Source organism: Hemitrygon akajei, unplaced genomic scaffold (genome assembly GCF_048418815.1).
Source record: "Hemitrygon akajei unplaced genomic scaffold, sHemAka1.3 Scf000033, whole genome shotgun sequence".
NCBI lineage: Eukaryota > Metazoa > Chordata > Chondrichthyes > Myliobatiformes > Dasyatidae > Hemitrygon > Hemitrygon akajei.
The window spans coordinates 827,679-971,857 of NW_027331919.1; the positions used below are offsets into that span (position 1 = coordinate 827,679).

The 144,179-nt window shown below is 47.6% G+C and overlaps 3 protein-coding genes and 1 long non-coding RNA gene across 6 annotated transcripts; 1 reads left to right on the forward strand and 3 right to left on the reverse strand.

The window, feature by feature from the left end:
- The first annotated feature begins 14,928 nt into the window (after positions 1-14,928).
- Positions 14,929-31,651, forward strand: LOC140719857 (uncharacterized). 2 transcript variants are annotated; one of them, XM_073034782.1, is made up of 7 exons: positions 14,929-15,037; positions 18,178-18,265; positions 23,144-23,248; positions 27,178-27,486; positions 28,176-28,318; positions 28,624-28,688; positions 29,721-31,651. In XM_073034782.1, the coding sequence occupies exons 1-7, from the start codon at positions 14,996-14,998 to the stop codon at positions 29,908-29,910; spliced, it is 942 nt and encodes a 313-aa protein (XP_072890883.1). In that variant the 5' UTR covers positions 14,929-14,995; the 3' UTR covers positions 29,911-31,651. The 2 variants fall into 2 exon arrangements, with proteins under 2 accessions (XP_072890883.1, XP_072890884.1); XM_073034783.1 differs by lacking the exons at positions 28,176-28,318; positions 29,721-31,651 and having other exon boundaries at positions 28,624-28,921.
- A 4,958-nt stretch (positions 31,652-36,609) lies between these two features.
- On the reverse strand, positions 36,610-48,577 carry LOC140719856 (uncharacterized). 2 transcript variants are annotated; one of them, XM_073034779.1, is made up of 8 exons: positions 48,350-48,577; positions 47,435-47,506; positions 47,002-47,121; positions 42,011-42,127; positions 40,600-40,971; positions 38,632-38,774; positions 37,970-38,031; positions 36,610-37,450 (listed from the first exon to the last, which is right to left on the reverse strand). In XM_073034779.1, the coding sequence occupies exons 1-8, from the start codon at positions 48,414-48,416 to the stop codon at positions 37,240-37,242; spliced, it is 1,164 nt and encodes a 387-aa protein (XP_072890880.1). In that variant the 5' UTR covers positions 48,417-48,577; the 3' UTR covers positions 36,610-37,239. The 2 variants fall into 2 exon arrangements, with proteins under 2 accessions (XP_072890880.1, XP_072890882.1); XM_073034781.1 differs by lacking the exon at positions 38,632-38,774 and having other exon boundaries at positions 37,306-37,450.
- Positions 48,578-54,404: 5,827 nt separating this feature from the next.
- LOC140719858 (uncharacterized) lies at positions 54,405-79,249 on the reverse strand. Its single transcript, XR_012097029.1, has 4 exons — positions 79,155-79,249; positions 78,069-78,160; positions 74,807-74,953; positions 54,405-54,517 (listed from the first exon to the last, which is right to left on the reverse strand). It is a non-coding gene; the product is annotated as an uncharacterized lncRNA (long non-coding RNA).
- Positions 79,250-129,397: 50,148 nt separating this feature from the next.
- LOC140719874 (oxidized low-density lipoprotein receptor 1-like) lies at positions 129,398-139,351 on the reverse strand. Its single transcript, XM_073034800.1, has 6 exons — positions 139,249-139,351; positions 137,960-138,175; positions 134,753-134,895; positions 134,028-134,092; positions 132,915-133,031; positions 129,398-129,554 (listed from the first exon to the last, which is right to left on the reverse strand). The coding sequence occupies exons 1-6, from the start codon at positions 139,349-139,351 to the stop codon at positions 129,398-129,400; spliced, it is 801 nt and encodes a 266-aa protein (XP_072890901.1).
- Positions 139,352-144,179: the final 4,828 nt, after the last annotated feature.

The window sequence follows — 144,179 nt, forward strand, 5'->3', positions numbered from 1 at the left end:
AGGGTTTGGTAAACACAAATGAGGATTTGTTAGAGTCTGACAAAGTTAGAAAGGGATATGATCATTTTATAACAGAAGGGTTTGTATCCTTGAAAGAAGGATCTACTCTGGTGCCAATAAAAATTCTTAGGGATACTGGAGCTTCTCAATCATTGATGTTAGATAGTGTGTTGAAGTTTAATGAAGAGAGTGATACTGGTGAGGTAAATTACATAAGAGGTGTTGGAAGTGATTTTATGCCTGTACATTTACATAAAGTAAATTTAAAGTCAGGGTTAGTTACAGGATTTGTTAAAGTAGGATTACAGCATAGCTTACCTGTGAAGGGTATTTCTTTATTGTTAGGTAATGACTTGGCAGGTGGACAAGTTTTTCCTGAAGTGCATTTGACAATGGAGTCAGAGTAACCAGAGGTGAATTCTGACACAGATTCTTCCTGTGTTGTGACTAGAGCTATGGCTAAAAAAAATGATGTGCAGAATGAGGTTGTTACTCATGACTGTTCAACTCAGGATTTGAGTTTTGAGGATGTGTCAGAGACTTTCTTACCTTCGTTGTTTGAACAAGATTCTGGGAGTAAGTCTGACTATGAAGATTTATCTCTGTCTCGGAAGGAGATGATAGCAGAGCAGAATAGAGATCCTGAGATTATAAAATTAAGGGAACAAGCTTTACTAGTTAGTGAAATTGAGAAGGTGTCCGTAGGATATTACTTGGAAAAAGGAGTGTTGATGAGAAAGTGGAGGTCGCCTACAATTCCTGCAAGTGTGGAATGGAATGTTGTTTATCAGGTGGTTGTTCCTAAAGTTTATCGGAATGAGATTTTGACTTTAGCTCATAGTGTGCCTTTAGGTGGACATTAAGGGGTAAGGAAAACTGTGGACAAGATTTTAAAACATTTTTACTGGCCTGGTCTAAGAAAAGATGTGGCGATGTTTTGTAAGACATGCCATACTTGTCAGATTGTGGGTAAACCAAATCAGGTTACACCGGTAGCTCCATTACAACCTATTCCAGCATTCGGTGAACCGTTTTCTAAAGTTATTGTAGATTGTGTTGGTCCATTACCAAAGACAAAGAATGGTTATCAGTATTTGTTGACTATCATGTGTACTTCGTCTAAGTTTCCAGAGGCAGTACCACTTAGGAATATAAAAGCTAAAACTGTGACGAAGGCTCTTATAAAATTCTTTACTTATTTTGGATTGCCTAAGGAAATACAAACTGATCAAGGCAGTAATTTTATGTTTGGATTGTTTCAACAGATAGTTTATAAATTGGGTGCTAAGCAAACCACTTCGTCTGCATACCATCCAGAATCGCAAGGTGCCTTGGAGAGGTTTCATTCTACTCTCAAGAATATGATTAGGACATATTGTGTGGAAAATGAAAGTGACTGGGAAGAGAGTATAAACTTACTTTTATTTGCAGTAAGGGAATCGGTACAGGAATCTTTAGGTTTTAGTCCATTTGAACTTGTGTTTGTGCATAGAGTTAGAGGACCTTTAGCTTTATTGAAGGAACAGTGGATTAGTAAGGAGGTACACAATAATTTGTTGGACTATGTTTTGAAATTTAAGGACAGGTTACATAAAGCTTGTAGTTTAGCCAAGGAAAATTTAAAGTTGGCTCAGGAGAAAATGAAAACTTGGTATGATAAAGAAGCTATGATGAGGATGTTTAAGCCTGGAGATAAGGTGTTGGTTCTTTTCCCAGTGCAGACAAATCCTTTACAAGCTAGATTTCATGGTCCTTATGAAATTGTGTCTAGAATCAATGATGTGGATTATGTAATAAAAACTCCAGATCGTAGAAGGTCAACACAACTTTGCCACATAAATATGATTAAACCATATTTTGAGAAACAATCTGATACTGTGACTGTTGTGGTTAGTGAGAATGAGTTTGATTTAACTGGGAACATGATAGATGATTCATCTGACTTTCATTCTAAATCTAACATTGTTTCTGTTAGGTTACCTAATTCGACCATTTTGGAAAATATGGATGAGAAATTAGCACATTTACAGCTAGAGCAGAAACAACAGATGAAGGAATTCATTTTTAAGTATAAGGACTTGTTTCCAGATGTTCCGAGAAGGACTACTATAGCTTCACATGATGTAGATGTTGGAGATACCAAACCTATTAAACAAAATCCATATAGGATGAACATGGAAAAATGTGAACTTGCTGAGAAAGAAATTGAATACATGTTAGTGAATGATATTATTAGACATTCTAACTCGAATTGGAGTTCGCCATGTGTTATGGTGCCAAAACCTGATGGTAGTATTAAGTTTTGTACGGACTATAGGAAGGTGAATCCTGTAACGAAAACGGATGCATATCCAATTCCTAGAGTAGATGATTGTGTAGATAAGGTTGGAAAAGCAAAGTTCCTTACAAAGATTGATTTATTGAAAGGGTATTGGTGTGTTCCATTAACGGACAGAGGTAGAGAGATTTCTGCATTTGTAACTCCATCTGGGTTATATGAGTATAATGTTCTTCCATTTGGGATGATGAATGCCCCAGGTACTTTCCAGAGGATGATTAACTCTGTGATTCAGGGATTGAAAGATACTAATGCTTATATTGATGATTTAGTGACAGGAAATGATACTTGGGAAGCACACATAATTGCGGTTGAGAAATTGTTTGAAAAGCTTTCAAAAGCTAACTTAACTATTAATTTAGTCAAGAGTGAATTTGTACATGCCACTGTGACTTACCTTGGTTATGTTGTAGGTCAAGGTAAGGTAGCTCCTGTTCAGGCAAAAGTTCAGGCAATTTTAGAGATTCCCACTCCGACGGGGAAAAAAACTCTCAGAAGATCTTTGGGAATGGTAGGATATTTTCGAAAATTTTGTAAGAATTTTGCTAATGTTGCCCTTCCATTAACTAAACTTCTGCAGACGAATGTGAAGTTTGTGTGGACAGTGCCTTGTCAGGAAGCATTTGAAACATTGAAAACAATGATATGTCAACAACCTGTGCTTAAGGCACCTGACTTTGGAAAACCTTTTTCATTAGCTGTAGATGCTAGTGATGAAGCTGCGGGAGCAGTATTGATGCAAAGGAATGAGGGTGATGAGGTTGATCATCCAGTAGCTTACTTTTCTAAGAAATTTAATAAGCATTAAAGAAACTATTCAACAATAGAGAAAGAATTGTTATCTCTTGTTTTAGCTTTGGAATATTTTGAGGTATATGTTGGTACAACTCAAAAAACACTTATTGTTTACACTGATCATAATCCGTTAGTTTTTCTGAGTAAGGTGAAAAACAAAAACAGAAGATTATTAAATAGGAGTTTGATGTTACAAGAGTACAATATTGTGATAACTCATGTTAAAGGTAAAGAAAATGTGGTTGCTGATTGTTTATCTCGATGTTGAATGTACAATGTAATTTTTTTTAAGGAGTGGTTTTTTTATTGTAACACTCCTACTGTATTGTATATTGTGTATGTTATACAATTTATACATTTGTTTTTATTGTAAGTAATTGTTAAAATTTTTGTTCTTCTCAGACCAAAAATGTTTTTTTTGGAGGGAGGTGTTACGTACCCGTGACACGTGACAGTGGTACCCTTGTCACGTGACTGGGGTTGAAGTTATACTGGACTTGAGGTAATGGTCTTGTGATGGTGGAGTGATGTCATTTTCCCGCCAGTAGAGGTCATGTGACAGGTTTTTTTTACAGGGTATAAAAGGAAGACCCACCCTACCAGGTGGGGCAGTTCGTGGCGGAATTTGCCAAGATGACTTCATGTCCCTGCGTGATTTAATGTGATGACGCAGTTTAGTTGAAAAATGAAGTTTTGTATAATGCCTAAAGTTTAAAAGGTCATTGCCAGCGGTTTCTTTGCTGGTGGCGAGTGAAGAAAGGTTTGGAAGATAAAAATCGAGGAGAATCGATTTTCGACGGTGGAAAGTTCGACCTTATTTAATCCTCATTCGGAAGGATTTCGTTGACTGTTCCCGTGTTAATCTCCGCTGGGATAGCGGGAGATTGAGGACAGAGTGTGGAAGAAAGGTCAGTGTTTTTTTAAGCCGTTATATTTAATAAAATTCGACGTGGGAAGAGTTCGACGCTGGGGGTCGAAGGACATCGACGTGGAAGAGAATTTAAATCGCTTTAAAAAGTCTCTCCTTTTAAAAGGACTGTGAGCTTTTGAACTTTCGGCATACCGCTTTAAGAACTGTTTGAACAGTTCTATTCAATAGAACTGTTATTCTATTCTATTCTAATAGCAGCGCTATTAAGAATTGAGTCTGCCGCACAGCAGCAGAATTCCAGTTGAGCTAATGTTTGTTTACTTTTGGGGGGTTGGTTTTCACTGTTTAGTAAAAGTGTTATTTCTTATGAAAACCCTTGCCTAACTCATCTATATTTATTGTTGCCTGAATACGTAACATAATAAACATTGCGTACAACAGGACAGTCAATATAACTTAGAAATTCAGTTGTATCAGCGTGAATTAATCAGTCTGACGGCCAGACTGACCGGATGCTCTCACGGATCATGTTGATCCTGTGGTTTTTGTTGCGGTGCTACACGATCTCGGATGGTAGCAGCTGGAACGGTTGGTTGTTGGGTTTGACTCGGGTCCCCGAAAATCCTTCACGCCCCTTTTACACACCTGTCTCTGTAAATGTCCTGAACAGTGGGAGGTTCACATCTCCAGAAGCGCTGGGCTGTCAACACCGCTCTCTGAAGAGTCCTGCGATTGAGTGAAATAAGTTTCTCATAGCAGGCAGTGATGTATCCACTCAGGATGCTCTCTGTTGTGTCCCTGTGGAAAGTTCTAATATTTTGGGGACCCATACTAAAAGTCGTCTACTGTCTGAGGTGAAAGAGACGCTGTTGTGCATTTTTCACCGCACAGCTGGGATGTACAGTCCGCGTTAGATCCTCGGGGATGCGAATGGCGAGGAACTACGCAAATCCATTGCTGTAAATAGAGTTCATCCTGTCTCCAGTCCACTTATAGTCCACAAACAGCCCCTTTGTTTTTGCGACATTGTGGGATCTACCCCCCTCCGCTTCTCTGCCACGCCCTCCCTCCTCGATGCATATTTTCCGTTTCGACTTCATCTCCAACAGCCCCAACGTCCCGTTACTACCCACTCGCATCCAAACGCCTCCCTCTCTGTGTTCACAGGGAATTGTGGGGAGAATAGTGGAGAGCTGACGTCCGGTGTTACACTTCCTCCTCACCATCTGATATCGATCTCTCGGGCTGAGCATCTCTGCATTTTCATGTTGCCAGACTGGTCGTGTGGTTCCACACGGTTTCCTGTCAGTAACTGCAACCTCACCACATCTTCACTGCCCTCCCTCTCCCCCTTTTCCTTCGGCGCTGCTTCCGGTCACACACACAGACCACCTCTGAAACAGACACAGAATTCAAGACTACAGGAACGCGGAAGTGCTGGGGATTGGTGGGAGGAGAGAGTGGTCAGAGAGAAAGGGATTCGCAGATTTTCTGACCCCGTTACTGTATTATGGCAGAGAGCGAAGGAAACTTCACTGAGGGTCTGGCCTACGGATTGTGTGATTGGACGCTGCGGATGAAGCGCCACATGGTGTCTGGCCCTGGAAGTGTGTGATGGGACGGTGTGGCGGGAGATTCACTCTGTGTCTGACCCCGGGAGTGTGTGATGGGACAGTGTGGAGGGAGATTCACTCTGTGTCTGACCCTGGGAGTGTGTGATGGGACGGTGTGGAGGGAGATTCACTCTGTGTCTGACCCTGGGAGTGTGTGATGGGACGGTGTGGAGGGAGATTCAGTCTGTGTCTGACCCCGGGAGTGTGTGATGGGACGGTGTGGAGGGAGATTCACTCTGTGTCTGACCCCGGGAGGTGAGTTCGAGCCGTCAGGTGAAAATTCTGTGGGAATGGGGGAGAGAGGGAAGAGAGAAAGGAGGGTTGAAAGGATAGGGGAGAAAGGAAGAGGGGAGATGTTCAGAGACGGCTCAGTGAGGAGTGCAGTGAGATGGAAAGGCAGAGGGATAGAGAGAGTAGAGAGACGGAACGAGCTGGAGAGGGAGAGAACAGGATAGTCAACATGTGACATCAGGAGGTTGAGAGAGAGAACCTAGAGATATAGGGAGAGGTAGAGAGTTGAAAAAGATATATAGGGATGGTGAGAAAGGGAAGGATGTGGGTTGGAGGGAGAGGGAGTGGAGAAGGTGGGGTGGTTGTTGAAAACCCTTCTGAGTCTCTCTGAAGCTCCAGCTTCGGATGGCAAGACTCTGTTTTTCCCTTTGCTTTGCTCCTTACGGCTGTCTGCTGGGCTGACGTCACTGCTGTTTATTTTTGTTGTTGATGTCTTGACGAAGGGCCAGTCCGGGTGGCCGCACGTCTTCAAGACTTCTCTCAAATACCTGCGCTCCCTGTCTTTAGCTGTGATATTGGTGGGCTTACACTCGGCGCGGTGATGTCGTGTTCTGATAACTCACTAGTATGTTCTAATGGGTGATCTGAGTCAAACCGTGTATGGTGGTCTGTCTGTGTTGGTTTCCTGTAAACTTCAATATCCAGATGTCCATTTCCTTTGATAAGGACTCGACAGTCTAAAAAAGGCAGTCCATTGTTCTCGACGCGTCCGGTGTAAAATTGATATTTTCATCCACCTAGCTGATGTGTTCTGTGAAGGCTTTTGTGTCATGGAGTTTGAGGTTAACCCTATGACAATTACAGCATGGAAACAGGCCATCTCGGTCCTTCCAGTCCGTGCCGAACGCTTATTCTCACCCAGTCCTACCGACCTGCACTCAGCCCATAAACCTCCATTCCTTTCCTGTCCATATACCTATTGATTTTTTTTAATGACAATACCGAACCTGCCTCTACCACTTCAACTGGAAGCTCCTTCCACACAGCTACCACTCTCTGAGTAAAGAAATTCCCCCACGTGTTACCCCTAAACTTTTGCCCCCTAACTCTCAACTCATGGCCTCTTGTTTGAATCTTCGATACTCTCAATGGAAAAATCCTAACCACGTCAACTCTATCCCCCTCATAATTTTAAATACCTCTATCAAGTATCCCCTCAACCTTCTGCGCTCTAAAGAATAACATAATTTGTTCAACCTTTCCCTGTAACGTTGGTGCTGAAAACCAGGTAACAAATCCAAGTCCGCGTAGGAGCTTGACCCAGGTTTCATCCCCATTCCTGAGCCAATGACCGGGGAATGTTCCAGTTCCCTTGGCTTGCCACTGTCTGATAAAGTTAGCTGGGTCAGGGATAGTGTGTGTGTGGGGGGGTGGGGGTGTGATAGAGATGTTACAGTGATATTACGGTGAGGGCAGAATGCAGAGAGTTAAAGAGACAGAGAAGGAGGAGATAGAGCTGTTACGGTGAGGGGGGAGAATAGACAGAGGGTGAGATAGAGAGAGATAAACATGGCGCAGCGGGTAGTGAAGCGGGAGACAGAGACACGGAGGAGAGAGTGAAGATAGAAAGGGAGAGGGGAGGTAAAGCGAGGGGAGCGTGAGAGGGAGATGCAGAGGAGCCGGAAGGCGTGTAGGGAATTGCGGAGGGAGAAGGCGAGGAACTCACTCTGGCCCTCACCTTTCCGTGTGCCGAGATGTACTTGTCCTGGTTTTGTGAGTCTTCACGGAGAGACAGAGACACACAGTCAGAGACGGCAAGAGAAGGGGGGAGGGTGAGGGTTCCTCACTCACCACGGTGGGGTTTGGGTGATTGTCATGGGGCCGCGGTTTCTCATGGACAGTGGGGATGAGCCGGAGCAGTGGAAGCGTCCGATGATCAAACCAGGAACCGCCGGGTGCGATGTAAATCTCCAGCACCATGGATTCTCTATATTAGTGACACAAATCCCACCGAGATTCCCTCCAATTCCACCTCCTTGTGCCTGTCCTCTCTCTCTACTCCCCTCCCTCCCCACTCCCCTCGGTCAAATTATTTCCTCTCTCTCCCGCTCATTCGAGAACTCTCTCCCTCCATCGTCATTCTCTCTCCTTCACTCCTCCCTTCCATGAGCCCCTCTTCACCCTTCCCGCTCTCCCTCTCGCCCCCCTTCTTCTCTCCGTTCCTCACATCCCATCTCTTACTCTCTCTTTCCCCCGTTTGCTCGCCCTCTCTTTACACCCTCTGTCTCTCAGTCCCTCTCCAAGTCTCCCTATTCTCACGTTTGCCGTCTCCATCTCTTACTTTCCCAGGTCACGCCTCACACTCCTCCTTCTCTCACCCTCTCTAACCAGACTGCCCCCTGATAGCCACTTCTCTCTCTCTGGCAACACCAATCTCTCTCCCTCCCCCCTATCTCCTCACGCTCACTAGTCATTGCCCCACCACCCTCGACTCACTCGATCACCCTCCCCAACATCCACAATCTCTCTCCTCCCCCTGGTCTCTTTATCAGCTGCTCATCCGGTATTTGTTTGTGTCGCTCTGATCCCTTTATCAACACGGGCTTCCTCTGACAACCGTTACTTCCCCTCGCTGAGCTCAGAGACGCAGAGGATCCTGGACAGGAGGACTTAACGATACTTCCATGAATGCAAAGTTCGCCAAGATGGAATCACGGTCTCCTTACAGAGGTGAGTGGGGCAGAAAGATGAAGGGAGAGAGCTCCATTACATGTCTGATCACGGCTGCATTTGATCGGACAGGTGGAGGGAGTTTCGCTCTCTGCCTGAGTCCTGGAGTGTTTGCTGGAACGGTGTGGAAGAAGATTCACTCTGTATCTGACCCCGGGAGTGTGTGATGAGACGGTGTGGAGGGAGATTCACTCTGTGTCTGACCCCGGGAGTGTTTGCAGGAACGGTGTGGAGGGAGATTCACTCTGTGTCTGACCCCGGGAGTGTGTGATGGGACGGTGTGGAGGAGCTTCACGCTCTGTCTGACCCCGGGAGTGTGTGATGGGACGGTTTGGAGGGAGATTCACGCTCTGTCTGACCCCGGGAGTTTGTGATGGGACGGTGTGGAGGGAGATTCACTCTGTCTCTGACCCCTGGAGTGTGTGATGCGACGGTGTAGATGGAGATTCACTCTGTGTCTGACCCCGGGAGTGTGTGATGGGACGGTATGGAGGGAGATTCACTCTGTGTCTGACCCCGAGAGGTGAGTTCGAGCAGTCATGTTAAAATTCTGTGGGAATGGGGGAGAGAGGGAAGAGAGAAAGGAGGGTTGAAAGGATAGGGGAGAAAGGAAGAGGGGAGATATTCAGAGACGGCCCAGTGAGGAGTGCAGTGAGATGGAAAGGCAGAGGGATAGAAAGAGTAGAGAGACGGAACGAGCTGGAGAGGGAGTGAACAGAATAGTCAACATGTGTTAGCAGGAGTTTGAGAGAGAGGACACAGAGATATAGGGATAGGTAGAGGGTTGAAAAAGATATATAGGGACGGCGAGAAAGGGAAGGGTGTGGGTTGGAGGGAGAGGGTGTGGAGAGGGAGGGGTGGTTGTTGAAAACCCTTCTGAGTTTCTCTGAAGCTCCAGCTTCGGATGGCAAGACTCTGTTTTTCCGTTTGCTTTGCTCCTTCCGACTGTCTGCTGGGCTGACGTCACCGCTGTTTATTTTTGTTTTTGCTGTCTTGACGAAGGGCCAGTCCGGGTGGCCGCTCGCCTTCAAGACTTCTCTCAAATACCTGCGCTCCCTGTCTTTAGCTCTAATATTGGTGGGCTTACACTCGGCGCGGTGATGTCGTGTTCTGATAACTCACAATAATGTTCTAATGGGTGATCTGAGTCAAACCGTAGATGGTGATCTGTCCGTGTTGGTTTCCTGTAAACTTCAATATCCAGATCTCCATTTCCTTTGATAAGGACTCGACAGTCTAAAAAAGGCAGTCCATTGTTCTCGACGCGTCCGGTGTAAAATTGATATTTTCATCCACCTAGCTGATGTGTTCTGTGAAGGCTTTTGTGTCATGGAGTTTGAGGTTAACCCTATGACAATTACAGCATGGAAACAGGCCATCTCGGTCCTTCCAGTCCGTGCCGAACGCCTATTCTCACCCAGTCCTACCGACCTGCACTCAGCCCATAAACCTCCATACCTTTCCTGTCCATATACCTATTGATTTTTTTTAATGACAATACCGAACCTGCCTCTACCACTTCAACTGGAAGCTCCTTCCACACAGCTACCACTCTCTGAGTAAAGAAATTCCCCCACGTGTTACCCCTAAACTTTTGCCCCCTAACTCTCAACTCATGGCCTCTTGTTTGAATCTTCGATACTCTCAATGGAAAAATCCTAACCACGTCAACTCTATCCCCCTCATAATTTTAAATACCTCTATCAAGTATCCCCTCAACCTTCTGCGCTCTAAAGAATAACATAATTTGTTCAACCTTTCCCTGTAACGTTGGTGCTGAAAACCAGGTAACAAATCCAAGTCCGCGTAGGAGCTTGACCCAGGTTTCATCCCCATTCCTGAGCCAATGACCGGGGAATGTTCCAGTTCCCTTGGCTTGCCACTGTCTGATAAAGTTAGCTGGGTCAGGGATAGTGTGTGTGTGGGGGGGTGGGGGTGTGATAGAGATGTTACAGTGATATTACGGTGAGGGCAGAATGCAGAGAGTTAAAGAGACAGAGAAGGAGGAGATAGAGCTGTTACGGTGAGGGGGGAGAATAGACAGAGGGTGAGATAGAGAGAGATAAACATGGCGCAGCGGGTAGTGAAGCGGGAGACAGAGACACGGAGGAGAGAGTGAAGATAGAAAGGGAGAGGGGAGGTAAAGCGAGGGGAGCGTGAGAGGGAGATGCAGAGGAGCCGGAAGGCGTGTAGGGAATTGCGGAGGGAGAAGGCGAGGAACTCACTCTGGCCCTCACCTTTCCGTGTGCCGAGATGTACTTGTCCTGGTTTTGTGAGTCTTCACGGAGAGACAGAGACACACAGTCAGAGACGGCAAGAGAAGGGGGGAGGGTGAGGGTTCCTCACTCACCACGGTGGGGTTTGGGTGATTGTCATGGGGCCGCGGTTTCTCATGGACAGTGGGGATGAGCCGGAGCAGTGGAAGCGTCCGATGATCAAACCAGGAACCGCCGGGTGCGATGTAAATCTCCAGCACCATGGATTCTCTATATTAGTGACACAAATCCCACCGAGATTCCCTCCAATTCCACCTCCTTGTGCCTGTCCTCTCTCTCTACTCCCCTCCCTCCCCACTCCCCTCGGTCAAATTATTTCCTCTCTCTCCCGCTCATTCGAGAACTCTCTCCCTCCATCGTCATTCTCTCTCCTTCACTCCTCCCTTCCATGAGCCCCTCTTCACCCTTCCCGCTCTCCCTCTCGCCCCCCTTCTTCTCTCCGTTCCTCACATCCCATCTCTTACTCTCTCTTTCCCCCGTTTGCTCGCCCTCTCTTTACACCCTCTGTCTCTCAGTCCCTCTCCAAGTCTCCCTATTCTCACGTTTGCCGTCTCCATCTCTTACTTTCCCAGGTCACGCCTCACACTCCTCCTTCTCTCACCCTCTCTAACCAGACTGCCCCCTGATAGCCACTTCTCTCTCTCTGGCAACACCAATCTCTCTCCCTCCCCCCTATCTCCTCACGCTCACTAGTCATTGCCCCACCACCCTCGACTCACTCGATCACCCTCCCCAACATCCACAATCTCTCTCCTCCCCCTGGTCTCTTTATCAGCTGCTCATCCGGTATTTGTTTGTGTCGCTCTGATCCCTTTATCAACACGGGCTTCCTCTGACAACCGTTACTTCCCCTCGCTGAGCTCAGAGACGCAGAGGATCCTGGACAGGAGGACTTAACGATACTTCCATGAATGCAAAGTTCGCCAAGATGGAATCACGGTCTCCTTACAGAGGTGAGTGGGGCAGAAAGATGAAGGGAGAGAGCTCCATTACATGTCTGATCACGGCTGCATTTGATCGGACAGGTGGAGGGAGTTTCGCTCTCTGCCTGAGTCCTGGAGTGTTTGCTGGAACGGTGTGGAAGAAGATTCACTCTGTATCTGACCCCGGGAGTGTGTGATGAGACGGTGTGGAGGGAGATTCACTCTGTGTCTGACCCCGGGAGTGTTTGCAGGAACGGTGTGGAGGGAGATTCACTCTGTGTCTGACCCCGGGAGTGTGTGATGGGACGGTGTGGAGGAGCTTCACGCTCTGTCTGACCCCGGGAGTGTGTGATGGGACGGTTTGGAGGGAGATTCACGCTCTGTCTGACCCCGGGAGTTTGTGATGGGACGGTGTGGAGGGAGATTCACTCTGTCTCTGACCCCTGGAGTGTGTGATGCGACGGTGTAGATGGAGATTCACTCTGTGTCTGACCCCGGGAGTGTGTGATGGGACGGTATGGAGGGAGATTCACTCTGTGTCTGACCCCGAGAGGTGAGTTCGAGCAGTCATGTTAAAATTCTGTGGGAATGGGGGAGAGAGGGAAGAGAGAAAGGAGGGTTGAAAGGATAGGGGAGAAAGGAAGAGGGGAGATATTCAGAGACGGCCCAGTGAGGAGTGCAGTGAGATGGAAAGGCAGAGGGATAGAAAGAGTAGAGAGACGGAACGAGCTGGAGAGGGAGTGAACAGAATAGTCAACATGTGTTAGCAGGAGTTTGAGAGAGAGGACACAGAGATATAGGGATAGGTAGAGGGTTGAAAAAGATATATAGGGACGGCGAGAAAGGGAAGGGTGTGGGTTGGAGGGAGAGGGTGTGGAGAGGGAGGGGTGGTTGTTGAAAACCCTTCTGAGTTTCTCTGAAGCTCCAGCTTCGGATGGCAAGACTCTGTTTTTCCGTTTGCTTTGCTCCTTCCGACTGTCTGCTGGGCTGACGTCACCGCTGTTTATTTTTGTTTTTGCTGTCTTGACGAAGGGCCAGTCCGGGTGGCCGCTCGCCTTCAAGACTTCTCTCAAATACCTGCGCTCCCTGTCTTTAGCTCTAATATTGGTGGGCTTACACTCGGCGCGGTGATGTCGTGTTCTGATAACTCACAATAATGTTCTAATGGGTGATCTGAGTCAAACCGTAGATGGTGATCTGTCCGTGTTGGTTTCCTGTAAACTTCAATATCCAGATCTCCATTTCCTTTGATAAGGACTCGACAGTCTAAAAAAGGCAGTCCATTGTTCTCGACGCGTCCGGTGTAAAATTGATATTTTCATCCACCTAGCTGATGTGTTCTGTGAAGGCTTTTGTGTCATGGAGTTTGAGGTTAACCCTATGACAATTACAGCATGGAAACAGGCCATCTCGGTCCTTCCAGTCCGTGCCGAACGCCTATTCTCACCCAGTCCTACCGACCTGCACTCAGCCCATAAACCTCCATACCTTTCCTGTCCATATACCTATTGATTTTTTTTAATGACAATACCGAACCTGCCTCTACCACTTCAACTGGAAGCTCCTTCCACACAGCTACCACTCTCTGAGTAAAGAAATTCCCCCACGTGTTACCCCTAAACTTTTGCCCCCTAACTCTCAACTCATGGCCTCTTGTTTGAATCTTCGATACTCTCAATGGAAAAATCCTAACCACGTCAACTCTATCCCCCTCATAATTTTAAATACCTCTATCAAGTATCCCCTCAACCTTCTGCGCTCTAAAGAATAACATAATTTGTTCAACCTTTCCCTGTAACGTTGGTGCTGAAAACCAGGTAACAAATCCAAGTCCGCGTAGGAGCTTGACCCAGGTTTCATCCCCATTCCTGAGCCAATGACCGGGGAATGTTCCAGTTCCCTTGGCTTGCCACTGTCTGATAAAGTTAGCTGGGTCAGGGATAGTGTGTGTGTGGGGGGGGTGGGGGTGTGATAGAGATGTTACAGTGATATTACGGTGAGGGCAGAATGCAGAGAGTTAAAGAGACAGAGAAGGAGGAGATAGAGCTGTTACGGTGAGGGGGGAGAATAGACAGAGGGTGAGATAGAGAGAGATAAACATGGCGCAGCGGGTAGTGAAGCGGGAGACAGAGACACGGAGGAGAGAGTGAAGATAGAAAGGGAGAGGGGAGGTAAAGCGAGGGGAGCGTGAGAGGGAGATGCAGAGGAGCCGGAAGGCGTGTAGGGAATTGCGGAGGGAGAAGGCGAGGAACTCACTCTGGCCCTCACCTTTCCGTGTGCCGAGATGTACTTGTCCTGGTTTTGTGAGTCTTCACGGAGAGACAGAGACACACAGTCAGAGACGGCAAGAGAAGGGGGGAGGGTGAGGGTTCCTCACTCACCACGGTGGGGTTTGGGTGATTGTCATGGGGCCGCGGTTTCTCATGGACAGTGGGGATGAGCCGGAGCAGTGGAAGCGTCCGATGATCAAACCAGGAACCGCCGGGTGCGATGTAAATCTCCAGCACCATGGATTCTCTATATTAGTGACACAAATCCCACCGAGATTCCCTCCAATTCCACCTCCTTGTGCCTGTCCTCTCTCTCTACTCCCCTCCCTCCCCACTCCCCTCGGTCAAATTATTTCCTCTCTCTCCCGCTCATTCGAGAACTCTCTCCCTCCATCGTCATTCTCTCTCCTTCACTCCTCCCTTCCATGAGCCCCTCTTCACCCTTCCCGCTCTCCCTCTCGCCCCCCTTCTTCTCTCCGTTCCTCACATCCCATCTCTTACTCTCTCTTTCCCCCGTTTGCTCGCCCTCTCTTTACACCCTCTGTCTCTCAGTCCCTCTCCAAGTCTCCCTATTCTCACGTTTGCCGTCTCCATCTCTTACTTTCCCAGGTCACGCCTCACACTCCTCCTTCTCTCACCCTCTCTAACCAGACTGCCCCCTGATAGCCACTTCTCTCTCTCTGGCAACACCAATCTCTCTCCCTCCCCCCTATCTCCTCACGCTCACTAGTCATTGCCCCACCACCCTCGACTCACTCGATCACCCTCCCCAACATCCACAATCTCTCTCCTCCCCCTGGTCTCTTTATCAGCTGCTCATCCGGTATTTGTTTGTGTCGCTCTGATCCCTTTATCAACACGGGCTTCCTCTGACAACCGTTACTTCCCCTCGCTGAGCTCAGAGACGCAGAGGATCCTCGACAGGAGGACTGAACGATACTTCCATGAATGCAAAGTTCGCCAAGATGGAATCACGGTCTCCTTACAGAGGTGAGTGGGGCAGAAAGATGAAGGGAGAGAGCTCCATTACATGTCTGATCACGGCTGCATTTGATCGGACAGGTGGAGGGAGTTTCGCTCTCTGCCTGAGTCCTGGAGTGTTTGCTGGAACGGTGTGGAAGAAGATTCACTCTGTATCTGACCCCGGGAGTGTGTGATGAGACGGTGTGGAGGGAGATTCACTCTGTGTCTGACCCCGGGAGTGTTTGCAGGAACGGTGTGGAGGGAGATTCACTCTGTGTCTGACCCCGGGAGTGTGTGATGGGACGGTGTGGAGGAGCTTCACGCTCTGTCTGACCCCGGGAGTGTGTGATGGGACGGTTTGGAGGGAGATTCACGCTCTGTCTGACCCCGGGAGTTTGTGATGGGACGGTGTGGAGGGAGATTCACTCTGTCTCTGACCCCTGGAGTGTGTGATGCGACGGTGTAGATGGAGATTCACTCTGTGTCTGACCCCGGGAGTGTGTGATGGGACGGTATGGAGGGAGATTCACTCTGTGTCTGACCCCGGGAGGTGAGTTCGAGCAGTCATGTTAAAATTCTGTGGGAATGGGGGAGAGAGGGAAGAGAGAAAGGAGGGTTGAAAGGATAGGGGAGAAAGGAAGAGGGGAGATATTCAGAGACGGCCCAGTGAGGAGTGCAGTGAGATGGAAAGGCAGAGGGATAGAAAGAGTAGAGAGACGGAACGAGCTGGAGAGGGAGTGAACAGAATAGTCAACATGTGTTAGCAGGAGTTTGAGAGAGAGGACACAGAGATATAGGGATAGGCAGAGGGTTGAAAAAGATATATAGGGACGGCGAGAAAGGGAAGGGTGTGGGTTGGAGGGAGAGGGTGTGGAGAGGGAGGGGTGGTTGTTGAAAACCCTTCTGAGTTTCTCTGAAGCTCCAGCTTCGGATGGCAAGACTCTGTTTTTCCGTTTGCTTTGCTCCTTCCGACTGTCTGCTGGGCTGACGTCACCGCTGTTTATTTTTGTTTTTGCTGTCTTGACGAAGGGCCAGTCCGGGTGGCCGCTCGCCTTCAAGACTTCTCTCAAATACCTGCGCTCCCTGTCTTTAGCTCTAATATTGGTGGGCTTACACTCGGCGCGGTGATGTCGTGTTCTGATAACTCACAATTATGTTCTAATGGGTGATCAGAGTCAAACCGTGTATGGTGGTCTGTCTGTGTTGGTTTCCTGTAAACTTCAATATCCAGATCTCCATTTCCTTTGATAAGGACTCGACAGTCTAAAAAAGGCAGTCCATTGGTCTCGACGCGTCCGGTGTAAAATTGATATTTTCATCCACCTAGCTGATGTGTTCTGTGAAGGCTTTTGTGTCATGGAGTTTGAGGTTAACCCTATGACAATTACAGCATGGAAACAGGCCATCTCGGTCCTTCCAGTCCGTGCCGAACGCCTATTCTCACCCAGTCCTACCGACCTGCACTCAGCCCATAAACCTCCATTCCTTTCCTGTCCATATACCTATTGATTTTTTTTAATGACAATACCGAACCTGCCTCTACCACTTCAACTGGAAGCTCCTTCCACACAGCTACCACTCTCTGAGTAAAGAAATTCCCCCACGTGTTACCCCTAAACTTTTGCCCCCTAACTCTCAACTCATGTCCTCTTGTTTGAATCTTCGCTACTCTCAATGGAAAAATCCTAACCACGTCAACTCTATCCCCCTCATAATTTTAAATACCTCTATCAAGTATCCCCTCAACCTTCTATGCTCTAAAGAATAACATAATTTGTTCAACCTTTCCCTGCAACGTTGGTGCTGAAAACCAGGTAACAAATCCAAGTCAGCGTAGGAGCTTGACCCAGGTTTCATCCCCATTCCTGAGCCAATGACCGGCTGATGTTCCAGTTCCCTTGGCTTGCCACTGTCTGATAAAGATAGCTGGGTCAGGGATAGTGTGTGTGTGTGGGGGGGGGGTGTGATACAGATGTTACAGTGATATTACGGTGAGGGCAGAATGCAGAGAGTTAAAGAGACAGAGAAGGAGGAGATAGAGCTGTTACGGTGAGGGGGGAGAATAGACAGAGGGTGAGATAGAGAGAGATAAACATGGCGCAGCGGGTAGTGAAGCGGGAGACAGAGACACGGAGGAGAGAGTGAAGATAGAAAGGGAGAGGGGAGGTAAAGCGAGGGGAGCGTGAGAGGGAGATGCAGAGGAGCCGGAAGGCGTGTAGGGAATTGCGGAGGGAGAAGGCGAGGAACTCACTCTGGCCCTCACCTTTCCGTGTGCCGAGATGTACTTGTCCTGGTTTTGTGAGTCTTCACGGAGAGACAGAGACACACAGTCAGAGACGGCAAGAGAAGGGGGGGAGGGTGAGGGTTCCTCACTCACCTCGGTGGGGTTTGGGTGTTTGTCCCGGGGCCGCGGTTTCTCATGGACAGTGGGGATGAGCCGGAGCAGTGGAAGCGTCCGATGATCAAACCAGGAACCGCCGGGGCGATGTAAATCTCCAGCACCATGGATTCTCTATATTAGTGACACAAATCCCACCGAGATTCCCTCCAATTCCACCTCCTTGTGCCTGTCCTCTCTCTCTACTCCCCTCCCTCCCCACTCCCCTCGGTCAAATTATTTCCTCTCTCTCCCGCTCATTCGAGAACTCTCTCCCTCCATCGTCATTCTCTCTCCTTCACTCCTCCCTTCCATGAACCCCTCTTCACCCTTCCCGCTCTCCCTCTCGCCCCCCTTCTTCTCTCCGTTCCTCGCATCCCATCTCTTACTCTCTCTTTCCCCCGTTTGCTAGCCCTCTCTTTACACCCTCTGTCTCTCAGTCCCTCTCCAAGTCTCCCTATCCTCACGTTTGCCGTCTCCATCTCTTACTTTCCCAGGTCACGCCTCACACTCCTCCTTCTCTCACCCTCTCTAACCAGACTGCCCCCTGATAGCCACTTCTCTCTCTCTGGCAACACCAATCTCTCTCCCTCCCCCCTATCTCCTCACGCTCACTAGTCATTGCCCCACCACCCTCGACTCACTCGATCACCCTCCCCAACATCCACAATCTCTCTCCTCCCCCTGGTCTCCTTATCAGCTGCTCATCCGGTATTTGTTTGTGTCGCTCTGATCCCTTTATCAACACGGGCTTCCTCTGACAACCGTTACTTCCCCTCGCTGAGCTCAGAGACGCAGAGGATCCTCGACAGGAGGACTGAACGATACTTCCATGAATGCAAAGTTCGCCAAGATGGAATCACGGTCTCCTTACAGAGGTGAGTGGGGCAGAAAGATGAAGGGAGAGAGCTCCATTACATGTCTGATCACGGCTGCATTTGATCGGACAGGTGGAGGGAGTTTCGCTCTCTGCCTGAGTCCTGGAGTGTTTGCTGGAACGGTGTGGAAGAAGATTCACTCTGTATCTGACCCCGGGAGTGTGTGATGAGACGGTGTGGAGGGAGATTCACTCTGTGTCTGACCCCGGGAGTGTTTGCAGGAACGGTGTGGAGGGAGATTCACTCTGTGTCTGACCCCGAAAGTGTGAGATGGAACGGTGTGGAGGGAGATTCACTCTATGTCTGACCCCGGGAGTGTGTGATGGGACGGTGTGGAGGAGCTTCACGCTCTGTCTGACCCCGGGGGTGTGTGATGGGACGGTGTGGAGGGAGATTCACGCTCTGTCTGACCCCTGGAGTGTGTGATGGGACGATGTGGAGGGAGATTCACTCTGCGTGTGACCCCGGGAGTGTCATTCATTGCACTGTGCCGAGCTGAACCTGGTGTGTCGGACGTTGGACCTAATTTCCGGACAGATGGACGTCAGTTTCATCTTCGTTGCTTTGGCTGTGTTTAGGTGGCGTGGAGCTGACCCCCTGATTCCCTGATTGAGAGGGAACTCGTGAGAGCGGGATATAAGAGAGGGGCATAGTGAACGTGTGGCGGCGTTTGTGTAGATGCTCTGCTTTTGGAAGGACGGGGTGTAGGGATCGCCGTGGCATTGACTCTGTGGGGACAGCGTTAACAAAGATGTAAGGAGAGGGTGGCGTGGGAGAGGAAAATGCCGTGGGAAGGGGGCCGTGGTGTGAATGTCGTTGGAGGGACGGTGCGGAGGAAGGGGCATTGAGGAGTGATCGCTGGGTGATGACAGGTGATTTAGAAGAACCATTGAAGGAATGTTTATCTGCGACGGGAATGGGAGAGGCGGTGATGAGGGGGAGATTTCGATAACATTTTAATATCCACTCTCTCTCTTTTCTAATCCCACTATTCCCTCTCTCCTTCTGCTTCCTGCCTCCCCACTCTCCCTTTATCTGTTCCCCTCTCTTCTTCTTCTTCCTTCCTTTCTTACTCTCTCCATTCTCTTCCCCCTCTCTTCCTTTCCCTCACCGATTCCCCCCCCTCTGTCATCCCATCTCTCTTCCAATCCATCTCTCCTTCATTCATTTATCACCCACACCCCCTCTCTCCCTGTTTTCCCCTTTCTCCCCTCTCCCGTTTTTCAACAATCTCCCTCCGTCCTCTCCCTCCTCTCGTCCTGTCTCTCACCCTCTGTCTGTCTCCTCCACTCTGTCCCCTTTCCTTCACCCTCTACCACTCGTTCCTCTATCTTCTTTACAATCTCCAGCGCCCCATCTACCTGTGACTTCACCAGGAAACCATGTCCCTGTACCCCTGGGTCCCTCTGTTCTACAACACTTCGCAGGGTCGCTGTCAACCTGTGACTCCACATTCAGGGAACCCTGTCCCTGTACCCGTGGGTCCCTCTGTTCTACAACACTCCCCATTGTCCCTGTATACACATTACTCCACTCTCAGGTAACCGTATCCTTGTACTCCTGGGTCCCTCTATTCCACAACACTCCCCATGGTCCCTGTCTACCCATGTCTCCACTCCGAGGGAACGTTATCCTTGTACCCCTGGATACCTCTGTTCCACAACACTCCTCAGCGTCCCTGTCTACCTGTGACTCCACTTTCAGGGAACCCTGTCCCTGTACCTGTGCGTCCATCTGTTCTACAACACTCCCCATTGTCCATGTATACCCATGTCTCCACTCCCAGGGAACCTTATCCTTGTACCCCTGGGTACCTCTGTTCCACAACACTCCCCAGCGTCCCTGTCTACCTGTGACTCCACTTTCAGGGAACCGTGGCCCTGTACCCCTGGGTCCTTCTGATCTACAACACTCCCCAGGGTCCCTGTCTACCTGTGACTCCAATTTCAGGGAACCGTGGTCCTGTACCCCTGAGTCCCTCTGATCTACAACACTCCCCTGGGTCCCTGCCTACCTGTTACTCCACTTTTAAGGAATGGTGTTCCTGTATCTTGGGTCCCTCTGTTCTACTACACTTCTCAGGAATCCGCCCTCTCCAATGTGCCACCCTGGGTTGTCATACTGAAATACGATAGCTCGCACTTCCCTGTTCTAAATTGACTTTGCCTCCTCGGCACAACTCCCCAGCCAGTCGAGATCCCGCTGTAGAGATAACTATATTCACTGTTTACCAAGCCACCACAGTTAGTGCCGTCTGAAGCTTACCAACCGCACCTTGTATAATCTGCTACAAATGGTAAATAGAGTTGACAATGATAACCCGACCCATCCGAGACTCCCTGGTAAATACCATTAAGATGGGCTTCTACTCTGGGAAACGACCATCGACATGTAATGTCTGTAAGTCAAGCCGTCGTTAAAATCAATGCGCATTACATCCACCATCCCTACCCCTCGGTCCTCGATAACCAAATGAATCCCACAGATCTCCATGGATTTCACATCATCCTCCAGAGTAGTTTACCATCTGGGCTGTTGCTGCCCGGCTGATATCAGACTGCTGAACCGTCCCCTAGCAAGATAGAATTGGCTCTTGAGCTCACAATCTCCCTCGTCGCGGCCGGTGCACCTCATTGTCCGCCTGCACCTCTTTTCCTCCGTACGCATGACACTTTATTCTGCACTCTGTGATTGAAATAATCTGGAGACAATGTAGATCAGTTGGTTATTAGATTTGCAGATGGGCCGAAGGTAGGTGGTGTTGTGGAAAATATTCCAGAAGACCATAAGACCAGAAGACGGCTATTCGGCACATCGAGTCTGCTCCGCCATTTCATCATGAGCTGATCCAATCTCCCCTTTATTCCCATTCCCCCGCCTTCTCACCATAACCTTTGATGCCCTGACTATTCAGATACTAATCAATCTCTGCCTTAAATACACCCAATGACTTAGTCTCCACTGCCACCCGTGGCAACAAATTCAAGAGATTCACCACCCTCTGGCCAAAAAAATCGCAATCCTTGTTCTGAATGGGCGCCATACAATCCTAGTCGTGTCCTCTCGTACTAGCCTCCCCCACCATGTGAAACAACTTTGCCACATCCACTCTGTCCATGCCTTTCAGCATACGATATGTTTCTATGAGATCCCCGCTAATTCTTATAAACTCCAATGAGTACAGTCTAAGAGCGGTCAAACGTTCCTCATATGTTAACCCTTTCATTCCCGGAGTCATTCTAGTGAATCATCTCTGAACCCTCTTCAATGTCAACACATCCTTTCTTAAATAAGGAGCCCAAACTGGGATATTCACTGGGATATGGATCAGTTACAGATGTGGGTTGGAGAAAGGGCAGATGCAGATTAACCCAGTAAAAACGGAAAATTTTGTTCTTTGGTATGACAAATGCGAAGTGAAGTCACATTATTAAAGCCAGCGCCCAGAGGAGTGAGATCTTGGGGCCCAGTGTCATTGCTCGTGGCTACACAGTTTGATAGGATGTTTGAGATGTCGAATGCCATGGTTGCCTTTATTAGTCGTGGCGTTATGTCAGCAAGTCAGGAGGTTATGCTGCAACATTATAATGCTCAGATTGGGCTGTATCAGGCGCATTGTGTAGAGTTCCGGTCAACACATTATTGGAAGGATGTCGGGGCTTTGGACAGCCTCCAGAGAGGGCCAAAGGGTCTCCGCCCGGATTCGATGACGTGTGTTACAACGAGAGGTCCGGCACTTGGGTTGTTTTCCCTGGAGCGGCGGAAGATGCGGGGAGATAGGACAGAGGTTTTTAAGATTATGAGAATCACAGGCAGAGTAACCTGACAGAATCTTCTTTCCACCTAAAGTTGAAATGACTAGTACCAGAGGGAATGTACTCGGGAAAACACTGTGGTCAGTTATGTGTTGAACTCCTTGCTCTGCCTTCTCTCTGTGACAATAATAAACCAATTTCCAAATCTACCAGGCGGAATGTCCTGAACACAGTAAACCGAGATTATTATCCCGGTTTTCATCCGGGTTTTTCCACTTGTCACTGACGTCCAACCAGCGGCCTCCGCCCTGTGTTCTGTGGATTCTGATTCCGAATTGCTAATTCACCGTGGATCCCATGCATCGCAAACTTGTGAATGAATCTCCCATGAGAGGGACGTTGCCAAAGGCCCGTCAGAAGTCAACTCTTTTAACACTCACTAACCTGCACTGTCAACCCAAGGTCCCTTTGTAGGTCGACATTTAAGATTCCTGCCGTCACCTCTGTTCTGCCCCTTTACATTTGACTTGGCAAAGCTTAAAACCTCACACTTACCCGGCTTAAACTCGATCTGCCTTTTCCCCAGCTACATTTACAACGGATCGATATCCCACTGAATCCCTGGGCGATCTTCCACACAGTCCACAAAGTCACCAAACCTTGGGTCTTTTGCAAGTTTACAACCCACCCAGCTCCATTTTCATCCTTGTCAATCCGATACATCAAAAATACCAGAGGTCCCGGGCAGGTCAGTGCGGAACACGATTAGTCTCAGACCACGTGCGAGAATAAGTCCCATGCGCCACTTCCTCTGGCTCATGTGGGCATGCCAACTCAAAGTCAAAAGCTCAGTATTCAAAATACATTTATCCTCAAATCTTTACTCAAATATTTACCAATGTCTGAACAATTTACAACTACGAAAAATCAATCAGACATGAGACAGTGTTTGCCGAGTACAGGATTTGGGAATGTCAAAGACGCCGGCTGGAATGTGGATGAGATTGAGAGAGCCGGGAACGGGTGATCGTGGTGTAAGGAGAGAGCGCGGGTGGCGGGTGGAAAGGAATCCCACTGGGGGACACGGCTGAATTCACGCACACGCTGAATGGTCTCTCCACAGCTGCGCATGAACAGGAGCCGAGACATAGACCGTGCCGAAAGATCTGCCTACTCTGCCTCGTTACGTCCGTCCTCGTCGCGATAGTTGCCGGGCTCTCGATCCATGGTGAGTCAAACAGACTCCGTGTGGAGTCACACAGTAAAGAAACGGAGTGGATTCAGGTGACCACGTAAAATCTCACAGTGACGCCGACACAACCCTCACTTTTGACACCAACACGCTCATTACCGTGACACGGATACACCCCACACCAACACCCCCTTCATGCTGACTCCGACTCGCCAATCAACGTGACAACAATAGCACCCTGACAGCGACACGGCCACGGACACTGAACACTCGTGTCACCGATGGGTTTCAATGAGATCCCCACTTCACCCTTCTGACCTCCAGTGAGTCCAAGACCAAGAGCTAAGAAATGTTCTTCATTCGACAAGCCTGAATTCATTTTGGTGATTCTCCTTTGAATCATCTCTAATGTCAACACATCCATCCTTAGATAAGGGGGCACAGCTGCTCATAATACTCCACCTGAGGCCTCACCAGGGCTTTATAAAGGCTCAACATGAGATTCTTGCTTTTGCACTCTCTTCCGCTAGCGTCTCATTTTCCTTCCTCACCACAGACTCAACCAACATATTCAGCTGCAGGGAACTTTGCACTAGGACTACTAAGCGCCTTGTAGTTATCTCTCCGCTTAGAAAATAATCTACGCTTTTATTTCCGCTACAAAAGTGCATCAACAGACATAGTGTTCCATCTGAAAATTCTTGTCCAGTCTTCTCATCTATGTCAGTCCTCCTATGTCCTCTTCGCTTTCTCAACACTATCTGTGCCTATTCGTCCCGTCGGCATTCTTGGCCACAAAACCATCAATTCCTTCAACCATATTATTGACATATAATGTAGGAAGATGCGGTCGAAACTCAGACCCTTTAGAACACCCCTAGTCTTGAAGAAGCATTAGTATTGATCCACGATTTCATTGATCCATTTCTTCAGCTACCTCCTTCAGAACCCTGGATGTAGCACATCTATTCGAAATGACTTTTCTACCTTCAGACCTTTCAGTTTCCGGAGCACCTTCTCTACACTTATGGCACCGTTACTCACTTCTGCCCTCAGACTGTCTCGAATTTCCGGCATACTGCTGGCGCCTTTCACAGTAAATACAGAAGCAAAATATTTATACCGTTCCGTCACCATCTCCCTGTCGTACATTACTATCTCCGCAGTATGATTTCCCAGTGATCCAATATCTACTCTCGGCTCTCTTTTACACGTTATATATCTGAAGAAACATTACATGAGATCCTTGCTTTTGTACTCCCTTCCGCTCGAAATCAATGCTACCGTCTCATTTTCCTTCCTCACCACAGTGTCAATCAGCATATTCACCTTCAGGTAACCCTACACGAGAATTCCCAAGCGCCTTTGTAGTTTGCTCTCCGTTTATAAAATAATGGACGTTTTTTTTTCCGACACAGCAGACATTGTATTCCATCTGTAAATTCTTGGCCAGTCTTCTCATCTATGTAGGTCCATCTTTGTCCTCTCCGCTTTCTCAACACTACCCGCGCCTCCATCTGTCTTCGTGTCGTCCGCATACTTGGACGCGAAGCCATCCATTCCTTCATCCATATTATTGACATATAATGCACAAAGAAGCGGTCCCAACTCAGACACTTTGGAACATTTATAGTTACCGGCCGTCAACTAGAAGGGTCTCTCTTTATTCCCATTCTTTGCGTCCTGCCAATCCGCCACTGTTCCATCCATTCTAGTGCCTTTCCTGTAATAACATCGGCGTTTAACTTGTTACTAAACCTCAAGTGTGGCAACTTGTCAAACAATGGAATTCCGAAAATCCAAGTACAGAATATCCACCGAGTCTTCCTGCTTATCCAGAGCCCGATTTCTTCAGAGTATTTCAACCTATTGATCATGAGAGATTTTCCTTCATGGAAACTATGCTGACTTTGGCCTATCTTATCATGTGCCTGCAACCCGAAACCACGCACTCAATAATCTACTGCAATATCTTGCCAGGCACAGAGATCAGAATAATATTCCAGCGATTTCCTTTCCTCTGCCTCTCTCCGTTGTGGGAGGGTGGAGTGACACATGCAATTTCCGAGCCTCCGGAACCATGGCAGAGTCCAATTCTTCTTGAAGAAGCATTAGAAATGATCCACGATCTCTTCAGCCACCTCCATCAGAACACTGGGTGTAGAACATCTATTCAAAATGACTATCTAACTTCATAACTCTCAGTTTCTCAAGCCCCTTCTCTATATTTCTGGCACCGTCAATCACTTCTGCATCCAGACAATCTCGAATCTCAACCTAACTGCTGGCGTCTTTCACAGGAAATACTGAAAAAAATACATATTCAGTTCCTTCGCCATCTCCCTGTCCCCCATTACTATCTCCCCAGTATAATTTTCCTGTGATCCAATATCTACTCTCGGCTCTCGTTTACACTTTATATATCGGAATTAACCTTTGCAGTTCCGTGACTCGATGCACAAAGATTCTGCAGCTGAAGATTCTGTGTCATTTTTTTTCAATGATTTGATTTCATGTTTTATTTTACCAACAAAGCCAAACCGCTCTCTCGGCTTACGTGAATATCTTTTCCGTGCAATGCTCTAATCAATATAGAAGAATAAAACAACAACAACAACGACGACGATAATAATAATAATAATAATAATAATAATAATAATAATAATAATAATAATAATAATAAACAAACGAATAAATAAATACATTTCAGTATACGCATATTGAATAGATTAAAAATCGTGCAAAATAGAAATACTATATATTAAAAAGCGAGGTAGTTCAGTATCCATTTAGGAATCGGACGGCGGAGGGGAAGAAGCTGTTCCTGAACCACTGACTGTGTGCATTCGGGCTCCTGTTCCTCCTTCCGGATGGTAAGAGTGAGATGAGGGCATACCTGGGTGCTGGAGGTAATTAATTATCTTAAACTGGAATCCGAAGTTCTGTGACGACAGTTGTCTTCTCAAAGGAGGTGAAAACATCACAATGAAGCAGGGAGAGTCAGTAAATACTTTGCCAGCTGATCCGTGCTGAGCCAGCAAGAGATTTAAAATGTGCATGGGTCCCGATGGGACTTGTCGGCGGGCTTCAGTCATCACAAGCAGTCGCTTGTTTTGTGGAGAGCCAGCAAGAGGTTTAAAAACTGACCGGGCCGTTTGGGATTTCTTTGCAGTCTTCCGTCATTGTGATTGATTACCATACTGGTATATGGAGGAATTTAAGGTGGTGGGGGGTTATATGGGAGGCAGGGTTTGAGGGTCGGCACAAAGTTTTGACCCGAAGGGCCTGTAATGTGCTGTTCTATGCTCTATGTTTAGGCAATTTGCGATGGCTAACAAAGAGTAAATAGATTTAACCGGGGCGGCCGTTATGTGAGAGATCCAGTGTGAGAGTGCAGGACAAACCCGGGGTGCTGCGGGTCATTAATAATCCAGCTGATACAGAGATCTAGACGTCGGCTCCTGCAAAAACGCTTCAGGCACCGACACACCTCGCAGCGTGACACTTACACCTACTTCACCGTGACACCAACATGTCCTTCACCATCACATCAGCGTGACGAGAGTCACCTCTCACCATGACACTGACACATCCCTCACAGGAACACGGAAACAGCCTTTACCGTGACACTGACACCTACTTCACCGTGACACCAACATGTCCTTCACCATCACATCAGAGTGACGAGAGACACCTCTCACCATGACACTGACACACCCCTCACAGGAACACGGAAACAGCCTTTACCGTGATACTGACACGCTCCTCTCCATGACAAGGACACACGCCTCTCCATGACACGGACACACGCCTCTCCATGACATTGACACGGTCCTCAGCGTAACATCGACACGTCCTTGACAACGACATGGACACACCCCTCAACGTGATACCGACACTCCCCTCACTGTTGACCGACTCGGGAATCACCGTGACACAGAGACACACTTCACCATTTCTCTCAGTGTTACAGATCCGTCAGTCTCTGCTCGCCTCCGATCAAAAGTACCAGAGACTTTGGGAGCAACATCAGGAGATGAACAGGACCCAGCGCCAATGTCGACTGCAAATCCACGAGCCCAACTCAACCCTTGAATCCATAACATCTGAGAATTCCCGCTTTGATATCTCTCAGATCACCTGTCTAAAGAACATTTCCGTCCAAAACAACAACGTCTCCATCATCGAACACAACTTGAATCACCTCGAACTGAAGTGTAAAACTCTCAACGAAACCAAAGCTCAAATCTGCCAACTGCTAACCAGCAGAAAAGGTGTGATAACATCAGCCACAATCTACAATATATGGCTGATCTCGGGAATGTGCAATGGGAAGGTGTGCTTGCAGTGACGCCGTGTGTGTATGATGGGACGGTGAGGGTGGAACGACCTACCCCGAGAGTGTGTGATCAGACGGTGTGGAGAGAGCGGCGCCTAGTGTCTGTTCCTGGGAGTGCATGATACAGCGCTACAGAGGCAACTTCTCTCAGTGTTAGGCATTGCTGCAGAGGGAGCGTCACTCTGCGTTTGACACCGGGTGTTTCTGATAGAAGCTGCGCTTTCTCTCTGACCCCAAGTATGTGTGACTTGACGGTGTGGGTAGAGATTCGGTCTGTGTCTGACACGGTGTGGAGGGAGCTTCAGTCTATGTGACCCGGGAGTCTGAGATGGGAGAGGGTGCAGTGTGCTTTCCTCTGTGTGAACGCGGGAGCGTGTGATGGGACTGTGACGGGGGTATTGCACTCTGTGTCTGACAACGGCGTGTCTGATAGGACGGTGTGCAGTAAATTTTGCACTGTGTCTGACCACCTGAGAGTGTCAAGGGATGGTGTGGAGGGAGATTACTCTGGTTCTGAACACGAGGCACTGTGATGTGACGATGTGAAGTGATCCTCTTTCTGTATCTAAATAGCAGTGGACGTATACGGAGGGAGAGTTACTGTTCCTTGTTCCTGATTTCCAGATAAAGCGTGTTCCCAGGACTGGATCAGAAATCGAGGCCTGTGTTATTTCATATCCACGTATGAAAGTTCTTACGAGGGGGCGAAGCAACTTTGTTCTATCTCTAATTCAAAGCTTCTTGAAATAAATACAAACGAGGAAGAGGTATGTGTCAGATGGACAGAAGATTTATTCACACTAGAGTGAAGCTCCCTCCTCACCGTCCCATCACACACTTCTATTGTAGACACAGAGTGAAACTCCTTCCACACCGTCCAATCATATACTGCGAGGGTCAGGAACAGAGTGAAGCTCCCTCCACACCGTCCCATCACACACTCCCGTGGATATACACAAAGCGTATCTCCCTCCATACCGTCCCATCACACACTCACCGGGTCAAGCACAGAGTGACGCTCCTTAAATTGTGCTCGATTTCAATCATTAATGAGAGCAATTTAATTTGACAGAATTTTGTGAACGAACGTGTCCGCGGCCAAGACCGTTCATACTGGATTGGAACATGCAAAGCGGGGTGAGATTTGGGGTAATGCATGTTTTTGGAGAGAGACTGGGCAGTGGGATTAGTTTGGTGACTGACACATGTCTGTGGGGGAAGTGGGGTACAGGAGCTTCTTGGGGCTGCTACTATTCGGTCGTGAGTGGTGGGTCACTGGGGATATTTAGGGGATAGTATCAGGTGTCGAGGAGAGAGTAAGGCAGTAGGAGTATGCTGTGGCCTGGTATCCCTGGAGGAGAGATTGGGTAGTGCGATTAATTTGTTGACTGACGCAGTCTTTGCGAGGAAAGTGGAAAAGGGGAGTATTTAGGTGACTGACATAAGTCTGTGGGGAGAAAACGCTTCGGTGGGACTATTGGGGGAGGGACACTCTGGACAGAGAGTGGGCTACTGCGATTAATTTTGGACTGACACGGGTCTGTGGGGTGAGATTAGGCAATGCGATTAGTTTGTGACCGACCCGGGCCCTTGGTAGAGCGCGGAAAGTTGGTTTGATCTGTGGGCTGACATGGACTGTGGGAAGAGAATGGGAAGTGAGAGTGTTTTGGTGATTGACGCAGGTCTGTAGGAAGAAGGTTGGACAGTGGGATTATAGTGGGGACTGGCACGCAGCTGATGGGTGAGAGTGGGAAGTGTAAGAATTTTGGGGACACACGCGGCCTCGGGAGATAGAGAGAGGGTCAGTGGGAGTATTTTGGGAATGCGACAGGGCAGTGGGGAGAGTGGCGCAGCTGGATAAGTGTGGGGACTGACACCGTTCCGTGGGGAGCGGCTGCGGCTCTGGGAGCAACTTCAGGAGTGACAGGGTACTGAGGGAAGAAGATGTGAACGTGGGGTTATTTTGGGGTAATTTTGACACAGCTCTGTGGGTAGAGCGTTGGGCAAGGGATTATTCGGGGACTGCCACAGGGTCAGTGAGAGTATTTTGGAAACTGGAGCAGGTATGTGGGGAGAGAGAGGGTCAGTGGGAGTATTTTGGGAAATGACACAGGACTGTCTGCTGGATTTGTGTTGTCCCTTTTGAAACTCTTTACCCTTCCTTGACAGGGAAGCGGCCTCTAACATCCTGTACGAGGAGAAATCTGGAAAGTTCGAATGCAGTGAATGTAAATCTCGCTGGCTTGGCAGTTGCAAAAATGATCAGCACCGTTTCATTTGTGAGAAGCCCGCACCTTTGTGCCCGGATATTCCTGAAAAGATCCGGGATCTCTGTCAAAATGCCGTGGAGCCGAGTTAAATCAAGCGGCATCATTCTCTTACCCCAATTCCAGCTCTCTCCCAGACTCTGAAAACCCATCCGCTCCGCCTCTCGCCCCTACACTATTCTGCTCTCTCTACCTGTGGCAATCTTATTCGGCATCTCGCTCTCTCTTTACCCTCGTTCCTCCAAACTCGCGCTGTCTCATAACCCCTCCACTGCCATCTCCCCCTATTTCACCCCATTCTCCTTCCTCTCACTCTCAGGCCTCCCGCTCCCTGTATTAAAGGACTGTATAGGATGTTTACCGCCTGACTCACTATTTGTGACTTGTCCGCCCTGAGATTTGTATCTTTGCATGATCAGTACGTCGCAAGAATGCAAAATTAATGTAAGATGCAAAAAGAGAATAAATACTGCAAAACTGTGGACGCGGTGTCATACATTCAAAAATATGATGCCGGAGGGGATGGAGGTGTACCAGAATCCTTGAGATTTCAGTTTCCTTTCAGTTTCCTGTGTTTCTTCCCGATGGTAGCCGGGGTGGGGGGGGGGGGGGCTCAATGATGGAAGCCGCCTTGTCGAGGGATCGCATCTTGCAGATGCTGGGGAGGGTTGTGCCCGTGATGGAGCTGGTTGAGCCCACATCCCTCTGCCCCCTCTGGCGACCTCGTGCATTGCAGCCTCCACACCAGGCGGCGATGCAACAAGTCAGACCAATGAAAGACCAACTCCTCTCAAATGGCTAACGTTGTAATTCCTTCTGTAACGAGAGATCTATGGTGGTGATGGGAAGTGTAGAGCGTGGTCTGGAATACACTGAAACGCAGACTCGAAATAAACAAGACGACAGTGACGGCATCTAAAATTTCTGTCACAAAGAATAGTTCTCGAAATGGATCCCCTACGGTTGAGCACTGAGTGCTCAGCACGGGGACATCAACGACAGACTGTCCATAAAGCAGTGTTGACGGACAATAATTGTCAGTCTGAGCCTTAAAAGGAAAGTGACAGCTCGCCGCAGTCCGGGGAATGGACGTGACGTCACGTGGATGTCCTCCACTGTTCAGTCGGGAACGTGACACCTTCTCCGTGTTTGCATGATTGTGTTGGTCCCACCAGGACAGATCCACTGAGATGCTTCTCGTCCACGGCCGCTTGTAGCATCGAATTCTACAGCTTCACCCGTCTCTGACAAAATAAATTCCTCCCAATCTCTGTTGTGAATTGACACCCCTCTACCCGGTGGCTGTCAAAAGGTATGCTTGCAGAAAAAAAGTTGCAGAATTTTCTGAAAAGAACACCTCTCCAACTGTTAAGCACGGGGTTGGATCGATCGTGCTTGTTTTGCATTCAATGGGAAAATTTCACCGGTAGACAGAAGAATGCATTCAATTAAATACCAGCAAATTCTGGAAGCAACCATCACACAGTCTGTAAAAATGCTGAAGATGAAACGAGGACGGCTTCTACAACAGGATAATCATCTGAAACACATCCTAAACTGGAAGTCCACAACGGACTACTTCAAGAGGCGCAAGCGGAATGTTTTGCCATGACTCGCACTATCCCCCGACCTAAACATTATCGAATAACTGTAGATAGACCTCAGAAGAGCAGTGCATGAAAGACGGGCAAAGAATCTCGCAGAACTAGAAGCCCTTTGCAAGGAAGAATGGGTGAAAATTACCCCAAACAAGAATTGAAAGACTCTTAGCTGGTTACAGAAAGCGTTTACAAGATGTGATACTTGCCAAAGTGGGTGTTACTAAGTAATGACCATGCAGGGTGCCCAAACTTTTACTTAGGGCCCTTTTCCCTGTTTTTGTTATTTTGAAACTGTAAAAGATGGAAATAAAAGAGGTAATCTTACTTAAAATATTAAAGAAATGTGTCATCATTAACATTACGCCTTTTGGAAATCAGATCCGCTTTTACTCGCTTAGCTATTCACAGTAACAAAAATCTTGACCGGGGTGCCCAAACCTTTGCATGTCACTGTAGGGGCAAACTGTTGGTAGGTTTGTTTTCAGTTTATTTATCGTTTCCTTCTTTATAATTGCACAGTAGAACAGTAGGCATGTCTGGCAGGAGAGTTGAATGCTCCTCTTGCAGGATCTGGGACGGCAGGGAGACATCCAGTGTCTCTGAGAACCTCACCTCTGATAATTGTATCCGGATGCAGATTCTATCACGCGGATTTATGGAGTTGGAACTGCTACTGGATGAAGTCAGGGTCATTCGGGAAGGTAGGGGGATGGTCGGGAGACATATTGGGAGGAATTTAGACCCCATGTGCAGTTCACAGGAAACTGGGTGACAGTCAGGAGGTTGAAAGGGGTTAACCAGCTAGACCCACTGTAGAGTACCCCTGGGTCCGACTGGCTTAATAACAGGTCTACCATATTGTATACGTCTGGGCGGGGGAGACGTGTGGGGATGACCGTGAAGAGGAAAATCTCACAATTCCGGTCTCTGGCACCGAGATTGTCTCTGTTGTTAAGAAGGGAAGGAGAGATGAAACAAGCTGTGGTTATCGGGGATTCCTAGTTTGGGGAACATCAAACTGGCTTTCTGTGCAGGATAGAGATTCCTGCAGGGTGTTTTTACTCCCGCGTGCCAGGGTCGCGACCTCTCCGATCCGGTCCTCAGCAATCTCAAGTGGGAGGGTGAGCGGCCAAGTTCTGCACGGGCTGGTTCGCCAGAAATAGGAGGATAATAGAGATGTTGGGGTGGGAATAAAGGCTGCAGATAGTTGGATCACCGGGGTCTCTTCCAAGGAATATGAGACCTGTGCATAAGCGAGCGTTTCTATCCAAACGAGTTTAATTGCCATTCAACCACACATCAGTAAACATGAATACAGCCAAACACGTCAGTGCTACTCAGCATAAATAAACGCAATGCCAACAATCACACGCGGCATAAAATACACATAATACTTCTGCGATGGAAAAATAGCAAGTACGCGGTGGATATCAGTATTTATACGATCACACTGTATTGACTGTATATACATTTGCAGGTACACACATTTTTGCACATCTGCAATAGGCCACAACAGAGCTTGTCTTCTGCAGAGCGAACACCGGGGGGCAGCACAGACTCCTGTCTGGAGACCGCACCACACCTATCCGCGTTGCGCCGCTCCTTCATTTTCTCCGCCAGCGAGTAAAACTCTCAGTTTACACCTGATCCGAAGTAGAACTAATATCCCAGCGTGAGTTTCGCCATTAGAAAGGGGGAGTGGTGGGGTTTACACTGGAGTAGGGTTTTAGAACAAGAATCCCATAACAGACAGTGGAGTGGTTGTTGTGACAGATTTTGTTCAGACCTCAGACAAAGTCAGGAAGCAAAAGGGTGACTCTGCTGGGACTCATATTCTGAGCTGCGTCCATTTCCATGCAGGATGTATTGTATGAAAGGAAGATGAGTTCAGGGCAGGTCCCAACGCCTGAAAGTATGGTATTTTAGCCAATAGTGAGACTTGGTTGCAGGAAGGGCAGGACCGTTAGTTCAGCATTCCCGATATCTGCTGTTTTAGTCGTACTAGTACGGGGATAATTCAAGGGCTACGGGTGGCGTTACTAGTCGTTGAATATATCACGGCAATGGTCAGTTAGGACAGAATGGAGAACTCGTCCAGGTGAGGCTTTAAGGGTGGAGCTGAGGAATAAGAAAGGAATGAACTCGTTCATGGGGCGACATGATCGACCAGCTAACAGTCCTGTCAGTTCAGAGGAACAAACCTGTAAGAGGTCGCAGACTGTTGCAAGAAGCATAACGCTGTGATCTTGTATGATTTTAACAGGTATTGACTGTGAGTCTCATACTGTGAAAGGACCAGTGGGATAGTTTGTCAAGCGTTTGGAAGAAAGTTGCCTTAATCAGTACGTATTAAGTCCTAACGAGGAAGTGCAATACTTGATCTACTGAAGAATGGTACAAGGCAGGGGACAGAAGTTTGTTTAGGGGACCACTTTGCATCTAGTGATGGTGATGACATTAGAGACAAGGTCATTATAGAAAAAAAATTGGTTTGAAGTCGGGTTTAGTTTCCGAATTTGTGAAAGACCAGCTTTATTGGGGTCAGCAGTGCACTGCCAAGTGTGGATCCGGCCAGGCTGTTTTCCGCTGTTCTTCGCAAGTTGGAGCGCAAGCGCTGTTCAGCCTCAGTGTAGAGTGGAAAGGACCAGACCGTGAACAGATGGAAGCGTTGAAGGAGAAAACAACTTCAGTGAACAATATTGGTGTGTCAAGGAACTGACCGACAAAATAGATCGGTTTGGGGACTGGGCTTGACGTTTCCGAATGCCAAATTGATTTCTGGTCGCCCCGTTACAGGAAGAGTGTGTGTGTCTTTGGAGAGGATACAGAAGGGATTCATTGGGATGCTGCCATGAATCGATAGCACAATCTGTAAGCAGAGGTCAGAATTTGTTTGCTTCTTTGCTCCGGGGCAGCGAAGGCTGAGGGGCGTCAGGACAGAATGAGGAATGAGCAATGCATGACCATGCTCATGGGGCTACATTACAGGCCAGCCAACAATCCACTCGGATAGAGTTTGATGGTGTGATTGTGAAGGGAAGAAATGAAGCTAATGTCGGAACCGGGAGTGTGTGATTTGAAGGGGAAGAGGGAGCTTCACTCTGTATCTGTACCAGGGAACTTATACAGATTAATTAGGAGGAGGTGCTTGCTGTCTTGAGGGAAATCAGAGTAGATAAATCCCCAGGACTTGACAGGGTATTCCCTCGGACTTTGAGGGATACTAGTTTAGAAATTGCAGGGGCCCTGTCTGGAAGAAATATTTAAAATGTGGATATCCACGGGTCCGGTGCCGGAGGATTGGAGGATAGCTCATGTAGTTCCGTTGTTTAAAAAAAGGCTCAAAAAGTAACCCGGGAAATTATAGGCCGGTAGGTTTGACATCGGCAGTAGGTAAATTATTGGAAGGAATACTAAGAGATAGGATCTATAAGTATTTGGATAGACAGGGACATATTAGAAACAGTCAGCATAGTTTTGTGCGTGGTAGGTCATATTCAACCAATCCATTGGAGTTTCTGGAGGAAGTTACAATGAAAGTGGATGAAGGGAAGGCAGTGGATGTTGACTACATGAACTTCAGTAAGGCTTTTGACAAGGTCCCGCATGGGAGGTTAGTTAGGAAGATTCAGGCGCCAGGTATACATGGAGAGGTAGTAAATTGGATTAGACATTGGTTCAATGGAAGAAGCCAGGGAGTGGTAGTGGAGGATTGCTACTCTGAGTGGAGGCCCGCGACTAGTGGTGTACCACAGGGATCAGTGCTGGGTCCATTGTTATTTGTCATCTATATCAATGATCTGGATGATAATGTGGCAAATTGGATCAGCAAATTTGCTGATGATACAAAGTTTGGTGGTGTAGAGGACAGTGAGGAAGGTTTTCAAAGTTTGCAGAGGGATTGAAGCCAGTTAGAACAGAGAGCAGAAAAATGGCAGATGGAGTTTAGTACTGATAAGTGTGAGGTGCTACATTTTGGTAGGACTAATCAAAATAGGACATACATGGTAAATGGTAGGGCATTGTGGTATGCAGTAGAACTGATTGATATAGGAATAATGGTGCATAGTTCCCTGAAGGTGGGATCTCATGTGGATAGGGTGGTTATGAATGCTTTTGGTATGCTGGCCTTTATAAATCAGAGCATTGAGAATAGCAGTTAGTTTGTAATATTAAAATTGTACAAGGGGTTAGTGACGTTAAATTTGGAGTATTGTGTACAGTTCTGGTCACCGAATTATAGGAAGGACGCCAACAAAATAGAAAGAGTACACAGGAGATTTACTAGAATTTCCTGAGTTTCAGCACCTATGTCACAGAGAAAGGTTGAACAAGTTAGGCCTTTATTCTTTGGAGCGTAGAAGGTTGAGGGGCGACTTGATAGAGGTATTTAAAATTATGAGGGGATTAGATAGAGTTGACGTGGATAGGCTTTTTCCATTGAGAGTAGGGGAGATTCAAACAAGAAGACATGTTAAAGTTAGGGGGCAAACGTTTTGGGGCAACACGAGGGGGAACTTCTATACTGAGAGAGTGGTAGCTGTGCAGAACGCACTTCCAGTACAAATATTAGAGGCTGGTTCGATACAGTCATTAAAAAAATTGATAGGTTTATGGACAGGAAAGAAATGGAGGGCTATGGGCTGAATGCAGTACTGTGGGACTAGGTGAGAGTAAGTGTTCAGCATGGACTAGAAGGGCTGAGATGGCCTGTTTCCGTGCTGCAATTGTTATATGGTTTTATGGTTATATCTCTCGTTACAAAACGAATTAGAGCGTTAGGAGTTTGAGGGGATGTGGTCTGTCATTGAAGACTTGCGAATTTCTCCGGATGTACTGTGGAGAGCGTTCTGACTTGTCGCATCGCCGCCTGGTGTGGAGGCTACAACGCAGAGGGTCGCCAGAGGCTGCAGAGGGTTCTAGACTCAGCCAATCCCATCGCGGGCACAAACCTCCCCTCCATCGAGGACATGTTCAAGCAGGAATGCCTCGGGAAGACCACATCCATCAGCGAGGACCCCCTCTAGCCGGGAAATACCCTGTGCTCATTGGTACCATCTGGGAGGAGGTACAGGCGCCTGAAAACTCAACAATTTACAAACAGTTGCTTCCCCTCCGCCATCAGATTGCGAACGCTCCCTGAACACTTAAACACTCCTTCGGTATTTACATTTTTGCAGTATTTATTAACTTCCCCGATTTACGTTAACTTTACATCTTTGCACCGCACTGAAGTCACGTTGTAGTTACAAGAAAGGTCGGCGAGGCCCCGGTTGGAGGGCGGTGTTCAGTTCTGGTCGCCCTCCTATAGGAAAAACGCCACTGAGATGGAAGGAGTGAGATTTACGAGGATGTTTCCGGGTTTCGAGGGTCTGAATTTTGGTGCGAAGGCAAGCAGGATGGGACTTTGTTCTTTGGAGCGTAGGTGTAAAGCCAGGGGAGGCATGTGAATGTACACATCCTTTTTCCCCGGGGTTGGGGTATTGTGAGCTAGTATGCACAGAATTGAGGTGAGAGTGGGCGGAGAGAGCAGAGATAGGGAATGGGGTAAGAGAGAGATAGACAAATCGGAAGAAGCGGAATGATTTGGTGAGAAGAAGGGCAGAGTGAGACGAAAGGAGGAGTAAATGGAGGGAGCGAGAGAGTTCGGGGCAGAGAGGGGAGAAGAGTGGTCTAGGCGGGGAGAGGGAGAGTAGGGGAGAATGGAGATGCGAGTAGAGGAGGAGACTGGGGTAGGAAGAAGGGGAAGAGAGGGTGGTTGGGGATGAAAGCATGGGGGATGAGGGTGAGGTAGATTGAATGCGGAGAAGAGGGGTGAAGTCATTTGATTGAAGTTGGCCCCACGGGGTGTTGACAGAGACCTCGGATCTTTTCAGGAATATCCGGGTAAAAAGGTGCCGACTTCTCGCAGATGAATCTGAAATTACTTTTGCAACTGTAACTGGAAAAGTAACTCCATCCGTGCGATTCGCACTTACTGCAGGTGGGCGATCCATGGTTCATCTCGTACAGAAGATTAGAGGTCACATTCCTGTCAACGAGGGTGTGACAATTTCAACAGAGACAAAACAGATCCAGCAGACAACCGGAGACCGTCATCAAACTAATCCCACTAATCTGCGCTCTCCCCGCATCCCCTTGTCAGCCTCTAAACTTATCCTATGACACCGCGCTAACCCCACAGCCCCGGGTCCATCGCCGTACGAATCCCATTACACCGCTCTCCCCTACAATCCCGAATCAGCTCCCAAATTAATCCCGCAGCATTACCCTCTGCCGACAACCCTGAGTCAGTCAACAAACTAATCCCACTGTCCCACTCTCCCCACAACCCTGAGTCAGTGAACAAACTAATCCCACTGTCCCACTCTCCTCACAACCCTGTTTTTCTCCAAACTGATCTCACTGACTCACTCTCTCCCCACAGATCTGTGTCAGAAGTCAAACTAATCCCACTGCACGATTCTCTCCCCACGACCTCGTTTCAGTCTCCAAACTAATCCCACTGTCCCACTCCCACATCACAAAACAGCAACAGTCCAAACCTCACCTGTCTGCGCATTTTCCAATCCAATATGATACGTATCGATAGACAGCACTGGAAACAAACTTCTGTGAAATTAAATATCTTCAGATAATGTTTAGAACCAGACTCTCTCAATGCATATCTATGTGAAGGGGCGGTACAGAGAGGGAATCACATAGTGTCTGAGCTCGAGAGTGTGGTCTGAGTTTCACTCTTTGTCTGACCCCGGGTGAGTGTGAATGGACGTTGTAGAGTAGCTTCACTCTATCTCACCACAGATGTGTGTAGTGGGGACGATGTGGAGAGAGCTTCACTCTGTGTCTGACCCCGGGGAGTGTGTGTCGGGATGGTGTGGAAGGAGATTCACTCTGTGTCTGACCCCGGGAGTGTGTGATGGGACGGTGTGGAGGGAGATTCACTGTGTGTCTGACGCCGGGATTGTGTGATGGGACGGTGTGGAAGGAGATTCTATCTATGTCTGACCACGGGAGTGTGTGATGGGACGGTGTGGAGGGAGATTCACTCTGTGTCTGACCCCGGGAGTGTGTGATGAGACGTTGTGGAAAGAGCTTCACACTGTGTCTCCAACCAGGAATGTGTGGTGGGACAGTGTGGAGTGAGTTTCACTGCGTGTGTCACCCCGGGAGTTATTGATTATTGATATCTTGTCTCACGGTAAGACATACCTTTTCCTCGTCTGAATCTATTTCGAGGAGCCTCGAATCGTGTTCTGAACAATGTCCCATCGCTCCATCATAAGATTTTAAGATCTCGGATATGAAATAACACCGGTCCTCTTTTTTGATCCAGTTATGGGGACACGTCGTCTCTGCAACTCAATAACAAGAAACCGTGAATCTCCCACCAGAAATCCCGTCGCATCAACAGGGATCATAGAATGTTAAACACCCTCCATACCGTCCCATCACACACTCCGGGGATAAGACACAGAGTGAATCTCCCTCCACACCGTCCCATCACACACTCCGGGGATCAGACACAGAGTGAATCTCCCTCCACACCGTCCCATCACACACTCCCGGGGTCAGACACAGAGTGAATCTCCCTCCATACCGTCCCATCACACACTCCGGGGATCAGACACAGAGTGAATCTCCATCCACACCGTCCCATCACACACTCCCGGGGTCAGACACAGAGTGAATCTCCCTCCACACCGTCCCATCACACACTCCCGGGGTCAGACACAGAGTGAATCTCCATCCACACCGTCCCATCACACACTCCGGGGATCAGACACAGAGTGAATCTCCTTCCACACGGTCCCATCACTTACACCCGGGGTCGGACACAGTGTGAATCTCCCTCCACACCGTCTAATCACGCACTCCCTGTGTCAGACACATAGTGAATCTCCCTCCACACCTTCCCATCACGCACTCCCGGGGTCAGACACAGAGTGAAACTCCCTCCACACCGTCCCATCACACACTCCCGCGTTCAGATACAGAGTGAATCTCCCTCCGCCTCATCACACACTCCCGGGTTCAGACACAGAGTAAGTCTCCCTCCACACCGCCCCATCACACACTCCCGGGATCGTTGTGAAGCTCTCTCCACATCGAACCATCATAGACTTCAGGTATCAGACGCAGAACGAAGCTCACTCCACACAGTCACAACTCTCATTCTAGTAGTCAGAGAGCGAAGCCCCCTTCTTCCGAGCAATCACGGAAATGTCAAACGCAGAGTGAAACTCTTTATGCATCATCTGTTCACACAGTCAGGGTTAGACGCAGAGTGATGATATACAGTACCCGTCCGGCCGCATCACGTACTCCCGGGATCAGACGGTTGGTGTCGCTGTTTCCTCACCCTCCCTTCACACTTTCCATGGTCGGACACAGAACGAAACTCTCTCGTATGCTCCATCTTCCGGTAATTCCCTCCCCCTCCCTTCCACCATCCCAGTTTCACTCTGCCTCCTCCTCCAGATGCCTATCACCACCCTTATGGTTCCAACTGCTTCGACTGCCCATAGTGTTTTCCCCTTACATTCCTTCTTCACCTTTCCTGCCTATCCCCTCGATGCTTCCCCTACCCCGCCCCTTGATCTTTCCACTTACTGGTTTTCACCTGGCACTTACCAGCCTTCTCCTTTGCATCATCCCCCACGTTCTCTGTAGGGCCCGTGCTCCGGTCCACCCCCCCACCCCCCCGCCCCCTTCAGTCCTGACGAAGGCTCTCGGCAATCCAACGTTTTCTGTTCGTTTCCACGTAAGCTGTTCGACCTGCTGAGTTCCTCAAGAGTGTTGTGCGTGTTCATTTGTCCCCAGCATCTGCAGAGTATTTTGTGTTGAATCTCCCTCCGCACCGTCCCATCACACACTCCCGGGGTCAGACACAGAGTGAATCTTCCTCCACACCGTCCCATCACACACTCCCAGGGTCAGACACTAGATGTCGCTCCTTCCACACCGACCCATCACACTTTCCGCGGTCAGACACAGAGTGAATCTCCCGCCACACCGTCCCATCACACACTCCCGGGGTCAGACACAGAGTGAATCTCCCTCCACACCGTCCCATCACATCTGTCGTGGTAAGTGTTGGAGTGAAAATCTCCACTTCCTCCCTCCCCGTCTCTCACCCCCTATTATATGGCGCAGTTGAATCGGGGGATACCGCCTCACCTCTTCTCATTGTAAGGTATTGGCAAATCTGAGCTTTGGTTTCTTTGATGTTTCTGTGATTCATTTCGAGCTGATTGAACTGATGACGGAGATCGTTGTACGTTCGATTCAGCTCCGAGAGATCCGCGTTGAGGACAGTAATGTTGTTTTCGAGGATAGTGAGGTTGTTGTTGAGGGCGGAAAGATTCTGCCGACAGTTTCGCTGATAGGGATCCAGGCGGGTGTTCTCGGATGTCCTGGATTTAAGGTTTGAGTTCAACGTGTAGACTTGTTTTTGATATTGGCGCTGGCTCCTGTTCATCTCATGATGTTGTTCCCTAAGTCTCTGGTAGTTTCGCTCTGAGGTGATCAGAGACTGACGAGTCTGTGATACTGAGAGTGATAGTAAAGAGTGTGTCAGTAACACGGTGTGAGTTGTGTCGGTGTCAGATGAGGGGAGTGTCTGTGTCACAGTAAGAAGTTTGTCTGTGACGAGGTCTGAGGAGTGTCGGTGCCGCGGTGTGGAAAGTATCGGTGTCGCACTGAGGTGCGTGTCTGTGTAATAGTGAGGGGTGTGCCTGTGTCACAGTGAGGAGTGTGTGGGTATCATAGTGATATGCCTGTTTGTATACGTCGGTGTCACAGTGAGCGGAGTATCGGTGTCACGATGTGGAGACTGTCAGCGTCACGGTGTTGGGAGTGTCCATGTCACAGTGACGGGTGTGTTGGTGTCACTGAGCGGTGCATCAGTGTGACGCAGAGGGTAATGTCGGTGCCACAGTGAGAGAAGTGTTGGTGTCACGGTGAACAGAGATTCAGTGTTTCTGTGTGGGGAGTGAATATGTCACGGAGAGGGGAGCGTCGGTGTCACAGTGAGAGGGAGTGTCCGTGTCACAGTCAGCGGGACGTTCCAGGGCATGGTGAGGGGCGTGACGATGTCCCGGTGTGGAACCTGTCGGTGTCACGGTGAGGGGCGTGATGGTGTCCCTGCAAGAGGAACATCAGTGCTACGGTGTGGGTTGTGTAAGTATCACGGTTAGGGGAGTGCTGGTGTAATGGTGTGGGCTGGACCGTATCACGGTGTTGGGAGTGTCGTTGTCACAGTGTGGGGAATGTTGGTATCACGGAGAGGGCACTGTCGATGTCACGGAGAAGGCTGTGTAGCTCTCACGGTGAAGGATGTGTCAGAGTCACGGTGAGTGTACTGTCGTGCACGGTGTGAGGTACTGTCATAATAATGGTAACGGTCTTTTCTATGCTATGTTGAGGGTAACGTCTGTGTCACGGTGAGGAACGTGTCGCTGTCACTGTGAGGGGCGTTTCGACGTCAGGGTGAGGGGCATGTTGGTGTCAGGGTGAGATTTTTGCGCTAACGTTTCATTCCACTCTGCTTGTTTGCGGTATGACTCCACCCGGAGACCGTTCGACTTACCATAGATCGAGAGCCCGGCCACTATCGCGATGAGGGCGAACGTAACCAGGCAGATTAGGCAGATCTTACGGTCCGGTCTATTTCCGATGTTCTGCTTCGGCTCCTGTTTCTGATCACCTGTAGAGAGCCCATTCAGCATGTGTGAGAATTCAGCCGTGTCCCACTGGAAATCCCTCCCTCCCACACTCCGCGAAACCGAAACGACCCAGGTGTCCGACCTCTCGTTGTAACACATGCAATCGAATCCCGGCAGAGTCCTGTTAATCCCCTCCGGAGGCTCCCCAACGCCCTGACATCCTTCCGATAATGGGGTGACCAGAACTGTATACAATACGCCTGATTCAGCCTAACTAGTGATTTTTATAAAGTTGCAATATAACTCCCTGACATTTGTACTCAATGCCCCGACCAATCAAGGCAAGAACACAGAATGTAGAACAATACAGCGCAGTACAGGCCCTTCGGCCCACAATGCTGTGCCGACCCTTAACCACCTCCTCCCATGTAACCCGGCACATTAAATTCCTCCATACACCTGTCTAGTAGTCTCTTAAATTTCACTAGTGTATCTGCCTCTGACTCAGGCAGTGCGTTCCACGCACCAACCACTCTCTGAGTAAAAAAATCTTCCTCTAATATCCCCCTTGATCTTACCACCCCTTACCTTAAAGCCATGTCCCCTTGTATTGAGCAGTGGTGCCCTAGGGAAGAGGCGCTGGCCGTCCACTCTATCTATTCTTCTCAATATCTTGTACACCTCTATCATGTCTCCTCTCATCTTTCTTCTCTCCGGAAACTAAAGCCCTAGCTCCCTTAATCTCTGATCATAATGCACACTCTCTTAACTAGGCAGCATCCTGGTAAATCTCCTCTGTACCCTTTCCAATGCTTCCACATCCGTGTTATAGTGAGGTGGTCAGAACTGGACACAGTACTCCAAGTGTGGACTAACCAGAGTTTTATAGAGCTGCATCATTACATCGCGACTCTTAAAATCTATCCCTCGATTTATGAAAGCTAACACCGATAAGCTTTCTTAACTACCCTATCTATCTGTGAGGCTAATTTCGTTCAGGGAGCTATGAACATGGATCCCACGATCCTCTGTCCATCTAAAGCAAGGACAAGTTCGGCACATCTTTATCATCCGAAGGGCCGGTGTTGTGCTGTAAGTTTTCTATGTTTTTATGTTTCAACACTGTTTCGGGTCTTCTCTCTGATAGGGTGACATTTCTTTCATTTGACCTATCAAGGGGCAACATTTTAGGTTTGTCCAGGTTAAACTCCATCTGCCAGGTCTCCGAACCGTACCTGTAACTGATCTACGCCAGTCTTCTCCGCTCTCCACATCATTGCATACCCTTATTGATCAGCTCTTTCCCTTTTCCCCCTGTAATTTCCAACTTTCGGACACATATTTTCATTTGAAAGTCTAAGCGCAATATGGTACATTTACACTGAAGTCCTCTCACATTCAGTATGGTGACCTATTTGTTCTAATTTAATCTGGACTCGTCTGCGGATCAGTGGAAACACTTGCATTCAGTGGCTCGCGGTAATGGTCCCGATCTGGGAATGGAAAAGTGTTTTCACTGAATCACTTACTGTGCAATAATGGGTTCGGAGAGCTATAATATGATTAGCAATAGCCAGTATGGTTTGTCAAGGGCAGGTATGCCTTACGAGCCTGATTGAATTTTTGTGAGGATGTGACTAAACACATTGATGAAGAAAGAGCAGTAGATGTAGTGTATATGGATTTCAGTAAGGCATTTGATAAGGTACCCCATGCAAGGCTTATTGAGAAAGTAAGGCGGCATGGGATCTAAGGGGATATTGTTTTGTGGATCCAGAACTGGCTTGCCCACAGAAGGCAAAGAGTGGTTGTAGACGGGTCATATTCAGCATGGACGTCGGTCATCTGTAGAGTGACTCAGGGATCTGTTCTGGGACCCTTTCTCTTGTTGACTTTTATAAATGAACTGGATGAGGAAGTGGATGAACGGGGTAGTACATTTACTGATGACACAATGGTTGAGGGTGTTGTGGATAGTTGGAGAGCTGTCAGAGGTTACAGCGGGACATTGATAGGATGTAAAACCGCGCTAAGAAGTGGCAGATGGAAGTCAACCCAGATAAGTGTGAGGTGGTTCATTTTGATAGGTAAATACGATAGCAGAATATCGTACTCATGGTAAGACTTTTGGCAGTGTGGAGGATCAGAGGAATCTTGGGGTCCGAGCTCTAAGCAGCTGCGGAGGTTGACTCTGTGGTTAAAAAGGCGTACGGTGCATTGACCTTCATCAATCGTGGGATGGAGTTTAGGAGCCGAAAGGTAAAATTGCAGCTACAAAGGACCCTGGTCAGACCCCACTTGGAGTACTGTGCTCAGTTCTGGTCGCCTCACTACAGGAAGGACGTGGAATCCATAGAAAGGGTGCAGAGGATATTGACAAGGATGTTGCGTGGATTGGAAAGCATGCCTTATGAGAATAGGTGGAGTGAACTCGGCCTTTTCTCCTTGGAGCGACGGAAGGTGAAAGGTGATTTCATAGAGGTGTTCAAGATAATGAGAGGCATTGATCGTGTGGATAGTCAGAGCCTTTTCCCCAGGACTGAAACGAGAAGTAGGAGAGGGCACAGCTTTAAGGTGTTTGGAAGGAGGTACAGAGGAGATGCAAGAGTTAAGTTTTTTTTTACGCAGAGAGTGATGAGTGCGTGGAATGGGCTGCTGGCGGCGGTGATAGAGGAGGATAAGATAGGGGCTTTCATGAGACTCATGGATGGCCTCATGGAGCTTAGAAAAATAGAGGGCTATGGTTAACTCCTAGGTAGGTCTAATATAAGGACATGTTTGTCATAGCTTTGTGGGCCGAAGAGCCTGTATTGTGCTGTATGTTTTCTATGTTTCAATGTTTCTATAAACATCGCAAACAGGAGAGGTCCTGCCGAATACAGTGTCACAGTTACAGAGAGAGGGCAGTGCAGTCAGACGATAAGGTGCAAGGGGCCACGACGAAGTAGATTGTGAGGTCAGGACTCCATCTGATCGTCCCAGGAGGCCGTACGATAATCCGATAAAACGGGGCAGAAGCCGTCCTTGAGACTGGTGGGACGGGCTTTCGTATCTTTCTCCCCGATGGGAGGGAGTCCGGGTTGGGTGGGGGGGGGGAGTCTATGATCATGCTGACTACTTCATCGAGACAGCAGGAGGGAACATGTGAAATTTCCATCTTTGGAGAGAGCCAGTAGGACGGCTGATGAGTGCAGAGAAGTAGTCGAGATGTACAGGGGCTTCAATGATGCATTTGTTGGGCTGCTCTGTATGGTGGTGGGGTCCAGGGAGATTGAACCGTCCGATTTGATTGCGGAGGACCTGTTGGTCCTGATTGGTAGATATAATATACGCAGACTTTAACAATTCCAGTGACAAGGTCGCAGGATGGAAGATGGAAGAGCGGAAGGTGGGGAGAGATGACGAAAGAAAGGAGCGGTGAGAGAGGGAGGGAGAGGGGTAGGTATGGAGTTTGGAATATAGAGCATGGAGGGAGATGCACGATGGCGCGACACCCAGGGAGTGTTCTCGGACTAATATGATCGGAAGGGCAGATCAGGCATGGGGAGTAGATGTAATATATCTGGACGTTAACAAGGTCTCAGATGGTACACTGCTCTGGAAGATGATGCTACAGGAGTCGGGAGGTTACGTTTTTGATGAACAGTGACGCCGCTGTTGTTCAGTGTCTGTCGCCCTGATATAGAAAAGGACACCGAGCTGGAAGGTTTACGAGGATGTTGGACTCGAGGGAGTGAGTCATGGAGAGAGGTCGGGCAGGTCGGGACTTTATTCCTTGCAGCGCAGGAGTGACCTTACAGAGTTGTTTAAAACCACGAGGGGTGCAGGCAGGGTGAATGAGCACAGACGTTCCTCAGGTCCGGGGTATCGGGAACCAAAGGGCACAGGTGAGACAGGATGGTGTGAAGGGAGAGATATGAGGCAGGGTGGGTGTTAGAGAGGAGGAGGTAGACAGGGACGAAAGAAGGGGAAAGGGAATGGGAGGGGTGGGAACAGGGGATGAGAGAGGGACGGATAGTGTGGCGGAGTGGGAAGAGTGGGGAGACGGGGAGAAATAAGAGCATAGGTAGGGAAGGATTTGTGGGAGATTGTTTTGAGGAGAATCGGGAACCGCGTAGAGGAGGCGATCGGGGATGGAGAGGACCAGAGAGAGTGGGGTGGGTAGTGTGGGACGATGGAGAAATGGTAGTCGAGCTGAGAGAAGGAGGAGAACGAGAATATTGCGGACTCGAGGTACTAATTTATGTAGAGAGGTCGGACCGGTTGGGACTTTAGGCCTTGGAGCGTCGAGATGACCTTAGAGAGACGTATAAAACCAAGAGCGGTGAATGCGCACAGCTACTTTCCGTAGACCTGAAGAATCGAGGACCACAGCGCACAGGCATAAGGTGAGAGGGGAAAGGGATTTAATTGGGGCCCGAGTGACAACCTTTGATTACCCAGATGGTGGTCAGTCTGTGGAACGAGATGACAGAGGAAGTGGTCTAGACAGATGCATGAGAAAGTAGGACACTGGGTATTGTGTCATGTGACCCCTCCACAATGACGTCATTACTGTGAGAGGGGAAAGGGATTTAATTGTGGCCTCTAATCCGCCCCTCCCAGGGCGCAACACACCGCACCGACTATCAAAGTGAGTTGCCTCCTCTTCACATCTCTCACGCGTTTCCTCCGTGTTATTCTCAAACAGGGGATCATTGGGGTCGACTGTACGTTTGCCCTGAGATCTCTCTGCCGGATTGGACAAGCCTCCTAAACAGGGACAAACTAACAAAGATGAAACTGACCTTGATCTGTCCGGACCCGGGGAAGCCGAAGGGGTCTTATAGACAATAGACAATAGACAATAGGTGCAGAAGTAGACCATTCGGCCCTTCGAGCCTTCAGAATTGACGTCATTCCTGTGAACTCTGACCTGTATGTGCAGTGGTTGTCAGCCCGCCGGCTCCCGAGGCAATGGGATTATCTTGGTCCTCATCGATGCGGGGTTCCTCTTTCAGAAAGTTCAACTCTGAGTAGGTGGAGTTCAGACCGTCTGGGAGAGAGCAGATCAGACAGATAAAGAAGTGAGTGAGAGCGGTAGAGAGTGCAGTCTCCTCACCGACCCATCTCACAGCACACGGCGCTCCCTCTATACCGGTCCTCCCTGGACGCTCACTCCTCACGGAAAACTCCGCACCGTCCATCGAACGTTCACCGCCCCCCCTCCCCCATCGTCTCTCCAAAGTGTTCTCTCTCTCTTATGCTCAAACAGGCAATATTTACGGTCAACTCCACGTTTGCTCTGAGATCGCTCGACAGGATTGGACACGTCAGCTAAACACAGACAAGCCAACAGAGAAACTGACCTCCATCTGTCCGGTCCCGGGCCGCCGAGAGGGTCTTGACATTAAGTTCCGCGTACGTTACATCAGGTTCAGCTGGGTACAGAACAGTGAGAGTCAGACACAGAGTGAATTTCCCTCCAAACCATCCCATCACATATCCCGGGGTCAGACACAGAGTGAAGCTCCCTCCACACAGTCCCATCACACACTCCTGGGGTCAGACACAGAGTGAATCTCCCTCCACATAGCCCCATCACACACTCCTGGGGTCAGACACAGAGTGAATCTCAATGCACACCGTCCCATCACACACTCCCGGGGTCAGACACAGAGTGAAACTCCCTCCACATAGTCCCATCACACACTCCTGGGGTCAGACACAGAGTGAATCTCAATGCACACCGTCCCATCACACACTCCCGGGGTCAGACACAGAGTGAATCTCCCTCCACCACGTCCCATCACACACACACCCGGGTACAGACACAGAGTTAATCCCCTACAAACCGACCCATCACACACTCCCGGGGAGAGATAGAGAGTGAATATCCCTCCAGACTGTCCTATCACACACTCCCGGGGTCAGACACAGAGTGAATCTCCCTCCACACCGTCCCACCACACAATCTCGGGGTCAGACACAGAGTGAAGCTCCCTCCGCACCGTCCCACCACACAATCTCGGGGTCAGAAAGAGTGAATCTCCCTCCACACCGTCCCACCACACAATCTCGGGGTCAGACAGAGTGAAGCTCCCTCCACACCGTCGCACCACACAATCTCGGGGTAAGACACAGAGTGAATCCCCCTCCTCACCGTCCCACCACACTATCTCGGGGTCAGACAGAGTGAATCTCCCTCCACACCGTCCCATCACTCACTCCCGGGGTCAGACACAGAGTGAATCTCCCTCCCTCCGTCTCTCTGCCCTACTCACCTGGGGAAGGAAACCGTGAGTCCGTTTTGGTGAACTTCACATTCATGTAAGTCTCTCTGCCGTCCATCCTGTTAAAGAATCTCTGCGTCTGTGTACTCAGAAGGGGAAGCAGCCGTTGTCAGAGGAAGCCCGTGTTGACAAGCGTGTCCGAGCGACACCTACAAACACCAGATGAGCAGCTGGTAAAGAGAGGAACCGAGACAGGCGGAGGATAGCAGGGAGGAGAGAGGCTGGGGGCGTCAGAGAAAGTTAGAGTTAAAATTAGAGTGGCGGGGTAGAGTAGTGGGTAGAAAGAGGGGAGGGAGAGGGAGCGAAGGGAAATAGGTTGTTAACGGAGAGAGAGAAGGGAGGCAGTAGGGACTGTGGGGAGAGTGGGAACTCAGTGCGATACAGATTGGGAATGGAGGGGGAGAAAAGGGGGAAATTTGTAGAGAAATCGCGAAGAACAACGAGAAAAGGGACGGCGGGCGAAAGGGTTGAACAAAGGGAGAGAAGGAATGAAAGGGACAGGAGGGGACGATATGGAGGAGAGAGAGCGATATAGAGAGGAAATGAGTGAAGGAAGGGGAGGGATGTGGGAGAAGGAATTTAGATGATGGAGGGAGAAAGGTAGCGGGTGGGGAAAGTGAGGAAATGAAAGGAAGGAGGGAAGTAGAGAAGGAGAGAAGGAGGGCAGGAATGATGAAGGAGGGAATGTCGGAGGGATTTATGTTACCCATAAAGAGCCTCCATTGTCCTAGAAATGTGCACCCCCCTCCCCGATTGGCTCCTGATTTCTCACAGCTCTTGACCATCCCCAGGGTCTCAAACCCTCTGTCCGCGAGAAACCATGGACCCAGGACAAAGCACTAGCACATCCAGCGAGATGAATGAACCTCCTCCCCTCGGAGAGAGGGGAACAGAGCCCAGTGGCGCCCTCTCTCTTTCCTTCATTATTCCGTGGCATTCTCACTCCATCTCTCTCTCTCAGCTCTCCTTCTCTTCCCATCCCCCATCGACAGCCTGGACAGCCGGCCATCTGCCTACTGCGCCCTCCTCTCTCTAAATCTCCCAATAACCGGCAACCCCGCCCCCCCTCCTTCGATGGTTTCGTCTCTCCTCGAACAACACCCTCCCTCACTTCCCGCTCTCCACCCCACCGGAACACATTCTCCCGGGGTCAAACACAAAGTGTAGCTCCCTCCACACCGTCCCATCACAGGTCAGAAAAAATAGGCAACAGACATTAGGTGCAGGAGTAGGCTATTCGGCCCTTCGAGCAAGCACCACCATTCAATGTGATCATGGCTGATCATCGACAATCAGTAGCCCATTCTTGCCTTCCCCCCATATCCCTTGACTCCGCCAACTTCATGTGCTCTATCTAACTCTTTCTTGAAAGCACCCAGAGAATTGACCTCCACTGCCTTCTGAGGCAGAGCATTCCACAGATCCACAACTCTCTGGGTGGAAAAGTTTTTTTTTCTGAAATCCGTTCTAAATGGCCTACCCCTAATTCCTAAACTTAACCTCTGGTTCCGGACTCCGACAACATCGGGAACACGATTCCTGCATCTAGCGTGTCCATTCCCTTAATAAGCTTATATGTTTCATTCAGATCCCCTCTCATCCTTCTAAATTCCAGTGTTTTCATGCTCAGTCACTCCAATTTTTCAACATAAACAGAGTGAAGCTCCCTCCAGACCGCACAATCACACATTCCCCGGGTCAGACAATAAAAAAAGCTTCCTCCACAACATAGTATTACACAGTCCCGGAGTGAGACACAGAGTGAAGCTCCCTCCGCACCGTCCCATCACACACGCCAGGATCAGACTCACAGTGAATCTCCATCCACACCGTCCCATTACACACTCCCGGGGTCAGACTCACAGTGAATCTCCTTCCACACCGTCCCATCATACACTCACGGGGTCAGAGACAGAATGAAGCTTCCTCCACACCATCGCATCACCCTCCATACCGACCCGTTGTTTCACGTTGTTTCTCAATGAAATGTACACGTTTGCTGAGGGGTGAGGTCATAGTCTCTTAACTACCCTACCTTACAGGTCTACCTATCACATGTAGGCAGGGTAGCTAAGAAAGTTTATGGGGTGTTAGCTTTCATAATTCGAGGGATAGAATTTAAGAGTCGCGAGGTAATGATGCAGCCCTGTAAAGCTCTGGTTAGACCACACTTGGAGTACTGTGTCCAGTTCTGGTCGCCTCACTATAAGAGGGATGTGGAAGCATTGGAAAGGGTACAGAGGAGATTTACTACGATGCTGCTTTGTTTGGATAGTATGGATTATGATCAGAGATTAAGGGAGCTAGGGCTCTTTGGAGAGAAGGAGGATGAGAGGAGACATGATAGAGGTATACAAGATATTAAGAAGAATAGATAAAGTGGACAGCCAGCGCCTCTCCCCCAGGGCACCACTGCTCAATACAAGATGTCATGTCTTTAAGGTAAGTGGTGGGAAGTTCAAGGTGGATTATAGAAGAAGATTTTTTTTAAGAGAGTACTTGGTGGGTGGAATGCACTGCCTGAGTCAGTTGTGGAGACAGATACATTAGTGAAATTTAAGAGATCACTAGACTGGTATATGGAGGAATTTAAGTTGGTTGGTTATATGGGAGGCGGGATTTAATGTTCTGCACAACATTGTGGGCCGAAGGGCCTGTACTGTGCTGTACTGCTGTATATTCTATGTTCTGTAGTTTTAAGGTGCTTGGATGGTGGTACAAGGGGTTGACGGAGAAATGCTTTTCACACAGAGAATGCGGCTTGCCACAGAGCGAGAATGCACTTCCAGTGATGGAGTTCGAGCCGGATTCAATGGGGTTTTTTTTAATTGTCTCTTAGATAGGAACTTTGTTCTATGATTTTGTTAATGCAATTGACCCCTACGCCTACTTACGTTTCATCTGCAAACTCTGCCACAAAGCCATCTGTTCCACTCAGCATTGAAAATCAATGTGAGAAGTAGCGGTCTCAACACAGCCCCCCTGAGTAACACCACTCGTCACTGGCAGCCAACCGGAGAAGCCCATTTTATTCCCACTCGTCACTGGCAGCCAACCGGAGAAGCCCAATTTATTCCCACTCGTCACTGGCAGCCAACCGGAGAAGTCCAATTTATTCCCACCCGTCACTGGCAGCCAACCGGAGAAGGCCCATTTTATTCCCACTCGCTGCCTCCTGCCGGTCAGACATTCCTCAATCCATGCCTGTGTCTTTCCGGTAACCCCATGGGATTATGTCTTGTTAAGCAACCTCATTCATGGCACTTTTCCAAATGCGTTCTGGAAATCCAGTAAATGACACCCACTGCCTGTCCTTTGTCCACCCTGCTGGTTACTTCCTCAAAGAACTCTAACAGATTTGTCGGCATAATTTCCCCTGACAGAAGCCAGCTGACTTTGACTAATTTTAGCATTAGGCACCAAGTGCCTCGCAACCACAAATTTATTAATAGACTCCAACACTCTCCCAACTACTGAGGTTAAGCTAACTGGAAACATAGAAATCTTACAGCACAATACAGGCCCTTCAGCCCACAAAGTTATTCTGAACATGTACCTACCTCAGAAATTACTAGGCTTACCGATAGACCTCTGTTTTACTAAGCTCCGTGTACCTATCTAAAAGCCTCTTAAACCACCCTACCCTATCTGCCTCCACCACCGTTGTCTGCAGCCCATTCCACGCACTTACCACTCTCTGAGTAAAGGAAATTTCCCCTGACATCGCCTCTGCACTTATTCCCCAGCATCTTAAACCAGTGTCCTCTTGTGGCAACCATTTCAGCCCTGGGGAACAGCCTCTGACGATCCACACGATCAATGCTTCTCATTATTTTGTACACCTCTATCAGGTCACCTCTCATTCTACTTCGCTTCAAGGAGAAAAGACCGAGTTCACTCAACCTATTCTCACAAGGAATGCTCCCCAATCCAGGCAAAATCCAAATCTCCTCTGCACCATTTCTGTGGCTTCCAGATTCTTCCTGTAGTGAAGCGACCAACTGAGCAGAGTACCACAAGTGGGTTCTGACCAGGGTCCTATATAGCTGCAACATTACCTCTCGACTCCTAAATTCAATGCCACGATTGGTGAAGGCCAGTACACCATAACACTTCTTAACCACAAAGTCGACATGCGGGTCAGCTTTAAGTGCCCGATGGTCTCGGACCCAAAGATCCCTCTGATCCTCCACACTGCCAAGAGTCTTATCAATAATACCATATTCTCACATCATATTTGACCTAGCAAAGTGAGCCACTTCACACTGATCTGGGTTAAACTCCACCTGCCACTTCTAAGCCCAGTTTTTTCATCCTATTAATGTCCCGCTGTAACCGCTGCCAACCCACTACACTATCTACAGCACCTCCAACCTCAGTGACATGAGCAAATTTACTAATCCATCCCTCCACATACTTATCCAGGTCATTTACTTTAAAACAAATACTTAGAGTAAAGGTCCCAGAACAGATCCATGAGTACTCCACTGGAGATCGAACTCCATGCAGAATATGACCCGTCTACAACCACTGTTTGCCTTCTGTGAGCAAGCCAGTTCTGGATCCACAAAGCAATGTCCCCCTTAGATCCCATGATTCCTCACTTTCTCAGCACGCCTTGCACGGGGTACCTTATCAAATTCCTTGCTGATATCCATATAGACTGCATCTACTACTCTTCCGTCATCAATGTGTTTAGTCACATCCTCAAAAAATTCAATCAGGCTCGTAAGGTACGACCTGCCCTTGACAAGGCCATGAGAACTACTCCTAATCATATTATACCTCTCCAAAAGCTCATAAATCCTGCCTCTCAGGATCTTCTCCATCAATTTACCAACCAGTGAGGTAAGACTCAGTGGTCTATAATTTCCTGGGCTATCTCTACTCCCTTTCTTGAATGACGGACCAGCATCCGCAACACTTTAATCCGGAAGCTCTCTCATCCCTATTTATGATGCAAAGATCATCGCCAGAGGCTCAGCAATCTCCTCTGTCGCCTCCCAGAGTAACCTGGGTTACGCTACGTCCGGTCCCGGCGACTTATCCAGCTCCAGCACATCCTCTTTCTTAATATCGACATAGCCAAGCTTTTAGGTCTGCTGCAAGACATCACTTCAATCACTACGATCCTTTTCCATAGTGAATACTGAAGTGAAGTATTCATGAAGTACTTCTGCTATTTACTCCGTTTCCATCCACAGTTCCCCACAGTCACTCTTGAAAGGTCCTATTCTTTCACGTCTTATCCTCTTGCTCTTCACATACTTGTAAAATGTGTTGGGGTTTTCCTTAATTCTGCCCGCTACGGCCTTCTCATAGTCCCTTCTGATCTTCTAATTTCCTTCTAAGTTCCTTTCTAGTAGCCTTATAATCTTCTAGATCTCTATCATTACGTAGCTCTCTGAAACTTTTGTAAACGTTTCTTTTCTTCTTGACTGGATTTATAACAGTTTTTTTTACACCACGGTTCCTCTGTCCTACCATAACCTCCCTGTCTCATTGGAAGAACTCCAGTACAGAACTCTACACAACTACCCCCTGAATGTTTGTCACGTTTCTTGCGTACTTTTTTCCTGAGAACATCTGTTTCCACGTTATGCCTCCAATGTCCTGCCTGAGAGCCAGATAGCCAATTAAACGCTTTTCTAAATTGTCAGTTCCTATCTCTCTCCAATGCTATTGTAAAGGAGATAGAATTATGATCACTATCTCCAAAATGGCTGGAGATAGACACCGGACCAGGTAAAATTTCCATATCCAAATCAAGTACAGCCTCTCCTATTGCAGGCCTCTCTACATATTGCGTCAAGAATCCTTCCTGAACACACCTAACAAACTCTACCCCATCTAAACCACTTGCTCCAGTGAGATGCCAATTGATATTTGGGAAATTAGGAACTCCCATCACGACAAGTCCGTTATTATTGCACCTTTCGAGGATCTGTTTCCCTATCTGTATCCTTGATATTCCTGTTACTATTAATGCGGCCTATAAAAACACCAAGTAAAATTATTGCGCCCTTCCTGTTATGAACCTCCACTCACAGACACTCCATAGACAATCCCTCCATGGCGTCCACGTTTCCTACAGCGGTGGTAGTATCAATGATCGGCAGTGCCACGCCCCCACCACATTTGCCTCCCTCCCTGTCTATCCTGAAAGGAGAATATAGGGAGTTAGTCACTTCCCCACATAAATTCAATCAGTCCCGTAAGGCACCATCTGCCCTTTACAAAGACAAGCTGACAACTCCTAAACATGTTATACCTCTCCAAATGTTCATAAATCCTGCCTCTCAGGATCTTTTCCATCAACTTACCAACCAGTAAAGTAAGAATCAGTGGTCTATAATTTCCTGGGCTATCTCTACTCCCTTTCTTGAATGACGGACCAGCATCCGCAACACTCCAATCCTCGGAACATCTCTCATCCCCATTTATGATGCGAAGATCATCGGCAGAGGCTCAGCAATCTCCTCCTTCGCCTCCCAGCGTAGCCTGGGTTACATATCGTCCGGTTCTGGCGGCTAATCCAACTTGATGTTTTCCAAAAGCTCCAGAACATTCTCTCTCTTAATATCTCCATGCTTAAGCTTTTCAGTCTGCTACAAGCCATCACTTCAATCACTAAGACCCTCTTTCCACAGTGAATACTGAAGTGAAGTGTTCATGAAGTACCTCTGCTATTTCCTCCGGTTCCATTACACTTTCCCACTGTCACACTTGATTTGTCTTATTCTTTCACGTCTTATCCTCTTGCTCTTCAGAAAGCTGTAAAATGCGTTGGGGGTTTCCTTAATTCTGCCCGCTGAGGCATTCTCATAACCCGTTCTGCTCTGCTAATTTCCTTCTAAGCTCCTTCCTGGTAACCTTATAATTTTCTAGATCTCTAAAATTACCCAGCTCTCTGAAACTTTTATGAACTTTTCTTCTTGACTGGATTTATTACAACCTTTTTACACCTTCCTCTATCCGACCATAACCTCCCTGTCTCAGTTGAACGTGCCTATACAGAACTCTACACAATTATCCCCTGAATATTTGCCACATTTCGTACGTACGTTTTTCTGAGAACATCTGTTTCCAACTTAAGCCTCCAGTGTCCTGCCTGGTAGCATCATAATTCGTCTTACTCCAATTAAACTCTTTTCTAAATTGTCTGTTTCTATCTCTCGCCAATGCTGTTGTAAAGGAGATAGAAGTATGATCACTGTTTCCAAAATTTTCTCCCACTGAGAGATCTGACACCTGACCAGGTACATTTTCCAAAAACAAATCAAGTACAGCCTCTCCTGTTGTAGGCCTAACTGTCAAGAAACCTTCCTGAAGACACCTAACATCTCTACCTCATCTAAACCACTTGCTCTAGGGAGATTACAATTGATATTTTGGAAATTAAAAACTCCCATCACGACACTCCGTTATTATTACAACTTTCCAGGATCTGATTCCGTGTCTGCATCATCGATATTCCTGTTACTATTAGGGGGCCTATAAAAACACCAAGTAAAGTGATCGACCCCTTCCTGTTCCTAACCTCCACTCACAGAGACTCCATAGAGAATCCCTCCATGGCGTCCACCATTCCTGCAGCGGTGACGCTATCAATGATCGACAGTGCCACGCCCACACCGCATTTGCCTCCCTCTCTGTCCATATAACCATATAACCATATAACAATCACAGCACGGAAACAGGCCATTCCGGCCTTCCTAGTCCGTGCCGAACTCTTAATCTCACCTAGTCCCACCTACCCGCACTCAGCCCATAACCCTCCACTCCTTTCCTATCCATATACCTATCCAATTTTACCTTAAATGACACAACTGATCTGGCCTCTACTACTTCTACAGGAAGCTCATTCCACACAGCTATCACTCTCTGAGTAAAGAAATACCCCCTCGTGTTTCCCTTAAACTTTTGCCCCCTAACTCTCAAATCATGTCCTCTCGTTTGAATCTCCCCTACTCTCAATGGAAACAGCCTATTCACGTCAACTCTATCTATCCCTCTCAACATTTTAAATACCTCGATCAAATCCCCCCTCAACCTTCTACGCTCCAATGAATAGAGACCTAACTTGTTCAACCTTTCTCTGTAACTTAAGTGCTGAAACCCTGGTAACATCCTAGTAAATCGTCTCTGCACTCTCTCTAATTTATTGATATCTTTCCTATAATTCGGTGACCAGAACTGTACACAATATTCCAAATTTGGCCTTACCAATGCCTTGTACAATTTTAACATTACATCCCAACTTCTGTACTCAATGCTCTGATTTATAAAGGCCAGCGTTCCAAAAGCCTTCTTCACCACCCTATCTACATGAGACTCCACCTTCAGGGAACTATGCACTGTTATTCCTAGATCTCTCTGTTCCACTGCATTCCTCAATGCCCTACCATTTACCCTGTATGTTCTATTTGGATTATTCCTGCCAAAATGTAGAACCTCACACTTCTCAGCATTAAACTCCATCTGCCAACGTTCAGCCCATTCTTCTAACCGGCATAAATCTCCCTGCAAGCTTTGAAAACCCACCTCATTATCCACAACACCTCCTACCTTAGTATCATCAGCATACTTCCTAATCCAATTTACCACCCCATCATCCAGATCATTTATGTATATTACAAACAACATTGGGCCCAAAACAGATCCCTGAGGCACCCCGCTAGTCACCGGCCTCCATCCCGATAAACAATTATCCACCACTACTCTCTGGCATCTCCCATCTAGCCACTGTTGAATCCATTTTATTACTCCAGCACTAATACCTAACGACTGAACCTTCTTAACTAACCTTCCATGTGGAACTTTGTCAAAGGCCTTGCTGAAGTCCATATAGACTACATCCACTGCCTTACCCTCGTCAACATTCCTCGTAACTACTTCAAAAAATTCAATAAGGATTGTCAAACATGACCTTCCACGCACAAATCCATGCTGGCTACTCCTAATCAGATCCTGTCTATCCAGATAATTATAAATACTATCTCTAAGAATACTTTCCATTAATTTACCCACCACTGATGTCAAACTGACAGGTCTATAATTGCCAGGCTTACTTCTAGAAACCTTTTTAAACAATGGAACCACATGAGCAATACGCCAATCCTCCGGCACAATCCCTGTTTCTAATGACATCTGAAAGATCTCCGTCAGAGCTCCTGCTATCTCTACACAAACTTCCCTCAAGGTCCTGGGGAATATCCGGTCAGGACCCGGAGATTTATCCACTTTTAAATTTCTTAAAAGCGCCAGTACTTCCACCTCTTTAATTGTCATAGGTTCCATAACTTCCTTACTTGTTTCCCACACCTTACACCATTCGATATCCTTCTCCTTAGTGAATACCGAAGAGAAGAAATCGTTCAAAATCTCTCCCATCTCCCTCGGCTCCACACATAGCTGACCACCCTGATTCTCTAAGGGACCAATTTTATCCCTCACTATCCTCTTGCTTTTAATATAACTGTAGAAGCCTTTCGGATTTACTTCCACCTTATTTGCCAAACCAAACTCGTAACTTCTTTTAGCTTTTCTAATCTCTTTCTTAAGTTTCCTTTTACATTCTTTATATTCCTCGAGCAATTCCTTTACTCCATGCTGCCTATATCTATTGTAGACATCCCTCTTTTTTCGAACCAAGTTTCTAATATCCCTTGAAAACCATGGCGCTTTCAAACCTTTAATCTTTCCTTTCAACCGAACAGGAACATAAAGATTCTGTACCCTCATAATTTCACCCTTAAATGACCTCCATTTCTCTATTACATCCTTCCCATAAAACAACTTGACCCATTCCACTCTCTCTAAATCCCTGCGCATCTCCTCAAAGTTAGCCTTTCTCCAATCAAAAATCTCAAATCTAGGTCCAGTCCTGTCCTTCTCCATAATTATATTGAAGCTAATGCTATTGTGATCACTGGACCCGAAGTGCTCCCCAACACATACATCTGTCAGCTGACCTATCGCATTCCCTAACAGGAGATCCAACACTGCCCCATCTCTAGTCGGTACTTCTATGTATTGTTGCAAAAAGCTATCCTGCACACATTTCACAAAGTCTAAACCATCCAGCCCTTTTACAGAATGAGCTTCCCAATCTATGTGTGGAAAATTAAAATCTCCCACAATCACCACCTTGTCCTGCCACTTGAAGTAACCATTACTGTCACTGAGCCACCCTTGCCTCTGTAATGGTCACCGCTTCATATCTCCAAGTAGTGATCCACGCTCTAAGCTCATCCGCTCTGCTCAAAACACCTCTTGCGTTAACATAGATACATCTCAAGCCTTCGGTTTAAGCGCAACCCTACTCTATCATCTGCCTAACCTCCCCCTCGCACTGTCAACAAGCTTTCTCTATTTGTGAGCTAACATCCTCTTCCCAATCCTTCAGTTCGGTTCCCACCCCGCAAACATTCTAGTTTAGTAAGGGGACGGTGTGGAGGGAGTTTCACTCTGTGTCTGACCCCGGGAGTGTGTGATGGGACAGTGTGGAGGGAGATTCACTCTGTGTCTGACCCCGGGAGTGTGTGATGGGACGGTGTGGAAGGAGATTCACTCTGTGTCTGAGCACGGGAGTGGGTGATGGGACGGTGTGGAGGGAAATTCGCATTGCTTCTGTTCCCTATATTGTGTGATGAGACGGTGTGGTGAAAGATTCACTCTGTGTCTGGCCCCCGGAGAGTTTGATGGGATCGTGTGTCGGGAGGTTGGTTCTATCTCTGACCCAGGCATTGTCTGTTTGGACAGTGTAAGGTTGCTTCTGTCTGTGCCTGATCCCAGGAATGTGTGATGGGGCGCTGTGAGGGTAGGTTCGTTCACTCTCTGAACACGGAAGTGTGCTATGGGACGGTATGTAGGGAGCTTCACTCTATGTCTAACCTCGGGAGTTTGTGATGGGACGATGTGGTGGAAGTTCCTCTCTGTGACTGAAACCGGGAGTCCGTGATGGAACTATGTAGAAGGAGCTTCACTCTCTGTCTGACTCTGGTTGTTTGTGATGCGACGGTGTGGAAAGAGAGAGTCTCTGCGTCTGGCCACCGTGTTATATATTGGTAAGGTGTTAAGAGAGTTTTTCACTGTGTCTGGCACCGGTCGTGTGTAAAGGGACGGTGTGCAGAGAACTTCACTCTGTGTCTCACCCCGGGAGAGTGCGCTGGGACTGTGCGGAATGTGAATCTCTCTGTGTCTAACCCAAGGAGTTTGTGATGGGACGGTGTGAAGGGAACTTCATTCTGTGTCTGTCCCAGGGAATATGTAATAGAACGGTTTGGAGGGACCTTCTCTCTGTGTCTGACCCCTGGAGTGTGTGAGTGCGATGGTGTGGAGGGAACTACAGTTTGTGTCCGACCCCTGGAGAGTCTGATTTTCCGATGCGAAGGAAGCTTAATTCTATTTCTGAACCCGTAGTGTGTGAAGGAAAGTTGCAGGGAGAAACTCACTCTGTGTCTGACCCCGGGAGTGGGCGGTGGGAGAGTGTGGAGCGAACTTCACTGTATGTATGCGTTCGGCAGTTTGTGATGGGAAAGTATGGAGGGAGCGTCACTCTGTGACTGAAACCCGGAACTCTAGAGGGCGCTATAATCTGGGTCTGTCCGCGGAATGTTTGATCAGACGGTGTGTCGGGAGTTTCACTCAGAGTCACCAATGTGATTGTGTGATGTGACGATGTACGGAGATTCACTTGTGCTGTGTGATGGGCCGGTGAAGAGGGAGCTTCACCCACTGTCTGACCAAGTGTGTGTGTTATGAGACCGTGTGGAGGGAGTTTCACTCTGTGTCTGACCCCGGGAGTGTGCGAAGGGACGGTGTGGAGGGTGAATCTCTCTGCCGAGTTCGGGAATGTGTGATGAGGCGGTGTGTAGGGAGCTTCACGATGTGTCTGACACTGGGAGTGTGAAATGGGACGGGGTGGAGGGAGCTTCACTCTGTATCTGATCCCAGGAGTGTGTGATAGGACGCTGTGGAGAAAGATTCACTCTCTGTCTGACCCCAGCAGTGAGTGGTGGGACAGGGTTTAGAGAGCGTCACTCTGTGCCTGCTCCCGGGAGTGTGCGATGGGTTGGTTGGAGGGATATTCACTCTGTGTCTTACCCCGGGAGAGTGTGATGGGACGGTGTGGAGGGTGATTCACTCTGTGCCTGACCACGGGAGTTTGTGATGGGACGGTTTGGAGGGTGATTCACTCTGTGCCTGACCCCGGGAGTTTGTGATGGGACGGTGTGGAGGGAGCCTCAGTCTGTGTCTGAACCCGCGAGTGTGTGATGGGACGGTGTTGAGGAGTTTCACTCTGTGTCTGACCGCTGGATTCACGAAAGAGAAGGACTTTGAATTGTGTAAGGTAAAGGAAAAAGTAGGGAAATTATGGAAACTAGGAAGTACTGTCATTTTTAAGGAACAAAATAGTAGATAAATTTCCGGGTCCTGACAGGATATTCATAGGACCTGGAGGGAGTTTGTGGTAGAAATAACAGGGGCTCTGAGAGAAATATTTCAAATGTCATTGGATCGGCGATTGTGCCGGAGGACTGGCGTATTGCTCATGTGGTTCCATTGTTTTAAAAGGGTTCTAAGAGTAAACCTCGCAATTATAGGCCTGTGAGTTTGACGTCAGAGGTGGGTAAATTTATGGAAATTATTCTTAGAGATGGTATCTATAATTATCTGGATAGAGGGTCTGATTAGGAACAGTCAGCGTGGATTTATGCGTGGAAGGTCATGTTTGACAAAACTTATTGAATTTTTTGAAGAGGTTACGAGGAAAGCTGACGAGGGTAATGCAGTGGATGTTGTCTATGTGTGATGGGATGGTGTGGAGTGAGATTGCTTCTGTGTCTGAGCCCGGGAGTGGCTGTAGAGTCTGTGTGGAGGAAGTTTCATTAACTGTCACGTTCCGGGATTTGTGATTGGACAGTGTGGAGAGAGGTTCGCTTTGTATGAACACTAAAGCCTGTGCTTGGACCTTGTGGAGCGAGCTGCGATCACTGTCTGACAGGGCAGTGTGTAATGCGACGGTGTGTCGGGAGCTTCACTTGCCAGGAGTGGAGTTATCCTCAATGTTCTGGCACAAACCTCTCCCTCGATTGAGTCATTCCCAGCATCTTTGAGCCATTGTTGGAACATTCTTTCTTCGCCCTATCGCGAGGTTTTGGCCACGTTGATATGAAATAAAAAGCGCCTTTCCTGTTGATCCATCCCTGTCATCAAGTTTGTTCTGTAAATGGGGAACAGCGAACAGTGAGTGACGGTATTGTGTTTTCTGATCGAGAAATTCTCAACCCACAGAGAGACACCATGTCGTTGCTGATTTAAATGGTCACGAGTAAACTTTCACTAAAGTGAGATTCCCCTGCAACCAACCTTTTTTTTTGCAGAATCATTCACTGCAGTTATCTGACCTCAAGTCTCACACCCCAAGTTCCGGAACTGATATTTACCCTCAGCCATCAGGAAGTAGATACAAGAGCATCTGGACCCACGCAACCAGGTTCAAGAACAGCTCTTGCCCCTCAAACCTCAGGAAGAAAGTTTAGAAGTGTCTGGACTCACACCACCTGGTTTGGGAGCAGTTATTATCCCTCAGTCATAAGGAACTGTGTACAAGGGATTCCGGACGCCACCCGCACCTTCCGGAGCAGTCACGGTCCCTCAACCACTTAGAAGCAGGTACAGAAGCCTCAGGACTCGCACGACCAGGTTCATGAACTGCGATTACCCCTCAAGCATCAGAAAGGGGGTCCAGGAGCTTGGCTACTCACACCACCAGTTTCGGGAACCATTATTACACCTCAATGATCAGGAAAGATTTACAGGACCCTCAGGGCGCTCACCGCCTGGTACAGAGACAGTTATTAACCAGCAACCATACCTTTTTTACACAAGATGGTTACGTTTTTTTACACAAGTTGTGTCACCACTTTTCAGACACACGTACCCAAGCTATCCACCGTTAACGCCGTCAAGCTAATTTCCTCGAGTGCATAAACTTTTCAACATGAATTGATCAGTTACTTAATATGCTCACTGTCTGCATCCATCTACTCTGCAACTTCGTTTTGAAACAAATGTCAAAGTTAACCATGCGAAATAAGATCTAATATCAGAATAGATGTATGTCATCTCATCCAACACGGAGATGTGTTTTTTTTATATCGTGGATATACAAGACAAATTAAATAACCCATTGTCTTATACTGCAACTCTTGAGCAGCAGGAAGTCAGGTGATTTGGGCTGGCAGACTGCTTCATCGATAGAGCTTGTTTCCATACGTTTGTTTTTAACTTGTACCTGATTACTCCATACCGTTTCTGTTTTCAGAACAGAATACTGGGTCCCGTTTACGACCAACAACTAAACAACGGTAATTTAATAAAATAATCCAAATGGCTTAAAGAGTTATAAATGGCAGCTGCTGAGTTTAGAAAGATGATCTTGGAAATTTACGCGAGGCAAACTGGCCCGGGAAGTGAAAATCCAGACACAGAGTGAAGTTCCCTCCACATCCTGGGCCAGTGTACCTCCCTCTAACTGGAAGATGGACATCGTCGTCCGGAAACCTCAGTCAGTGCGGATGGGCAGTGACGTCACCGATCTACAGATGGTGTTGAGGAAGCAGAGAGGCTACAGAATGGTTCGGAGAGATTGAGAGAATGGGCAAAGAAGTGGCGGATGGGTGTCTGTATGGCCATGCACTTTGGTAGATGAAACATAGACGACTTCCTAAATGCTGAGAAAAGACAAGATATTTGCAGCACAAAGGTAATTTTAAGAACGTGGGCTGATTCCCTCAAAGTTAGTTTAGAGGTGGAGTCGGTGGCGAGGAGGCCAAATGCAATGTAGCATTCATGTGAAGAGGATTCGTATATAAATCAAGGATGCAAAGTTGAGACTTTATAATGCACTGTTGAGGCCTCACGGAAGATTGTGGACAGTTCTGGGTCCGTTATCTAAACAGGCCAGGTGTGCTTGCTTTGGAAATTTTTGAAATCAAGTTCACGAAGATGATTCCGGTATTGAAACGCATATCAAATCAGGATCATTTAGTGGCTGAAATTCCGAAGACTTGGGAGGGGCGTGGGGGTGGGGGTGTTGCCGAAACTGATAGTATGTTTCAAAGCCTCGACAGTGCAGATGCAGAGAGAATGTTCCTCGTGGTGGAGACCAGTCTGAGACGAGTGGGTCCACATCAGAACAGAGGGCCCTCCTTTCAGAACGGAGGTTGAGGGGAATTTATTTCAACAGTAGGTACTGAATCTCTGTACGTCGTTGCCACAGGCGGCTGTGGAGGCCGCCATTCGGTATATTGAAGTCCGAGATTGATAGATTCCTGATTATTAAGGACATGAAGAAACACGCGGAGAAGGCAGGAGATTGGGGCAGTGAGGGAATTGTATCCGCCATGGTGAAATGGCGCAGCGGACTCGATGGACTAACGGCCTGGCACTGTTCCTATATCTGATGGTCTTGTGTTAGACCATAAGACCATAAGACATTGGAGCGGAATTGGGTCATTGAGTCTGCTCAGCCATTCAATTATAGCTGTTACTGTTTTTTTAACCCTCCTTAAACCCACTTCACGGCTTTCTCCCCATAACCTTTGATGCCGTGTCCAATCAACAACCGATCAATCGCTGCCTTAAATACACCCAGCGAATTGCCCTCCACAGCTGCAAGTAGCACCGAACTCCACAAGATCCCCACGTTTTGGCTGAGAATCCCTGTTTTCGAAGAGCACCCCTTCATACTGAGGCTGTGCTCTCTTACCCTAAACTCTCCCACCAAGGAAAACATCTTTTCCATATATAAACAACAACGCACACAAAATGCTGGTAGAACACTGCAGGCCAGGCAACATCTATAGGGAGAAGCGCTGTCGACGTTTCGGGCCAAGACCCCTCGTCAGGACTAACCGAAAGGAAAGATAGTAAGAGATTTGAAAGTAGAGGGGGGAGGGGGAAATGCGAAATGATAGGAGTAGACTGGAGGGGGTGGGATGAAGGTGGAAAGGTGATTGGCGAACGTGTTACAGAGCTGGAGAAGGGAAAGGATCATGGGACGGGAGGCCTCGGGAGAAGGAAAGGGGGGTGGGGGAGCACCAGAGGGAGATGCAGAACAGGCAAACAACTAAATATGTCAAGGATGGGGTAAGAAGGGGAGGAGGGGCATTAACGGAAGTTAGAGAAGTCAATGTTCATGCCATCTGGTTGGAGGCTACCCAGCCGGTATATAAGATTTTGTTCCTCCAACCTGAATTTTGATTCATTTTGACAATAGAGGAGGCCATGGATAGACATATCAGAATGGGAATGGGGCGTGGAATTAAAATGTGTGGCCACTGGGAGATCCTGCTTTTACTGGCGGACCGAGCGTAGGTGTTCCACGAAACCGTCTCCCAGTCTGCGTCGGGTCTCGCCAATATATAAATAACTCAGGTTGGAGGAACAACAACCCTCCGATCTACTCCTATCATTTCGCATTTCACCCTCCCCTCTCTACTTTCAAATCTCTTACTATCTTTCCTTTCCGTTAGTCCTGACGAAGGGTCTTGGCCCGAAACGTCGACAGCGCTTCTCCCTATAGATGCTGTCTGGCCTGCTGTGTTCTACCAGCATTTTGTGTGTTGTTATTGTTTGAATTTCCAGCATCTGCAGATTTCCACGTGTTTGCTCTTTCCATATATAATCTGTCTATGCCTTTCAACATTCCAAAGGTTTCAGTGAGATCGCCCCTCATCCTTCTGCATTCCAGCAAGTACAGATTCAGAGCCATCAAACGTTATTCGCATGTTAACCCTTTCATTCCTAGAAATATCCTGGTAAACCTCCTCTGGACCTTCTCCAATGCCAGCATTTCTTTTCCTAAGATGAACGTACCAACACTGCTCACAACGCTCAAGCTGAGACCTCACCAGTGCCTTATAAAGCCCCACCATCACAACCTTGCTCTTGCAATTTAGACCTCTTGAAATAAATGCTCACATTTGCCTTCCTCACTAGCGACTCAACTAGCAAGTTAACCTTCAGGATGTTTTGTGTAAGGAACTTTAAGTTCTTCTGCATCTCATATTCTTGGATTTTCACCCCGTTAATGAAATAGTCCGCACCAATAGCCTACTACCGAATTGCATGGCCATGAATTTTGCAAAGTTGTATTTCATTTGCCACTTTTCCCCATTCACCGAATCGGTCTAAGTCCTACTACATCCTGTCTGTTTCTTCAACACGACCTGTCCCTCTGCCAAACGTCGTATCAACTCCAAACTGGGCAACAAAGCCATTTATTCCATCATCCCGGAGTCAGACACAGTGAGAATCTCCCTCCTCAGCATCCCATCACACATTCCCGAGATCAGACATACAGTGAACCTCACTCCACACTCTCCCACCTCAAATCCAGAGAATCAGATGCAGAGTAAAGCTCCTTGCACACCGACGCTTCAAACACTCCAGTGGAGAGGTATAGACTGTACAACACTCATCACAGAACCCGCTATTAGACATTGAGTGGAATTCTTCCCACATCGTGCCGTCACACACTCCCGGGTTTAGACACATAATGAAGATCCCTCCTCACTGTCCCATCACACTCTCCCGGGGTTAGAAACAGTGTGAATCTCCCTCCACACAGTCCCATCACACACTCCCGGGGTCAGACACAGAGTGAACCTCCCTCCACGCCGTCCCATCACATATTCCCGAGATCAGTTACTGTTACTGGTACTGGTTTTAAAGGCGTTTCATATTCACCAGGTTAATTGCAGAGATGAGGGCGTTAGAATATGAGGAGAGATTGAGTCTCCTGCGACTCTACACGCTGGAATTCAGAATAGGAGAGGAAATCGTACAGAAACAGATAAATCATGAAACGTGAAAGATAGGATCGAGGCAGGAAAGTTGGTTGCACTATTAACAATGACCCGGATGAGAAAATGGATTGATGTGTTAATGGTAAGATTTTTGGCAGTGTCCCCTAATTAAGGTTTCATCTATGTTTCATCACATAAAACATTAAAAAACCCTACAGCTCAATACTGGCCCTTCGGCCCCCAAGGATGTGTCGAACATGTCCCAACCCGAGAAATTACTAAGCTTACCTATCGCCGTCTATTTTTCTAAGCATCTATCCAAAAGTCTCTTAGAAGACCTTATTGTATCCGCCTCCACCACCTTTGCCGGCAGCCCATTCCACACCCACATCATTCTCTGAGTAAAAAAACTTACCCCTGACATCTCCTATGTACCTACACCCCAGCAACATAAACCTGTGTCTTCTTGTGGCAACCATTTCAGTCCTGGGATAAAAAGCCTCTGATTATCCACACGATAAACGCGTTGCAACATCTTATACACCTCTATCATCACCTCTCATCCTCCGTCACTCCATGGAGAAAAGAACGAATTGACTCAAACTATCCTCATAAGACATGCTCCTCAATTCAGGCAACATCCTTCTAAATATCCTCTGCACCCTTTCTATGGCTTCCAAATCCATCTTGTAGTGAGACGACCAAAATTGAGCACAGTACTCCAAGTGGGATCTGACCGGTGTCCACTATAGCTGCAACATTACCTCTCTGCTCCTAAATTCAATTTCACCATTGATGATGGCCACTATAACATATGCCTTCTTAACTACTGCGTCATCCTGCGCAGTGTTCTGAACGTCCTATGGGCTCGCATTCCAAGATCATTTTGATTCTCCACACTGCCAAGAGTCTTACCATTAATACTATATTCTGCCATCATATCTGACCTACCAAAATGAAGCATTTCAGACTTATTTGGGTTGCACTCCTTCTTCCAGTTCTCATCCCCGTTTTCCATCTTATCAATGTCCCGCTGTAACCTCTGACAGCCCTCCACACTATCCTCAACACCACCATCCTTTGTGTCAGCAGCAAAATTGCTAACCCATCCCTCCTCTTCCTCATCCAAGTCATTTTTACTATTAGAGAAAACTTTCCCTGCCTCTATCTTATCTATCACCTTTCATATTTTATCTGTTTCTATACGATCTCCTCTCATACTCTGAATTCCAGTGAATACAGTCGCAGGAGATTCAATCTCTCCGCATAGTCTAAACCCCCTCATCTCTGCAATTAGCCTGGTGAAGCTCGTCTGCACCGGCTGCAAAATCAGTACATGCTTTCTCAAGTAAGGAGACAGGAACTGCATGCAGTACTCCAGGTGCGGCCTCATCACTACCCTGTGCAGATGCAGCATAAACACCCCGCACTTAAATTCAATCCCTCAAGCAATGAAGCCCAACATCCTTTTTAAACCGAAGCAAGAGGCTGAGAGTGAAAGAGTAAAGCCATCTCGGAGAGCAAGGATGTCTTTCACTGCTGGGGAAGTGAGTCTACACTGCGCAGGCGCGTGACGTAGAGCACCGAAGGTTTAAAAACAAGACCGCCATATACAGCGGGAAGCGTTGAGAGGGGGCAGTATAATGAGAAGGAGCAGACTGACAAGGCATTGGCTCAAAAGGCTTCGGCATGAACAGACAGGGGTGAGAACATGTTCCGGTAGTTTTGGTTTTTTTTTGTTTTTTTTTTCCGCTTGGAGTAGAGAGAGTGCCGGGCAGGATGTAGGAATATTCCTCTTCCAGGATGCGGAAAATCAGGGAGACATCCGGTGTCCCTGCGGGAATTGCATCCAGCTGCAGCTCCTAACAAACCGCTTTACGGAACTGGAGCCGGAGCTGGATGACCTCCGGATCATTCAGGAGAATGAGGAGTTTATAAACAGTAGTTTCAGGTAGGTTGTTACGCCAAAGAAGCAGCGCACAGTTAACTGGGTTCCCGCCAGGCGAGGGAAGAGAAAAGGGCAGTCCGAGCAGGTTTCCCCTGTGGCCATTGCCCTCCAAAATATGTATATCAATTTGGATCCTGTTGGGGTCGATTACTTACCTGGGACAAGCTGCCACTGAGTCTGGTTCTGCAGTGCAGAATAGAGGGTGGAAGACGTGGAGAGCGGTAGTGATAGGGGACTCGGCAGTTAGAGGTACAGACAGGAGGTTCTGTGGTGGTGACAGAGACTCCCGGATGGTTTGTTGCCTTCCGGGTACCGGGGATAGGGATGTCTCCGATCGTGTACACAGATTTTGAAGTGGGACGGTGATCAGACAGATGTCATGGTACACATCGGTACCAATGACAAAGGAAGAAAGAGTGAAGAGGTCCTGAAGCGTGAGTATAGACAGCTTTGTAGGAAGTTAAAAGCAGTTTCTCGAGGGTGGTAATCACAGGATTGATACCTATGTTACGTGCCAGTGAGAGTAAGAGTAGGATGCTCTGAAGGATGACATGTGGCTGAGGAATTGGAGTAGGGGCAGGGTTTCAGATTTCAGGATCATTGGGACCTCTTGATATAACCATATGATCATATCACAATTACAACACGGACACAGGCCATCTCGGCCATTCTAATCGGTGCCGAACGCATACTCTCACATAGTCCCACCTACCTGCACTCAGTCCATAACCCTCCATTCCTTTCCTGTCCATATACCTATGCATTTTTAATGACAAAATCGAACCTGCATCTCCCACTTCTACTGGAAGCTCGTTCCACACAGCTACCACTCTCTGAGTAAAGAAGTCCTCCCTCAATTTACGCCCTAAACGTTTGCCCCTTAACACTCAAACTCACGTCCTCTTGTTTAAACCTCCCCTGCATTCAATGGAAAAAAACCTATCCAGTTCAACTCTATCTATACGCCTCATAACCTTAAATACCTCTAGAAAGTCCCCCCTCAACCTTCTACGCGCCAAAGAATAAAGACCTAACCTGTTCAACCTTTCTCTGTAACTTAGATGCTGAAACTCTGTTAACACTCTAGTAAATCTCCTCTGTACTCTCCCTAATTTTTTGATATCTTTCCTATATTTCGGTGACCAGAACTATACATAATATTCCAAATTTGGCCGCAACAATGGCTTGTACAATTTTAGCAATACATTCTAACTCCTATACTCAATGCTCTGATTTTTTTAAAGGCCAGCATGCCAATAGCTTTCTTCACCACGCTATCCACACGAGATTCCACATTCAGTGAAATATGCACCATTATTCCTAGAGCACTCTGTTCTACTGCATTCCTCAATGCCCTACAATTTACCATGTATGTCCTATTTTGACTATTCCTACCAAAATGTAGCACCTCACACTTATCAGCATTAAACTCCATCTGCTATCTTTCAGCCTACTCTTACAACTGGCCTAAATCTCTCTGCAAGCTTTGAAAACCTACTTCATTATGCGCAACGCCACCTATCTGAGTATCATCTGCATACGTACTAATCCAATTTACCATCCCATCATCCAGCTCATTAATGTATAAGACAAACATCTTTGGACCAAATTCAGATCCCTGAGGCACACCAATAATTAGCGGCCTTCAACCTTACAATCCGTTATCCACCACTACTCTCTGTTATCTCCCATCAGCCACTGTTGAATCCATTTTACTACTTCAATATTAATACCTAACGATTGAACCTTCCTAACTAACCTTCCGTATAGAACCTTGTCAAAGGCGTTACTGAAGTCCATATGGACAACATCCACTGCTTTACCCTCGTGAACATTCCTAGTAACCTCTTCAGAAATTTCAAAAAGTTTTGTCAAACATGACCTTCCACACACAAATCTATGTGAACTGCTCCTAATCAGACCCTGTCTATCCAGATAATTAGATATACTATCTCTGAGAATACTTACTATTAATTCAGTCACCACTGACGTCAGACTTACAGGACGATAATTGCTAGGTTTACTCTTAGAACCCTTTTTTAAACAATGGAACCACATGAGCAATTTAACAATCCTCCTGCACCATCCCCGTTTCTAATGACATTTGAAATATTTCTGTCAGAGACCCTGCTATTTCTACACTAACATCCCTCAAGGTCCTAGATAAAATGCTGTCAGGACCCGGAGACTTATCCACTTTTATATACTTTAAAAGCTTTTGTACTTCCTCTTCTTTAATCATTATCGTCTACATAACTACCCTACTTGTTTCCCTTACCTTTCACAATTCAATATCCTTCTTCTTATGAGCACCGATGAAAATAAATTGTTCAAAATCTCCCCCATCTCTTTTGGCTCAACTCATAGCTGCCCACTCTGATTCTCAAAGGAGCCAGTTTTATCCCTCACTAACCTTTTGCTATTAAGCTTCTGGGACAGGTGGGACCTGTACAGGAGAGATGGTTTACACCTGAACTACATGGGTACGAATATCCTTGCAGGGAGGTTTGTTAGTGATTTTGGGGAGGGTTTAAACCAGATTTGCAGGGGGATGGGAGACAGTGTGCCAGAGCAGACAGTGGAGCTGGGGTGAAAATAAATGTTGTTAACAGTTCTTGCAAAGTCACGAATAGAAGGGTTGTGTGTGCTGATAATAATCTTCTGAGGTGTGTCTATTTCAATGCTCGGAGAATTCCGGGGAAGGCTGACGAACTGAGGGCCTGGATTGACACATGGAATTACGACATTATAGACATTACTGAAACTTGGCTGCAGGAGAGGACAAATGTTCCAGGGTTCCGATGATTCAGATGTGATAGAGGAGGAGAAATGAACGGTGGGGAGAGGGAACGTTGGCATTGCTAGTCAGGGAAAATGCTACTGCAGTGCTCGGGCAGGACTGATTAGAGGGTTTGTCTACCGAGGCCATATGGGTGGAGCTGAGAAACAGGAATGGTATGACCACATTAAATAGGTTGTATTATAGACCATCCAATAGTCAGCGAGAACTAGAGGAGCAAATCCGCAGAGAGATAGCAGACCACTGCAGGAAGCATGAAGTTGTGATAGTAGGGAATTTTAATTTTCAACGTATTGATTGGGGCTCCCATACTTTTAAAGGTCTAAACGGGTTAGAATTTGTAAAATGTGTTCAGGAAAGATTTCTAAATCATTATATAGGGGTGGCAACTGGAGAGGATGCAATAGTAGATCTCTTATTAGGAAATAATTTAGGATAGGTGACGAAATTGTGTATAGGGGGGCACTTTGTTTCCAGTGGTCATAACGCCTTTAGTTTGAACGTGATCACGTACAAGGTAGATCTGGTCCTCGGGCTGAAGTTCTAAACTGGAAAAAGGCCATATTTGAAGAAATAAAAATCTACAACCGTGGACTGGGGCAAGTTGATCTCTGGCAAGAATGTGATTGGTAAGTGGGAGGCCTTCAAAGGAGAAATTTTCAGTTTGTATGTTTCTGTCAGAAATAAAGACAATGTGAATACGAATAAGGGACCCGAGTTCTCACGGGATATTGGAACTCTGATAAAGAAGAAGTGAGAGATTTAAGTCAAGTATAGGAAACAATGAACAAATAAGGTGTTTGACGAGTACAAAAAATGCAAAACAATTTTTAAGAAAGAAATCAGGTGGGCTAAAGGAAGACAAGAGTTTGATTTGGTAATCAAGGTGAAGGAAAATCCAAAGAAGCTCTGCAGGTATACTAACAGCAAAAGGATAGTAAAGGATATGTTATGAGTGATGAACAGACCTGATGGACAATGGGGTGAAGGGTTAACCATTCCCAACACCCCCTCCTAAGAAGCACGAAATATTACTGTTGTTATGCTGACCATGAGACATGCCAGAGAGACGAAAAACAGGCAAGAACATCAGCGACAGATAAGAGAGAGGGGGAAATTGCTGATTAACTGTATTGTGACCCATTTTTGAAATTATTTACTGTTTCGCTGCAAGGACAATAGTTTGCTCAATAACATTCCTCAGTGGACTGCAGGAGTGGCCTAATTTGATGGACACCGTCATTCAGAATTGATGGATAGCTGAGTCCCCGTTGGCTGGGATAAAATACAGGTCTGGAGAGACACCCTTCAGACACGCCATAGGACACTGATCGAGTGTTGGAACCCGCAAGAAAGGTGGGGGCTTCGGAGACCGAACCAGGAGGTCGGTCAATAAGGCTATCAGTATTAAAGCTGGGCCGGTGGGGACTTGTGTGCGTGTCCCCTCATGCCAGAGTGACGATTCCTCCACAGAGGAACTGTCTAGCAGAAGGACGGAGGGGTCATAGCTGAATGACCACAACGATACGACGGATTAAGAAAGCAAAGGAAGGTTTGGGTGCTGTAGCTGCTACAGTTCGCTCTCTCTTTCTCTCTCTCTCTCTCACTCCCTCTCTCCAACGATTACAATACATAAACCATAACTACATTAGCACTCATGAACTGAGCTGAACTTTATACTTTTCTATGACAATATTTTTACCCCTAGACATCGATAGAGCTTGTTTATTATTGCTTATTGTTGTTATTATTCCTACACTTTTAGGTTTATTACTGCTAACTTGTTTTATATGTATATTTGCATTATTGACATGGTTTTTGCTTACTTTTGTTAATGAACACCTTTAGTTTGGTACCACCAGACTCCAACGAATTCTTCTTTCTCTGCTGGTTAAAAACCCATTTACGGGGTACGTAACAGATAAATTTGGTCCTCTAAAACATCACAGTGGTCCGCTATGTATGGAATCAAAATAAATGGGGGAGATTTTAAATGTTATTTCTTTTTCCGTCTCTTTAACAAGGAAACTGACATGGAATCAATGGAAATAAGGGAAACAAGTAGTGAGGTTATGGATCCTACACAGATTGAAGAGGAGAGGGTGCTAACGATCTTGAGGCAAATCAGAGTAGATTAATCCGCAGGACCTGACAGGGTATTCCCTCGGACCTTGAAGGAGACTGGTGTTGAAATTGCAGGGGCCCTGGCAGATATATATAAAATGTCGGTATCCACGGGTGAGGTGCCGGAGGATTGGAGAAGAGCTCATGTTGTTCCGTTGTTTAAAAAGGCTCTAAAAGTAATCCGGGAAAGTATAGGCCGTTAAGTCTGACGTCTGTGTAGGTAAATTATTGGATGGAGTACTAAGATATAGCATCTACAAATCTTTGGATAAACAGGGAATTATTAGGCAGAGTCGCAGCGGCTTTGTTTGTGATAAGTCATGTTTAACAAATCTATTAGAGTTTTTCGAGGAGTTTACCAGGAAAGTGGATGAAGGGAAGGCAGTGGATGTTGTCTACATGGACTTCAGTAAAGTCTTTGACAAAGTCCCGCATGGGAGTTAAGTCAGGAAGATTCAGTCGCTAGGTATACATGATGAGGTGGTAAATGGGATTAGACATTGTGGGAGAAGCCAGAGAGTTGTAGTGGAGGATTGCTTCTCTGAGTGGAGGCCTGTGACTAATGGTGTGCCAAAGGGATCAGTATTGGGTCCATTGTTGTTTGTCATCTATTTCAATGATCTGGATGATAATGTGGTAAATTGGATCAGCAAACTTGCTGATGATGCAAAGTTTGGAGAAATGGTGGACAGTGGGGAAAGTATCCAAAGCTCGCAGAGAGATTTCAACCAGATGGATAAAGGGGCTGAAAATGGTCGGTGGAGCTTAATACAGACAAGTGTGAGGTATTGCACTTTGGAAGGACAAACCAAGGTAGAACATGCAGGGTAAACGGTAGGGCACTGAAGAGTACAGCAGAACAGAGAGATCTGGGAATACAGATACAAAATTCCGTAACAGAGGCTTCAAAGGTAGACAGGGTCGTAAAGAGAGCTTTTGGTACTTTGGCCTTTATAAATCAAAGTATTCAGTATCAGAGTTCGAATGTTATGGGGAGGTTGTATAAGGCATTGCTGAGGCCGAATTCGGAGTATTGTGTGAAGTTTTGGTCACCTAATTACAGGAAGGATATTAAAAAGGTTTAAAGAGTGCAGAGAAGGTTTACAAGGATGTTGCCGGGACTTGAGAAACTGAGTTACAGAGAAAGGTTGTATAAGTTAGGACTTTATTCCATGGAGCGTAGAAGGATGAGAGGAGATTTGATAGAGGTATATAAAATTATGATGGGTGTACATAGAGTGAATGCAAGCAGGCTTTTTACCCAGAAGCCTAGGGAGAAGAAAGCCAGAGTACATGGGGTAATGGTGAAGTGGAGAAAGTTAAAAGGGAACATGGGGGGGGGGGTTCTGCTTCACACAGAGAGTGTTGGAAATGTGGAATGAGTTACCAGATAAAGTGGTAAATGCGAGCTCACATTTAATATTTACATGGATGAGAGGTGGGACTAGGCAGAAAAATGTTTCGGCACAGCCAGGAAGGGCCGAGAGGCCTGTTTCTCTGCTGCAATGTTCTATGGTTCTAACAGACTGCGATATCTCTAAAGATATGTTCCTCCTAATCCAGCAGACGGTTCACTCGTCTACAATGTAGCTCCAAAGTCATGGCGATATATTTCTTATTCCTCATTTTCTCATTCCCATTGATGAAGGAAGAGCAGTAGATGTAGTGTATATGGATTTCAGGAAGACATTTGTTAAAGGACCCCATTCAAGACTTATTGAGAAAGTAAGGAGGCATGGCATCCAAGGGGGACTTACTTTGTTGATCCGGAGCTGGATTGCCCATAGAGGTGGTTGTCCATCATTGCTGTAGACGGGTCATATTCTGCACGGAGGTCGGAGATCAGCGGCGTGCCTCAGGGATCTGTTCTGGGACATTCAATCTTCCTGATTTTTATAAATGTCCTGGGTGAGGAAGTGAAGGGATGGATTATTAAGACTGCTGATACCACAAAGGTTGGAAGTGTTGTGGATAGAGTGGCGGGCTGTTAGAAACAGCGGAACATTGTTAGATGCAAAACTGGACTGAGAAACAGCAGATGGAGTTCAACCCAGATAAGAGTGAAGCGGTTCATTTTGGTAGGTCAAATGTTATGGCAGAATATAATAGTAATGGCAAGACTCTGAGCAGTGTGGAGGACCATAGGAATTTTGGGTCCGAGTACATAGGAAGCTCAAAGCAGCTGCACGGGTTGACTCTGTGGTTAAGAGGGCATACGGTGTATTGGTCTTCATTGACAGTGGGATTGAGTTTAGTAGCCAAGAGGTAATGTTACAGCAATATAGGAGCCTGGTCAGACCCCACTTGGAGTACTTGCTCAGTTTTGGTCGCCTCACTACAGGAAAGTTTTGGGAGCCATAAAAAGGGTTCAGAATATGTGGTATGTATATCAAGAATGGTTGAATAGAGATAAATATTTAATGAATATACTGCTGGTTGCTGGTTTAAAAGATTCTTACAAGGAAATGGTTATTAGATCAGAGCCCAGGCTTAAGTGCATGGATGGAAATTACAATGGACATTTACAAAATGGAGAATATACCAGCATCTGTTAATCATCAGTTGGAACAATTTGATTCATACTGTGGGAAATGGTTTAACTACATAACACCTCATAGACCTGATTTTATTCTCAGAAAACAATGAATATGTTGTAAAATAAAAGTTCACTCCCTACTTGCACATCGTTTTCTCCTTTCGCTTGTTCTTTCTTTCATCTTTTCTATAAGTGATTTCCTCAGATAAATATTGTGTGGAGATTTGTGGCATATATGACTATATGGTATATATGTACAATAACTGAAATACATCTTATGGAAATGTTTGTTTTATGATGAACTTCAATAAAAATATAAAAAAGAAAGGGTACAGAGTAGATTCACAAAGAATTTGCCTGGATTGGGGAAGCACGCCTTATGAAAACATGTTGAATTAACTCGGCCTTTTTCTCCTTGGGACGAAGGAGGATGAGAGGTGCCCTGATAGAGGTGTATAAGATGATGGGCGGTATTGATCGTGTGGATCGTCAGAGGCTTTTTCCAAGGGCTTCAATAGTTGCCACAAGTGGACACAGGTTTAAGGTGCTGGGGAGTAGATACAGAGGAGATGTCAAGGGTAAGTGTTATACGCAGAGAGTGGTGAGTGTGTGGAATGGGCTGCCGGCAACGGTGGTGCAGGCGATACAATAGGCTCTTTGAAGAGTCTTTTGGATAGGTACCTGGAGTTTAGAAAAATAGAGAACTATGTGTAAGCCTAGTAATGTGTAAGGTAGGGTCATGTTCAGCACAAGTTTTGAGGGCTGAAGGGTCTGAATGGTGTTGTAGGTTTTCCATGTTTCTATGTTTCTACCCACAAAGCCTCACTTAGACGAGTTCTCTTCTCTGTTCTGACTGTGCTCTGCGGTGACATTTGCTCAGCCCTGTAATGTCAACCCTCCTCCTGTAATCATTCCGCTTTCTAGCGGCTAAAAATAGGGAAACCCGAAAATTCGTGCTGTCCTGCTTGCTCCTCCTACACCCTGTTCTCAATAATGACTGCAATTCAGTGTGTTGATTCATACCCTGAGCTCAACTGCGCTTCTTAGAAGCTTCCAGCATTGAAATATACGGAGCTCAGGGCACCAGTCGCTTGATGCACAACCTTTTGATTCCTGACTTGTTCTGAGGTCTGAACAACATCTGTCTCCATTTTGACTCCGCTATCTGCTCTCCAACTCTGAATCCCATCTCCCTGCAAATCGAGTTCAACTACTCTCCCAAAAACCCTCATGCACATTACTGACAAACCTTCCCGCTAGGATATCTGTTCCCCTCCAGTTTATGTGTAAATCGTCTTCCATCTCTTCTGTTGACGTTCCTTGGAATAAACACAATGAATTCTGAATCCCTCCCATCTGCACCGTAGCTTGAGCCACGTGTTAAACTGTATGGTCTTCCTGTGTCTGGGCACACTGGGACGGGTGGTGGTCCTGTCCTTTAATTTAATAGCTAAATCCCTGACCTCACTCTGCAGAACCACGTCTCCATACATATCGATTTCATTGGAACATACATGGACCAGGGAGTCCAGCTGCTCACTCACCCACTTAAGAATCACAGAATCTTTTTGCAATTGCAGTTGAGCCTCTTTCTATTGCACTTAAGTCAACTACATTATTTCAAGGTATTAGGAGAGGGGTCACAGAACATTCCCATTGATAGCCTTTCCATTCACATCTAACACTGTTGTGCTCTCTACCCTCAAAATTTTATATCAATTTCACTGTCACTGTACGTTCTCATCAGTTCAGTTTTGGGTCCCAATCAGAGACCGCTTCTATTTCTTCCCTCTGCACTCGATTCAGTTTTTAGACAATGAGGTTTGAACGGTCTTATGCGCATTAAGGATTTGTGCACTGATAATATTTTTAATAGTTTTGATAACCTGTGCAGTAAATATGGCCTTGCGCATCATCATTTTTTTTTCAATACCTGAAGATTCTCCACTTTGTCAAGGAAAAAATTCCCTCATTTCCTGATCTAGCACCTGCTATGTTGTGGGACAAACTCACTCTTAGCTTTTATAATAAAGGGCTGATCTCTGTGCTATACTCGCAGCTGATGTCTTTGGGAGTTCAGCATCTAAACAAAACTACGACTAGCTGGGAGGATGACCTTGGTGTGGATCTGACTGAGGAATATTGGGGAAAAGCATTGAATACGGTTCATTCCTCGTCATCATGTGCTAGACTGGGGCTCATACCATTTGAAGTTTTGCACGGTACATTTAAGTAAAACCAGGTGTGCTGACATATATCCTGGGACAGACGCTGGCTGTGACAGGTATTCCTTCTCTCCGGCTGGTTTAGTGCATGCATTTTGGTCTTGCCCTCATCTTGATGGCTACTGGGCACAGGTTTTGTTTAAATTATCAGTGAGGTTTTGGGGTGATACTGAGACCTTGCCCGCTTATAGCTGTATTTGGTGTGGCAGATGATGTTGTGGGTTTAAATGCAAACCAGTCGGATATCATTTCACTTACATCGCTTTTGGCCCGTAGGAGAATCTTGCTGGTCTGGAAATCTGCCACTCCCCCATCTGCTGCTGCTTGGTTAGAGGTCGTAATGTTTTATTCTGAAATTAGAAAAGATTAAATTGACTCTGAGGGAGTCTGTGAGAAAGTTCTATTCGAAATGGGAGTCTTTCTTGTCACATTTTGGGAGTCTGTAGGAATAACCTACTAGTTGAGGGCATGTGATTGTACTTGGAAATTTGCTTCCCTTTTAACACGGATATGGTTTACCTCACAGGGTGTTTGATGAATTGTAATATGAGTGTATTCTGGATCATCTGAGATGTTGTAGATGTGTGTGGGACTTCGTCTTGAAGTAGTGTGGGGGTATGGTTGTGAAATGTCCGTACTTGTATTTGTGAAGTGTTGTATTGTAAATACATTAGCTGTCATTGTATGTTGGTGGAGTTCGGGTGAGGGGAGGTTTGTTTAGGGGTAAGATACAAAAGCAAAATGGAGGAAAATGTAATCCATTATGTATTCTATATTGTGCCGTTCTTTCAGTAAAATATATTATTAAAAAGAATCATAGAGAAGGGACGGTGTGCTGTGAAAAGAGGAAGGAAGGGGAGGAGAGTGAGGCCATAGAAAGGGTGTTCAGTTTGCAGCCGTTGGAGCAGAACGTGTCAGGCACCATTTTCTTGCTCCCTATCTCTGAATGGAGTCTGTTTAAACGCCGAAATCCACAGACCCATGGCCAGGAGTCACAGACAGAGCGAGAATGCCTCCATACAATCCCATCACACACTCCTGGAAACATACACTGAGTAACGCTCCCTCCGCAACGATCTATCACACACCCCCGGGATCATACACAGAGTGCAACTCTCTCCATATTGTTTCAACACGCACTCCGGGATCACACACAGAGTGAAGCTCGTCCACACCGTCCAAACACGCAGTTCTGGGGTCGGCTAACGAGCGAAGCTCCCTAAATATTATCCCATCACACTCCCGTACTCAGACATGTGAAGTACCTCCCGCACCACAGCAACACACCCTACCGGAGTCAGCAAAAGTGCGCAGCCCTCTCCCTCCTCCTTTCTCCCCACTCACCAATACCCAGCCTTTCGACTTTCCAGTAGTCTTGAATGGTGTGTGTCTCTCGGAGATGGTGTGTGTGTGTGAGAGGATCGTGTGCTGCCGTTAGAGGAAGGAAGGGGAGGAGAGAGGAGGCCAAGGAAAGGGTGGTGAGAATGCAAACACTGATGCAAATGGTGTGGAAGCACGTGACCGGCCTGTGCATGCAGAGTTGTGGAGAGGCTCAGATCCTGGCGATCGATATCCGGTGGAACGGGGGGAGGTGTAATACAGAGAGACAGAAAAAAAACAACTAAATGTATCAGGGATGGGGTAAGCAGGGGAGGGGCATTAACGGCTGGGTAGCCTCCAACCTGATGGCATAAACATTGACTACTCTAACTTCCGTTAATGCCCCTCCTCCCCTTCTTACCCTATCCCTGACATATTTAGTTGTTTGTTTTTTTTCTCTGTCTGCGCATCACACTGCCTGTTTTCCATCTCCCTCTGGCGCTCCCCCACCTCTCCCTTTCTTTCTCCCGAGGCCTCCCGCCCCATGATCCTTTCCCTTCTCCAGCTCTGTACCACTTTCGCCAATCACCGTCCCAGCTCTTAACTTTCCTTTCAGTTAGTCCTGACGAAGGGTCTCGGCCCGAAACGTCGACAGTGCTTCTCCTTATCGATGCTGCCTGGCCTGCTGTGTTCCACCAGCATTTTGTGTGTGTTGTGCAGGAGAGGTTGTTGCTCACGGAGACGGGGTTACTTGTAGGCGAGGGATGGGTGACGGAGACAGGAGTGGTGTACTGCTGTCGGTGTGACGGTGACTGGGAATGGTGCAGGAGTAGGGTGACGGAGTAGGGGAGTGGTTTTAGAGAGGGAGCGTGTTATGCATCCGGGGAGGGCTGTATTCGTGTTACAGTGCAGGGCCTGACTCTGTGTTGGTATCGTTGAGTGGTGAGATCCTGCTGTGGTGCAGAGCCTGTCAGTGTGTCAGTGTCACGATGAGGGGCCTGTTCATGTCAGATGTGGTTTGTGGCAGTGACACCGAAACACTTTCAGTGTCCCATTGAAGAACGTCTCCGTGTCACAGTGAGGGTAGTGTGGCTCGTTCATAGCTTATGCAAACGGTACTGTCCCGCCTGCAATCAAGTCTCACTATTATCTGCCCTTTCAGGCTTACAGGCGTTGACCCCTGACCTGAGCGCACCTGCCCTTCAAACAATGCTTCCCGCATTGAAACGTACGCAGCTCAGAACATGAGCCCCAGCAGGCTCAACCTTTTGCTTCTTGAATTTTTCAGAAGGCTTAACAACATCTGTCCCAACAACCACTCAACTATCTGTAATGGAGTTCCTATTTACATGTCCCTGCAACTCTAATTTATACCACCACGCTCCCCTTCTAACGGCAAAACTTACCTCTGGGATATTAGTTCGAATCCAGTTCAGGTGTAAATTGAGAGAGTTGCTCATGTCAGAGAGAATGAAGGAGCTGAGCAAGGTGGGGGCGGTGTGGCGCGGTCTCCAGGCAGGAGTCTGTGCTGCCTCCCAGTGTTCGTTCAGCAGAATACAATCTGTATTGAGAACAATTGCAGATGTCTGTGGCATTCACAATGCCCGGGGGGCCTCAAGTTGCATCAATGCGTATGTGTGTGTATGTGTGTGTGTACATCATGCGTGACTGTACTGACTAATATCCTACATATCTCTGTTGTGAACAATTGTAGATTACCGTGGCATTCTGAGTGCCCAGGAGCGACAAGCTGCAGAAATATATATGTGTGTGTGTGTGTGTGTGTGTGTGTGTGTGTGTGTGTGTGTGTGCGTGTGTGTGTGTGTGTGTGCGTGTGTTTGTGTGTGTGCGTGTGTGTGAGTGTGTGTGTGTATGTGTGCGTGTGTGTGTGTGTGTGTGTGAGTGTGTGTGTTTGTGTTTGCGTGTATGTGTGTGTGTGTTTGTGTGTGTTTGTGTTTGTGTGTGTGTGTACGTGTTTGTGAGTGTGTGTGTATGTGTGTGTGTGTTTGTGTTTGTGTGCGTGTATGTGTACATAATGGGTGAATGAATTTTACTGATATCCTACATATGCTTGCTATCTTTATATTTTATACATATTATGTGCGCTTCAACCCTAGCCCTTTAGCCTCTTTTTAAATTGAATGTTCTTTCTAATTTTGGCCACACTAGCACAGACATACGTTTGGAGAACAGGCTCCCTTTTTCCACCTATACACAGGTGATAACGACCACATATCATCGAGGAATCTCGTTCTTGTCCACAGTACCTCTTTTCCGTTCTCCTATCAAAGACAACCCTATCGATACAACTCGCCAGGTTTCACCCCTTATTCCCTGCACAGCCACAGAACCATAGTCAGTGCCAGAGACCTGACCGGTGAGACTTTCCCCTGCTGGGTCATTTGCACCTCTCTCCTCCCATCCAGTACAAAGTGGGTTATCTCTAATTTAGCTGGTTGCCCACAAGGGGTCTCTGCACTGGCTCTGGCTGTTTAACCCCTTTCACCTTCATGTCTGTCAGCCAGTTTCCTGTATACGACACCACGGGTGTAAATGCCTCTCTATGTGTTCTCCCTATCTCCCTCAGCTTCCCTAATGATCCCGAGTACATCCAGCTCCATTTCCAACGCTGTTACTCAGAGTGTCACGGCGAGATGCGTGTGGGTGTCACGGTGTCGGGTTGCTTAGCGTCCGGTCGGGGTTGTGTCCATGTCATGGTGAGGGGTGTGTAGGTATCACAGTGACAGCTGTGTGGCTCGCTCACTGCCTATGTTGTCTGTGAAGTGGTTGTTCTCTGTGTTTCGCAATCTATCGTCCATATCCTTGATCTACCTCACCCCCTTCTCTGCCCATTCGATAAGTTTCAATCTGTCTCTTTGCCCCTCTTGCAGAGCAGTGAACGTAAATCACCGAACAGAACTGACCCTTCGGCCCAAAATGTTGTGATATACCAATTGAGTAAATCACTTCTGACTGCACAACAACCATCTCCCTGCATTCCCTGCTGGTTAACATCCTTGTCAAAGTGGTGCATGAACCCCTCTCTCCCTGAGTTTGTCAATGAATCCCATGTGACTAGTAAAGCCAACCCTCAACTTTGAATACTTCCCGCTTCTTCACGACTAATACAACCCAAGCCGGGAATGTTGAGCTGACGCTCCTGCCCGCCCTGCAATGGCGTCTCGCTGATGTCTACAATATCATAATTCCAGCCATTGAACACGGCCCTGAGCTCATCGGTCTTCCTTTCAATACTTCCTGCATTGAAACGGAGGCAGCTCAGAACATGAGTCCCAGCAGGCTCAACCTTTTGCTTCTTCACTTTGTCTGTGGTCTTAACTACATCTGTCCCAACAAGCACTCCACTATCTGTTTTGGCATTCTGTATTTCACCCCCAAGCATCTCTGATTCATTATCCACACCTCCTTCTCTTTAATGGCAGAACATCCCGCTGGGATATCAGTACCACTCCAGTCCAGGTGGAAACGGAGAGATTTGCTCAGTGGCGGAGAAAATGAAGCGGCTGCTCAACGTGAAGGGGGTGTGGCGCGGCCTCCGTGCCCTCTAGTGTTCGCTCGGCAGAAAACAGTATCTGTTATTGTCGAATCCAGATTCCGGTTGCACTCTGTGGACCCCGGGACTCAAGCTGCGTTGTGGCCTATTTTAAGCCTGATATATTATAGGTGTTTTTGCACCTTGGTCCTGGAGTAACGGTGTTCCGTCTGGCTGCAGTTATGTCTATTCCCGTAAGACTGAATGAAAATTAAACTTGCATTGTATTGAAATAGGAGATATACACTGGTCGCACCTTGCTTGGAAGAGAACCCAATGATCCGACTATCAGAAGCCCTCATTCATATCACGATACCTTACCCACGTGTTAATCAATGTTGCCTTCCTATTTCTGGCCACACTAGCAGGTACCGAACTTCGCCTGCTCAACCTCCCACTTAATATTGCTGAGGACCCGTTCAGCGTGGTAGTGTCCCTGACACTCGGAAGGCAAAACACCATCAAGGAATCTCTCTATCGCACAAAGAACCTCCTTTCTAATCCCCTAAGAAATGACCCCCTATCACCACAGCTGGCCTCATCTCGCCCTCCCCCGTCCCTTCTGAACTCTAGAGACAAAACCGGTGTCAGAGACCTGACCTGAGATAGTTCCCTCTACTTGGACATTTCACCCCTCCCCCCATCCAAAAGTGTACAAAGTGGTAGACCTGTTACTCAGGGGGTTGGTCACAGGGGGCACTCTACCCTGTGCCTGACTGTGTAATCCCTTTCATCCTCCTGACTGTCATCCAGTATCCTGTGAACTGTACATTGGTTCTGACTTCCTCCAGATATGTCCTCCCCATCACCCCTCAGCTCCCGAATGATCCGTAGTTCATTCACTCCCAGTTTCATCTCCTTAACGCCGAGTCTGAGAGGCTGCATCAGGATGCACTTCTCACAGGTGAAGTCGTCAGAGACACTGAGGTTCTCCTTCCGTCCCACGTCCTGCAAGAGGAGCATTCAACTCTCCTGCCAGGCATGGCCTACTGCTCTAACTGAAGGGAGCAATAAATAAACTGAAAACAAACCCATTTACAGTTTGCCCCTGCGTGATCTTGTTTTGTCCTTGCTCATGAATCCGCTTCGCTGATTGAATGTGGTTTAAGCAAACGTGAGGTGCTGTACCAACGACAAAAAATCTATGAGTCTGCGACTCCGTCAGTCAGACTCACAGCGAAACAGTTACTTGAAACTCTCTTCCCCTGTACTTGTCAATGCATTTGATATGACAGTTAAAGCCGCCCAACTACTTTGAATTCTTCCCTCTTCAACCAAAATCCGGAATGTTGAGCTAACTGTGCAGCCCGCCCAACAACCACCTCCCACTAATGACTCCAATATCATAATTCCAGTCTTTCACCCTGCCCTGAGCTCATCTGCCTTTCGTACAATACATCCTGCATTGAAATGCACGCAGCTCAGAACGTGAGTCCCAGCAGGCTCAACATTTTGCTTCCTGACTTTGTCTGAGCACTTACCTACATCTGCGCCCTCAACCACTCCACTATGGTTATGCCACTCTGGTTTTCATTCCTCTGAAACTGTAGTTTAAAACCCACCATTCCCCCTTTTTTAATGACAACATCTCGCTAGGATGTTATAGCCACTAAGGTGCATCCGTAAATGAGAGGTGACTCGCTTGCAGAAAAAGCGACGTTGCCATGCAACGTGGAGCTGTGTAGCTCGGCCTCCAGGCGGAGGTATGTGCTGCCCCCTAGTGTTCGGCGAGTGCTAAAAACTCCAACTGGATGCACGTTTCACAGGTGACGTCGTCGGTATGAATGGAGATCTCTCTTCCGTCCCGTGTCCTGCAATTAGAACATTCAACTCTGGCATCCGTACTGCTCCAACTGTGCAATTATAAAGAAGTAAACAATAATTTAACTGAAAACAAACCAATCAACGGTTTAGCCTGTCATAATTTCTTGCACTTGCAAATGAATCCGCTTCATCGGTTGCTTGCTTTTCAAAGAATAAATAAAAAAAAAACGTGAGGCGCTGCTTTCCAATGGTCTCGCATTGAAACCTGTCCCAACGACAGAATTTTATCACTAGATAATTCCGACAGTCAGATACAGAGCGACGCCCCCTCCAAAACATCTCACCACACACTCCCGGGGTCGGACACAGAGGGAAGCTCACTCCACACCGTCCCATCACACACTCCCGGGGTCAGACACAGACTGAAGCTCCTTTCACACTGTCCGGTCACACTCTCCCTGATACAGGCAAAGAGTGAACCTTCTTCTTCCTCGTCCCATCACAAACTCACTGTTCAGATATTATTTGTAGTTTCCATGCACCCTGTCATTTCGAGAGGACTGGAACGTAAAAGCAAGGGTACGATTCTAAGATTAAATAAGGAACTGTGAGGCCACGTTCGGAGAATTGTGACCAGGTTGAGATCCCTTAAGTATGTGCTTATATTGGACAGGGTTCAAAAGAGGTTCACAGAAAGGATTGCAGGATTGAGTGGCTTATTATATGAAGACCGTCTAATGGCTTTGGGCCTGTACCCGCGGGAATTCAGAAGAATGAATACTATGATTTTTTTCGGATAGTGAAAGGTCATGATAGAGTAGATTTGCAGAGAATGTTCACTATTGTAGGGGAGTCTAGGCTCGAAGACACAGCCTGAGAATAGACATATATATTTTAGAAAGGCGATGATGAGGAATTTCCTTCGCCAGAGCGTGGTGAATCTGCGGAAATCAAAGCCACAAACAGCCGTGGACTACCAGCCATTAGGTATTTTTAAAACATACCTATGGAAAATGGAATGGAATGGTATGCAAAATTATTCATTATTGAATACATGAAGGTATAACAGGAGAGACCGGGAGATTGGAGCTGAGAGGACAATGTATCAGCGTTGAAATGGTCAGAGGCAGGGAAATCTGCTACAGATCAGAGAGTGAGAGAGAGAGAGAGAGAGAGAGAGAGAGAGAGAGAGAGAGAGAGAGAGAGAGAGAGAGAGAGAGAGAGAGAGAGAGAGAGAGAGAGAGAGAGAGAGAGAGAGAGAGAGAGATTTATTCCAGGATTGAGTGATGGATCAGTGATGAAACGGCCAGCAGACTCGATGTCCTAATTCTGCTCCTGTGTCGTGTGGGTTTAATTGCAGTTCCTCGGTTACTGTGTGTCAGCAACAGAGGATCTATGGTGGCCGAACACGTTCATGCAAACACAACGAAGGTGTCATGTGCCCGACTAAACAGGACAGGCATCCACGTTTCCGCAGGTCCATTTCCCGGAGAACGGTTAACTCTCACTTTTCTTCTAAGATTCAGAGATATAATTGTTTTCTTCATGGAAAGTCTACCGTTAAAAGTCTCTAGCTGAGCACTCAGAGCTCAACTATAGGAGTTCCGTCTCCAGTACGACTGCTTGTGATGTCGTCTTTGGTTTGGGTTGGTGCCGTCTTGTTCACTTCGAATCTGAGTCTGAATGAATTCCTTATCTTACTCTGCGTTTGGGTTCAACACCATCCAGAGCTGTCTCGTTTCTGGTGGGATCACAGCTTTAGGAGTTTGAGGGGATGTGCTCTCTCAGTGAAGATGAGGAAAATTCTATGGATGTTCGGTGGGGAACTTTCTGACTCGCCGCATCGCCGCCTGGTGTGGATGCTGCAACGCACAGAATAGCAACGGGCTACAGAGGGTTCCAGCCTCTGCCGTCACTCTGACGGTCACGCCCCTCCCCACCATCGAGGCCATTGTCAAGAGGCGATGCCTCGAGAAGGCGGCATCCATCTCTGAGTACTCTCCCCACTCGGGAGAAGCTCTCTGTTCGTTACTACCATCAGGGAGGAGTCGCAGGAGCCCGAACACCCACACACAACGATTCAGGAACATCTTCTCACCCTGCGCCATCACAGCTCTGTACGCACGATCACACACCCGACATTTTAGATTTTTATTAATATTTGTAATTTACATTAATTGTACATATTTTTGCCGTTCTGATGCTGCAAAAGTACAGATTCTGGCCGTAATAGTTTGAGATAATAAATCCGATAGCGATTCCAGAGGAAAACATCCGACACGAGGGAACAGGACACTTGACACGCTGGTCTTCACCAGTTAGGGCACTGAGTACAGGAGTCGGGAGGTCATGTTGCCGTGGTTGAAAGACGTCGGTGAGGCCGCCCTGCTTTAGGAGAGAAGTCATTAACTGAATAGATTGTACAGGGAGTTCTGCGAGGATATTGTCGGAACTCGGGCCTCTGAGTTATGTTGGAAGACAATAGACAGTAGACAATAGTTGCAGAAGTAGGCCATTCGGCCATTCGAGCCCTCACCGCCATACAGTGTGATCCTGGCTGATCATCCACAATCAGTACCCTGTTCCTGCCTTCTCCCCATATCCCTTGACTCCGCTATCTTTAAGAGTTCTATCTAGCACTTCCTTGAAAGCATCCAGAGAACTGGCCTTCACTGCCTTCTGACGCAGAGCATTCCATAGATCCACAGCTCTCTGGGTGAAAACGTTTTTCCTCAACTCCGTTCTAAATGGCCTACCCCTTATTCTTAAACTGTGGCCTCTGATTCTGGACTCCCCCAACATCGGGAACATGTTTCCTGCCTCCAGCGTGTCCAATCCCTTAATAATCTTATATGTTTCAATCAGATCCCCTCTCATCCTTCCAAATTCCGGTGTATACAAGCACCGTCGCTCCAATCGTTCAACATATGACAGTCCCGCAATCCCGGGAATCAACCTCGTGAACCTACGCTGCACTCCCTCAATAGCAAGAATGTCCTTCCTCGAATTTGGAGACGAAAATTGAACAGAATACTCCACGAGCGCATACTTGACATTTTTCATGTTTATTAATATTTGTAATTTACATATATTTAACCATCTTTTTTGCCGTACTGATGCTGCAAAATTACAAATTTCAGGTTGTCATAGTTTCAGATAATAAATCCCAATAGCGATTTCGCTGGAAAACATCCGATAGGGTGGACAGGACACTTGGCCCGCTGGTCTTCACCAGTCACAATGAGTACAGGAGTCGGGAGGTCACGTTGCCGTGGTACAAGACGTCGGTGAGGCCGCCCTCCTTTAGGAGAAAAGCCTTTGAACAGAATAGATTGTACAGAGAGTAGATTCTGCGGGGATCTCGTCGGAATTCGAGTGTCTAGGTTATGTCGAATGGGAGAGAAGGTTGGGACGGTTTTGCTTGGAGCGTAGTTGTAACCTAACGGAGTTGCATAAATCGAAGTTGTCCCGGAATATTGCTTGAGAGAGATGAAACAGTTGGGCAGAGGCAGCAGAGAAAGAACGGGACGGAGGGAACGGCGAGAATAGAGGGGATAGACGGGGAGAGGTTTGCCGGTGTGTAGTGGGGAGAATGAGTTTGCGACAAGAGGAAGAGTTGGAGTGGAGAGAGGGGCAGAGAGGGTGGGGAGGAAGTTCGAAAGGAGTGAAGGAGAGAGAAGGAGGGGACATTGCGGTTCGTCACTTGATTCACGTCGCCTCCACTGGCTGCTGACAGAGACCCTGGATCTTTTCAGCAAAAGGTGCAGACTTCTCGCAGATGAAACGCTGATCTCGATCGCAATGGTAACGCCCTCCGTTCGGGTTGCAGTATCCGCAGTCGGACGTTCCAGAGGACACCTTGTACAGGAGACCCAAGACCACATTCCTGTGCAAGATGGTTAAACAATTTCAACAGAGACAGAACAGCTCGAGCAGAGAACCCGAGCCGAGACCGTCCCCAAGCTAATCCTACTCAAGCACACTCTCCCCACTGCTCCGTGCCGGTACCCAGACAGATACCATTGTCCAAATGTCTCCCCACAATCCTGTGTCAGTCCCCAAACTAATTGCACTGACCCAATGTTTCCCCACAGCCCCGTATCCCCCAAACTAATCCCACCGAACCGCTTTCTTGCATCTGTCAGTCCCCATGCGAAACGAGCAGGCCCAACCTTTTCCCTCAGATCTGCTTCAGACCCCCAACAAACCCCACTGTCCCACCGTCTCCCCACAGATTTGTGTCTGTCCTGAAATGAATTCCATTGTCCTGCAGTCTTCCCTCAGCCCTGTGCCGGACCCAGATTAATCCCGTTGACCCCCTATCTACTCAGAGCTTCGTACCTGTCTCCTGACACATTCCACTGCGCCACTCTCCCCTCATAGCCTCTGGTCCGTCTCCAAGCTTATACCACTGGTACCCTCTCTCCCACATCCTTGCGTCAGTTCGCAAACTAATCCTGTTAACCCACTGTGTGCCCACCGCCATGTATCGGTTTCCGAACTCATCCCGCTGCCCAGAGCTTTTCTCTGAGATCTATGTCATTCACCGAACCAATCACACTGTTGCTCCCTCTCCTCACAGCCCAGTGACTACCTCCAAACAAATCACATTTACCCACTGTTTGCACAGCGCCCTGTATCGGTCTCCAAACTAATCCAGTTGTCCTGCTCTCGCCCCTCAGATCTGTGTAATTCACCAAATTAATCCCGCTGTCGTTCCCTCTCCTCACAGACTGGCGACTATCTCCAAAATGATCCCACTGCACCGCGCTCTCCTCTCCGACGTGCGTCAGTACCAGAATAATGTCTGTGTACTGATCACTCCCCATTCCCCTGCCAGTTTCGGATATAAACCCACTTCCCTGACCTTCCCCAACTGACACGTGTCTGCCGCAAAATATTCCCATTGTACCACTCTCCCCCCGCAACCTCGTACATTGTGCAAACATATCCTAATGTCCCTCCTCTTTGCCACAAAACTACTTCAGCCCGTAAACGAATCAAATTTTCTCCCGTCAGTAGTATGTGAATTCCCAACTCTCACCCCTCAGATCAGTCTAAATCTCACCCGCTTTTGCATTTTCCAATCCAGTATGCCAGGTTTCTGTGCACAAGATTCTGGGATACGAAGCTCTGGGAAATTAAAGTTACTTGGTTAATGCCAAGAATCGAAAACTATGTACGGAGCTTCTCTCAGCTGATTACAACAGGAATCTGTGATGGAGGGAGCTACACTCAATGTCTGACCCCGGCAGTGTGTGATGGGACGGTGTGGAGGGTGATTCACTCTGTGTCTGACCCCTGGAGTGTGTGATGGGACGGTTTAGAGGGAGCTTCACACTGTGTCTGACCCCGGGAGTGTGTGATGGGACGGTGTGGAGGGAGATTCACTCTGTGTCTGACCCCGGGAGTGTGTGATGTGACGGTGTGGAGGGAGATTCACTCTGTGTCTGACCCCGGGAGTGTGCGCTGGGACGGTGTGGAGGGTGATTCACTCTGTGTCTGACTCCGGGAGTGTGTGATGGGACGGTGTGGAGGGAGATTCACGCTGCGTCTGACTCCGTGTGTATGAGCTGGGAGTGTATGTTGGGTGCTGCTCTGTGTCTGACCCGGGAAAGTGTGATGGGTTGGTGGGGAGGGAGATTCACTGTGCGTCTGAACCCGGGAGACTGGGATTGGACGGTGTGGAGGGAGATTCACTCTGTGTCTGACTCTGGGAGACTGGGATGGGACAGTGTGAAGGGCACGTAACTGTGTGTCTGAAGCCGGGAATGTGTGATGTGATTTTATGGACGGAGATCTACTCTGCATCTGACCCCGTGTGTGTGAGCTGGGAGTGTATGCTGGGTGTCGCTCTGTGTCTGACCCGGGGCGACTGTGACGGGACGGTGTGGAGGTAGCTTCACTCTCTGTCTCACCCCGGGAGTGTGCGATAATTCCTGTGTTACTGTGGTGTCTTCTCGTGCTGTGACACATACCACTTCATCACTTGATTTGATTTGCAGCAGCCTTGAATAACGGTTTGAACATTCGTACATCGCTTTGTAGAAAGAGGTTTGAAACGTGGATACGTAATAACACCGGTCTTTATTTCTGACCCAGTTCTCGGAACACGTTTGCTCTGAAAATCAGGGACAAGGAACAGTGAGACACAGAGTGAATCACCCTTCACACTTTCCTATCACACACAACCTGTTGACACACAGGGTGAAAGTCATTCCACGCGGTCCCATCACGCAGCCATCTCCCTCCACATTGACAGGGATCAGGCACAGCCATAGCTCCCTCCATACCATCAATCACACACTCCCGGGTCAAGACACAAAGTGAATAAAACATAGAACATAAAATAGTACAGCACAGTACCGGCTCTTCGGCCCACATTGTTGGGACGACCCTTAAACGCTGCCTCCCATATAACCCCCCCGGTTAAATTCCTCCATATACTTGTCTAGTAGTCTCTTAAATTTCACTAGTGTATCTGCGTCCACCGCAGAATCAGGCAGTGCATCCCACGCATCAAGCACACTTTGAGTCAAACAATCGTACTCTAATATCCCCCTTGAACTTCCCACCCCTTACCTTAAAGCTATGCCCTCTTGTATTGAGCAGTGGAGCCCTGGAAAAGAGGCGCTGGCTGTCCACTCTATCTATTCGTCTGCATAGCTTGTGTACCTCTATCATGTCTCCTCTCATCCTCCTTCTCTCCAAAATGTAAAGCCCTAGCCCCCTTAATATCTGATCATATTGCATACTCTCTAAACCAGGCAGCATCCTGGTAAATCTCCTCTGTACCTTTTCTAACACTTCCACATCGTTTCTATAGTGAGGCGACCAGATCTGGACACAGTACTCCAAGTGTGGCCTAACCAGAGTTTTATAGACCTGCATCATTACCTCTCGACTCTTGAACTCTGTCCCTCGACTTATAAAAGTTAACACTTCACAGGATTTCTTAACTACCCTATCTATCTGTGAGGCAACTTTCAGGGATTTGTGGGTTGAACTCCATCTACCACTTCTCAGCCCACTCCTGCATCCTATCAATGCCTCTCTGCTATATTTAACAATCCTCTACACTATCCACAACACCAACAACCTTTGTGTCGTCTGCGAAATTGCTAACCTATCCCTCTATTCCGCACATCTAGGTCGTTAATAAAAATTACGAAAAACAGGGGTCCCAGAACCAATCCCTCCATTCCGAATGTACTCCCTCCACCATGACACTCTGTATTCTGCAGGCAAGCCAATTCTGAATCCACCTGGCCAAACATCCCTGGATCCCAGACCTTCTGATTTTCTGAATAATCCCATTCTATGGAACCATAGCAAATGCCTTACTAAAATCCACGTAGATCAGTTCCACTGCACTAACCTCATCTGTATACCTGGTCACCTCCTCAAAGAACAGTCTTGTTAGACACGATTTGCCCTTCAAAAAGCCATGTTGACTGTTCCGGAGCAGACCATGATTCACTAAATGCCCATAGATCCTATCTGAATCTTTTCCAACAGCTGTCTCATCACAGACGTAAGGCTGACTGGTCTATAATCACTCCGACTATACGTGCGACCTTTTCTGAACAGGTGGACAGCATTGGCCTCACTCCAGTCTACCGGTACCATTCCCGTGGACAACGAGGACATAAAGATCCTAGCCAGAGGCTTAGAAATCTCTTCACTCGCCTTGTGGAAAGTCTAGGGAATATTATCCGTCCGTATCCGGATTACTATCACACTATGTTAACATGCCGACTAGGGGGAATGCCATACTAGATCTAGTATTATGTAACGAACCAGGTCAGGTCACAGATCTCTCAGTAAGTGAGCATCTGGGGAACAGTTCAGTAAGTGAGCATCTGGGGAACAGTAATCACCGTTCCCAGACCTTTAGCAATATCATGGAAAAGGATAGAATCAGAGGGGAAGGAACGTTTTTAATTGGTGAAGTGCAAATTATCAGGATATAAGACTGGAACTTGCGGGAGTGAATTGGGATGATGGTTTTGCATGGAAATGTACTATGGACATGTGGTCAATGTTTAAGGATCTTTTGCAGGATGTTAGGGATAAATTTGTCCCGGTGAGGCAGATAGAGAATGGTAGGGTGAAGGAGCCATGGGTGACAAATGAGGTGGAAATCTAGTCAGGTGGAACAAGGCAACATACATGAGGTTTAGGAAGCAAGGATCAGATGTGTCTAATGAGGAATACAGGGTAGCAAGAAAGGAACTTAAGTAGGGACTGAGGAGAGCAAGAAGGAGGCATGAGAAGGCTTTGGCGAGTAGGGTAAAAGAAAACCCCAAGGTATTCTTCAAATATGTGAAGAAAAAAAGGATGACAATAGGAAGATAGGACCGATTGGAGATGAAGGTGGTAAGGTGTGTCTGGACGCTGTGGAAGTGAGCGAGGTACTTAATTAATACTGTTCTTCGGTATTCACCAATGAGAGGGAACTTGACGGTGAGGACAATATGAGTGCGGTCGATGTTCTGGAGAAGGTTGATAATAAGTGTGAGGAGGTAATGGAGTTGCTAAAATGCATTAGGACCTATCAATGTCTCTCTGCAATCTTCGACAATCCTCTACACTATCTTCAAAACCACCAACTATTGTGTCGTCTGCAAAGATGCCAAGTCATCCTTCTACCCCTACATTCAGGTCGTTAATAAACATCACGAAAATTAGAGATCCCAGAACAGATCCTTGTGGGACGCCATTAGTCACAACTCTCCAATCTGAATTACTCCCTCCACCACAACCCTCTGCCTTCTGCAGGCAAGCGAATTCTCAAACAACACGGCCAAACATCCCTTGATCCCATGCCTTCCGACTTTCTGAATAAGCCTACAGTGTGGAACCTTGTCAAATGCCTTACTAAAATCCGTGTAGATCGCATCCACTGCACTACCTTATCTATATGTCTGGTCACCTCCTGAAAGAACTCTGTCAGGCTTGTAAGTCAGGATCTGCCTTCACAAATTCATGCTGACTGTCACTGATCAGACCATGATTCTCTAAATGTCCACAGATCCTATCTCTAAGAATCTTTTCCAACAGCTTTCCCACCACAGACGTAAGGCTCACTGGTCTATAATTACCCGGACTATCCCTACTACCTTTTTTGATCAAGGGGACAACATTAGCCTCCCTCTACTCCTCCGGTAGCATTCCTGTGGACAACAAGGACATAATGATCCTAGCCAGAGGTTCAACAATCTCTTCCCTTGCCTCGTGGAGCAGCCTGGGGAATATTTCGTCAGTCTCGGGGATTTATCCGTCCTAATGTATTTTGGCAACTCCAGCGCCTCCTCTCTCTTAATATCAAAATGGTCCAGAACTTCAACATCACTATATTGCCCTCAAAGTCATCAAGATTCCTTTCATTGGTGAAAACCGAAGAGAAGTATTCATTGCAGACCTTGCTCTCTTAAACCGCCTTCAGGCATATCTTCCCACCTTTATCTCTAATCGGTCCTACCTTCACTCCTGTCATCCTTTTGTTCATTACATAATTGAAGAATTCTTTAGTGCTTTCCTTACCCCTATACGGCAAGGCCTTCTCATGTCTGCTTCTGGTTCTTCCCTGCCTCTTCTTAATCTCCTTTCATGCTACCCTCTATTCTTCAATAGCCCCATCTCATCCTTGATCACTAAACCTCATGTATACTGCCTTCTGCTTCCTGACTAGATTTTCCAACTCACTTGTTCCTTCACCCTACCATTCTTTATGTTGTTCACCCGGACACATATATCCCTAACATCGTGCAAGAGATTCGACCACTGGTCCACAGTACATTTCCCTGCACAATCATCATCCCAATTCACACCCGCAAGTTCTAGCCTTATAGCCTCATAATTTGCCCTTCTTCAATTAAAAATTTTTCCCGTCCTCTCTGATTCTACCCTTTTCCATGATAATGTTAAATGCCAGGGAGTGATGGTCACTGTTCCACAGATGCTCACCCACTGAGAGATCAGTGACCTCACCCGGTTCGTTTCATAATACTCGATCAAGTATGGCATTCCTCATCGTCGTCCTGTCAACATACTGTGACAAGAATCCGTCCTGGACACACTTATCAAACTCTGCCCCATCTAAACGATTGGAACTAATCAGGTGCCAATCAATATTAGGGAAGTCACCCATGATAACAACACTGCTATTTTTGCACCTTTTCCAAAATCTGCCTCCCAATCTGCTCCTCGTATCTCTGCTGCTCCCAGCGGGTCTATAGATTACCCCCTGTAGAGTAACTGCTCCCTTCCTGTTCATGACTTCCACCCATACTAACTCAAAGGAGGATCCTGATACATTACCCACCATTTCTATAGCTGTAATAGTAACCGTGAGCAGTAATGCCACACTTCCTCCGCTCCCCACTCCCCCACTCTCTATCGCTTTTAAAGCAATGAAATCCAGGAATATTGCGAATCCATTCCTGCCCTGCTGCCAGCCAAGTCTCTGTAATGGCCACTTTATCATAATTCCATGTATGCATCCAAGTTCTCAGTTCATCAGCTTTGCTCCTGATGCTTCTTGCACTGAAGTACACGCCCTTCTACCTTACTATCTTTACACACTTTATTCTGCTTCTCTTTCCTTAAAGCCTTTTTTTATGTTAGATCTGGCTTTACTCCATGCACTATACTTCCAGTTCTCTCATGACCTCTATCCTCCTCCGCCTCACCATCTGCTCTAACACTGTGTTTCCTCTCCCCCTGCAAATCCAGTTTAAACTTCCCGAAGCTGTACTAGCAAACCTTCCCGCAAGGATATGAGTCCTGCTCCAGTTCAGGTGCAACCCGTCCCGTAGGAACAGGTGCCACCTTTCCCGGATCAAGGCCCAATTGTCCAGAAACATGCAGCCCTCCCTCCTGTAGCCACGTATTTAGCTGCATTATCTTCCTATTTCTGGCCTCACTAGCACGTGGCACGGGTAGCGATCCTGACATTGCAACCCTGGAGGTCTTGTCCTTCACCTTTGCATCTAACTACCGAAACGCTCGTTGCAGGACCTCTTCCTTCTTCCTGTCCACGTCATTGGTCCCTACATGGACCACAACATCTGACTGCTCATTCTCCCTCTTGAGAATACTGAGAACTCGATTCGAGATATCGCGGACCCTGGCACCAGGGAGGCAACAGATCATCCGGGATGCTCGATCCCTCTCAAAAACCTCTTTTCTGGCCGCCTACCTATTGAATCCCCTATCACTGGTGCTCTCCTCTTTTCTCTCCTTCCCTTCCCAGCTGAGGGTCCAGTCTCGGACCTTGCAACTTGTCCCTGGTAGGTCGATAGGAATGGCCACAGAGGTGCTCTGTCTTTCTGTCTATTCCCCTTCCCTCTCCTAACAATCATCCAGCTACCTGTCTCCTGACTCTCAGCAGTGACTATCTCCCTGTAACTCCTGTCTATTTATGCCTCTGCCTCCCGACAGATCCGAAGTTCATCCAGCTCCCGCTTCAGTTCCCTAACACGGTTTGTCAAGAGCTGCAGCTGGATGCACCTTTTGCAGGTGTAGTCATCAGGGACAACTGTGAATCTCATACTCATCGCACACGCCGGGGAGAGACACAGAATAAACTTCCCTCCACAACGTCCCGTCACAGATTCACAGGAACAGGCACAGAGTGAAGTTCCCTCCACATCATCCTTCGCAGACTCTCCAGTCAGGCACAGATTGAGGTTACCTCTACCCCCTCCCCGATACACTCACGGAGTCAGACACAAATTGATTGTTGCTCCACACCATCCCATCACAGATTCTTGGAGTGAGCAGCGGAGTTAAGCTACTGACACAGCGTCCAATCGCACACTTGGGATCAGACACAGTGTAGCTCCTTCTGCACCCTGCGATTACTGACACCCGGAGAAAGACATGGAGTGATGCTCTTTCTGACTCTCCCATGACACACCCACAGGGTCAAAAACAGTGTTCATCATCAGCACCGTCTTATCACAGAACTCGCGTGATCAGACACAGAGTGAATCTCCCTCCACACCGTCTCATCACACTTTCCCGAAGTCAACACGCAATGAAACTACCTGGCCACCGTCCCATCACAGGCACCCGGAGCCAGTTATAGAGTGAAGGTCCCTGCAGGCGATTCAATCATACACTTCCTGACGGGTCAGACATGAATTTGGTTTGCATCCACAATGTCCTTTCACAGACTCATGGGGACAGACGAAGAATGAATCTCTTGTCTCAAGGTCCCATCACACACTCCCGGTGTCAGACACCGAGTGATGCTCATTCCACACTGTCCCATCACACACGACCCGAACTCTAACCCACAGTAACACATACCCCTTGCTTGAAACATGGAGTGAAGTACCCTGCACACTCTCCCATCTCACAGTACTGCGGACAAACACACAGTGAACCTGCTCCACACTAACCCATTACACCCGCCCGTGATCAGACAGAAAATGAAACACTCTCGGTACTATCCAGCTGCATACTCCCGTGGTCAGACACAGTATGATGCTCTTTCTACCCGTGACATCACACAACACAGGGGTCAGAAAACGAGAGAAGCTCCCTCCGCACCGTCCTATCCCATACCCCTGATAACAGAAACAGAACGAAACACCATCCTGTCACGCCTCACGGTTCCCGCTGTCAGACACACACAGGACCCCCCCCACCACGCACAGCAACACCCACCCCCGCCCCCGACACAGCTTCCTATCACACGTACAGAGTGTCAAACGCACAGTCCCATCATCCCATCATACACACACGTGGTGAGACACAGATTTCAGCTCCCTGCACACCGTCCCATCACACACTCACACGGTCAAACGCAGAATGAGTCTCTTTCTCCACAGACTCATCACACACTCCCGGTTTGAGTCCCAGAGTGAAGCCGCCGCAACACCGTTCCGTCACACACTCCCGGATTCAGCGTGAAACTATCTCTCCACGGTGCAATAACAGATTTCAGTGGGCAGACATTGGTTACATCTCTCGGGGCACTGTCCCATCACACAGTCCCAGGGTCAGACACAGAGTGAAGATCCCTCCACACCGCCACTCACACTCTCCCTGGGTCAGAGAACCGAATTTAGATCCCTCCACATAGTCCAATCACACATAGCCTTTGTCAGACACAATGTGAATCTGTCTCTCCACGGCTCCATCACACACTCCAGCGGTCAGTCACAGAAAGAAGCTCCCTCAGCACACATGACAAATGTTAGAGGGAGAGTGAATCTCCCTCTGCTGCTTCTCAACACACCACGGATCAAAGCGTCAGACCCAGAGGGGAGCTGCCTCCACACGGTCCCATCACACAATCCCGAGTCCAACACAGTGTGTATCTCCCTCCTTACGTCCCATGACACACTTCCTGGCGAGTCACAGAGTGAAACTCTCTCTGAAACGTCCCAGCAAACCCCACAAAGAGAAGTTCCGCCCATAACGTCCCATGGCACAGTCACAGGGTCAGACTCCGTCCACAATATCCAATCACACAGTCTGGTGTCACATAGAATGATGGTCCCTCTGCACTGTCCCATCACACAATCCCGCTGTCAGACACAGAGTGAATCCACCGAAACAACTTTCCATCACACTCTCCTAGATTCAGTGATAGAGTGAAACTTCCTCCACGCAGCCCCTTCACACAGTCACTGGGTCAAACACATAGTGGATCATCCTCCATACCGTCTCTTCACACACTCCCGATGTCAAGCACAGATTGACGCTTCCTCTCTCTATGCCGGCCCTGTGATGGGGAGCGGGTGAAAGAGGGGGATGATGTCTCACCTCTTCTGCTGGTCAATAATTCACAGATTTGAGCTTTGGTTTCGTTGACAGATTTGTACTTCGTTTCCATCTCAGTGATCTGATGACGGAGATTGATGTGCGTTCCTTTAAGAAAAGACAGATTAGAGTTGAGCGAGGAAAGCTTGGATTGAAGAGATGAGTTTAACTCATTGCAGTTTCGGTCGGAGGGGATCTTAGACTGACGAATCTGTGACACTGAGAGAGATGGTGAAGGATGTTTTACGTTTACAGTGACACGTGAGTCAGCGTCACGCTACCGAACGGGTCACAGAGAGTGTTGTGTCAGTGTCACGGTGAAGGGTGTCACAGTGAAGATGTGATGATGGCACAATGGGAGGCGTCGGCGCCAGCTTGAAGGGCGTTTCTGCGTCACGCTTAGGGGTTATCAATCTCCCGTTGATTTTGTTGTTGTTGATACCATGGGGGTTTGAGTCAGTATCGTGCGGGGCGTGTCCGAGTTGCTGTGAGGGACGTGTCGGTGTCACTGTGATAGGAGTTTCTCTGCCCCGGAGAGAGGTGTGCCGGGTCACAATGAAGTGTATCTCGATGTCAAGGCGAAGAAAATGTCAGGGTGAGGGGCCGTGTGGTGTCACCTTGGGTGGAGTATCTGCGTCATGGTGTTCTAACGTATGACTGTGTCACGGTGAGAGACATGTCATGGCCACGGGTGTGTGAGAGTGTCACGCGGAGCTGTGTGTCCGTGTCACAGAGAGTACTACGTCGGTGTCTTTGTGAATTTAGCTGTCGGTATCACGTTAAGGGGTTTGCCTGTGTCAGGGTGAGGTGAGGGTAATTGCCTCAGTGAGCGGTGCATTTGTGTAATGTTGAGGAGTGATACTGTCTCGGTAAGGGGTGTTACAGTGACTTCTGAGTCTTTGTCACGATGCGGTGCGGGGCGGATCACGTTGAGGAGCGTGAGGGTGTCACGGTGTACGGTACCTCAGTGTCACGGTGAAGAGCGTGTCGGTGTCACTGTGAGGTGTGTTTCGGTGTCTCTTTGAGGAGTTTATCAGTGACACGGTCAAGGGCATGCCGATGTTACAGTGAGGAGTAAGTTGCGGTCAGTGTGACTCCGTTGTGTGTCTTACGGCGATTTTCGTGTCAGTGTCGCGGTCAGGAGTGTATCTGTGTCTCGTTGAAAGTCGTGACCGTGCTACGGAAACAGCATTGTTGATGTTATGGTGAATGGCGTGTCGGTGTCAGGACGAGTCTTGATTGTGTTACGGTAAAGCCGTGTTTTTATCACGGTTAGGGGTGTGTCTGTGTTATGGTGAGGGGTTTTAATCGGTGTTACGGTAAGGGATGTGTCGGTGTCACTCTGATGTTTTACAATATCAATATATTCCACTCTCTTTATTTACGGCGTGACTCCACCGGGAGACCGTTCCACTCACCATGGATCGAGAGACCGGCCACGATCACAATGAGGGCGAACGTAACTAGGCAGAGTAGGCAGATCAGACTGCACGGTTTATTTCCGATCTTCACATTCGACTCCTGTTCATGTGCAGCTGTGGAGAGACCACACGACCATGCGACCATAAGATATAGTAGCAAAAGTAGGCCATTCGGTTATTCAAATCTGACCCGCCATTCAATAATTGGCTGAACCAATTATTCCGTTATCCCCCACTCCCCTGCATACTGCCAAACCCTTCGATATCCCGGCTAATCAAGAAACTATCGTTCTCTGCTTTAAATGCACCAAATGATTTGGCCTCCACAGCCGCTTGTGGCAACAAATTCCACAGCTTTACCAGTCTCCGACTGAAGTAATTTAGCCGCATCTGTCTTCTAAATGGACGATCTTCAATCCTGAAGTCGTGCCCTCTTGTCGTAGACTCCCCTATCAAGGGAAATAACTTACCATATTTCACCTGTTCAGGCCTTTTAACATTCGGAACGATTCTATGAGATCCCCCCTCATTCTCCTGAACCCCAGGGAATACAGCCCAAAAGCTCAAGATGTTCCTCATACACTAACCCTTTCATCCCTGGAACCATTCTGCTGAATTTTCTCTGAACCCTCTCCAATGTCAGCACATCCGTAAGGAGCCCCAAACGGCAGAGAATACTCCAAGTGTGGTCTCCGAGTGCCTCAACATATAACAAGTGACGTGTCCACAATAGCGTCATAATTATGAACTCTGACCTGCTTGGGCATTGGTTGGCAGCTCGCTGGGTCCCGCGGCAATGGGAGGAGCCTCATAAACATCGATGACGGGCTCGTCGTTCGGAACGTTCACCTCTGCGTAGGTGGAGCTCAGACCACCTGGGACGCAGAGCGAGGGAGGAATAGAGAGAAGGTAATAGAAAGAGGAGTGAGGACAGAGCGAGGGGGCAGAGATAGCGAGTAGGGAAAGTGTGGGTTAATTAAAGAGGAGAAAGGATGAGAGACAGAGAGAAAGAAGGTGAGGGGACGGCGGAAGACAGGGGGGAGAGGATGAGAGATGGCTGGAAAAGAAGAGACAGTAGTGAGCGATAGAGGCAATGAGCGGCCAAATGGGAGAGAGAGAATGGGGAATGAGAATGGTAAGCGGAGACGGAGAGAGTGGCAGAGGAAGAGAGAGAGAGATTGTGAGAGAGGGGAAGTGAGAAGGGAAAGCATGAGCGAGAGGGCGAAAAGGGGAAGCAACCGATAGTGAGAAGAGGTTGCAGAGCGGGAGCGAAGCACAAAATGGTGTGAAGGGGAGAGAACAGGGAGAGAGGGGAGGAGAAGCGGGAGGTTAGATAATGAGCAAAGAATGAGGGAAAGAGTGCGAATGAGAGAGCGAGAGTGAGGAAGGGAGAAAGGGGGAGTGTGATAGAGGGGAGTTCGGAGAGTGAGGCGGGGGAGGGAAGGGGAGTGTGCTTGAGATTGAGGAAAAGGGTGAGCTTTGGAGAAGGGAGGGAGAGAGGAGAGGGGACAGGGCAGAGGGGAGGGAGAGAAAGATGGGGAGACAGAGGGATGTTGATAGGCGAGCGAATTTAGTGAGAGTGGGCAGAGAGAAGGGGAAGGGGAGTGGGAGAACGTGGTGGAAAAGATGGAGTGGATCAGTGGAAAGTTTGTGAGGTGGAGAGTGCTAGGGCAGAGGAGAGGAGAGAAGGAAGGGGATGAAGGGAGGGAGAGCGGGGAGAGGAGGAGAGAGAGAGGGAGACAGAGAGAACAGAGGAGAGTGAAAAGTGGTTCAAGTGTCGTTCAATTTATCCACAGCAGTGTCTCCTTTCGCCTCATCTATGGCCTTCCTCGTCACCACTGCTCCAGTGGTGTTCCCTTCTTACCGTCAGAGCTTCCTCCACTCCGACACCCCCCACGGCGTTTCCTCCGCTCCGTGTTCCCCACAGTGCTCCCTCCTCAATGTCCCTTTTTTCCTCAGAGACACTCCCAAGCATTCCCTCCTCACCCATTTCCACGGCACACCCACCACTGGTCTCCCAGAGCACCCCCTCCTCAGCGCCCCCTCCCACAGCGCTCCGTCCACACTTCCCTTCACGAAGGCAGAATCCACACCAAACACTGTCCCCCGCTTCAAGGTGATGAATCCTCACCGTACGTCCCAGAGCGCACCCTCCACACCGACCCTCCCACAGCACCGCCTCCTCACCCCATCCCACAGGGCTCTGTCCTCACAACCCCTCACGAAGGCACCATCCACACCAAACACCGCCCCCCTTCAAGATGCTGAATCCTCACCGTACGTCCCAGAGCGCCCCCTCCACACCGACTCTCCCACAGATCTCCCTCATCAGGGCCTATACCATGGGTTCCCACTGACTTACTCTACAGCAACTAATCAGTAGCGTTAACAGTACTGTTGCTCTGAGATCTCTCGACAGGAATGGACACGTCTCCTAAACAGAGTCAAACCAGCAAAGATGAAACTGACCTCCATCTCCCCGGACCCGGGGCGCCGAGAGGGCCGTGACATTCAGTTCCACGTACGATACATCCGGTTCAGCTGGGAACAGAACACAGAGGGTGACAATCAGGGTGAGGCTAGCTCCGAACCGTCACGTCACGGACTCCCGGGTCAGACACAGTGAATCTCCCTCCACACCGTCACCTCACACATTTCCGGAGTCAGACACAGAGTGAAACTCCCTCCACACCGTCCCATCATACACCCCCGGGGTCAGACACAGAGTTAAGCTCCCTCCACACCGACCCATCACACACTCCAGGGGTTAGCTACAGAGTGAATCTCCCTCCACACCGTCACATCACACACACCCGGAGTCAGGCACAGAGTGAAACACCCTCCACACCCTCACATCACACGCACCCGGAGTCAGGCACAGAGTGAAACACCCTCCACACAGTCCTATCACACATTTCCTGGACAGAAACACAGTGAAGCTCTCGCCACACTGTCCCTTCACAGATTACCGAATTAGTCACTAAGTAAAGCTCACTTCACAGCGACTCGCATAAGCTACTGGGGTCAAAAACCGAGTAAAGCGCCCTCAGCACCGGCCGACCACCCCACCCCACCTCCCCTGGATCAGCAATGGAGATTAGCTGCGTCAACGCTGTCCTACCTCATACACCCGGTGTCAGACACAGCGGTAAACTCTCTCCCTCTCTCCGCAGCACTCACCTCTCGAACTAGCTTGTGGGTCCGTTCCTGTGAGCCGCATGTTCGCGTAGATCTCGCTCTCGTCCATCCTGTGGAGTATCTGATCTCCTGAAAGGGACGGGACCTTCGGGACAGGAAACACGGAGTGGGAGACCGTCACCCAAAAACACCCGATGAACAACCGATGAAAAGAGGAGCCGAAAGATGGGGGAGGAAGTGCGGGGAGGAGAGAGATTGAGTGCGTGTGAGGGGGTGGTTGAGAGAGATAAGAGTGGCCGGGGCGGGGTGGTGAGAAATAGAGGGAGGAGAGAGATTTGGGGAGTGACTGGCCACAGGACACACCCCCAACGCACACTCGTCTTCCTCGTCCTCTATCTTCCCTTCCTTATCACACAGCATTCTCTCTCCCTCTCTCTCATACACACGCACACCATCTCGTTCTCGTTCTTCCGCTCCCACCTTTCTCCTCTTATCTGTTATCTCTCTCTCCTTTCCGTCTTCCACACTCTTTCCCTCCTTCCGCGACTCTCTCCCATTGCCACTCGCTCTCCTTCCTCATCTCCCATCACACTTTCCCTTTCCGAGTTTTCGAGGATGGGGAAGGGGTTGGTGCTTTTTGGCTCGGAACACGCGGCCGTCCCTCACATTCTCCCATCCCGATTCCCCGCCCTCTCTCTCGTTCACTCCGTCTCCCTTCTTCATTTCTCCGCCCCTTCAAACCCTCTGTCGCTTCCCCTTCCCTCCCCCACACCTTTCCTCTTTTCCTCTCTCCTGCTCGTCCCTCCCTGCCCTCTGCCCCAACCCGACTCCCTCCGTCTGCATCATTCCCACCCTCACCACTCACTGCTCCTTCTCTCCCATTCACCATTCCTCCCTTCCCCACCATCACCCTACCTCTGACCGTTCCAGAAGTCTGACCCGTGGGTCTGCCTCAGAGACTGCGCGTCTGTGTGTGTGTGTGTGTGTGTGTGTGTGTGTGTGTGTGTGTGTGTGTGTGTGTGTGTGTGTGTGTGTGTGTGTGTGTGTGCGTGTGTGTGTGTGTCTGAGAACCGTTGTGCTGCAGAGGGAAGAGGAAGGAAGGGGAGCCGAGAAGTGGGCGGGTATGGGGTGGTGACATTGCACATCCGACAGGAGTCACATGACAGGCTTATCCACACAGAACTGTGGAGAGGCTCGGAACCGAGGGACCGATAGCCGGTAGATAAAGGGAGTAAAACCAGGCGTCAACTCTCCCCATCCTCCTCAAATATCCCGTGAACAGAGAGAGGGAGATTTGTAGAGGAGGTGTTGGGTTGGGGCCGGAAATGTGGAGGGCTGTTGGTGATGGAGCGGTACACGCAGAGACGCGTCGGGGAGGTTGGGAATGAGGGAGAAGTGTCCAGTGGAGCAAAGAGGTAACTGAATTGGGAGGACGATAGGAGGGGGAGGGTGGGACTGAAACGGCAGAACTCCTGGACATGGTCAGTGGTGAAAGGGAGGGCTGGGGTGACTAGACCACTCGTCTTCTGTCATCTCTGCTTCGGGCACAACGCCAGAAGATCCTTCAGGTGGGTGAACCCTCTCAAGGTGTCAGTCCCCTATGATGAGCTGGTAGAGACCTGTGCCCACCAACAAAATGGATCAAAATGCACAGAAATCGAAAATATCTTTCACACAAAAGGATTGGGAGACCTCAGGCAGGATTCCTTTCAGGGTAACTTTTAGGTTGAATTAGTGGCGAAGAAGGCAAATATGATGATAGCATTCCGGGTGGCCCAGATTATATACATAAGGGTGAAATGTTGTGACTATACAAGGCACTGGTGGGGCCTCATTCGGAGCGTTGCGGGCAGTTTCTGGCCCCTTATCGAGTAAAGGACGAGCTTACATTGGAGATGGTTCAGAGGCGGTTCACAAGAATGATTCCGGGATTGAATGGCTTTTCATATGGGGAACATTTCATGGCTGTGGGCCTGTACACACTGTAATTGACAGGAATAAGACGTGAATAAAGGACGTCCCTCTATTCTGAGGCTGTACCCTCTGGTCGTTCACTCTACCAGCACACGGCAAATCCACTAAACATCCACTCTGGCAAGACCTTTCACAATTCGAGAGGTCACCCCTCATCCTTCAGAAGTTTATTGATCACCCGCCCAGAGCCAGTCATATACTCTTCAAATGACAAGAATTTTAATCCCGGAATAATATTCCTGAACCCCCTTTAGATGATCTGCAGTTTCCACACACCTTTGTAAGAGAAGCGGCCCAAGACTGGTCACAAAAGTCCGCATGAAGCCTCACCAGTGCTTTATCATTTCAGAACGTTATATCCTTGAGTTTACATTCCCTGGACATAAATGCCCACGTGGCATTGGACTTCCTGATCACAGACTCAACATGCAAATCAACCTTCAGGGAATCCTGCACAAGTTCTCCCAACTCCCTGTCAGTGACAGCCTCCGTTTGCGTTTTCCATTTTCTCACCAGTTACAAAATTGCCTTCGCTTTCATTTCAAAGTTGGCAGAAGATTATGTCAGCCTTCCTTTAGAACAGATCATCCACTTTGGGATGTACATGTCCTATTCTTTCCGAACTGCTTACAGAAATTCCAGCCATTGCTGTTCTGCCGTCATCCCTCCCTCTCCATTCAATACTGGCCAAGATTACCCTCCTGCCTCTGGAATTTCCTCTTTTTCCCCACTAATACATCTGATTTGAGCTTCTTCCTCTCAAACTGAAGGAGGAAAGTTTTCATATTATGATCACTTAACCCTGAGGGTTCTTCTACCTCAAGCTCTCCGATCAGAGATGGTTGATAGACCAGCATCCAATCAAGAATACCTGGTGGGTTCAACCACGAGCTGCTTTAAAAAGCCAAATCGCATGCAGTATAGAAATACCCCTCCTGGAATCCAACACTAGCCTGATTTTCCCAGTCTAGCCGCATATTGTAGTTCCCCCATGACGATTGCAACATTGCCGTCTTGGCATGTATTGCCCGTGTTCTGTTGTACTTTGCAGGCCAGATCTTCACCACTGTTTGTGTGTCTGTATATAATTCTGATCAGATGTATTTACCTGAGCATTTCCGTACCCCTAACCTCAATGATTCAACGCCTAGCGACCCTCGGTCACTGCTGAAAGGACTCTGATCGAAACGTCGTCTGTATTTTTTCCCATAGATGTTCCCTGGCCTGCTGAGTTCTTCCAGCACTTTGTGACTGTTGCTTGGATGTCATCTCTTTCTTACGACTTGATTCCATTTTTACCAACAGGGCTTAGACGCCCTCTTTGCATTCCCGGCTGTAGCTTCGACAGAATGTGTATCCTTGGGCATTAAGTTCCCAACTACAATCTTTCAGCCATGATTCAGTGACGCCTGCAACTTCAAAACTGCCAATTTGCAACTTCGCTGCAAGTTTAGCTTCGTGATTTGGTTACCGCGCACAGTCGAAATCCACACATTCAGTACTGTATTCAGCCTTTTCTTATTTTTTTCTTTTATTCTTTTCAATTTTAGTCCCACCTTCTAAGTTGCAGCTTAGGCGATTGACTGCAATTTCCCCCAGTGATCAACTCTGCTCAGTACACATTGCCTCTGTTTCTAAACCAATTACTTCATCGTCAGCACTATTATCGGCCTTTCCTAAAATTCTTTTGCACTGAAATTTGAACAGCTCAGAACACGAGTTGCACTGAGCTCAACCATATGACTCAGAATATCGTCGGAGGTCTTACAACCACGTGCCCCCAAAAATTTTCCATGAACTGTTCTGGCCATCTGACTCACATCCCTCCGCAACTGGTCCGAACCCGGACCATTACCCCGAACATCCTGCCCATTAACTTAGAACCTAACTCCCAGGACTCCCTCCTCAAACGTCCTATTCATGGCATTGATACCCACAAGGATCACCATTTGACTGGCGCTGCTCTGGGCCTTGGACCATCTGGACAGTAGCAATGCTTACGTCACGCTGCGGTGTATTGGCAACAGCTCAGCGTTCAGCACAATCATTTCCTCAGTTCTAATCAACAAGCTCCAAATCCTGGGCCGTTGCATCTCCCTCTGCAAAATAATGTTTAACATCCTCATCGTGAAACCCACAGTCCGTGGAGATCGGTCATAACATTTCCGATCTACAGGTGGTGTTGAATTAGCAGAGAGGCTGCAGGCCTTACACAGAGAGGGAAAATGAAAAAAGTACTGCCTGATGGAATACAGTGCTGGAAGTGTATGGTCATGCAAATTGCTAGAAGAAATTTTCTAAAACAACAAACTACGGCTCAAAGGGATCAGGGAGTCCCGGTGCGGGATTCCCTCGAGGTTAATTTACAGATGGAGTCGGTGGTGAGGAAGACAAATGCAATGTTAGCATTCATTTCCAGATGACCAGAGTATAAGAGTAAAGGTTTATTTTCTAGGCTTGACAAGGCACTGGAGAGGTCACATTTGTTGTATTACGGGCAATGTTGGTCGCCTTAGTAAATAATGGATTTGCTGACATTGCAGTTGATACGACCAGAAGACATTGCAAAACATAAAGCTATTCAGCCCATCAGATCTGATTGGCTATTCTATTCATGGCTCATCCCGGATCCCACTCAACCGACCTTCTCGCCGTATTTTTGATGCTCTAACCAATCAAAAAATTGTCATGTTCCGCCTAACTCAACTCACGGTCTTGCCCTTCAGCATGGTTTGTTGGAGAGCATCCCGCATATTCGCTTCTCTCTGGCAACACGCACTCCTCTTTGCTTCCATTCTAAAAGGCCGCCCCGTAATTTTGAGCATGTGCCCTCACGTTCTGTATATCCCCACCACAGGAAACATCCTCTCCACACCCACCGTACCTAACCCTTTCAACATTCGGCAGATTCAACAAGATCACTGATTGTTAAATAATATTGTTTAAACAATCTTTTAGAGTTTTTCGAGGAGAATACCAGGAAAGTGGATGAAGGTAAGTCAGTGGAAGTTGTCTACGTGGACTTCAGTAAGGCCTTTGACAAGGTCCCGCATGGGAAGTTAGTTAGGAAGATACAGACACTAGGTATATATGGTGAGTTAGTAAATTGGATTAGACATTGGCTCAATGGGAGGAGCCAGAGAGAGGAAGTGGAGGATTGCTTCCCTGAGAGGAGGCCTGTGACTAGTGGTGTGTCGCAGGGATCATTGCTGGGTCCATTGTTATTTGTCATCTATATCAATGATATGGATGATAAAGTGGTAAATTGGATCTGCGAATTTGCTGATGATACAAAGATTGGAGATGTAGTCGTTCAGTGACCAAGGTTTTCTAAGCTTAGAGAGGGATTTGGATCAGCTAGAAAAAAGGACTGAAAAATGTCAGGTGGAGTTTAACACAGACAAGTGTGAGGTATTAAACTTTGGAAGGACAAACCAAGGTAGAACATATAAGGTAAATGGTCGGACACTGAGGAGTGCAGTAGAACACTGGGTTCTGGGAATACAGATACATAATTCCCTAAAAGTGGCGTCACAAGTAGATAGGGTAGTAAAGAGAGCTTTTGGTATATTGGCCTTTATAAATAAAACTATTTGAGTACAAGAGTTGGAATATTATAGTGAAGTTATATAAGACATTGGTGAAGCCGAATTTGGAGTATTGTGTGCAGTTTTGGTCACCTAATTACAGGAAGGATATTAATAAGGTTGAAATAGTGCAGAGAATGTTTACAAGGATGTCGCTGGGACTTGAGAAACTGAGTTACAGAAAAAGCTTGAATGGGTTAAGAATTTATTCCCTGGTGCGTAGAAGAATGAGGGGAGATTTGAAGAGGTGTATAAAATTATGATGGCTTTAGATAGAGTGAATGCAAGCAGGCTTTTTCCACTGATGCCAAGGGAGAGAGGAAAAAAAAACAGAGGACATGGGTTAAGAGTGAAGGAAGACAGATTAAAGGAAACATGGTGGGTTGGGTGGTTTCTTCATACAGAGTATGGTTGGAATAGGGAATGAGCTGTCGGATGAAGTGGTAAATGCAGGCTCACTTATAATTTTTAAGAAAAACTTGAACCGGTACATGGATGAGAGGGGTTTGGAGGGATATGGTCCAGGTGCAGGTCAGTGGGACCAGGCAGAAAAATGGTTCGGCACAGACAAGTAGGGCCGGAGGGCCTGTTTCTATGCTGTAATGTTCTATGGTTCTATCATCACACATTCCACTAACTTCCAATGCGTACTGTCCTAAATTTGCCGAACGCTCCCCATAGGTTAACCCCTTCATTTCCAGAATTATCCTGGTGAACCTCGTCTGGACTCTCTCCGATGTTAACACATCCTTTACGCGATTTGGGGCCAGATCAGTTGCCAATACTGCAAGTGCGGCCTTAATGTTTCCTTATAAAGCCTCAGTGTTATATCCTTGTTCTTTTTTTTAATCATTTCCCCTTTGAAATAAATGCCTCCATTGCATTTGCCTTCCTACCCCAGACGCAACCTATTAATTAAACTTTCGGGAGTCTTACACAAGTGATGCACTCCTATGCCTCTGTAAATCCCATTATTCCATTGAGATACTGATACATGTGACTTATGCTTCTCCCTCACAAATTACAGAATTAATTTAATGATACCTCTTCAGTAAAAAGACTTCTGGCTTTTGACCCTCGCACTTACGAATGCTGAGGATTCGGTTTGAGATATCCCGGACACTGGCACGCGGGAGTCATCATTCCATCCGGGAATCTGATTGTGGCACATCGAGCCTACAGTCTGTTCCCCTAACTAACGAATCCCCTATCACCACAGTGTGTCTCTTCTTCCCCCTTCCCTTCTGAGTCAAGAGGCTGACTCACAGCCAAACAGCCGACCACTGTGACCTCTCTCTGTATGCGCGACTATATCTAAAATGTTATATATTCTACTACTGAGGATGACAACAGGGGTACTCTGCACTGGCTCATTAACCGTTTTCCCCTGCCTTACTGTCACCGTTTTCTGTGTCCTCTACCTTGGTTTTAACTACCTCTCCATAAGTCCTATCTGTCACCGGGTAATCCTCTAATTATATGTTAGCATCTCAAAGGATCTGTAGAGGACCCAGAACGTTGACCTGTACTTTGTCTCTCTCCACGATAGGTCCACAACGGGTGCAATCTCATTTGTTCTCCACTGGGCTTTCGGGCATTGCACAATAGCAATTGTTAGGTCAGGCTGCGGTTTATTGTCCATAGCTCAGCGTTCAGCACAATCATTTCTTCAGGTCTTAAAAACTGGGGAGACTAAAATAGAATGGTTGGGGGTGGGAACCAAATTGAACAGATTAGGAGAGAGGAGGTTAGTTCACAAATAGAGAAAGCTAGTAGACAATGTGTGAGGGAGGATAGGCTGGTGAGAGAGAAGGGGAGCGCTCTGACCGAAAATGTAGGGGAGAAGGAAGAAAAATATAATAAAGTTGTTTTCACCGTTTGGGATAAACAGAGGGTAAGAGGTGGAGAGTGTCTTAAATACATCTATTTTAATGCTAGGAGCATTTCAGCAAAGGTGGATGAGCTTAGGGCATGGATTGTTACCTGGAAATATGATGTTTTAGCTAACAGTGAAACATGTGTGCAGGAGGGGTGTGAATGGCCACTAAATATTCCTGGATTTTGTTGTTTCAGGTTTGCTAGAATCGGAGGGGCAAGAGGGGGGAGGGTTGCATTGCTTGTCAGAGAAAATATTACAGCGATGCTTTGGCAAGATAGATTAGAAGGCTCGTCTAGACCGGCTATTTGGGTGGAATTGATGAATGGGAAGGATCTAGTAACACTTACAGAGGTTTATTATAGACCACCTCTTGGAGAGAGAGAATTGGAGGAACAAATTTGGAAGGACATACCAGAAATCTGTACTAAGCACAAGGTTGTGATTGAGGGAGATTTTAATTTTCCACAAATAGAGTGGGAAGCCCATTCTGTAAAAGGGCTGGATGGTTTAGAGTTTGTAAAATGTGTGCAGGATAGGTTTTTTTCTGCAGCAATACATAGAGGTACCAACTAGAGAAGGGGCAGTGTTGGATCTCCTGTTAGGGAATGAGATCGGTCTGGTGAAGGATATACGTGTTGCGGAGCGCTTCGGGTCCAGTGATCACAATGTCATTAGTTTCAATATAATTAAGGAGAAGGATAGGACTGGACCCAAGGGCTGAGATATTTTATTGGAGAAAGGGTAACGTTGAGGAGATGCGAAAGGATTTAGGAGCAGTGCAGTGGGACAATTTGTTTTATGGGAAGGATGTAATAGAGAAGTGGAGGTCATTTAAAGGTGTAATTTTGAGGGTACAGAATCTTTATGTTCCTGTTGGTTTGAAAAGAATGGTTAAAAGTTTGAGAGAATCATGGTTTTCAAGGGATATTGGAAACTTGGTTAGGACAAAGAGAGATCTCTACAATAAATATAGGCAGCACTGAGTAAATGAGGCGCTGGCGAAATATAAAGAATGTAAAAAGAATCCTAAGAAATAATTTAGAAAACCTAAAAGAAGATATGGGTTTGCTTTGGCAAGTCAGGTGAAAATAAATCCAAAGTGTCTCTGCGGTTAAATTAATAGTGAAAGGATAGCGAGGGATAAAATTGGGCCCTTAAGAGAATCAGAGTGGACTGCTATGTCTGGAGCCAAAAGAGCTGGGGCAGATTTTGAAAAATTCCTTTTCTTCGGTATTCACTAAGGAGAAATATATTGAATTGTGTAAGGTAAGAGAAAAAAAGTAAGGTAGTTATGGAAACTATGATGAGTGAAGAGGAGTAAGTACTGGCGCTTTTAAGGATAATAAAAGTGGATAAGTCTCCGGGTCCTGCAGGATATTCCCTAGGACCTTGAGGGAAGCTAGTGTAGAAATAGCAGGGGCTCTGAGCGAAATATTTCAAATGTCATGAGAAACGAAGATGGTTCCAGAGGATTGGCGTATTGCGCATGCGGTTCCATTGTTTAAAAAGTTTTCTGAGCGTAAACCTGGCATTTATCGGCCTGTCAGTTTGACGTCAGTGGTGGATAAATTAATGGAAAGTATTCTTAGAGATGGTATCTATAATTATCTGGATAGACAGTGTCTGAATAAGAACAGTCAAGATGGATTTGTGTGTGGAAGGTCATGTTTGACAAAACATAGTGAATTTTTTGAAGAGGTTACTAGGAAAGTTGACGAGGGTAAAACAGTGGATGTTGTCTGTATGGACTTCAGTAATGCCTTTGACAAGATTTCACACGGAAAGATAGTTAGGAAGGTTCAATCGTTTGGTATTAATATTGAAGTAGTAAAAAGGATTCAACAGTGGCTGGATGGGAGAAGCCATGGATTGGTGGATAACTGTTTGTCAGGTTGGAGGCCTCTGAGCTCAGTACTGGATCGAATATTGTTTCTGATATTCATTAATGATTTTGATGATGGGGTTTTAAATTGGATTAGTAAGTATGCAGATGATACTAAGACAGGTGGCGTTGTAAATAATGAAGTAGGTTTTGGAAGCTTGCAGAGGGATTTAGGCCATTTAGAAGAGTGGGCTGAAAGGTGGCAGATGGAATTTAATGCTGTTAAGTGTGAGGTGCTTTATTTTGGTAGGACTAATCAAAATAAGACATACATGCTAAATGGTAGGGCATTGAGGAATGCAGTAGAATAGAGTGATCTAGGAATAATAGTGTATAGTTCCCTGAGGGTGGAATCTCATGTGGATAGGGTGGTGAAGAACGCTTTTGGTATGCTGACCTTTATAAATCAGAACATTGGGTATAGGAGTAGGGATGTAATGTTGAAATTGTACAAGGTATTTGTGAGGCCACATCTGGACTTTTGTGTATATTTCTAGTCACCGAATTATAGGGTAGATGTCAACAAAATAGAGAGAGCACAGAGGAGATTTACTAAATGCCACCTGCTTTTCAGCACCATAGTTAAAGAGAATGGTTGAACAAGTTAGGTCTTTATTCTTTGGAGCGTAGAAGGTTGAGAGGGGACTAGATAGAAATGTTTAAAATTATGAGAGGGACAGATAAAGTTGACGTGCATAGGCTTTTTCTGTTGATAGTACTGGAGATTCATTCAAGGGGACATGAGTTGAGAGTTTAGGGGCAAATGTTTAGTTGTAACACAAGGGTAAACTCAGAAAGTAGTAGCTGCGTGGAACGAGCTTCCAGTAGAAGTGGTAGAGGCAGATTCGATTTTTTCTTTAAAAAAAATAGACAGTTATATGGACAGGAAAAGGATGAAGGGTTATGGGCTGAGTGCAGGTAGATGGGACTAGGTGAGAGTAAACAGGCAGATCTTCCCACCGTTATCTCATGCCCCCTTCCTGCTCTCCTCAGCCCCTTATTAATCTCCTTGCTTGCTCCCCTATATTCCTCAATAGACCCATCTGATCCTTGCGTCCTAAACCTCATGAATGCTCCTTCTTCTACCTGACTAGATTTTCCACCTCAATTGTCACCCATGGTTCCTTCACCATACCATTCTTTATCTTCCTCACCGGGACAAATTTATCCCTAATATCCTGAAACATCGACCACATGTCCAAAGTATATTTCCCTGTAATAACATCACTCCAATTCACATCTGCAAGTTCTAGCCTTATTGCCTCATAATTTGACCTTCCCAAATTAAAAAAAAAATCCTGTCCTCTCTGATTCTATCCATTTCCATGTTAATGCTAAAGGCCAGGGAGCGGTGATTACTGTCCTCCAGACCCTCACCCACTGACAGATCTGTGATCTCATCTGATCCGGTCCGTTACCTAATACTAGATCTAGAATAACATTCCCCCTCCTCGGCCTGTCAACATACTGTGACATGAATCCGTCCTGGGAACAGCAAAGAAACTCTGCCCCGTCTAAACCAACGGACGGTTAAGGGGTTACTTCCGTCTGCAACAGTATGTTTGACTTTCTCATCGGGGAACCACAGTCAGTGTAGACCAGTAATAACATTACCGATCTAGAGGCAGTTTTGAAGTAGCAAAGAGGCTACAGAAGGACTTAGAAAGAACAGCGAAATGTGCAAATGTGCAGCAGATAGATTACAGCGTTGGAGAGTGTATGGATATACACGTTGGTAGAAAACTATAAGTGTCGATTATTTTCTAAATGGAAAAATACCTACGTGCAAAGGGACCTCGAGCATGACTCCTTGAGGGTTAATTTTCAGGTTCAGTCGGCCGTGAGGAAAGCAAACGTGATGTTAGTTTTCATTTCGGAGGACTAGAATATATTAGCAAGGATGCAATTTTCAGACGTTATAAGGCACAGGTGAGGCTCCGTTTCAGTGCTGTGAGCATTTTCGTGCCCCTGATCGAGGAACAGATGCCCTTACATTGGAGACGGTTCACAGAAGTTGCACAATAATTATTTGGCGATTGAAAGTTCTGACACGCGGAGAACCTTTCACGGCTCTGGGCCTGCACTCACTGGAATTCAGAGAACAGGGCGTTCATAAGGGACGGTTTTCTATTCTGAGATGTATCCTCTCTCACTCTCCCACCAGCGGGGAAATTCTCTCCACATCCACCCGAACAAAGCCTATCACTTTCAGCGAGGTTTCGATGAAGTCACAACTCATTTACTTAATCAGGTGTAGGCCCAGAGTTATCAAACGATTTTTATGGATTCAATCTCTTGACTCTCCTTAGAACCCTCTTCAGCCTCACCTGGAGTATTGTGAACAGTTTTGGTCGTCTTATATTAGAAAGTAAACACAACGTATGCTGCAGATGCTGTGGTCAAATCAACACAAAAAGACAAGCTGGATGAACTCAGTAGGTCGGGCAGCATCCGTTGAAATGAGCAGTCAACGTTTCGGGCCGAGACCCTTCGTCAGAACTGAAGGAGGAGGGGGCAGGGACACCATAGAGAAGGTGCGGAGAGGGTGGAACACCAATCAAAGGAAAGATCAAGGGGTGGGGGAGGGGAAGCTGGGAGGGGATAGGCTGGAGAGGTGAAGAGGAAATCTAAGGGGAAAGCACTATAGGTAGTAGAAGAAGGCAGAATCGTGAGAGAGGTGATAGGCAGGTAGAAGAGGAGACAGAGTGAACGTGGGAAGGGGGGAAGGGAGAAGAAGGGAATTAGCGAAAGTTGGATAATTCGATGTTCATACCAAGGGGCTGGAGATTTCCCAGTCGGTATATGAGGTGTTGCTCCTCCAACCTGAGTTTGGCCTCATCATGGCAGTAGAGGAGGCCATGTATAGGCATATCGGCATGGACATATCCATATTCTCTCCCTCTCCCTTCCCCCATCTCACATTCACTATGTCTCCTCTTCAAGCTGCCTATCACCTCTGTTATGATTCTGCCTTCTTCTACTAGACATAGTGCTTTCCCCTTAGATTTCTTCTTCACCTGTCCTGCCTATCCCCTCCCTGCTTCCCCTCCCCCAAACCTTCATCATTCCTCTGATTGGTTTTCCACCCTCCCCCCACCTTCTTTATGTGGCCCCTACCCCTTCCTTCTTTCGTCCTGACGAAGGGTTTCGGCCCGAAACGTTGACTGCTCATTTCACCGGATGCTGCCCGACCTGCTGAGTTCATCCAGCTTGTTTGTATGTGTTATATTAGGAAGGTTGTGCTCAAACTGGAGAGGGTTCAAAGAAGTTTCACAAAAATTAGTCCATGATTGAAAAGTGTCATATGAGAAGTTCTCGGTATCTCCAGGCCAGTACTCACTGGAATTTAGAAGCAACGGGGCGACCGCATTGAAATCTATCGAATAATCAAAAGACTTGATCCAGTGGATGCAGAGGAAGTTTCTGTGGTTGGGGAGTCGGAGACCAAAGGACAAGGACTTAGAGGAGCAGCGTGTCTTTTTAGAACGGAGAGGAGGAAAATTCTCTTTAGCCAGAGAGTGGTGAATCTGTGGATATCATTGCTAGAGGCGGCCATGGAGGCCAGGGTTTATCTATCTACCTATCTATCTATTTATTTATTTATTTATTTATTTATTTATTTATTTGTTTGTTTATTTATTTATTTATTTAAATTTCCCGTACATTTATGGCAGAGGTTCTTGATTGGTGAGTGATTGAATGAATATAGGAAGAAGGCAGGGGATTGAAGTTGAAAAGTAGATTAGATCAGCCACGATGGGTGAAACTAGGACAAGGGGGCATAATCTTAAAATAAGGGGATGCCGTTCCAGGACTGAGATGCGGAGAAATTTCTTCACTCAGAGGGTAGTGGGGCTGTGGAATTTACTACCCCAGAGAGCTGTGGAAGCTACTACACTCAATAAATTCAAAACGGAGATAGATATTTTCCTGGATAAAAATGGCATTAGAGGATATGGTGAGCGAGCAGATAAGTGGACATGAGACTAGGTTTAGATCAGCCATGTGATCTCCTGGACCCGTTTTCGATAGCCTGGATGGGTCGGAGAGGAATTTTCCAGATTTTTTCTCCTCAATTGGCAACTCAGTTTTTTTCCCCCGGGTGATCACATGGGTTTGGGCGTGATGAATAATAAAATAAAATGGGCGGCATGGTGCCCTGTTGGTTGGCACTGTTGCCTTGTGGGATTCGGTGAAAACTAGAGTTAAGATTGGATCAGCCATGATCTTGTTGAATGGCGGAGCAGGCTTGAGGGGCCGATGGGCCTACTCCTGCTCCAATCTCTTATGTTCTTATGTTATGAAATGTTGGAGCAGATTCAATGGGCCAAACGGTCTAATTCTGCTCCTAAATCTTCTGTTTTTAATGATAAGTTGCTTTGTTTTATTGTGGAAAAGCTAAACGTTGTTGCCAAGCTTGACTAGCTGAAGATTGAGTTAACGAAGGTCAGAGGATAAGATGCAGACACTGCCTTGCTTGTGGGAGCTAACAAAAGCTAGCAGCATTTCATACCGAGAATGAGGTATTGGTAAACGTTGTCCGGCACTGTCTTGGTAAAAGAGGAACTGATTGCAGGCGTGCTGTTCTAATTTTGTGCACCGACCGGAAGCATTCGTAGACTGTCTGATATTTAACAAGTGATTCTTGAAATATCTCACTGTGTATATTTGGCTTTTGGCTATTGCCCAAAATTCACAGTGTAAATTGGGCCCGTATAAATAACATTGAACATAGAATACACAGTACAGGCCCTTAAACACTGCTTTCCATATAACCAACCCCCACATTAAATTCCTGTCTCGTAGTCTCCTAAATTTCACTAGTGTATCTGCCTCCACCACTGACTCAGGCAGTGCATTCCGCGCACCAACCACGCTCTGAGTAAAAAATCCTTCCTCCAATATCCCCCTTGAACTTCGCTGCCATTACCTTAAAGCCATGTCCTCATGTATTGAGCAGTTGTGCCCTGGGGTAGAGGTGCTGACTGTCCACTCTATCTATTCCTTTTATATCTTGTATAGCTCTATCATGTCTCCTCTCATCCTCCTTCTCTCCAAAGAGTAAAGCCCTATCTCCTTTACTCTCTGATCATAATGCATATTCTCTAAACCAGGCAGCATCCTTGCAAGTCTCCTCTCTACCATCTCAAATGCTTCCACATCCTTCCTATAGTGAGGCGACCAGAACTGGACACAGTACTCCAAGTGTGGCCTAACCAGAGATTTATAGAGCTCCATCATTACCTCGCAAACCTTAAATTCTATCCCTCGGCTTATGAAAGCTAACACACCATAAACTTTCTTAAGGACCCTATCTACCTTTAAGGCAACTTTCTGGGATCTGGGGATATGTACCCCCAGATCCCTCTGCTCCTCCACACTACCAAGTATCCTGCCATTTACTTTGTACTCTGCTTTGGAGTTTGTCCTTCCAAAGTGTACCACTTCACTCTTCTCCGGGTTGAACTCCATCTGCCACCTCTCAGCCCACTTCTGCATCCTATCAATGTCTCTCTGCAATCTTCGACAATCCTCCACACTATCCACAGCACCACAAACTTCTGCGTCGTCTGCTAACTTGCCAACCCACCCTTCTAGCGCCATATCCAGGAGGTTAATAAAAATCACGAAAAGTAGGGATCCAGAACCAACATGCTCCAGAACATTAACCTCACTCATATTTTCCTCTCCGTCATCAAGTTATCTCTCATTGGTAAATACCGATGAGAATTATTTATTGAGTATCTCGCTGACTTCCACAACCTCCAAGTACACCTTCGCACTTTCTCAAATCGGTCCTACTTTCACTCCTATCATACTTTTGCTCTTTACATAATTGAAGGATGGATTGGGATTTTTCCTTTACCCTTCTCGGCAAGGCTTTCTCATAGCCATTTCCTACTCTCCTCAGCCCCTTCTTAAGCTCTTTGCTTGTTATCCTATATTCCTCAATAGCCCAATATGATCCTTGCTTCCTAAACCTCATTATACAGCCTTGTTCTACCTGACTAGACTTTCCACCTCACTTGTCACCCGTGGTTCCTTCACCTTATCATTCTTTATCTTCCTCACCGGGACAAATTTATCCCTAATATCCTGATTCCTAAACATTGACCACATGTCCATTGTATATTTCCCTGCAATAACATCACCCTAATTCACACCTCCAAGTTCTCGGCTTATAGCCTCATAATTTGCCCTTCTCCAATTAAAAAATATCCTGTCCTCTCTGATTCTAACCATTTCCATGTTAATGCTAAATGCCAGAGAGAGGTGGTCACTGTCTCCCAGATGCTCACCCACTGAGAGATCTGTGGTCTGACCGGGTCCGTTACCTAATACTAAAATCTAGTATGGTATTCCCGCTTTTCGGCCTGGGAAGATACTGTGACAGGAATTCGTCCTGGACACACTTTAGATACTTTTCCCGTCTAAACCAACGGATGGTTAAGGGGTTGTCTCCGTCTGGTACAGTATGTTTGACGTTCTCATTTGGGAACCACAGTCAGTGTAGACCAGTAATAACATCACCAATTTTGAAGTAGCAGAGAGGCTACATAAGGACACGTTACGAAAATGGACAAATGTGCAGCAGATAGATTACTGTGTTGGAGAGTGTATGGCCATGCACTTTGATAGCAAAAAAATATAAGTGTTGACTATTTTCTGAATGGAGAAATATCTACGGGGCAAAGGGACCTCGTGCAGGATTCCGTTAGGATTTATTTGCAGGTTCAGTCGGCACTGAGGAAGGAAAATGTGATGTTAGTTGTACTTCGGAGGACGGGAATATATAAGCAAGGACGTAATTTTAAGACTGGATGATGCACAGGTGAGGCCCAGTTTATGTGCTGTGAGTATTTTCGGGCCCCTGATCGAGGAAAGGATGCGCTTACACTGGAGAGGGTTCACTGGAGGTGCACAATAATCATTCGGTAATTGAAAGACTTGTTATACGGGGAACCTCTCACGGATCCGGGCCTGTGTGCACTGGAAATCAGAGAATAAGGGATGCCTTGAGGGTGCCTCTCTATTTTGAGATGTATCCTCTGTTCTTTCACTCTCCCACCAGCGGGAAAATCCTCTCCACATCCTCTCGAGCAAAGCCTTTCACCACTCGAGAGTTTTCGATGAAGTCACAACTCATTTTCTTAATCCCGATGTAGGCCCAGAGTCATCAAACGATTTTTATGGAATCAATCTCTTGCTCTCCTTAGAACCCTCTTCAGCTTCAGTACATCCTTTACTAAATAAAGCGCCAACAACCGTTCACAATACTCTACGTGAGTTCTCATCAATACTTTGTGAAGTCTCCTTTCTTTTATATTCTAGCCCTCTTGAAATGAATTCTGATGTTCTATTTACCTTCTTCAAACTGCAAATTGACGTTTATGGAATCCCATTCAGCCTTAGATTTTTTTTCCGAATTTTCTCTCCATCTAAAGAAGAGGCCCTATGCTCTCGGCTTACTGAAAGCAGCCTGCCCCTCCACCTATCTTCAAATCCTCTGCAAACTTCGCAACAACGCGATCAGTTCGATCATCGAAATGATTGTCATACAAGGTAAAAAGTATTGGTCCCAACCCAGACTCCAGTGGAAAGTGATGAGCCACCGGCAGCCAAACAAATAGTCTCCGCTCATTCCCACTCTTTGCCTCCTGTCACTGAAACACCGCTTTGTCCATTATACTCCGCACATTAAAATTCATCACCTTCACTCCTCTATTCATCCGCTTCGATGGGGTCGACATTGTACGCTGCAACTCAGCCAATTGACTGCAATGTTGCCCCTCAACAGCCTCTCCTCAGTAAACATTACCTCTGTTTGGGCAATGTGTATTGCCTCAGTTTCCTCATCTATTTTCAGCCAATGCAGATCCTTCAATGTAGACCAGGACAGTATCTGCACTGATCTCAACCATCTGATTGCCACCTTTGTGTGAGTTCTTACCACCATCTGTCTCCACAACCTCTCGAATAGTTGTTCTGGATCTCTGTCTCCCATCTCTCTGTAACTAACTGAAACCCATGAGTGTAAACTGTATTACCTTCCTGGTACTTGCCTGACTAGCACGTGCACGGTAGCATTATTGGCGATCCTGCCCTTTAAACTAACTCCCTGTATCCCCTCCTCACTTACCCTACCCATGCCATTGGTAGCTAATTGGAACACGGTCAGACAGTCTCCCCACTAGGCCTTGGACCATCTGGACAATTGCAATACCTACGTCAGGCTGCGGTTTACTGGGAACAGCTCAGCGTTCAGCACAGTCATTTCCTCAGTTCTTATCAACAAGCTCCACATCCCGGGTTGAACATCTCCCTCTGCAACAGAATGTTTTACTTCCTCATCGGGAAACCACACTCAGTGTAAATCGGCCATAAGATTTCCGATCAACAAACAGTGTTGAAATAGCAGACAGGCTACAGAGGGGTTTATACATATTAGGAAAATAGTCAAACAAGTGGCTGATGGGATACCGTGTCTGGAGGGGCACTGTCATGCAATTTGGTAGCAGAAATAAAGGTGTAGTCTATTTTCTAAATGTAGAGAAAATTCAGCAGTCTACGGAGAAAAGGGATTTGGGTGTCCTCGTGTAGGATTCCCTCAAAATTAAGTTACAGGTGGAGTAGGTGGTGAGGAAGGCAAATACAACGTCACATTCAATTCCAGATTAGGAGAAGATAAAGCAACGATCAAAAACTGGCTTTAATAATCCCTGAAATTTGGCCTCCTCAAGTCTGTGGCAGAACATTCCACAGAATCACGATTCCCTGGCTAAAGAAAAAAATCCTCCCTACCTCTGTTCTGAGAGGGTGCCCCTCAATTCTGAGGGTGTTTACAGTAGTTCTGCACACCCCACCAAAGGAATCGACCTGCCGTATCCACCCTGTCTTGTCCTTTCAGCATTCGGTAGGTTTCAATGAGGCTTCGCCCACACCCCATACCCGCTCTTCAGGCTCTCTCTGTTAGCTCGTTTGCGCGACTGTATCAAAACTGTTCTACATTCTACTAATGAGGATGGCAACAGGGGTACTCTGCACTGGCTCATTAACCGCCTTCCTCTGCAACGCTGTCACCCAGTTTCCTGTGTCCTCCACCTTGGGTGTACCCGCCTCTCTATAAGTCCTGTCTGTCACCCGGCAAGCCGTCGAATTATTTCAATATCCCGGATGTTAGCATCTCAGAGGATCTATAGAGAGCCCAGAACGTTGACCAGCTGCACATTGTGTCTCTCCACGACAGGTCCACCACGGGTGCAATCTTCTTTTCCCTCCACCGGGCCCTGGACCATTGCACAACAGCAATAGTTACGTCACGCTGCGGTTTATTGGTCATAGCTCAGCGTTCAGCACAGTCATTTCCTCAGTTCTTAAAAACATGCTCCAGTTCTTAAAAACTGAGGAGACTTTAAACTAGAATGGTTGGGGGGTGGGAATCAAATTGAAGAGACTAGGAGAGAGGAGGTTAGCTCACAAATAGAGAAAACTAGTAGACAGAATGTGAGGGAGGATAGGCAGGTGACAGAGAAGTGGAGCGCTCAGACCGAAGATCTAGGGGAGAAGGAAGAAAAAAGATAATATATTTGTTTGCACCGTTAGGGATAAACAGAGAGCAAGAGGTGAAGAGATTCTTAAATACATCTATTTTAATGCAAGGAGCTTTGTTAGAAAGGTAGATGAGCTTAGAGCATGGATTGATACCTGGAAATATGATGTGGCTATTAGTGAAACATGGTTGCAGGAGGGGTGTGATTGGCAACTAAATATTCCTGGATTTCGTTGCTTCATGTGTGATAGAATCTAGGGCGCAGGAGGGAGAGGTGTTGCTCCGCAGAAAAAATATTACAGCGGTGCTTTGGCAGGATAGATTAGAGGGCTCGTGCAGGGAGCCTATTTGGGTGGAATTAAGGAATGGAAAAGGTATATTAACACTTATAGAGGTGTATTATAGACCAGCTAATGGGGACCGAGAACGGGAGAAGCACATTTTTCAGGACATAGCAGATATTTGTAGTAAGTACAAGGTTGTTATTGTGGGAAATTTTAATTTTCCACACGTAGACTGGAAGGCACATTCTGTAAAAGGGCTGGATGGTTTGGAGCGTGTAAAATGTGTGCAGGATATTTTTCTGCAGCAATACATCGAGGTGCCAACTAGAGAAGGGACAGTGTTGGATCTCCTGTCAGGGAATGAGATAGGTCAGGTGACGGAGGTATGATCTGGGGACACTTCGGGTTCAGTGATCACAATACCATTAGTTTCAATAAAATTATGGAGTAGCACAGGACTGGGGACAGGATTGAGATTTTTGATCGGAGAAAGGCTAACGTTGAGGAGATGCGAAAGGATTTAGAAGGAGTGGAATGGGACAATTTGTCTTATGGGAAAGATGTTATAGAGAAATGGAGGTCATTTAAAGGAGAACTTATAGCGTAAAGAACCTTTATGATCCTGTCAAGTTGAAAGGAAAGTTCAAAAGTTTGAGAGAGGCATGTTTTTCAAGGGCTCTTGGAATCTTGGTTCGGAAAAAGAGAGAGAGCTACAATAAATATAGGTTGGATGGAGTAAATGAGGTGTTCGAGGAATATTAAGAAATAAAAAAGAATCTTAAGAAAGAAATTAGAAAAGCTAACAGAAGATACGAGGTTGCATGGGCAAGTAAGGTGAAAATAAATCCGAAGGGTTTCTAAAGTTATATTAATAGCAAAAGGATAGTGAGGGATAAATTCGTCCATTAGAGAATTACAGTGGACTGTTATTTGTGGAGCCGAAAGCGAGGGGGGAGATTTTGAACAATGTATTTTCATCGGTATTCACTAAGGAGAAGGATATTGAATTGTGTAAGGTAAGGGAAACAAGTAGGGAAGTTATGGAAACTATGACAATTAAAGAGGAGGAAGTACTGGCACTTTTAAGGAATATAAAAGCGGATAAATCTCCGGGTCAGACAGAAATATTTCAAATGTCATCAGAAACGGGGATAGAGCCGGAGGATTGGCGTATTGCTCATGTGGCTCCATTGTTTATAAAGGGTTCTAAGAGTAAACCTGACAATTATAGGCCTGTCATTTTGACATCAGTGATGGGTAAATTAATGGAAAGTATTCTTAGAGATGGTATATATAATTATCTGGATAGACAGAGTCTGATTTGAAACAGTCAGCATGGATTTGTGCGTGGATGGTCATGTTAGACAAATCTTATTGGATTATTTGAAGAGGTTCCGAGGAAAGTTGACGAGGGTAAAGCAGTGGATGTTTTCTATATGGACTTCAGTAAGGCCTTTGACAAGGGTCCGCACGGAAGGTTAGTTAGGAAGGTTCAATCGTTCGGTATTAATATTGAAGAAGTAAAATGGATTCCGCAGTGGATGGAGGGAAGAAGCCAGAGAGTAGTGGTGGATAACTGTTTGTCAGGTTGGAAGCCGTAGACTAGTGGTGTGCCTCCGGGATCTGTTATGGGTCCAGTGTTTTTTGTCATATATATTAATGATCTGGATGATGGGGTGGCAAATTGGATTAGTAAGTATGCAGATGATACTAAGATAGGAGGCGTTGATGATAATGAAATAATTTTAAAAGTCTTGCAGACAGGTTTAGGCCAGTTAGAAGAGTGGGCTGAACGATGGCAGATGGAGTTTAATGCTGATAAGTGTGAGGTGGTACACTTTGGTGGGAATAATCCAAATAGGGCATACATGTCAAATGGTAGGGCATTGAAGAATGCAGTAGAGCAGTGATCTAGGAATAATGGTGCATAATTCCCTGAAGGTGGAATCTCATGTGGGTAGGCTGGTGAAGAAGGCTTTTGGTGTGCTGGCCTTTATAAATCAGAGCATTGAATATAGGAGTTGGGATGTAATGTTAAAATTTTACAAGGCATTTGTAAAACTGAATGTGGAGTATTACGTACATTTCTGGTCACTGAATTATAGAAAAGATGTCAATAAAATAGAGAGAGTACAGAGGAGATTTACTAGAATGTTACCTGGGTTTCAGCACCTAAGTTACAGGGAAGGATTGAACAAGTTAGGTCTTTATTTTTTTTGGAGCGTTGGAGGTTGAGGGGGAACTTGATAGAGCTATTTAAACTAATGAGGGGATAGATAGAGTTCACATGGATAGGCTTTTTCCATTGAGAGCAGGGGAGATTCAAACAAGAGGACATGAGTTGATCGTTAGGGCGCAAAAGTTTAAGGGTAACACGAGGGGGAATTACTTTAATCAGAGAGTGGTAGCTGTGCGGAACGAGCTGCCAGTTGAAGTGGTAGAGGCAGGTTCGGTATTGTCATTTAAAGTAAAATTGGATAGGTATATGGACCGGAAATGAATGGAGTGTTATGGGGTGAGTGCGGGCCAGTGGGAGTAGGGGAGAGTAAGTGTTCAGCACAGACTAGAACGGCCGAGATGGCCTGTTTCCTTGCTGTAATGGTTATATGGTTATATGGTTAACTTCTCTATTTTTTGTGCTGTAATTCTTATGTGTTTATATGCAAAAATTAAATGATCTGAACGTCGTGCCTAAACTATAGTATGCGAATATGAAATCTGTGGAGTGCTTAAACAATAAGGTTTAATGACTTCACCCGAAGTGTATATGAGCTTGTAACCCACTGGGAATGTGATGAAAGAAATAAAAGCTGAAATAAATCACTCTCTCTACCATTATTCTGACATTCTGCATTCTTAAATTAAAGTAGTGATCCTAACTGAACTAAGACAGGGGATGTTTCCCAGGATTAAATGTCAGGAATTGGGAAAAACTGAGTAAAAATGCATTTGGCTAAGGTGTACGTAAACTTCTGACTTCAACTGTGTGCTTTGTGCCGTGTGTGACTGTTTCTATTGTGCTTAGCTGCTTGATCCTGGCTGTATTCATGGGCATTTCTGTGTGACAGAATTATAATAAAACAAATTGAGTTGAAACGAAATGAAATGAAACCGCCTCGTCGGTAGAGGTCGCACCTTCCGTGGAAGACAGCACAGTGATTCAGATAAATGAAGACCTCTTTCCAACTCTAACTCTTTAGCCACATGTTAAACTGAATGTTCTTTATAATTTTGGGCACGCCTGCACATACATAAGTTTGCAGAACCAGATCCCTCTTCTTTCCTATATACCGGTGCCCATAACACAGAAACATAGAAAACCTACAGCACAACACAGGCCTTTCGGCCCACAAAGCTGTGCCGAACATGTCCTTAACTTTGATCTACCTAGGCATTACCCATAGACCTCTATTATACCAAGCTCCTTGTACCTATCCAGGAGTATCACAAAATACCCTATCGTTTCCGCCTCCACCACCGCCTCCGGTAGTCCATTCCACGCACTCGCCACTCTCTGCATACAAAATGACCCTGACACCTCCTCTGTACCTACTTCCAAGCACCATAAAACAATGCTCTTTTCTGCTCGCCATTTCAGCCCTGGGAAATGCCTCTGTCTATCCACACGATCAATGTCTCTCATTATCTTGTACACATCTATCAGTTCACCACTCATCCTCCCATCCCTCCAAGGAGAAAAGGTCGAGTTCACTCAAACTCATAAGGCATGCTCCCCAATACAGGCCACATCGTTGTAAATCTGGGGACCACATACCACCGAGGAATCTCGTTCTCGTCCACAGCACCTCTATTCTGTTCCTCGAACAATGAACACTATATCGATACAGCTCACCACATCTCACCCCATTCCTTTCTGAGTCACAGAACGATAGTCAGTGCCAGAGACCTGACCGGTGAGACTTTCCCCTGCTTGGTCATTTGCTCCTCTCTCCTCCCATCCAGAAGTATCCAAAGTGGTCTACCTGTTATTGAGCGGATTCGCCACAAGGGGTCTCTGCACTGGCTCTGGCCGTTTAACCCCTTTAGCTTCCTCTCTGTCACCCAGTTTCCAGTATCCTACACCTTGGCTGTAAATGCATCTCTATATATCCTCCCTGTTACCCGCTCAGCTTCCCGAATGATCCCGAGTACATCCAGTTCCAGTTTCATCTCTGCAACGCAGAGTGTTTGAAGGTGCTGCTGGATGACCTTCTGACAGGTGAAGTTGTCAGGGACTCTGGAGGTCTCCATGCCTCCCACAACCCGCAAGGCAAGCAGTCAACTCTCCTGTCAGACATGCTTACTGCTCTTTCTAACTGTAATTATAAACGAAACAATAAATAAAATGAAAAACACATTTGCCAACAGTTTTGTGCCTTCTCTCATGCGAGACTCTCCTCCTTATAGCATGAAATTGATAAGCCCTCCCATCTTTCACTAAATACTGTTTACTCGAACAATGGCTGCTGCGATTTCTTTACTCCGAGGTAAGCCCCCTCTGCTCCGGTTCATCACACGGATACAGATTCAAACAATGAATGAAATTCACCCCACGCCGTCTCAGCACCCAGACCCGGGGTCAGGAACAGATTGAAGCTCCCTCCCCCCGGTCCCTTTCCACACTCCGGGTTCAGAAGCTACTTTCCTCTCCCCACCCCCAGCACTACGCCGTTCCAGTAGTCCTTCATTGTGTGTCTGTCTCGGAGACTGTGCGTGTGTTTCTGTTCAGATGGTGAGCAGTGAAGAGCAGAGAAGTGGGAGAGTTTCAGGGGGAGGGAGTAGGGACGTGGTGTTCAGACAGTGGTCACTGGGAGAAAGTGGTGTGGAACCACAATACCGGCATGACCACACAGAGCAGTGAACAGGCTCAGAACCGAGAGATCAACATCCGGAGAAGGGGGTCGGGTGTTGTAATACCAGCCGTCACGTCCCCCCTTTTCTCCCTAGAATTCCAGATGAACAGAGTTTGTCTGTTCATATTCCAGATGAACAGAGGGGTTTAGAGGAGCGAGAGGGTTGATGGAACAGTGGAGAGTGTAGGGGACGGAGCGGGTCAGGGAGACGGAGAGAGGAGATGGAGAAGGAGGAGATAACGGAAATTGTAAGGATTGTAGTGGAAGAAGGGTTGATGGAGACGGGGTATGTAAAAGAAGACGGCGGTGATGAACACGAATGTAGGGGAGATCGATATCGGGTGTAGGGTGTGGGGGTGTGGTGGTGTAACACCAGACGTCACCTCTCCCTCATACTCCCACAATTGCCTGTGATGACAGAGAGGGAGGAGAGTGGAGGGACGACATAGGTGGGGATAGTTTTAAGGGATTCAGGAGGTAAGGGAGCCAGGACGGTCGGAGATAAGGGGGGCAGGACGTGTGCAGGGCAGCGAGTGTTGAAGTTGCAGCTGGATGACCTTCTTACAGGTGAAGTTGTCGGGAACTCGTGAGGTCTCCCTGCCTTCCCACATCTCGCAGGAGGAGTATTCAACTCTCCTGACAGACATTGCTAATACTCAGACTTTGCGATTATGAAGAAAGAAACAATAATTAAACTGAAAACAAATCAACCAACAGTTCTGTGTCTCCTCTCACCCGAGAATCTCCTCCTTGAAGATTCAAAGAGATAAACACTCTGACTTCCAATCAAATCCAATTCCTGCCAATCTTTCCCTCCATTCCGGCTCATCACACACACACACACACACTCAAACACTGTGTGAAAATCCACACCGTCTAATCCAACACACCTGTGTTCAGACACAGACTGAAGCTGCCTCCACACCGTCCTATCACACACTCCTGAAGTTAGACACTGGGTGACGCTTTCTCCGGACTGTCATATCGCACACACCCGGGTTCAGACACAAACTGAAGCTTACACCACCGAGTCCCTTCAGAAGCCCCCATGTTCAGAAGCTCCTTCCCTCTCACCAATCCCAGAACTCCGCCGTTCCTGTAGTCTTGAATTGTGAGTCCGGCTCGGAGAATGTGCGTGTGTTTGTGTTCAGAGGGTGTGCCGGGAACAGGAGAGAATTGGACGAGGGGTTGGTTTTGGTGGGAACACGGACGCGAGGTGAGATGTCAGTCACTGGGATGAACTGTTCTCGAACCAAACGATCGGCCTGTTCACATAGAACAGGGCAGAGTCTCAGAAACGAGAGATCGATATCCAGTGGAAGGCGGCTGGGTGTTGTAACAACAGACGTCACCTCACCCCTCCTCCCCATAATTCCATATAAGCAGAGAGAGAGGGAGACGTGTTGAGGAGGGAGAGGGTTAATGGAATCGTGGATGATCTGTAGGGGATGGAGCGGGTCAGTGAGAAGGAGAGCCGAATTGGTGAAGCTGGAGATAACGGAGACAGCACGGAGTGTAGGGGACGGAGCGGTCATGGAGACAGGGTGTGGAACAAGATAGCGGTGGCGGAAACGGGGAGGGTTGTTGGGGATGTCGTGAATGACGGTGACGAGGATGGTCGGCTGGGAAGGAGGGTTGACGACGAACAGGAAACTGAAAACTCAATGAACCAGCAACACCTTCTTCTCCACCGCCAGCATATTCTTCAACGCATCAGCACCACCTCCACATTTTTGCGGCATTTATTAGCTTTTTGCATTTGACATTAATTTTACATATTTGTGTCCTACAGATTCTTCAAAAGAACAAATCTCAGGTGGTCTAAGTTACAGATAATAAAACAGACCGTGAATCCGGTAGAAAAGATGCGATACAGGTGGACAGGACATTTGACACGCTGGCCTTCATCAGTCAGGACACTGAGTACGGGAGTCGGAGGTGACGTTGCAGTTGCAGATGACGTCGGTCAGGCCGCACTTGGAGTATGGAGTTCAGTTCTGCTTGCCTTGCTCGAAGAAAAAAACTCAACGAGCTGGAAAGATTGCAGAGGGAGATTTCCGAGGATGCTGCAGGGACAGGAAGGACTGAGTTATGGAACGAAGTTGGGAATTCTGGGTTTTTTTCGGTGACCTTACAGAGGTGTACAAAACCACGAGGGACACAGATAAGGTGAATGCGTGCACTCTATTTCCCCAGGACTGGGATATTGAGAACATTTACGCACATGATTGAGGGGAGAGTAGCTAAAGACAGAAGCGGGGAGCGAGTTGGGTTAGATAAAAGGGAGCCATTCGGATGGGGAGAGTGGGTAGAGACGGAGTAGAGAAGCGAGGGAGAGACCTGGAACAGAAGGATGAATTGGGAGAAAGGGAGGGAGGCAAGAAAGCATGGTGAGGAAAATGGGGATGAAACAGAGGAGACAGGAGTGGAGAGGGTTGAGATAGAGACTTTAGCGGGACAAGGATACAGAGAGGGCAAGATGGTGAGTAGGATTGCAATAGAAGGAAAGGGGAAAATCGGGTAAGGGTGAGGGGCAGCGGCGCGGAAGGGGTAGTGTGAGTGGCTAAGAGAAATGCGGGAGAAAGAGGATTTTATCATTATATTCAAGTCGGTCCCATTGGTTGTTGACAGAGATCCTGGATCTTTTCAGAACTATCTGGGCACAAAGGTGCAGACTTCTCACAGACGAAGCGCTTACGAACCTCACCGCATTCGATGTCTCCACCGTTAATCCGGCACAAGACATTCGAAGCCACTTCCCTATCAAAGAGGGGTAAACAACTTCTACGCACATCCAGCAGTCAGTCCCAAAACCCAATGACACGCTCCCTCGCCGTTGACTTTTAGCACCCCAACATCTCCTACAATCCTACTTTCCCAGCAGAGCCCTGTGTCAGTCTCCAGAATACTCCCACTGACCCACTCTCTCCCTGCAGCCCTGTGTCAGTCACAAAAATAATCCCTTGCCCCACTCTCTGCCCACAGATCAGTGTCAGAGACCAGAATAATAACAGTACCCAACCTTCTCATCACAGGCTCGTGTCAATTCCCAAAACATTCCCACAACGCCGGTGTCTCCCAAGGCCCATGTCAGTCCTCAAAATGCTCCCACTTCTTTACTGTCTCCCCACAGGCCTGTGTTTTCTGCCTAAGTACTCACACTCACCACTCCCACCCCACAGATCAGTGTCAGTCAAACTATACCCACTGCCTGACTCTCTCCCCACAGCCCCGTGCCGGTCCCCTAAATATTCCCACTGCTCAACCCTCTTCTTAGAGACCTGTGTCAATCACCAAAACATCTCCCGCTTCCCATGCTCTCCCCACGGACGTGTCTCAGTCCCCAGAGTACTCCCACTGAACCATTCTCTCCCCACAGATCTTTGTATGCCCCCAAATTACATCCCTCCCTCATTCTCTCCCCACAGACATGTGCCAGGCCCCAAAGTGTTCCCACTGCCTCACTCTCTCCCACAACCTGGGTCAGATCACAAAAGAGATCCATAGATCCACTCTCACCCCAAGGCCCCGTGCGAGTCCCCAAAATTATCCCAATACCTAGCCTTCTCCCTAAAGGCCTGTGTCAACCACCGAAAGACTCCCACTTCGCACTCTCTTCCCACAGCCCATGTCAGTTCCCACATTTGGAGAAGGAAGTCTGAGTATCAGAACGGGAGTGCGGCGGGAGCCATTTTGATTTTTTCTTCTTCTCACCGGAATTCAGAGAGGCGGGACTGCGCAGGCGTGTGACGTTGGGCAGTGAAGCGGGGAAGATTCTAAAGTAACACAGCTTTATACAGCAGTCAGCGATGTTTTCCGGGAAGCGGAGTGAGACGGGAGCAAAGTGAAGGCTTAAGGGCTTTGGCTCAACGGGCATAGGCAGAAACGGGCAAGACAAGGTAGATTTAGTTTTTAATTTTTCCTGTAATTTGAGGAAAGGGGGAATTATGAGTGTGAGGGCAGCTTGTTGTTCTCGGTGTCGGATGTGGGAGGTCTTAGAGTCTCCCAGCCTCCCGGATGTCCATATCTGCGCCAGGTGCGCCGAGCTGCAGCTCCTAAGGGATCGTGTTAGGGAACTGGAGCTGTCGCTCCATGACCTTCGTCTGGTCCGGGAGAGGCAGGAGATGACAGAGAGGAGTTACAGACAGGTGATCACACCAGGGCCATGGGAGGCAGACAGGTGGGTCACGGTTAGGAGGGGGAAGGGGAAGAGTCAGGTACTAGAGAGTAACCCAGTGGCTGTACCCCTTGACAATAGGTATTCCTGTTTGAGTACTGTTGGGGGGGGGGGGACAACCTACCTGGGGGAAACGGCAGTGGCCGTGCCGCCGGCACAGAATCCGGCATTGTAACTCAGAAGGGTAGGGAAAGGAAGAGGGGCAGTAGTAATAGGGGACTCGATATTTAGGGGTTCAGCTAGGTGATTCTGTAGATCGAGTTCACATGGATAGGCTTTTTCCATTGAGAGCAGGGGAGATTCAAACAAGAGGACATGAGTTGATCGTTAGGGGGGCAAAAGTTTAGGGGTGACACGAGGGGGAATTTCTTTACTCGGAGAGTGGTAGCTGTGTGGAACGAGCTTCCAGTAGAAGTGGTAGAGGCAGGTTCGGTATTGTCATTTAAAGTAAAATTGAATAGGTATATGGACAGGAAAGGAATGGAGGGTTATGGGCTGAGTGCGGGTCAGTGGGACTCGGTGAGAGTAAGCGTTCGGCACGGAGTACAAGGGCCGAGATGGCCTGTTTCAGTGCTGTAATTGTTATATGGTTATTACCTCAGGAGTCTGAAAGATTATTCCTTTCGCTGAAGACTAGAAAATGTCTACCGATGGACGTTGGGAGCATTCTGACTTGGAGCATCGCCGTCTGGTGTGGAGGCCGCAAGGGACAGGGTCACCGGAGGCTGCAGAGGGATGTAGACTCAACCAGCGTCAAAAGGCACCACCTTACCCAGCATCGGGGACATCTTCAAGATGCGATGCCTCGAGAAGGGGGCATCCATCAGCGAGGCCCCTCATCCCGGGACAAGATCCCTGCTCAATACCACCATCGGGGAAGAGGTACAGCAGCCTGAAATCTCAACGATTCGCAAACTCCTTCCACCCCTGCAGCGCGACGTTTTCGAACGCATGTGCACTACCTCCACGTTTCTGAGATTTTATTATCTTTTTTTTTTGTAATTTACATTGATTCTACATGTTTATGCCGTATCGATGCTGCACAAGAACAAAATCCAGGCCGTTTAAGTTTCAGATAATAAATCAAATAGCGATTCCTGTGGAAAATATCCGATAGGGCGGACAGGACACTTGGCCCGCTGGTCTTCACCAGTCACACCGAGTACAGGTGTCGGGATGTCACGTTGCCGTGGTACAAGACGTCGGTGAGGCCGCCCTGCTTTCGGAAAGAATGTCAGTGAACTAGATAAACTGTACAGGGCGTTCTACGGGGATATTGCCGGAACTCGGAGGACTGAGTTATGTTGGGAGTGAGGGAAGGTTGAGACTTTATTCCGTCGAGGGTAGTTGTAAATTTACAGAATTCCATAAACCCGAGAGGGGCACAGACAGAAAGATTGCGCACATACTTTTACCCAGGGTTGGGTTATCGAGAACCAGACGGTACAGGATTGAGGTGAGAGTGGGTGGAAAGCAGAAAGAGAGAGAGAGTTCAGGGAGACGGAGGTTTTAGAGAGAATGGAGAGGGGAGAGAGAGAGAGTGCCTGGGGGAGAGAAGTGGAGAGAGGTGTAAGAGGTGGGCAGAAGGAGCAGAGAAAGTGCGGGCGGACAAAGTTCCGGGAAATAAAGGGAGGTGCGGGGTAGAGAGAAAGGTAGATGGAGCGGGGAAGTGCGGAACCGGGTGAATGGCGAGAAAGAAGGGGATAAACGGCGAGAGGGATTTGTCGGTGTCTGGTGGTGAGAATATGATGGCGATAAGAGGAGGATATGGAGTAGGAGGGAGGGGCAGAGAGGGTGGGGAGGGAATTTGAATTGATTTAGGATTGAGAGTGATGGAGAGAGAAGGAAAAAATGGGGATAGTCACTTGATTCATGTCGACTCCACTGGCTGTTGGCAGAGACCCTGGAACTTTTCAGGAATATCCGGGAACAAAGGTGCCGACTTCTCGCAGATGAAACGCCGATCACTATCACAAGGATTATTCCCTGCGTACGGCTCGCAGTCTCTGCAGTCGGACGTCCCCGGGGACACATTGTACAGGAGGGCCAAGCCCACATTCCTATCCAAGAGGGATAAACAATTTCAACAGAGACAAAACAGCTCCAGCAGAGAACCCGAGCCGAGACCGTCCACAAGCTAATCCCATGAAATCGCTCTCTTCTAATAGCCTGTATCACTCCCCAAACTCATCCCACTCAGCCGCTCTATCCCCACCGCCCTGGACAGTACCCGGACAGATACCACGGTCCCAATGTCTCCCCACAATCCTGTGCCTCCCAAACTAATCCTACCGAACCGCTTCCTCACCACAGTCCTCTGTCAGTCCCCAGACGAATCGAACTGGCCCACCCTCTCCCCTCGGATCTGTTTCAGTCCCAGAAAAAAACCCACTGTCCCACCGTCTCACCACAGAGTTATGGCTGTCCCGAAATGAATCCAATTGTTCCACACTCTTCCTTCAGCCAGTTGCCGGTCCCAGATTAATCCCGTTGCCCCACCCTCTACCCAGAGCTTTGTGTCTGTCTCCCTTCATATCCCACTACACTGCGCTCTCCCAATAGTCTCTGGTCCGCCACCAGACTTATACCACTGGCACCCTCTCTCCCACATCCTTGCCTCAGTTCGCAAAATGAGTTAATTCCATTAACTCACTGAGTGCCACCGCCCTGTATCGGTCTCCAAACTAATCCTGTTTTCCTACTCTACCCCTCAGATCCATGTCATTCACTAAACTATTCCCACTTTTGCTCGCTCTCCTCACAGACCGGCGACTATCTCCAAAATGATCCCACTGCACCGCGCTATCCTCAGAGACATGCGTCAGTACCAAAATAATCCCTGTGTACTTAACTCTCCCCACGGCCCCCTGGCAGTTTGCGAAATATTACCACCGCCCTGTCCTTCCCCGACAGACACAGATCGGCCACAAAACGTCCCCATTGCACCACACGCTCCCGACAACCTCGTACACTGTAATTGTAAACTAATCACATTTTCTTCAGTCTGGATTATATCAATGCCCAACTTTCACCCCACATATCAGTCCAAATCTCACCCGTCTTCGCATTTTCCAATCCAGTATGCCCGGGTTTGGTACAAAAGTTTGTGGGATACAAAGCTCTGGGAAATTAAATTTATTTCATTAATGCCTTGAATTGTAAACAATCTATGTAGCTTCTGTCTGTTGATTACGACAGGAATCCGTGAGTGTGTGATGGGATGGTGCGCAGCAAGTTTCACTCTGTGTCTGCCCCCGGGAGTGTGTGATGGGACGGTGTGGGGGGAGATTAACTCTGTGTCTGCCCCCGGGAGTATGTGATGGGACGATGTGGAGGGAGAGTCACTCTGTATATGAACCCGTGAGTGTGTGATGAGGCGGTGTGGAGGGAGCTTCACTCTGTGTCTGGCGCCGGGAGTGTGTGATGGGACGGTGTGGAGGGAGATTTACTCCATGTTTGAATACGCGAGTGTGTGATGGGACGGTGTGAAGCGAGATTCACTCTGTGTCTGATCCCAGGAGTGTGTGATGGGACGGTGTGGAGGGAGATTCACTCCGTGTCTGACCCAGGGAGTGTGTGATGGTGTGGTGTGCAGGGAGATTCACTCTGTGTCTGACCCAGGGAGTGTGTGATGGTGTGGTGTGCAGGGAGATTCAGTCTGTTTCTGATGCCGGCAGCGTGTGATGGGGCGATGTGGATGGAGATTTACTCTGTGTCTGAACCCGGGTGTGTATGATGATTCCTGTGTTACTGTGGGACCTTCTTGTGCTGTGCCACATACCGCTTCATCACTTGAATTGATTTCGAGCAGCCTTGAATCATTGTTTGAACATTCTTGCATCGCTCTGTAGAAAGATGTTTCAAACGTGGATCCGTAATAACATCGGTCTTTATTTTTGATCCAGTCCTTGGAACACGTTTGCTCTGGCAATCAGAAACAGGGAACAGTGAGATTCAGAGTGAATCACCCGTCACACTTTCCCATCACGCACAACCGGGTTGATACACACAGTGAAATTCCCTCCACGCGATCCCATCACGCACACCTGTGGTCAGACACAGAGAGAATCTCCCCTCACACCGTCCCATCGCACACTCCCCCGGAGGGAAACAGAATCAGGTTCCCTCCACAACTTCCCATCACAGACACCTCGATCAAAAGACGGAGTGATGCTCACTCCACTGCGCCTCGTCACACAGTCTCTGGGTCGGACTCAGAGTTCAGTTCCCTTTATACTCTCCCATTGCACACCCCGGGATCAGGCACAGAGTGCTCTCTCTCTCTCTCTCTCTCTCTCTCTCTCTCTCTCTCTCTCTCTCTCTCTCTCACCTCTCTCTCTCTCTCTCTCTCTCTCTCTCTCTCTCTCCTCTCTCTCTCTCTCTCTCTCTCTCTCTCTTCACGGTCCCATCACACACACACACACACACACACACACACACACACACACACGCACACATGGGTTCAGACTGTCTGCTGCTCACTGAAAAATCACACGCTCTTGCGGTGAGACACCGTGGAAAACTCTCTCCACACCGTGACATCACACATTCCCGGAGTGAGACACAGAGTTAAGTTACTGTCACAGTGTCCAATCGCACACTCCAGGATTCAGACTCCTTCAGCACCGTCCGATTACTGACACCGGAAGAATGACATGGAGTGAAGCTCTTTCTCACTCTCCCATGACACACCCACAGGGTCCAAAAAACAGTGTGCGCCGTCCGCTCCGTCTCATCACCGTCTCGTGGGATCAGACACAGAGTGAATCTCCCTCCACACCGTCCCATCACACACTCCCGGGGTTAGACACAGAGTGAATCTCCCTCCACACCGTCCCATCACACACTCCCGGGGTCAGACACCAGTGTGAATTTCCCTCCACACCGTCCCATCACACACTCCCGGGCTCAGACACAGAGTGAATCTCCCTCCACACCGTCCCATCACACACTCCCGGGGTCAGACACAGTGTGAATCTCCCTCCACACCGTCGCATCACACACTCCCGGGGTCAGACACAGAGTGAATTTCCCTCCACACCGTCCCATCACACACTCCCGGGCTCAGGCACAGAGTGAATCTCCCTCCACACCGTCCCATCACACACTTCCGAGATCAGACACGCAATGAAACTACCTCGGCACCGTCCCATCATACGCACCCGGAGTCAGTTATAGAGTGAAGGTCCCTGTTGGTCATTCAACAAATTCAAATCCACATTGTCCTTTCACAGAATGAAGGTCTTGCCTCACGGCCCCATCATACTCTCCCGGTGTCAGAGAGGGATTGATGCTCCTTCCACCCTGTCCTATCACACTTGACCCTAACCCTAACACACACTATCAGACAGTCCCTGGGTCAGACATGGAGTGAACCACCCTGCACACTACCCCATTACACCCGCCCGTGGTAGGTTAGGAAATTAAACACTCTCTGCTTCATCCCGCCGCATACTCCCGTGGTCAGACACAGTATGATGCTCTTCTACCAGCAAACTTCACACACCACTGGTTTGAGACACAGAGCAGAACACCACCCAGGCACGCGTCACTGTTCCCGGTGTCAGACACAGACATAACGCCCCACCCTCCAAACGCACTCACAACCGCACCCCCGCCATAGCTTCTTATCACACGCACACTGTGTCAAACACAGAGGCCCATCATACATACATAAACAGATATACACACATATACTCGGGTTGAGACACGGATTTCAGCTCCCTACACACCGTCCGATCACACACTCAAGGTCACAAGGTCAGACGCAGACTGAATTTTTCTCTCCACGGACGCATCATGCACTCCCGGGGTCAGCCGTGGAGAGAAGCTCCCTGCACACCCATTTCACACACTCCCGGGGTCAGACGCGGAGAGAAGCTCCCTGCACACCCATTTTACACACCCCCGTGTTCAGACGCGGAGAGAAGCTCCCTGCACACCCATTTCACACACTCCCGAGGTCAGACGTGGAGAGAAGCTCCCTGCACACTCATTTCATACACTCCCTTGCACACTTTTCATACACGCCCAGGGTTAAACGTGGAGTGAAGCTCTCCTCCACATTTTCTCATCACACACACACCCGGAGTCAGACACAGAGTTCTGCTCCCTCAACAAAGCCTCGTCACGGACTGCCTGTGTCAGACCCAGGGTGAATCTCTCTCTCCGTGTCCTTATCACATATTCCAGCGGTGAGACGTGCACTGGAGTTTCCTGCATACCGTCCCGTCACTCACTCCCGGGGTCAGACACATAGTGAAGCTCCCTCCACAATGTCACATAACACACTCCCTGCGACAGAGATGGGGTAAATCTCTCTTGGCACTGTCCTATCACACAATCCCGCTGTCAGACACAGAGTGAAGCTGGATCCAGACTCTCCAATCAGACATTCCCGGAGTGAGGCATAGAGTGAAGCTGTAATGTTACGTCTCACGATCCCGTGGTCAGACACAGAGTGCATCCACCTCCACAACGTCCCATCACACTCTCCTGGAGTCAGTGACACAGTGAAACTTGCTCCACGCAGCCCCATCACACACTCACCGGGTCCAACAGAGTGAATCACCCTCCATACCATCTCTCCACATACTCCCGATGTCAGACACAGAGTGAAAATGGATCCAGACTGTCCAGTCAGACATTCCCGGAGTGAAACATAGAGTGAAGCTGTAATGTTACGTCTCACAATCCCGGGGTCAGACACAGAGTGAATCCACATCCACACCGTCCCATCACACACTCCCGGGGTCAGACACAGAGTGAATCCACCTCCACAACGTCCTATCACACTCTCCTGGAGTCAGTGACACAGTGAAACTTCCTCCACGCAGCCCCATCACACACTCACCGGGTCAAACACAGAGTGAATCACCCTCCATACCATTTCTTCACACACTCACGATATCAAGCACAGAGTGACGCTTCCTCTCTCCATGCCTGCCCTGTGATGAGGAGCGGGTGAAAGAGGGGGGTGATGCCTCACCTGTTCTGTTGGTCAGAAATTCACAGATTTGTTCCTTGGTTTCGTTGAAAGATCTGTACTTCGTTTCGATCTCAGTGAACTGTTGAAGGAGATCGCTGAGCGTTCGTTTAAGAACAGACAGATTAGAGCTGAGCGCAGAAAGCTTGGATTGAAGGGTTGAGTTAGATTCCTGATAGTTTCGGTCGGAGGGGATCTTAGACTGACGAATCTGTGATACTGAGAGAGATGGTGAAGGATGTTTAGCGTTTACAGTGACACGTGAGTCAGCGTCACGCTACCGAACGGGTCACAGAGAGGTCACGGGTGAGGTGTGGGTAATTGTCTCAGTGAGCAGAGCATCGGTGTTATGTTGAGGGGCGATTCTGTCTCGGAGAGGGGTGTCACCTGTGAATCCGTGTCACGGTGCGGAGCTGGGCGGGTCACGTTGAGGAGGCTGCACGTGTCGGTGGTGTCTCAGTGTCACGGTGAAGGGGCGTGTCGGTGTCACTGTGAGGTGTGTTCCCAGTCGCCTTGAGACAGGTTCTCTGGGAGAGATCGGGGTGGAAATCTCAGATATCTCGGATTCAAAGATTGAGTTATACTCATGGACTGGTAGTCGATATTGACGTCGGTTCCTGTTCATCTCCTGATTTTCTTCCCAAAGTAGTTCGTAGTTTCGGTCAGAGCTGATCTGAGATGGTGAAGGAAGTTTCGCGTTCCTAGTGTGTCAGCGTGACGCTACTGAGCGTGTCACGGAGAGTGGTGAGTCAGTGTTACGGTAAGGCTGCTGGTGGCATATTAAGGGTGTCGAGGCCACCGTAAGGTACGTGTCTGGGGCTCGCTGAGCAGTATATCAGGGTACCAGCGAGGTTTTCGTCGGTTCACGATTGGTTTACGTCAATATCACGGCGATAGTTGATTCCCCGTCAGACCGAGTCGCTGTTTTATTGAGAGACGTATAGCTGTCATTGTGATAGGTGTTTCTGGGTCCATGTGGGAGGTGCACTGCGACACATTTCGGGATATCTCTATGCAATGGTGAGAGATATGTCGGGGTCACAGTGCGAGGTTTGATGGTGTTGCAGTCAGAGACTCGTCGGTGTTATAGTGTCTGATGTATTGGTGTGACTCGTCAGTGTCACCGTGAAGACTGAGACGTGGTCATTCTGAGAGACCCGTCAGTACCACAGTGAGGGGTGTGTTGATATTACCGTAAAGGGTGTTTCTGGGAAATGATGGGAATGTGGAGCTTTTACAGTGAACATTTTCATTCTCTGCAGTTTGGTCGTTGCGACCGGTGTTAAACTCACCTTGAATCCTCCAGCAGATTCCCGTGATAATGAGGGCCGCTGTTAAAACACAGATTAGCCATATGCTTGAGTCTGATCGGTCTCTCCTTGGTTCACTGTCCATGTCGCCTGTGGAAAAATCGTTACCTGTCTGTCAATCCATCGTCAGGTTCCCTGAATACCGCAACCCTGCTCCTCCCACCCTCTGAGTTCAAATCACTGTCTTTCCCTCATGCAGAGCTGTGAGCGTAAATCACAGAGCAGAACAGACCCTTCGACCCAAATTTTTGCTATACCGATTATACTTTATAACTAAATCGTTTTTGCCTACAAAGTTCATTTCCCTCCAATCCCTGCGCATTCCGGTCCCCGTCAAACAACCAATGAAATGTCAAAGAGCCAATGTGTTTCTCCCACTCGTATGAGTGACATTTACCTGGCTCCTGATCTCTGCTTGGAGACGCCAAAACCGTGTGTCTGTCTGACTCAAACACAGACGGAGGCTCACTCCAGACAATCCTATTTCTCCTCCCGGAGTCAGACACAGAGAGAGGCTCCCTCCACAACGATCCATGACACAATTCCCTGATCAGGAATGGAGTGCAGCTCTTTCCAAATTGGTCTATCACTCAGTCCCGGTATCGGAGACGAAACGAAGCTCCCTACACACTGTCTCATCGTACAGAACGGGAGTTGGACATCGAGTGAAAGTCACTGCACACAGTCGCATCACACGCTGCCAGGGATCAGCTCAATCGACACCGTCTCATATCACGCACTTGGATTGAAATATTTTGTTAAGCTCCCTTCCTCCTCTCTCAATAATCCCCAGTCCTTCAACGTCCCAGTCGTCCCGGATTTTGTATTTTGTGTCTCTGTCACAGATTGTGTGTGTGTGTGTGTGTGTGTGTGTGTGTGTGTGTGTGTGTGTGTGTGTGTGTGTGTGTGTGTGTGTGTGAGTGTGTATGTGTGTGTGTATGTGTGTGTGTGTGTGTGTGTGTGTGTGTGTGTGTGTGTGTGTGAGTGTGTATGTGTGTGTGTATGTGTGTGTGTGTGTGTGTGTGTGTGTGTGAGTGTGTGTGTGTGTGTGTGTGTGTGTGTGTGTGTGTGTGAGTGTGTATGTGTGTGTGTGTGTGTGTGTGTGTGTGTGTGTGTGTGAGTGTGTGTGTGTGTGTGTGTGTGAGTGTGTATGTGTGTGTGTGTGTGTGTGTGTGTGTGTGTGTGTGTGTGTGTGTGTGAGTGTGTATGTGTGTGTGTGTGTGTGTGTGTGTGTGTGTGTGTGTGTGAGTGTGTATGTGTGTGTGTATGTGTGTGTGTGTGTGTGTGTGTGTGTGTGTGTGTGTGTGTGAGTGTGTATGTGTGTGTGTATGTGTGTGTGTGTGTGTGTGTGTGTGTGTGTGTGAGTGTGTGTGTGTGTGTGTATGTGTGTGTGTGTGTGTGTGTGTGTGTGTGTGAGTGTGTGTGAGTGTGTATGTGTGTGTGTGTGTGTGTGTGTGTGTGAGTGTGTGTGTGTGTGTGTGTGTGTGTGAGTGTGTATGTGTGTGTGTATGTGTGTGTGTGTGTGTGTGTGTGTGTGTGTGTGTGTGTGTGTGTGTGTGTGTGTGTGTTTGAGTGTGTGTGTGTGTGTGTGTGTGTGTGTGTGTGTGTGTGTGTGTGTGTGTGTGTGTGTGTGTGTGTGTGTGTGTGTGAACCGATGTGTCGTGCAAGGCAGATGACGGGATGGGAGGGATACAGGTCCATAATTCGATCAAACTGGTGTCACAGGCGGACAGGGTGGTAAAGAAAGTAATTGGCACATTGGCCTTCAAAAAACAATTTTCTGAGTACAGGAACTGAGATATTACGTTAAATAGTCTGAGTCATTGGTGAGACCTAATTTGGAGTTGTGTGTGCAGTTCTGGTCACTCAGCTACAAGCAAGATGTAAAGGAGGTTGGAAGAGTACAGGGAACATTTACAAGGATATTGCTGGATCTGCCGGATCTGAGTTAAAAGGAAAGATTGAATAGGTTAGGGCTGTACTCCTTAGAATGTAGAGGTTTGAGAGGAGATTTGATAGAGGTATACAACATTATGAGGAGTGTGGATAGGGTAAATGCAGGCAGGGACTTTCTTCAGAGATAGGCAAATCTCCTCGGACATACAGTGAAGCTCCGTCCAGACCGTCCCGTCACACACTCCCGCGGTCAGACACACAGAGAAACTCCCTGCACATGGTCCCTTGACACACTCCCCTTTCAGCCACAGAGTAAAGCTCCCTCCGCACCGTCCCATAACACGTTCCCGGGGTTAGACAGAGGGAAGCTTTCTTCACTCTCTCTCTCTCTCTCTCTCTCTCTCTCTCTCTCTCTCTCTCTCTCTCTCTCTCTCTCTCTCTCTCTCTCTCTCTCTCTCTCTCTCTCTCTCTCTCTTTCACACACACACACACACACATTCACGGAGTCACAGAAAGACAGAAACATAGAAAACCTACAGCACAACACAGGCCCTTCGGTTCACAAAGTCGTGCCGTGCATGTCACTTCCTCAGAAATTACAAGGCTGACCTGTAGCCCTCTACTTTAAAGATGCATTATGTACCAGTTCAAAAGCCTCTCAAAAGACCGTATTGTACCCGCCTCCACCACTCTTGTCGGCAGCCCATTCCACGTACTCACCACTCTCCGAGGTAAAAAAAACTTAGAACATAGAACATGGAACATAGAAAAGTACAGCACATGCAGGCCCTTCGGCCCATAATGCGGTGCCGACCCTTAAACCCTGCCTGCCATATAAGCTCCTACCTTAAATTCCTCCATATAACTGTCTAGTAGTCTCATAAATTTCACTACTGTATCTGCCTCCACCACTGACTCAGGCAGTGCAATCCATCCTTACTCTCATATCCCCCTTGAACGTTGCTCCCCTTACCTTAAAGCCATGTCCTCTTGTATTGAGCAGTGATGTCCTGGGGATGAAGCGCTGGCTATCCACTCTATCTTTCCCTCTTAATATCTTGTACACCTCTAACATGCCTCCTCTCATCTTCCTTCTCTCCAGAGAGTAAAGTCCTTGCTCCCTTAATCTCTGATCTTAATGCATACTCTTTAAACCAGGAACCATCCTGGTAAATCTCCTCTGTACCATTTCCGATGTTTCCACGTCCTTCCTGTAGTGAGGCGACTAGAACAGTGCACAGTACTCCAAGTGTGGCCGAACCGGATTTTTATAGAGCTGCATCATTACTTCGGACTCTTAAACTCTATCCCACCCCATAAGCTTTCATAGCTAACCTATTTACGTGTGTGAAAACTTGTAGGGTTCTGTGGAACTGTGCCCCAAGATCCCTCTGCTCCTGCACACTACCAGGTACACAACCTCTTACTTGTACTAGGCCTTGGAGTTAATCCTTCTAAAGTGTAGCACCTTACACTTCTGCTGGTTGCACTCCATCTGCCACTTCTCAGCCCACTTCTACATCCTATCAATGTCTCTCTGCAATCTTCGACACTATACTAAACACCACCAACCTTTGTGTCGTCTGTAAACTTGCCAACCTCCCCTTTACCCCCACATCCAGGTGGTTAATAAAAATCACGAAAAGAATGGGTCCCAGAACCGATCCATTTTAACACCACGAGTCGGAACCCTGCAATCCGCAATGTGCTCCCTCCACCACGACACAATGCTTCCTGCAGGCAAGCCACCTGCCAAACTTCCCTGGACCCCGGGAGTATGTGATGCAAAGTTGCGAAGGGAGATTCACTCTGTGTCTGACCCCGGGAGTGTGTGATGGGACGGTGTGGAGGGAGATTCACTCTGTGTCTGACCCCGGGAGTGTGTGATGGGACGGTGAGGAGGGAGATTCACTCTGTGTCTGACCCAGGGAGTCATTGACGGCATGTTCATCGTACATTTCAAAGAAATAAAACATCATCCCAATTCAATCCCGCAAGTTCTAGCCTTCTAGCCTCAATTAAAAAAGTCTCCGGCCCTCTCTCATTCTATCATTTTTCATGAGAGAAATGGAGGGAGTTAAACTCTCTGTCTGACACCGGGAGTATGTAATGCAACTGTGTGGAGGGTGATTCACTCTGTGTCTGACTCCGGGATTACGTGATAGACGGTCTGAAGAGAGATTCACTGTGCATCTGACTCCGGGAGTGCGCGATGGACGGTGTGTGGGGAGCTTCTCAGTGCGACTGACCGCGGGAGTGTGTGATGAGACGGTGTGGAGGGACCTTGTCTCTGTGTCTGACCCCCGATGTATGTGATGGGACGGAGTGGAGGGAACTTCACTCTGGGGTGTATACATCACACATACCTCTTTCTCTTTTGAATTTGTTTCAAGACGCTTTAAAACCGAGTTAGAATAATGTTGCATTGCCTCATCGTCTTCTCTGGAAAATAGGACGAATGAACAATGAATCTCTGTCCACACCGTCAATTGCATCCGCCGGTATTCAGACACAGAATCGGAATCCTTTTACACCGGCCCTTCACACAGTCCCGGCGTCACTTGTAAAGTGGAGATCCCACCGAACCGTCCGATCATACAGACTCCACACACAAAATGCTGGTGGAACACATCAGGCCAGGCGTCATCTATAGGGAGAAGCACTGTCAACGTTTCTGGCCGAGACCCTTCGTCAGGACTAACTGAAAGGAAAGATACAAAGAAACGTGGACAGTGCTTCTCCCTGTAGATGCTGCCTGGCCTGCTGTGTTCCACCAGCATCTGCAGATTACCTCGTGTTTAATCATCCAGACTCAGCGGGTTAGAAACAGAGTGAAGCTCCGCCTGCATTGTGCCATCACATAATTCAGTTGCCAGACAGACAGAGAAGTTCCCAACACAGTCTCACAAAACACATTCCCGGGATCAGACACAGAGTCAAGAACCCAAAACACAGCCCAGCACATACAAACAGCGTTCGACACTAAGTAAAGTTGCTTCCACACCGTCCCATCTCAC

Excerpts from the sequence above, each read along its gene's own strand:
- LOC140719874 (XM_073034800.1), bottom strand. The coding sequence starts at position 139,351 with ATGGACAGTGAACCAAGGAGAGACCGATCAGACTCAAGCATATGGCTA. Across the intron at positions 133,032-134,027 it reads ATTGGAAAATGCGAAGACGG|GAATGTGGGCTTGGCCCTCC; the intron begins GTGAGATTTGGA and ends CCTCTTGGATAG. Across the intron at positions 129,555-132,914 it reads CGGCGTTTCATCTGCGAGAA|GGAAGTGGCTTCGAATGTCT; the intron begins GTCGGCACCTTT and ends CCTCTTTGATAG.
- LOC140719856 (XM_073034779.1), bottom strand. The coding sequence starts at position 48,416 with ATGGACGGCAGAGAGACTTACATGAATGTGAAGTTCACCAAAACGGAC. Across the intron at positions 47,122-47,434 it reads CCGGGACCGGACAGATGGAG|ACGGTCTGAACTCCACCTAC; the intron begins GTCAGTTTCTCT and ends GCTCTCTCCCAG. Across the intron at positions 38,032-38,631 it reads TAGATTCAGACGAGGAAAAG|AAGTTTGTTTCCAGTGCTGT; the intron begins GTATGTCTTACC and ends TTAATTTCACAG.
- LOC140719857 (XM_073034782.1), top strand. The coding sequence starts at position 14,996 with ATGCAAAGTTCGCCAAGATGGAATCACGGTCTCCTTACAGAG. Across the intron at positions 18,266-23,143 it reads ATCACGGTCTCCTTACAGAG|CTGCGCATGAACAGGAGCCG; the intron begins GTGAGTGGGGCA and ends GTCTCTCCACAG. Across the intron at positions 27,487-28,175 it reads ACTGCTAACCAGCAGAAAAG|ATAAAGCGTGTTCCCAGGAC; the intron begins GTGTGATAACAT and ends CCTGATTTCCAG.